Source organism: Sturnira hondurensis, unplaced genomic scaffold, assembly GCF_014824575.4.
Source record: "Sturnira hondurensis isolate 20B ecotype Veracruz unplaced genomic scaffold, ASM1482457v3 Scaffold0002840, whole genome shotgun sequence".
Lineage (NCBI taxonomy): Eukaryota > Metazoa > Chordata > Mammalia > Chiroptera > Phyllostomidae > Sturnira > Sturnira hondurensis.
Genome location: NW_028075471.1, coordinates 18,542,012 through 18,672,672, shown reverse-complemented (window position 1 = coordinate 18,672,672; position 130,661 = coordinate 18,542,012). Strand labels below are relative to the sequence as shown.

The window sequence follows — 130,661 nt, the reverse complement described above, 5'->3', positions numbered from 1 at the left end:
AGAAATCTGGAGGTCAGTGATTGCTGGCTTTAAACTGTTGGGTCAAGGACTGAGTCTCTGAAAATCTGCAGCCCTTCCCACATGAAGAGTAGGCTGCTGGCGCCCCAGCCCTTGCTTCTGCATTCCAGGCAGTAAGAAGGAAAAGAAGGGAAGAGCAAAAGTGTTCCTGCCATCCAAGTAGGCATCCTCTGGAGAGGTTTCAAGAAGTCCTGCATTATAACAGACACTTACATGACATTGGCTACCACTCAAAAAGGGAGGTTGGGAAATGGTTTCTTTCTTTTTAAAAGGAAAGACACACAGTCATAGGATATGAGATTCTGCCTTGATGTGGACCTTAGCACTTAGGTTGCTTCTGCACAAAGGAAGGGATGTCTTCTTATAATCCACACAAAGACACTGACTCTGGTTCCTTTATGATAATACTAATGGCAGTCTCCATTTACTGAGCACTTCCTATGTGCTATGCACTGTTGAATCCTTGACATGTGTTATTTCATTTAATCATTGTAAGGGCCATGTGTAGTGTGTAGGTACAATCTCCACTTTGCAGATGAGACAATTAGGTTAAGTACTTTATTGAGACTTTCATCACAAGTAAATGAGAACTGGGATTACAAGGCACACATCTGACCCTAGAGTTCACATTCATGACTCCATACATATTGCTTCTTTATCATAACTGCAAAGAAAGTTATGAAGTGTCTAAAAACAAACAAAAACTACTGATGTTCATGTTCACAGCATTATAGTCCATCCCTTCAGACAAGGAAGGATTTTCAAAAATCATCTAACACTTTAGTTTTATAAACAGAGTGACTCATTAATGACTGAATGGGAAATATAAGCTAGGTCTTCTTGCTCCTAGGTTAGTACCCTCCCTACTTAGTTGAAATAATAATATTATTTGTGCTAATGAACACAGGACATCAGACAAGTCACTTAACCTTTTGGAACCTCAAGTCACTTAACCTCTTGGAATTTCATTTACAAAATGGGACATTGGACTAACACATTTCCTCATCTATGAAGTCCCGTTTGTATATGGGAAAATGCAAGTTAAGTGGTTGTCGGGGATCCTGGCTCCTGGGGTCCATGGCGTTATGGATGAGACAAGACAAATTCACATGGAATACTGAGTCCTATGGAGGAAAAGGGACAACACGGCTTCTCTCAATGGGAGAGTGCTTCGGAGCACCTTAACCACTCTCTCAAGAGGAGAGCACCTCAACCCTCACCGTGACAGACTTTTATTGGGTTCAATTTGCACAGGAATACAGGATGTATATGTAAAGCTCATCAGTCATTGTCAGGCAGAAAAGATTAAACAATAGATAACATTCAAAGAACTCTGAGGGCTTATTCTGAGTCAGGGTCAGATAGCTAAATGGCCATAAAACTTTGGGCAACAAACTCACTTCCTACCTGGACCCTTATCATTTAAATTGAGGGTAGATTTCACAGGATTTTGTGCATTCTTCCTTAGGCCCCAAATCCCTAGGGAACCCACCCTTTCCAGCACAGGATCATACCCACCTCCAGCATTGTTTCAGGCTTAAGGCATAGTTTCAGGCTTAAGTCAGGCAGGGGAAATAAGGTAGCCAAGAGATTAAGAGACTTCTTGCAAACAGAATGATGACTCAGGCTATGTCAGAACCAAGAAATGAGGGTCCAGTACCCCTTTTTCTATAGCCCCTCAAGTCTTTCCCTGAGGGCCCCTTCTTGACCATGCCTGTCTTAGGTCATCCCTCTTTGGAGGAATCTTATCTGTCATTGGCTAACGAGTCATCCACCAGGGGCCAAGCAGAGTGAAGAGAAAGGGGGCAGAGGTGGTGCCCCTACAAGGAAGATAAGCTTTGTTTCCTAAGTGGCTTATGGTCCCAAGGTCCTTTACTCAGCCTTAGCCACAGGGGAATTACAGCTTCTGAAACCAGGCCAGGCAGTTCTCAACAAATGGTCATACAATCCCGAATGGGGGAAGATTTATTTCTTAGACAAAGATACAAAAGAATAGACAGTAGTATTTTAGGTTTCTCTGTGCTTTTTACTTCTGTCTGTGGTTCAATGTGTTTCTCTTTGAGATTTGAAATTTGGTTTAGTCATTTATCCAAGATCAAATAGCAGAAGCAGCAGTAGAAAATGCATAAATTATGGCTCTCACAACATCTATATGCCTGTTCTTTCATGCTCAACATTTGTTTAGTAGATTAATACTTAAGGAAAAACTATTAACATTTTATTGCCAGAATCAAATTATTTTCCTTTTATTGTTTCTAGGAAGCTTCAGATAAGAATTTTAAATAGTTTCTTAGGCACCCAGTTAAGTGCCTGCACCTGAAAGCAAAACAGCTTAATGAGATTTTTTTCTTTATAAGAGAAATTTTCGTTTTGCATATAGCCAAACTTTTCCTTTGGCACATAAATAGAAAAGTTGAGGTCTTTTCCCCGAGCCAGATATGACACTTCTTTGTTGGACTAAAAATGATGTGAGTGGTAATAAAAATCCAGGCTATTTAGAGGTACTAGTTGACATACCTTGATATAGCAAGACCACGAGCCCCAACATCATGGGAACCAATTTGGCCAGTGTCTCCTGATCAACCTCAGGTTCCTGTCCAGTCATCTGCCAATGGGTGCACTGTATACCAACTTAGAGAAGATTGGTTTGACTTACGCCCATCCCAACTCAGAAAAATGAATCAAAGGTCCAGTGGGTTCTGGGTTACCAAAGGACAGCACTCAAATTGGCCTCTCCATGGAAGAGAGTCATTACGAGTCATTACTTCAGGAATGAAAATGGGCTTGGAGCTAGGTATACCTTGGTACCTATCTGGGTCCTACCGGTTACTAGCAATCCTTACCCAAATCCCTTGCCTTCTCTAAGTGTTAGAGGCTTGTTGGGAGAAAGATTCCATTAAATGTGAACCAGAGTGTAGCATAAGCTGTGTAATCAAATGGCGTGTATTTCATGGCAGCTACCATCATCCACATTTACTTTCATCAGACTGTAAATACCTTGGTTAATCATGACTGTTATATTTCCCACTCCAGATTAGCCTGGCAGGATGTCCTGTACATAGTGGGTTCTTAATATTTGTGTGGCAGGTATGAATATCAGTCTGTAAATCAAGCATGCAAGAAATGTATCTGCTTCTTAGAAACCTAGTTTCTCACTCTGAGTTGCCATTTCATCTTTCTGGTGGGGAAAAATATAACCTTAGTGGTTCTTGAGTTTCCTCATAGCCCCTTGCTTCTTCAGAATATGACATAATTCCAGGGTAATGCCTAAACTGCATAATACACAGACATTCAGGATATGCCAGTGTTGGGGTAGGAGGAGGGATCCTATCTGATGTTTTGTCACTTGTTAGCTGTATTGTTCCTGTCCTTATAAGCTATCATGGTTTAGTGAGTCTTAGCTGCCTCATACCAGACTTAGGGTTGAGAATCTGGGCCGAGGTGCCTATGCTTAGCTATACCCACAGCCATTCCTCTCAGCAATATGTCTGAGAAATTGGGTGCCAATTCCCTCTTTCTCAGGACATTTTTTCCCTCTACTGCTTCCATTTCTGGGGGCTCCCTATCTATTCTGGCAGAGAGGAAAACCACTTCTTCCTTGTGGTCCTATGATTTAGGTGTTTGAGAAAACAAAAGTCTGGAAGCTACCTTGTCATAAACTTCACGTAGGCAAGAAAGACTGCTATGTGCTTGAAAGTTGGGAAGGAAAGGGGGAAATAGAGACAGAAAAGTTAACAGTTAACATCTCAAAATAATTGTTTTTGCTGCATATATTTGTTGAATGAATATCTTTATGTACGTATGCATGTCATATTGTAACTTTATGGTGAAAATTCTTTCAACAGTTGATTTTTTCCGCATGCAAAAGAACGAAGTTGGACCCCTTCTACATACCACATACAAAAATTAACTGAAAATGAATCATAGACTGAATAGTAAGAGCTAAAAACTATAGAACTCTTAAAAGAAAGCATAGGAGTAAATCTTTATGACTTTAGATTAGGCAATGGTTTCTTAAGTATGACACCAAAAGAACAAGTAACAAAAGAAAAATAGATAAATTGGACTTTATTAAAAATTAAAAACTGTGCTTCTTATATTAACCAATGTCATCCCAATAAATTCAATTAAAAGTATGTTAATGTTTGTATTTCAAAGAACACCTTCAAGAAAGTGAAAATACAGTCTATAGAGTGGGAGAAAATATTGTCAGATTATAGACCTGATGAGGAATTTCTATCCAGGATATATAAAGAACTCGTAACTCAACAATGTAAAGACAAATAACCCAATTAAATATGGGCAAAGGATTTGAATAGGCATTTCTCTGAAAAGAGCTGCAAATGGCCAATAAACTCAAAGATGCTTAACATCATTGGTCATTAAGAAAATGTGAATCAAAACTAAATTGAGATACCACTTCACACCTACCAGGATAGTTGTTATCTAAAAGACAGACAATAACAAATACTGGTGATTTTGTGGAAAAATTAGAACCCTCATACAATGCAAATGCTTTGCAAAATAGTTTGGCAGTTCCTCAAAAAGTTAAATATAAAGTTACCTTATCAGCCTGCAATTCTACTTGGATATATACCCAAGAGAAATGAAAATATGTCCACATAAAAATTTGTAGACAAATGTTCATAGCATCATTTTTCATAATAGCCAAAAGGAGGAAATAATACAAAGGCTCATCAATGGATGAATGGGTAAACAAAATGTGATATAATAATACAATGGAATATCACTCAAAAAAGGCATGACATACTGGTACATGTTACAACGTGGGTGAATTTTTAAAACATGCTAAGTGAAAGCGCCTAACCACAAAAACACACATATTATATGATCCCTTTTGTATTAAATGCCCAGAAGTGGTGAGTCCATACAGACAAAAAGTATATTAGTAGTTGCCGGGGGCTGGAGGGTAGAGGAGATTGGAGAGCAACTGCCAATGGGTACTAGATTTGTTTTGGAGGTGATGAAATTGATCTAAAATTGGGTAATGGTGATAGTTGGTCACCTCTGTGATTTTTGAATAATATCCTTATTAAAAGATGAATAGGGTCCTGGAAAGTAATGTGGACCCCTTGCTATTGCTTTCTGAGTGAATTCTTGTGCCCTTCCCTAAGGCTGGCTGCAGAAATAAGTCATGACTTGCCATTTGGTGATGTGTTTTCCCTTTGATTTGCTTCAGTATTTATATGCTGTGATGTTGAAATAAACTTGGGAGAAAGAATTTAAAAATTCTTAGTCAGTAGCTTTATACATTTATTGCAATGTCTGTCTGCTAGGAAAGCTATTTTTTATTTTTAGGTCCAATAGTGCACCAAGGTGTTTTGCATACATGACCTAACTTACTCCTTCAGAATCCTGTACTCCCATTCAACAGATGAGGAACCTTGAGTCTCATATTAATTAGAACAGTGATACTACACAGTCTGTGGACACACGGCACAAAGTGGCAAAGCAAAGTTAAAAATCTAGTCCATCTGACCTGAATATCAGAATTCTTCATAAGTACATACAAGGCTGGGTTGTGTTGACCAATACATAGTTGAGGGAAAACTATCAATATTTTATAAATGTTAAACTGTGAGTTGTTTCACCCGGTACAGAATGGAGAGAACAGTTATGTTCTAGGCAGTTTTTTAATCACCTGAAAATGAACACTTACAATATTGAAAAGAAACAATCATCACTAGCATGTATTACCATTTATAATCTCATTTTTATATAAAATACTTTAATTGTGATACGTGTTTTCAAGGAGTTATAGCCATGGCTGTAAGTAGGGAGGTAGGGAACCTGTTTTAGGTAGCACCTCTCTTTTCCATTGTATTTAATAGCTGTTTCAAGTGCCTCTAGTGGTGAAGTCCTGTTGTGATTCTACATTTTGCGTTTAAAGATTGAATGCTGCCACTGAGATAAGGGTGCTACCATGCAGTAGAACATAAAGGTTCACACCTGTTCCTTGCAAGTTCTCTTCCTGTGGGTGGAAGAATGGTGTGTATATTACATGTCAGATCTTCTACTTCCGTAATCCTCTCTTCACCCCTCTTACTCAGGTCATACTATGCATTGACTATAGTTACTTTCTATTCCAGAGAATTACAGAAACTATAGTTTCTAATATGTAGCTTTCTCAGGCATGCTATAAGCTGTGGAACTGAGGCCTACAAGATACATCTTTAGATATGTACCTACTATTTCTTGACTTTCTATTCTACCTATTATCCAATGACTTTTTTGTAATGAAAAATGAAAGTTTAATTCTAAAATACCCACCCTCTATATACCTACATGCCACACACACATAAATTCTTCCTCTCCCCCTACCACCAAGCTTTGCATTGGGTTTTGATTTAAATGAGGTAGAGATTCTTTCACTGGGCAGAATTTATTACCATTGTTGGGGAAAGTATCTGCAAAAATAAAATGTAGTATCTTAGAGACAAGGCAGACAGATGTTTAAGGTGAAACAAGTCACATGAAAGGCACAACCGTGGCAACTTCTTTGTAGACTTCCATGTTACTTTGAGGCAGTCTGAATATGGTGTCATGAACATTGTGGTTAAACAGCTTCATTTCTGGGACACACCCTGCTGCCATCCTTCAAAACTCTTTAAAGGGCAGAGATCTAGTTTAACGAGTTCAAGTGTAGAGCATTAATGAGTTGTGGAATTGTAAAATTCCACATTGTATAGAGTAGTTCACTGCTGAGTCATTTATTACAAATACATTTTATAAATCACACTTTTTTATTTTCCTTAGAAATAATGATTATTTTCTTTCCTTAAAATGACGTGTCTAGCCCCGGCTGGTGTAGCTCAGTGGATTGAGCGCAGGCCTGCGAACCAAAAGTTCCCGGTTCAATTCCCAGTCAGGGCACATGCCTGGGTTGCAGGCCAGTTCCCAGCAGGGGATGCATGAGAGGCAACCATATGTTGATATTTCTCTCCCATTCTCCTTCCCTTCCCCTCTAGAGATAAATAAATAAAATCTTTTAAAAAATGATGTGTCTGTAAGTCACTTGATTTCATTTTGACAGAACAATAAAATTTCACTCGGTAGAGCCAAATTCATGATCTATTCTATTGGTTGGATTTTTGTCCTAGGAAATGTCTTTCCTGGAACCTTCAGACTATTACTTCAGTCGGTTTGTGCAGCTACTGCCCTGGCACTTTCCTTTACCATCATATTGGTCTCATCTCCCTTTCAACGTCAGATCTCTTGTGTCCTGAGCACGTTTTTCTCTTTCTTGGCTTATTCTTTTATTTCATCTGTAGGTGATGTGCTTATATTGGTAGCTTCCTGAGAAAAGTATATTGGGGCTAAATGTTTTTCAAGATTTTACATAGCTGGCAATGCCCTTATTTTACCTTCATACTTAATTGATAGTTTGAGAATGGAATTTCTACTATGTTAGGAATAAAGACTAATGATGTTAAGTATCTTTTCATGTGCTTATCTGCCATATCTTTTGCCATATTTGCTGATGCAAATCTGTTCAAGTTTTTATTCATATTTTTTCATTAGGTCATTTATTTTCTGACTGGCTTTTAAGAGTTCTTTATAATTTTAAGAGTTCATACACTCTGGAAACCGGATCTTTTTCAGATGTATGATTTGAAAATATTTTCTCCTAGTTTGTAGCCTGTCTTTATTTATTTTTAATATATTTTATTGATTATGCTATTACAGTTGTCCCATTTCCACCCCTTCATTCCCCTCCACCCCACACACCTCCTCCCCAACCATTCTCCCCCTTTAGTTTATGTCCATGTGTCACAACTTTAGATTCTATATTTCCCCTACTATTCTTGCCCTCCCTCCTGTCTATTTTCTACCTACCATCTATGCTACTCAATCTCTGTATCTTCTCCCCTCTTCTTCTCCTCCCACTCCCCTGTTGCTAACCCTCCATGTGATCTCCATTTCTATGGTTCCGCTCCTGATCTAGCTATTCTCTTAGTTTGCTTTTGTTTTAGGTCTGGTTGTTAATAACTGTGAGTTTGCTGTCCTTTCACTGTTCATATTTTTTATCTTCTTTTTCTTAGATAAGTCTCTTTAACATATCATATAATAAGGGGTTGGTGATGATGAACTCCTTGAATTTGATCTTATCTGAGAAGCACTTTATCTGCCCTTCCATTCTAAATGAAAGCTTTGCTGGATAGAGCAATCTTGGATGTACGACTTTGAATTTCATGACTTAGAATACTTCCTTCCAGCTCATTCTTGCCTGGAAGGTCTCTTTGGAGAAATCAGCTGACAGTCTGATGGGAACTCCTTTGTAGGTGACTGTCCCCTTATGTCTTGCTGCTTCTAGGAGTCTCTCCTTCATTTTAATCTTGGCTAATGTAATTATGATGTGCTTTGGTGTGTTCCTTCTTGGGTACAGCTTCTTTGGGACTCTCTGAGCTTCCTGGATTTCCTGGAAGTCTATTTCCTTTGCCAGATTGGGGAAGTTCTCCTTTATTATTAGTTCACATAAGTTTTCCACTTGTGGCTGTTCCTCTTCCCCTTCTGGTACCCCTATAATTCGGATGTTGGATCGTTTAAAGATGTCCTGGAGGTTCCTAAGCCTCTCCTCATTTTTTTTGAATTCTTGTTTCTTCATTTCTGTTTGGTCATTTTTTTCTTCCTTCTGGTCCACTCCCTTGATTTGAGTCCCAGTTCCATCATTGTTGGTTTCCTGTGCATTTCCCTTCATTTCAATCAGTTTAGCCTTCATATCTTCCTCTAATTTGTGGTTAAAATCAACCAGTTCTGTGAGCATCCTGATCACCAGTGTTTTGAACTGTACATCTGGTAGGTTGGCTATCTATCTCTTGGTCGCCTAGACGTATTGGCTCTGGGGCTTTGAGCTGTTCTTGAGCCATAATGTTTTGGTCTGTTTGCACCTGTTATGTATGAGGGGCGGAGCCTTAGGTGTTCACCAGAGTGGGGCGACCCAGTTGCTGGGTTGTGACTTTGTATGTGGGGGCGGGGTCAGAGAGGGGCAATTGCGTTTGTTCTTCTCTCTCTCAGATTTCAGTCCCCTCTGCTGCATCCCGAAAGGAAACCGGGCCCCCCTGGTGCTGCCTCCCGGGTTTATGGGAATGTACACCCTCCAGGACCCTGTGGGTCTCTCCACCAAACTCTCAGTGAGCCTGGGAACTTCTCCCGGCACCTTGACCCTGAAATTTTTCCCAATTGGTCCTTTTAGGCTTTAATTTCTGTTGCTGGGGCCCTAGTCTGCACGGTCTGTCTCACTGCTTGCTCCTTGGCCTGGTTTATCTGAGTGTGAATGTGTGACCTCGGTCATTCAGCCACCTTGCACCCCCACTGGGTCTGCCCATTGCCACCCCACACCTGGGATCTGCCAACCCCGGCCTGTGTGCCTGGGTCGATCTGGCCACTTTTTCCTGTGTGACCCACTCTGCCAGGTGCTGATGCCACCCCTTTTACCAGTCTGGCTGAATGGTTCATTGTTGTCGGACTTCTGTACAGTTCAATTTTCTGTATTTTGGTTGCATTTTTGTTACTAAAACTTTGTTGTCTTTAAACTTGGTTGTGCATGGAGGTACAGTGTTTCCACCTATGCCTCCATCTTGTCCGGATGTCTATTTTTTTAATAGTGGCTTTTTGAAGAGCAGAGCATTGTGATTGTGCAGTATGGCTTATCAATTTGGATTATTTTATGAATCATGTCACATTTAAGAAGTCTTTGCCTAAACCTATGTTTTCTTCTAGAAGTTTTACTGTTTTAGGTCTTATATAACACAGTAAAACATACAGTTTTGTATTTCATGTTGAGTTAATTCTTATAAATGATGTGAAGTGTAGATGGAGAACATACTTGTATGACTTGGATGCTGTTAAACCTGACACTTGCTGTATGGGCCAGAATATGGGGTGTGCTGCTAAATGTTCCACGTGTGCTTCAAAACAATGTGTTAGTTTCATTGTTGGGTAGAATGTTTAACAAATGTCAATTGGGTCAAGCTAATTGATAGCGTTATAATATTTTACAGTCTTAATGATTTTCTGTCTACTCGTATCATTTGGTGAGAGAGGATTGTTGAAACCTCAGACTATGACTGTGGATTTGTTTATTTCTCCTTGCACTTCTAATAGTTTTGTTATCAGGAGCAAAAGTGATTAGAATTGTTACATCCTCTTGATGACTATATTATTGATTACCTTTTCATTTGTGGTAATATTCTTTGCTTTGAAATTTACTTAGTGTGATATCATTGTAGCCATTTGAGCTTTCTTTTCATTAGCAGAAGCACAGTTTATATATATTTCTACTTTTTTAATTTAAAAGTTATTTTATGGTAGTATATACTTATAAAATCAAGGTAAGGATCAATGTAAATTCAAATTTTGCTCACAGCTTAAACTTGGATTTCAGGGTGTACATGTGTGTGTGAATCTGTATTTGTACATGTACACCAGTATGTGGTTTTGAATGAATTCTCACAATTCTTTTCATCTCTTAACAGTTTTTCTCACATATTCCTGGTTCATAGTATGTGCTCAGTAAATATTTGTTAAGTTAAAACGTTTTGTATACTACCTGCAGAAAGACAAGCAGACATTCTATCCTTTTTCTTTTAACATATTTCTGCTTTATATTTAAAGTGTATTTCTGGTAGGCAGCCATATTGTTGGATCTTTGTATTTTATCCAGTCTGACAAGGCCTAACTTTTTCTATTTTTAAAATATTTATTATTTTAAAAAATTTTCAATTAACAGTTGTCATTCAATATTATTTGTATTAGACTCGGTATAGAGTGCATTGGTTAGATAATCATATACTTTACAAAGCGATCCTCAATATTTTCTCTACCCACCTTGTACTATAAACAATTATTACAGTATTGTTTACTGTATTCTCTATGCTGTACCTTAAATCTTCACTACTATTTTATAACTACCAGTATGTACTTCTTAATTACTTCACCATCTTCACCTAATCCCCAAACCCCCTTCCCTCTGATTACCATCAGTCTGTTCTCTGTATCTATGCGTATGTTTCTGTTTTGTTTATTTTGTTCTTCACATTTTGCATATAAGTGAAATCATGTGGTATTTGTCTTTCTTTGTCTGACTTATTTCACTTAATGTAATACCCTTAGGACCATCCATGTTTTTGCAAATGGTAAAAAAAATTTCCTTCTTTCTAAGGCCAAGTAACATTGCATTGTATATATGGACCATAGGTTTTTATCCACTTATGTACCTATTGATAGGCACTTGGGCTGTTTCCAGATCTTGGCTATTGTAAATAATGCTGTTATGAACATTGGGGTGTATAAATTTTTTCAAATTGGTGTTTTGGGATTCTTAGGGTATATTTCCAGAAGTGGGAATGCTGGGTCAAAAGGCAGTTCCTTTTTTGTTTTGGAGGAAACTCACAAAATGAAGAATACAATATCTGAAACAAAGAATAGATTAGAAAGAATTAAAAGCAGGCCAGATGAAACAGAGGATCAAATGCAAAACCTGAAGGACAAAGTAGGAAAAAACTCTCCAGACAGAGAAACAAAATGAAAAACAACTTAAACAAAAGAACAAAGAGGATTTAAGGGAGCTGCAGGACAACATGAAAAGTAATGATATTTTTATCATAGGGACACCAGAAAGAGGAGAAGCAAGGGACTGAAAACTTGTTTGGAAAAAGTAGTGAAAGAAAGCTTCCCTAACTTGATGAGGAAAAAAGTCATGCAAGTCCAGGAAGCACAGAGGGTCCCTATGAAGATGAACCAAAAGAGGCCCCAACTCCAAGACATCATAATTAAAATGGCAAAATATAAAGACAAAGAGAGATTCTTAAAGTCAGCAAAGGAGAAACAGCTTGTAATATTCAAGGGAGCTCCAGTAAGGCAATCAGCTGAATTCTCAACAGAAACACTATAGGCCAGAAGGGAATGGCAATAAATGTTCCAAGTAATGAAAAGCAAAGGCCTGCAACAAAGACTACACTGCACAGCAAGTCTCTCCTCTAAAATGGAAGGTGAAATAAGGAGTTTCCCAGACTCCCCCCCCCAAAAAACCCTAAAAGGGGTTATCTTATCCCCACAAAAACAGCTTTGCAAGAGATGTTAAAGGAACTGCTTTAAGAAGATGAAGGATAAGAAAGAAAGATAGAGGAACACAGATAAAAAGGCAAAAAAAATGACAATGAATACCTATCAATAAGAACCTTAAATGTAAGTGGATTAATTGCTCTAACCAAAAGACACTGGGCAGCTGAATGGATAAGAAAACATGACCTGCATATATGCTGCTTACAAGAGACCCACCTCAAAACAAAAGACCTACATAGACTGAAAGTGAGAGGTTGGAAAAAAATATTCAAAGCAAATGGACAGGAATAAAAGCTGAGGTAGCAATACTTATATCAGACAAAATCGATCTCAAAACAAAGTCCATAAAAAGAGACAAAGAGGGACACTACCTGATACTTAACGGAGTCATTCATGAAAAAGATATAACCCTTATAAACATATATATCTCAAATATAGCATATGTATATGTATATTTACATATATTTATTGTATATGTCTTGGAGGATTTCAAGAAAGATCGACAGCAACACACTTACAGTAGGGGATTTTAACATCCCACTGTCAACAGTGGATAGATCATCCAAGCAAAGAAGTAACAAGGATATCGTGGCACTGAACTGCTCTCTAGATCAAATGTACTTAATTGATACATACAGAACCACCCCAAAGAAGCTTAATATACATATTTTGCTTAATCACCCCAAAGAAGCAAAATATACATTCTTTTCAAATGCACATGCAATGTTTTCAAAGATAGACCACATGCTAGGACACAAAACAACCTTTTAAAAAGTCAAGAAAATTGAAATCATATCAAGCTTTTTCTTTGATCACAATGGCTTAAAACTAGAAACCAAGCTTAAGGAAAAAACTAAAAAACATTCAAATTCATGAAGACTGAATAACATATTATTAAATAATATGCGGGATAATAATGAGATAAAGGAAAAAAATAAAAAAATTTCTGGAAACAAAATAAACACACAACAACCCAAAATCTATGGGAGACAGTGAAGGCAGTCCTGAAAGGGAAGTTCAGAGCAATACAGGCCTAGTTAAAAAAGATAGAAAAATCCCATAAACTTCCTAACCCTACACCTATAAGAAGCAGAGGAAAGACAACAAATAACAAAGCCAAGACTGGGTAGAAGGAAGGAAATAACCAAGATCAGAGCAGAATTAAAATGACATAGAGACTAAAAGAACAATTCAAAGGATTAGTAAATCCAGGAGCTGATTCTTTGTAAAGATAAACAAAATTGATAATCCTTTAACCAGCCTCATTAAGAAAAAAAGAGAGAGGACCCAAATAAATTAAATCAGAAAAGAAGAGAAAATACAACCAGTACCACACAAATACAAAGGATTGTGAGAAATTACTACAATTATATGCCAAGAAATTGGATAACATAAATGAAATGGACAAATTCGTAGAAACATATCATCTTCCAAACTGAACCAAAAAGAAGGAGAAAGCCTGAACAGACTGATAACAACTAGTGAAATTGAAGCAGTAATATAAAAACTCCCAGCACACCACAGTACTGGACTGGATGGCTTCACAGGTAAAATTTACCAATATTTACAGAAAAGCTAATCTTGTTCTTCTCAAAGTATTCAAAAAAATTCAAGAAGAGACTACCAAACTCTTTTTGCAAGCCCAGTATTACCCTAATTCCGAAATCAGATAAAGACACAACATAGAGAGAAAACTACAGGCCAATGTCTCTGATGAACACAGCTGCTAAAATCTTCATCCATATATTGATGAAGGAAATCAATATATATTGCAATATTGCAGTCAATGTATTGCAATCTGGATTCGGCAATACATTAAAAGATCATACACCATGATCAAGTGGGATTCATCCCAGCGATGAAAGAGTGGTAAAATATGTACAAATCAATAAACATAATACACCACATAAACAAAATAAAATAGAAAAGTCATATGATCATATCAATAAATACAGGAAGAGCATTTGATAAGGTACAGCACCCATTTGTGATGAAAGCACTCAGCAAAGTGGGAGTAGTGGAAGCATTCCTCAACATAATAAAGGCCATAGACAAGAGACCTGTAACCAGTGTCATACTCAATGGCAGAAACTAAAAGCTTTCCCATTAAGATTAGGAACAAGACGAGTGTCTGTTTTCACCACTTCTTTTCAACATAGTATTAGAATTCTAGCCACAGCACTCAGACAAGAAAAAGAAATACAAGACATCCAAATTGGAAAGGGGGAAGTAAACCTGTCAATATTTGCAGATGATGTGATACTGTACATAGAAAACTCTTTAGTCTCCATCAAAAAGTATTTAACCTAATAAATGAATTTGGCTAAATAGCAGGATACAAAGTAAATATGCAGAAATTGAAGGCATTTTTGTACACAAACAATGAAATATCAATAACAGGAAATAGAAATAGTATCCTATTTACTGGAGCAACAAGAAAAATAAATTACCTAGGGATAAACCTAAACAAGGAGGTAAAAGACCTGCACTCAGAAAACTACACAACACTGAAGAAAGAAATTAAGGAAGATACAAATAAATGGAAGCATATACCCTATTTATAGATAGGAGGAATTAGCACCATCAAAATATTCATTCTACCCAAAGCAATCTATAGATTCAACACAATCCCTATTAAAATACCAATGTCATATTTCACAGATCCAGAACAAATATTTTAAAAATTTATATGGAACCAAAAATGACCCCCATAGCCTAGCAATCTTGAAAAAGAAATACAAGGTAGGAGGGGGTCACAATACCTGTTATCAAAGTACACTACAAGGCCACTCTAATCAGACCAGCATGGTACTGGCATAAAAATAGACACATAGACCAATGAAACAGCATAGAGATCCCAGAAATAAACCAATGTCTGTGTTGTTAATTAGTATTTCATAAAAGGGGCAGACTCGTAAAATGGAGTGAAACAGCCTCTTCAATAAATGATGTTGGGAGATCCGGAAAGGTATATGCAAAAAAATTAATCTAGACCACCAACTTATACCAAACACCTGAATAAACTCAAGCTGGGTAAAAGATTTAAATATGAGTCATGACACCATAAAAGTTCTAGAGGAAAATGTAATCAGTACAATTTCAGATATCCACTGCAGCAATATTTTTGTTGATGTATCTCCCAGAGGAAGGGAAATAAAGGAAAAAATCAACAAATGGGACCATATCAAATTAAAAGGCTTTTGCATGGCTAAAGAAAACATCAAAATGAAAAGGCAACCAACTGTATAGGAAAACATATTTGCCAGTAATATCTTAGGGTTTGGTTTCCAAATATATAAAAAACTCATATGACTCCACACCAGGAAGACAAACAATCCAATTAAAAAATGGACAAAGGACCCAAACAGATACATCCTCAAGGAGGACTTACAAAGGGCCCAGCATAGGAAAAGATGCTCATCAACACTAGCCATCAGAGAGATGCAAATTAAAACCGCAACAAGATACCACTTCACACCTGTCAAAATGGCCATCATAAACAAATCAATAAACAAGTGTTGGCGAGGTTGTGAAGAAAAGGGAACCCTAGTACACTGTTGGTGAGAATGTAGCCTGGTATAGTCACTGTGGAAAACAGTATGGAATCTCCTCAAAAAACTGAAAGTGAAACTGCCTTTGACCCAGAGATTCCACTGCTGGGACTATACCGTAAGAATCCTGAAACACCAATTCAAAAGTATCTGTGCACCTGTATGTTCATGGCAGCGTTATTTACAGTAGCCAAGTGCTAGAAACCCCCTAAGTGCCTTTCAGTATATGAGTGGATCAAAAAACTGTGGTACATTTACACAATGAAATTCTACACAACAGAAAGAATACTGCACTACAGAAAGAAAGAAGAAACTCTTACTGTTTGTGAGAGCCTGGGTTGAAGTGGAGAATATTATGCTAAGTGAAATAAGCCAGGCGGTGAAGGACAAGTACCATATGATCTCACCTATAAGTGGAATCTAATGAACAAAACAGACAAGTGAGGAAACAGAACCAGAGGCATGGAAACAAACAGACTGATAGCTATTAGAGGGGTGGGAGGAGGAGGATAATGGTGGGAATAAGGGGAAGGGTCTAGTCAAGGAACATGTATGAATGACTCATGGACATGGACAACAGGGTGGGCATTGACTATAGGGGCGGGGTGTGGGATGGGTGGAGGATAGCAATGGGGAAAATACTGGGATAGTTGTAGTAGAACAATAGTAAAATATTTAAGTTAAAAATGTACATTCTGTTGCTAGAGGTCAGATGCTCTGAAAATATCAATTATATCCATCTGGTCCTAGTGTGTAATTTAAGGCTGCTGCTTCCTTGTTGGTTTTCTGTCTGGTAGATTTATTCAGTGATGTCAATGGGGTGTTAAAGTCCCCTACCTGATCTCTTCCTTTATGTCCATCAATCTTTGCTTTATATATTTAAGTGTTCCTTTATTGGGTACATAAATGTATGTAGGGTTATACTCCCTTGTTTGATTGAACCCTTTATTATAATATAATATCCTTCTTTGTCTATTATAATTGCCTTTGTTTTAAAGTCCATTTTTTTCTGATATAGGTATTGCTGTCCTAGCTTGTTTGTTTGCATTTGCATGAAGATCTTTTTTCATCTTTTTACTTTGTGTGTGTTTTTCATTCTGAAGTTGGTCTCTTGTAGACAGCATATGGGTTTTCTCTTATCCATTCAGCAATGCTATATATTTTGAATGGAGTATTTAATCAATTTACATTTCATGTGACAATGGAACATTTAATCAAGTTATATTTCAAATGACATTGATACATTCTTAGTTATTGACATTTTATTATTCTTATGTTTCTCTTTTTTTAAAAAAAAAAAGAAGTCCTTTTAACATTTCTTATACTATTGATTTGGTGGTGATAGACACCTTTAACTTTTTCTTATATGGGAAGCTTTTTATTTCTCCTTCAATTGTAAATGATAGCATTGCTGGGTAGAGTAGTCTTAGTTGTACATTCTTGCTTTTCATCAATTTGAATATTTTGTGCCAATCCATTCTGGTTTAAAAAGTGTCTGTAGAGAGATCAGCTAACAGTGTCATGGGAACTCTCTCGTAGGTAACTGTCTTACTCTTCCTGCTTTTGAGATTCTCTCTTTCCCTTTAGCCTTTGTCATTTTAATATGATGTGTCTTGGTGTGGACCTCTTTGGGTTCATCTTGTTTGGCAGTCTCTGCACTACCTGGACTTGTCTGTTTATTTCCTTCACCAGAAAGTTAAGGAAGTTTTTAGTCATTATTTTCTCAAATACGTTCTCAATCCCTTACTCTCTCTTCTTCTTATACCCCTACGATGTGGATGTTGTTACACTTCATATTTTCCCAAATGTGCATTAATCTATCCTCATTTTTTAAAATTCTTTCTTTTCTTTTACTCTCTAACTGGGTGTTTTCTGCTACCTTGTCTTCCAAATCTCTGATTCAATTCTGTGCTACATTTAATCTGCTATTGATTCTTCTAATGTATTCTTCATTTCTGTCTAGTTCTTTTTATGGTTTTTATGTCCTTTTTTATGCTATTGAATTTCTCACTAAGTTCATTGAACATTCTTATAGCTAGTGTTTTGAATTCTGTATCAGGTAGATTGACTCCATTTCATTTAGTTCATTTTTTTTTGAGATTTCTGATTTTTTTCCATGGGGTATATGTTTCTTTGTCTCCTCATTTTGGCTGTCTCTCTGTGTTTGTTCCTATGTTTTAGGTAGAGCTGCAATGACTCCCAGTCTTGGCAGCATGGTTTTATGTAGTAGGTGTCCTGTGGATTCCAGTGACATTGTCTTCTTGATCACCCTGGGTGCTCTAGGCATGGGTGCTCTAGACATGTCCCTTATGTGGGTTATGTGTGTTCTTTTGTAGTTGAGCCTTGATTGCTATTGGCATATCCATAGGTGGGGTTGACCCTCAGGCTAGCTGGCTGTGGGGACTGGCTGCAACCACAATATATGAGCTGCTGTGTGGCGGAATAATGCCAAAAAGCAGAATTTTCCCAAGCTGTATCTCTTTGGGTATGTCACTTGTGTAGCTAATTGTGTCATGCTTTGTTAGGTTCTGAAGCAAGCCACTGGGTTTATTGTTTCTGGGTCCTCTTGGGAGGGCTTCTGGCCCATGTCATGGTCAGATCTTGCCTGTAACCAGCCCTGGGATATCTGTTAGGAGTTGAAAACCAATCTACTCTGGGTAGCTGTCTGTACTGAGCCTGGGTGCACATGGGAGGAGCTAAGCTGTGTACCAAGGCTGGCTGTCATCAGTATCAAGCCTGGGGCAGATCAGCAAAAGGCTCAATGAACCCCAAGACCTCCTGCTGCTTACCAGCTGCTCATTGGGCTCAGCCACTGAAAGAACCTCGGGTGGTATGTGAATTGCATGAGGCCAGTGTACAGAGGGTCACCAGGTAGGGGTGAGTAGTATTTACCATATTAATATAGATTCAAACTTGGCACCTGTGCTGGGTTGACACCACTCATCAAAGTTTCAGGGTACACCATGGCCGGCTGCAACTTGCCTGATGCCTGTGGAACCTTTACAGTGTGTCAGGGGTCTCAGGGAGTCTTCAGAGTAAAGCCAGTAGAGATTATCAGGTTAAATCAGATTGATATTTGGCTGTCTGGAGGAAGGGCCCAGCACAGGAATCGTTCCATCTGCCAGGTACATGAAAGATGGCTCTTGCCCTAAAACCATACTACTCTGTATCTTTCCATGTGTGTGTGACATTTCCTCAGCTTGTCTGGACCTACTTGAGTTTTTTAAGAAAGACTGCAACATAGGCCAGGCTGGCTGCTGCTGCCAGAGCCCACAGCCATGAGCAAGTTGGCCAGGGCAGGCTCTCAGGGATTTAGTCATCATTGTAGTACTTGTACAGCGTCCCTGGCCAATGCTGTGTGGAGGGAGTATTCACTCAGGGAAGACGCATCTGTGGAAGGTGTAGGACAGGGACTCCACCCAGGGACACTGGTGGCTGTCCCTCCAGCCCTCCCTCTGGATCCATACAATTCAGAGTCTTCCCTGCCTACCCGTATGTCTTTGGCACCCTCTGAGCCACCATCCCTTTGCTGCTGCCCAGGGTAAGCCATTCTTCCTTGGGCAGACAGAATCCCCACTGATTTTCACAGCCAGATGTTACGTAGGCTCCTCTTCCCAACACTGGTGCTCCAGGCTAGGGATCCCTGAGAGGAATAGAGACCTCTGTTCCTGAGGGGGGACCTCTGCAGCGAGATATCTCTTCTGATTCTCAGCCACCACATGTGGGTGTGGGGCCAGTTGGTTTTGCATCCATCCCCACCCTTTCTACCAGTCTTGATGTGGCTTGTTCTGAAGATCCTTGGTTATAGGACTTCCATTCAGCTAGTCTGCAGGTGGTTATCCTGATTGATTATTCTATAATGAAGTTGTAATTTTGATGTAGTCATGGAAGTAGATGAGTGTAGCTTCCACCCACTCTTGCCATCTTTGAAAAAAAGTCAACAATCCCTAACTTTTAACTAGGGTATTTAAAACTTGGTGATCTGTTTAAGAGACAAAGTAGTTGCAGAGCCAACATGGCAAGAATTTATTCCTTTGCATGGCTGGAGTATTACTTAGCCATGAAAAAGAATGGAATCTTGCTATTTGTGATAATATGGATAGACCTAGAGGGTATTATACTAAGTGAAATGAACCAGAAAAGACAAATAATGTGTAATTTTACTTATATGTGAAATCTAAAAAAGTAAACAAATGAACAAAACAGAGTGATAGATACAGAAAAACTGATAGTTGCCAGAGGGGTGGGGGGATGGGCAAAATGGTGAAGGGATTAAGAGGTACAAATTTATAGTTATAACACAAATAAGCCACTGGGATGTAAAGTACAGCAGTAGGGATACCATCAATAATATCACAATAACATTGTACTTTGACAGATGGATACTGGCCTTTTCATGATGATCACTTTGTAAGGTGTGTAAATATCAAATCACTGTGTTGTACAACTGAGACTAATATAATATTGTATATCAGCTGTACTTTAATTAAAAAGAGCTTTACCTTATAGAATGAAAAAAATAGGGTTATTTAGAATGTTTACTTTTAGTTTGAATATTAATGTGGTAAGATTTAAATCTACCATCTTGGTCTTTTTTACTTGTTCAATCTGGTCTTTGTTGCCTTTTCCCTATTTTTATGTCTTCTTTTGGATTATTTCTTATGATTTTTAAAACCTCCTTTGTTAGGTCATTAGCTATAGTTTTTGCTGTGTTATTTTAATGCTTTAAATAGGGCTTATAGAATAATTTTTAAGTCATCATGGTCTACCTTCAATGGATATTGTGCCTTTTCACATAGAGTATAAAAACTTAAAATGGGTTACTTTCATTTCTCCCTCCCCAACTTTGTGCTATTATTGTCACATATTTTTCTTTTATTTATGTTAATAAATAAAATACCCCATACCCCATTGTTATTATTTTTATTTAACCAGCCCATTATGATCTGTTAAAGAGAATATTTTAAATATTTTTAAAAATCCCCATATTTTTACCCATGTGATTTCCATTTCCAGTACTCTTTATTCCTTTTTAAAAAAAAAAATTTATTTATCTTTAGAGGGGAAGGGAAGGAGGGAGGGAGAGAAATATCAGTGTGTAGTTGCCTCTCGTGCATCCCCTGCTGGGAACTGACCTGCAACCCAGGCTTGTGCCCTGACTGGGAATTGAACCCTGATTCGATTGGTGTGGTTTGCAGGCCCATGCTGAATCCACTGAGCTACACCAACCAGGGCTCTTTATTCCTTTTTATAGACCTCAATTCCCCTCTACTATCATATTCTTTCTTCTTTAAGGACTTCATGTGACATTTCTTGTTCCATGGGTGTGCTAGTGATGCCTATGTTCAGCTTTGCATGTCTCAGACTGTCTTTATTTATTTTCTTTTGTTTGTTTTATTTTTTAATCCTCATCCGAGGATATGTTTATTAATTTTAGAAAGAGAGAGAAACATGGATGTGAGAGAGAAACATGGATCAGTTGCCTCCCATACACGACCCCAACTGGGGATCGAACCTGCAGCCTAGGTATGTGCCCAATCAGTAATCAAACCCTCAACTGTTTGGTGCATGGGATGATGCCTCAACCAAGCGAGCCACCCAGCCAAGACCTTTTTTTTGTTTTATTTATTTTTCTCTAATGTTTGTTTTCAATTTTATTAATTTATGCTTTTATCTTTATGTTTCTCTTCCTTTTCTTGCTTTGGGTTTACTTTCTCTTATCTTACTAGTTTATTAATATCAGATTTAGATTATTGATTTGAAACCTTTCTTTTCTAATGTAAACATTTAGTGCTAAAATTTTTCTTTTTTGTGATGTGTTTGCAGCATCTGATATATTTTAATAGGTTTTTCATTTTTATTCAGTTCCATCTATGTTTAAACTTTTCATGAGATTTCTCTTTAGCCTATGGATTATTTATATACATAATATTCAATTTTGAAGTGTTTAGAAATTTTTCTGTTGTCTTTTCTGTTATTTTTTTAAATTCATTACATTTTGGTTTATGTCCAAGATGTAGTAATTAACCAAGATCTATATTGGTGAATGTTCCAGAAGCATTTGGAAAAAAAAAGTATGCTCTGCTAAAGTCTTATATATGTCAGTTACATGCTATTGGCAGATTTTGTTAAATTCTTCTGTAACCTTGCTGATCTTTTGTCTAGTACTTCTATCAGTTGCTGAGAGTGGGATGTTGAAGTTCCCAACTATAATGTGGATTACCTACCTCCCTCTCACTGTCGTAGGGATTGCTTTGGTATATCTTGAGGCTTTGTTGTTTGTTGCACACGTATTTGGGCTCATTATATCTTCTGATGGGTTGTTCTTTCATCATTATGTAATATCCTTTGTCTCTAGTGAACTTTGCTCTAAAGTGTACTTTATCTGATATTATTTTTAGCTACTCCTGTTTTTTTTTAGATTATTGTCTATGTGGCATTTCTGTCCACCTGTTTTCTTTCAGCCTGCCCATGTTGTTGTTATTTGAAGTGAGTTTTTTGTAGAGATCATATTGTTGGACCATGGGGTTTATTGTTCTTGTAGTTGTTTTTTTAATCCAGTCTGCTTGATGAAAGTAGAAGTCTAAGCTCCCCACTTGGCCTTGCTATCTGGGGTAGAGTTGGGGTCACAGCTTATTCCATGGTGTTTGGCTGGCATAGAGAAGTTAGTCTGGAAGTTTTCTGTCTTGGTAGACTGCTCCTTCTCTTGTTCTTTGGCTAGAGAGAACAGAATTTTCATGGCCTTTTTTTCTTCTTTTCTTTTTTCTGCCTCTGCTCATTGGCTTTTTAAAGTTGCCAGCTTTTCCAGCTCCAAGCCTGGGATAAATAGGTCAAAAAGGGAAAGCCAGGGAACGTATCACCATGCCATTCCTTGGGTCCCAAGGTTTCTAGCTGGTATGGCACCTTCTTGTTACCTTTAAGTCACCTTATGTTTGTTCTTTGTATAATGTCATGGGATCAGGGTTTTTTCTTTTTCTTTTCTTTTCTTTTTTTTTGGTACTTAGTGGGAGGAATTAGGAAAAGCATCTGTACTCAATCTTTCTTGAAGCAGAATTGTTCTCTATTATTTCTGAAGAGACATTTCACTGGGTATCGAATTCAAGGTTTATAGTTTTTTTTATTTCTTTCAGGACTTTAAAGAGATTGCTCTAATATCTCTGGCTTGCATTATTCCTGTGAAAAGTCATCTCTTACTCTTATTTTTGTTTCTCTCTTTGTAAAGTGTCCTATTTTGGCAGGGTATTGAATAATTTGATTATGCTCTGCCTTGGTGTGATTTTCTTCTTGTTTTTTTTGTGTTTGGAGTTCATTGTGTCTTGGATCTATGAATTTATCTCTCTTAAATAGACCCTCTCCAAAAACAGATGGCTGAACCAGACTTTCAGTAAATGCTAAACTTTTGTGAATTTGTAGTTGAACTCTGATGTTTACTAGGTGCCATATTGTTTACTCAATAGATATACATACTCTTCGTACACCAGATACACAAGCACTATTTCCACAATGTTGAGTTTTGAACATTTGGGAACACAATTTGAATACTTCTGTAAGTCAAAAGCTCACCTCATATTTTATGTGATATAAGGATGAAGTTCACGTATCACATATTTTATGTTGATATAAGGATAGGTTATTTTATGTGATATAAGGATGAGGTTCTCTCATTGAGAAGAAACTTGTCCTCAAAAGAGAGTTTGCAAATGTTAGGAGCGCAGGGTTGGAACCAGACAAGCCTGAGTTTGGACCCCATAGCACTTGCTGTATAATTGTGGGGATGTTATTTAACCATTTTCAGCCCTTAATGTATAAAATTGGGATGACAGTGATACTTGCCTCATAAATTTGACACGTGGAGTACTGAGATAACTAACTGTGGAACTTTGTTAAACATTCATGAAATGGTAACTGTTACTACTGTTGGTTTATTTTTTTAAAAAGCCTTTATTTTTTTAGAATAGTATTAGGTCACAACAAACTTGAGCTAAAGGGACAGAGATTTTTTCCCTTTTACCCCATCCTCACGTATGCACAGTTTTTGCTATTACCAATATCCCCACCAGAGTGGTGCATTTGTTACAATCAGTAACCTACATTGACACATCATTATCACCCAAAGTTCACAGTCTATTACATGAGGTTCATTCTTTGTGTTGTACATTCAATGGGTTTGGACAAATGCATAATGAAATGTATCCACAATTATAATCTCATACAGAACAGTTTCATTTCCCTAAAAATCCTCTTTGTTAAGTCTATTTATCTCTCCCTACCCCCTAACTGCTAGCACTATCCTTTTACTGTGTCCATAGTTTTGCCTTTTCTACAGTGTTTTTAGAATAAAGAATACATTCCCACAATGTGTCTTTTTTTTGTATTGGCTTCTTTCATTTTATTAATATGCCTTTAAGCTTCTTATGTCTTTTCATGGCTTCATAGCTCATTTCTTTTTATCACTGAATAATATTCCATTGTCTAGACATATTGCAGTTTATCCATTCATCTACTGAAGGACACTTTATTTGCTTCCATGTTTTGTGTGGAACTGCTACAAGCATTTGTGTGGAGATATTTGTATAAATATGTTTCCAGCTTCTTCAGGTAAATACCAAAGGCACAATTGCTGGATCTCATGGTTAAGACTATATTTAGTTGCCTTCCTAAGTAGTTCCACTACTTTGCATCCCCAAAAACAGTGAGTAAAAGTTCTTATTGCTCCATATCCTCACCAGTGTTTGGTGTTTGTGGGGAGCACCTTTGCCCGCAGTCGTCGGCAGTCGTTGTTGTCCCTCCCACCCCCATCCACCGCTGATGAAAGTGAAACTACCAAGACATGATGATCTGCTTGGGGAGGAAAGGTGGCCAATCCCTCAAAGGGGAAGGGCCAAGAGCCCCTTCCTCAAGGGGCTTTTGTTGGGTTCGTTTGCACAAGAATACAGGTAAGGATCAAACAATAGATAGCATTCAAAGAACTATAGGGGTTTATTTTCAATCAGGGTCAGGTAGCTAAATAGCCATAAAACTTTGAGGAACAGACTTCTTGCTTGGACCCTTATCATTTAAATGAGAGCATTCTAAACAAAGCAGGTTTCCCAAGATTTTACATATTCTTTCTTAGGCCTGATCACCCTGGGGAACCCGCCCTTCTCAGCACAGGGCTGCACCACCTTCCCCATCATAGGTTTTTAGGCTGAAGTGTATTAGAGCCAGGAAGCGCTTCTCCCAGACAGAAACGGGGACTCAGGCTATGTCACAATAGCCAGGTGGCAAGGGCCCATCTCTCCCTTTTTGTCACAGCCCCCTGAGTCCTTCCATGATGGCCTCCCAAGTGATTGTGTCTGACTTAGGTTGCCCCTCGCTGTGTGAGGAGTCTTACCCATCATGGACTTCCAACCATGCTTTGGGGGCAGGGGAGTAAGCAGAGGCAGCATTTGCTACCAGAGATAAGCTTTGTCTCCTGTGGCTCGAATTCCAGAGGTTCCTCACTCATCCTTGGCCATGGGGGTAGTTACAGTTCCTGAAACCAGGCAGAGTGGTTCCCAACAGGTGTTGTCAGTGTTTTGGATTTTGACCATACTAATCACTGTAGTGGTATCTTATGTTGCTTTAACTTGCAATTCCATAGAATGTAGAATATCTTTTCATATGCTTGCTTGCCATCTGTTTATTTGCTTTGGTGAGGTGTCTAGTCTGTTCAGGGTTTTTGCCTGCTTTGAAATCAGGTTTTTCATTTTTTAATGTTTATTTTAACAGTTTTTTAAAATTATTTTACCTGGCTGGTGTAGCTCAGTGGATTGAGTGCGGGCCTGTGAACCAGAGTATCACGGTTTGATTCCCAGTCAGGGCACATGCCTGGGTTGCAGGCCAGTTCCCAGCAGGGGCCTCATGAGAGGCAACCATACATTGATATTTCTCTCCCTCTGTCCTTTCCTTCCCCTCTAAATAAAAAAATTAAATAAAATAAATAAAAGTAAGTAATTAAATAAAAAAATTTTTTAAATTAAAAAATATTTTGGAGCTGTTGGTATTTTCATTTGACTCGTTATTATCTTATGTGTTAGATAGAGAGGCCTCACCATTCCAGGCTTCAGAACATAAAAAATTATTTTCTTTGGAGGTAGGTAAAGAAATTATCTTCACCTGAAAAAGACAAAAAAATTTCTAGGATTACCTTGATCCAAAAATATTTTAGGCAGCCTCCTGGGTACAAAAGCCCTCCAAGCTATAAATCTCACCCCACAAAATTAGCTTATGTCATGTGTTTCTTAGTGATTGCTTTCTTAAGTAGTGGGAAAAACTTCTTCAACACGACATTGCCTTTTTTCTGTCTTCCTTGGAAGTCTGTTGGTTACCAAGTAATGTCAATAGTACACCTGTTGGCAAGTCACCACAACTTCCTGAGAACCGTTCTGGCGTAGATCATTCTGTAAAAAATTGTCACTATTGCCACTGAGAAAAAATAGGTCCCAGGAGGTATTATATTCTCTGATTTTCATTTTTCTTACCCTTTCACTATGCGTAGTAGATTTATATCATGGGATTTGTTTTCATTTTAATGTCTTTATTTATGCACCAATTCTTTTGCAAGTCATTTTAATTTCTTCTTTTATGAGTGAGGCTCTGTGACTAAGTATTCCTAAATAAAATACAAAAAATTATTGTTTTTAATGCAGATCTGAAAATAAATATAATGGATTTCAGATACAGTAATTTCTCCCTATTTAGAGGAAATGAATACCCAGTTAGATGAGAAACATCATTCCTCATACAATTTGAAAACATCCTGTTTCCATGACAACTGGTACTTACCAGCTTGCTTGGTAAAAGAAATGTTTGAATTCTTTCTATGATAAAAGATTTGATGAAACACAAGGGTTTCAGTATTTTTTAAAATGTCAATAATTTAATTATAGTTTTGGGCTAATTCTCTTTTTAGCATGGCTGCTTATGAGGGAAAGATGCCATTTTGGGGGTAAATTTACCTTAAAAATAAAAGGAGAGGATTCACAGGCCAAATGCTAATAAGCATAGGAAATAAAGCTATTTTTGCTGGTTGTAATCATTTTCTGATGTTTTCCAGCTGGATTAAATCAACAGGTGACACAACAGTGTATTAAAATATTATTTGATTTGACAAAGAACGATTCAGTTATTCATTTCCATCTGGACATTATAATCATTAGGATTGTTTCCTTACTGCTAATCTTACCTTTTTGGGGTGGCATATGCCCACTTACTCTGAATTTTGGTTGTTGCAAGAAGTATGGCTTTATTAACAGTGTTTCTTCTGAATGGAATATATGAAATTATTTGCATCATTAACTACACTTTTGCATAATATGAAAAAGATTGTACTGTATTTTGTTGACTAAATTATATGTCATGGAATATAAACTTTTTAGTCCAATTAAGACAAGAAAACATGCCTTTGGGCATTTTAGGAATGATAGAGAATCTACTCAAATTTAGGATAATTCGGAGTTCAGATCTGAGGGATCTGGAAGTTGTTGAAAGGCCAAAGATGATTCTTAGGTATCTGCAAGGTCATTGTCAATGGCAGTAAACATTTGAAACACAAAACCCATGTGCAAAATGACCTGTGAATACCATATTTATCATAATCCCCATTAGAGCCCACACTTTGTAACAGATCAAATATGATGCATATGTGCATGCTTTTCACTTCCCAGAAAAGATACTATCTTACCAAAAAACTAAGAAACTTATGAAGAAATATAGCAGGCAAGTTAACATTATGTACATTATATATAACATGAAAATGAACGGGAAAGGGAGTAAAAAATTGATAGCATCATTCTGTTTTTGGAGCATACAATTCTTGTTGATGGTAAAAGGAAAGACATTAAGTAACTGCTGAGGTTTCCTTGGCCTAAAATGCCATTTGAAAGTATCTTCGTGATTATGTAGCACTTAGCATAGTAGTTATGGTTCTGAAAATTGTTTGCAGTTACAATTTTTTTAAAACAAATAATATGTCTCCATTTCAAAAATTGCTTCATTTTTCTTTTATAATTGCTTATCAATTAATAATTGTTTCTCAAGTTTTAGAGTATGCAGTCCTTAAGAAGTAAAATGACATATCTCAATGTACACTTTAATAATAAATGTTTTAATTATAGAAGGATTCATTATTCAATACTTATTGAGTATCTACTACATGACCAATCTCTGTGATATTCAGTAAGGACTGCAAGGCAAGCTCCTACCTCCAGAGAGCTGATGTAGGAAGTGAGTACAGGAGGTAATTTTGTATACAACTCACCACTTCCTGGTATTTTGCTGTGCAAGTTGGTATTTTCTGTATCAGGATTGTTTATGGTACTGTATTTTACTGATGTGGTTGTTTATATGAGGTGATTATTTAAACTTAGAAAGTATAATGCCTTTCCTCAAAGTCTTGGCTTGCAAAATGTTCCCCTAAATGGTGTCTGAGTGATCATTGAAAGCTCAAAACACAATCTTACCGCTAAAGCAGCTTCTTAGCTGTAAAGAGATAACCGTTGCAATGCTGACTTGCTACTATGCAAGTCCTTGTCGGCTGCCAGATGGGAAGGAGGGCCCCACAATGGATGCAGAAAACCAGGTGGAACAGGCACCACTCTGTGGAATGCCAGGATTGAGGAAGGGTTTTCAGAGACTTATTGCTCAAATCTTGACAGGAAACAGCAACCCATACTGTGTAACATCTTACGGTATATGAAAGGCCTCCGCACCAGACAGCCCTGTGAGGCAGGTGTTGTTAGCACACTCGTTGTTCAATTAAGAAGAAGGGAGACTCAAAGACACTGAAATTGATAACAGGCTGACAGTGACCAAAGGGGAGAGGGGAGGGAATTTCAGGGGAAAAGGGTGAAGGGTTTGTAGAAACAATTATAAAGGACACACAGACAATAACAAGCGGGGGATGGAAACGGGAGGGAGGTGGGGAAGGGTGGGGTAGTGGGGAGGGGTGGGGGGAAGGCAGAAAACCATACTTGAACAACAATAAAAAATGTTCAAAATAAATAAGTAAAATGAAAATGAAAATTAGAAAAAGAAAAAAAGAGACTCAAAGAGGTTGCATGATTTGTCTCAAATCACATAGCTGTTAAGGGTGGACTCAGACTCACAGTTTGGACTCTATTCTGCTGACATTGCCTCTTACCGTCCATCTCTTCCTCTCCTTTAAAAACTGCTGAAGGCCAAATTGATGCCTACTGGCTTTCCTGTTCAGTTCCACCTTCTGATCTGAGCGGTCCTCATATCTCTGGTAGAATAGTCTGGAGGAGCATTAATAACTACCCTTTGATAAGGAGCCAGTGGTTTATGGAACATATTATCTCAGGGCTGCACATTATGGATACAAACCTTGGTAACAATCTAAATGCCCAACATTAGGAATTGGTTAGTTATATGAATCATTGGTCCTGCAATCAGTAAACAATCCTGTGCAGCTACAAAAAAGGCCCATTCATCTGAATTCTTAGGCTGGGCACCGAGCCAATGTTTCTGAAATCATCTCTTCTTAACCAAGGAAAAACATGCTTCTGCTCCAGTTTTCCCTCTGCTACGGCAAGAGAGTCCTAAGGAAAATAGTTTGGACACTTGCTCTGGAGTTCTGGATCTCCTGCCCCCTTCAGAGTTGTATTTAGTGACTGATCTCTGGTATAACGCGATCTGGTCCTTTAAGGGTGGTTGAAGAATTTTGATGGGCAGAAAAGAAAAGAACAGTGCCAGGAAAAAAGCATGGAAGTGTGAGAACATGTATTTACTGAGTGGGGATTAGATGGATCACTGATTCCATAGAGTTGAATTTCCATGTACCAGATGCTGCTCTGGGAACTGGGGAAACAGCCATGGAGGGGAGGGTCACAGACCAGCCCTCAAGAGCTCATGTCATTGCATAGCTGAAGATGCACCAAGAAGAAGAGAATGCATCCAAATACATATATGTGTATGTGTATACACATATATTTTATAAATGTTATAAAATATATATGTAGAGATATTTAAATACATATTTTAAAGTATATTTTATTTTATTTTTTATTTTTTTAAAGATTTTATTTATTTATCTTTAGAGGGGAAGGGAAGGAGAGAAGGAGAGAAATCTCAATGTATGGTTGCCTCTCGTGAGTCCCCTACTGGGAACTGGCCTGCAACCCAGGCACTTGCCCTGACTGGGAATCGAACCGTGATACTCTGGTTCACAGGCCCGCGCTCAATCCACTGAGCTACACCAGCCAGGGCTACTAAAGTATATTTTAAATGTTTTAAATATATATTTACACAGGTGCTTCCACTGCCCCCAGTCAAGCAGTGATTGCACCGGAAGGGAGCTGTGGGAGGCACCAGAAACGGAACTGTTTACTGATATGGGACATCCCTGGAATTTTTAAATATATATTTACAAATATATATATATATATATATATATAAAATATATGCGTGTATGTTTCTAAGTGTATGTAAATATTGATAAATCTATGTAACCAAAAGTATAAGGAATGTACTTGCAAATGCATTTAGTCAGGTGAATTATATGGGGAAGATTACAAATACTGGAGATTTCAGAACTCAGCCTATGAGACACAGTAGGCTATTTTTGGGCTTTTGAGCAAAGAAGTAACAGGGGGAAAGTGCACTCTAGGAAATTAATCTGCCATCCATGAAAAGGACAAGCTGGCAGAGGAGAAAGACTAGAAATTGAGAGATGAATTCACAGACTATTCCTATCAATCAGTAGCTATTGTAAAACCAGTTTATCTTGATAAATGGTGGTGGTGTGCCATCACTGTGGCAGGCCCTATGCTAGGCACCAGGGCAGGGAGGTTCACAAGAGGGTCCAGTCTTTTGGAACAGACAGTGGATCAGTACAGCTTGTGACATGGAGGGGGGGGAGGAACTGCCCTGGATCTGGAGGGTGAGGGAGGTCTGTCTCCTAGGAGGCTTGAGTGGGAGAAGAGGCCAGCCATGCAGAGCAGAAGGATTGGAGGTTTAAGAGTGATTTAACAGAGAAAGGTTTAGCATGTAGAGATTCCTCAAGGCTGCTGAGAAACTTTGAGGAAGGGGGAGGAGCACAGCCACGGAGTTGGAAAGGCAGGAAGGATCCAGAAGATGCAAAACCCTGCTTTGTCCTCTGGGTGGCAAGAAGCAGGCAAAGCACTTTAGGCACAATCAGATCAAGGACAGTTGCTCAGGCTGCTGTCTACGGTGGACTGGAGGAGCAAGTGCTGGCAGCAGGAAGACCAGGGTGGTGTGCTTTGCTGGAACTCAGGAAGGAAGGACTGAGCTGGGTGGAACCACTGGGGAAAAGAATGAAGACCAGTGCAAAGGGTTCAGAGAACAAGATGCGGAGTGTGGTGGACAGGTGGAATTGGATGTGAAGGGTGGGCAACCAAATCTTAATGTCACATTTTACAGGTTTGGTGACTGGCAGTACCGTAGTCTCCTCACTGCAGATGCTTGGCAAATGCTATCTCCGTTACCCTTTTACCTTCCACTTGCCACTCTGAACCAACTCTTCAGGGATCTTTTAGATTCTAGATGAGTAATATTGGTTGAGCTTTTCCTGTAGGTAACATTTGTTGAGCTTGCAAGGTGCATTAGACATAATTTTCTTGCACAAGCCTCAAAGAAGCCCCTTCAGATACCTCTTGTCATTTTCTCCATGTTCCAGATGAGGAATCTGGAGCTCAGAAAGGTCAATGACTTAACTGAAGTCACACAGCTTACCCCTGGTAGGATCTTGGTTAAAGTGAGATTCAGTGTCACAAAAGCGATCACTCTTAAGCCATGCTACAGCCTCCCCCTTGCCCGCAGTGTCCTATGGGATTCACAAGTCTTCCCTATCCCTTGAAGCCGCCATCCTTGGACCGACCAACTGCAGCACTTGCCTTTGCTGGAAGTGTGCCCAGGGTGTGCCTCCCACCTGTGCTCTGTATCTAGGGAGACTGAGGTCTGCCATCTAGTGGCCGCTGCCTTCCTATTTTTCCTGAGTTTTTAAAAGAAGCTCAGGGATGGTTTACAGATGGTTTAAAAGAAGCTCAATGTATGGTTTAAAACGTCTTTTAAAAGACGTTCCCACTTACAAGACAGCCCTGCATATTTATAGCATCACTCCCTGTAAACAGGAAACTTCTCAGACCAAGAGAAGGAGCCCAGTAACATAGGATATTGCCACTAAGTTCCTCCACCCATTCAGAAAATTAAAAAAGTTAAACACACATACACACACAAGTCATTCCACTGGAAAGTGAGCTCCCTGAGAAAGGGATTTCTTTTTCTGTATTGCTTACTAATGAATCTCAAGAGCCCTGGACAAGAAACTTGGATAGCCGACATGCAAAAAATACGTACTGAATGTAGAATAAATGAATACCTAACATTTACTGCATCATACTATTGGGTTGGCCAAAAAATTCGTTTAGTTCTTTCCATGCCGTGCTTCTAATAGTGCTTAGTTGTCTTTAACTTCATTAAAACAATTTTGTTAGATTGTACTGTGACAGCTGTCATATAAGTGTGCATTTTTAAAAAACATCAAAGTGGATGAATTTTTGTTCAGCTATTTTAATATTGAAGATGGAAGAAGATATACAACACTTTCAGCATATTATGTTTTATTTCAACGAAGGTAAAAATGCAACTGAAATGCAAAGAAAAGAGATTTGTACAGTGTATGGAGAGGGTGTTGTGATTGATTGAACATGTCAAAAGTAGTTTGTTAAGTTTCTTGGTACTACTGATATTTTGGCCAAATAATTCTTTGCTGTGGTGCTGTCTCATGTATTGGAAGATATTTAGCAGTATCCTTGGTCTATACCCACTAGAAGCCAAGAGTGGGAGGTAGCTGACCTCAAAATATCCAAATCAATAAAGTTATTGGTTAAAATGAAAATTGTGTCTTATTTCACAGAAAAACTAAATGGACTTTTTGGCCAACCAGATGTATACCAGTCACTTGCTGTCCTTTTTCTCATTTAAATTATAATGCTCATTTAATCTTAATGCTTACTTTCTCATTTAATCTTTATGCTCTCATTGAGAGATAGGCACTGTCAGGATACCCATTTCTCAGATGTGGAGGCTGTGGCACAGAGATATATAAGAATCTAGTCAGATTTGGAGAGAGCTGGCTTTGACTGAGGTTTTCACAGGGCTGTGTACCAGACCTTGTGTGTGGTATAGTCACATTTAGACAAGTGGTAAAAATACCTTTAGGGGACAACCAGATATTCCCCTTAAATGTTTTCACTTTGAGTGAAGTTTCCTTTCCCATGGTGCTGTGACAGAGACAATAAATGGAGGGGGTTCAGGAAAGGCTGAACAATGGCCAACAATGAGTCCCTGTCATTAGCTAGCTCTATGGCTGTGTGACCTTGCACAGTGTCCCCAAACTTATTTATCGATCAAAGAAAGATACTTAGTTAGGATCTCTGCCTTCCCCTCCAGCTCCAACATTCTACTGTTCCTGTGACTCCCAGGGAGCCTGATGTGAGTGGAAGAGAGAGGACCACTTGTTACTAGGCAACCAGCACCCACCTCACCCATGTTGCCATGGTGATGATGAAAGTTGGGCTGATGGGATTACCAGTTAATTGCATATGAGAGCGCAAGGCCTCTGTCTCTTTCTTTCTTGCTGGCTAAGTCTTATTTCCTTATTCTCTATGGAACCGTGGAGAGATGTTTCTCCCCACAGCCCATCACCTGCAGGGGCCCTAAGACAGCCCTGGTGCAATGGAAAGCAACTGGAAGTAGAGAGTCCAGCTGTGTCTCTGAGTAGCTGTGTGACTTTGCACAGGTTGCTCAGCTTCTCTGGGCCTCCATTTCCCCATTTGGAAAGTGAAGATGTTAGAATAATCCCTGTCTAAGGTTATTCCTTGCTCTCAAGTCCTTTGATGCTTAGGGAGCATGTCAGGGGAGACGACCACACCGTTACTAGGCAACCAGCAGGCACCCTGCCCAAGTTGCCTTGGTGACTGCATGTTGGAGGGGAGGGGAGTAGCTGCTGCAGCTAATTGCTTAATTATTTATGAGTGCCTTAATTCCTTTTTGTTGTTTTGTTGCTATGGGGCTGTATGGTTATCTTCTCTTCCTCTCTCCCACCATCCCAAGTCATTTGAGTTTCGTGTTACTCAAAGCACGTTGGCCAGGATCTCAAGCTACCCATGCTCTAGTCCTTTCCTGTCATTTCCTATAGTGGTGGCCTCAGGTAAGTCATCTCACTTCTCTGGGCCTCAGTTTCCTCATTTGTAAAATGATGGGTTTGCTTAGATAACCTTCAAATTTCTTTTCTACTCTGAAATTCTAATTCCTGCTGTCCACTTAGAGGGGGAAGGAGGAGAATTTTCCCAATTGTTATCTTCTGAGGATGATTCTGAAGAGCAATAACACATTTCAAACAGTAAGGGAATGAAAGTTATGCTCATTGTTCTCTCCTTGCCTCTCACCTTAGTGAGAGGCTCATTACCTGACCTCTTATTAATCTAAAGGTCATTAAAAATTGTTTTGTATATGATCTACTTCCAAAAGAGGTTTGAGGGGTTGTATAAGATGCATATGTGTAAGATGCATGTGTGAAATTAGGTCATTACAATAAAATAGGACTAAAGTAATATAAAAATAGTGATGCTTCTTCATTGGTTAATATTGATGTTGTGATTAAGCATCAGATGTAGTATTAAGCATCGTGGAAGCCAAAGCAAAAAAAAGAGGGAGGTGCATAATTGTTACTCAATAAAGAAAAATTGCCAGACTGTTCTTCTAACTTCTGAAAGTAATTTATCATGTAGTATATATTCTTTTAGAGACTGCAAATAATACTTTTAAATTAACCCTTTCTTGCTGAGGGTGTAGTAAAAGGACACAAGGAATAAGTTAAATTTGACACTTTGACTAGTTTTACTCATTGGAAAGCAAAAACCCCCTTTCTACCAATGCCTTAGAATTTGATAAACATAAATGTCACTTGGTAAATATAAACTTTCAGAATCAGCTGTTATTTATAAATTAATAGTGTATAAACTCATGTATCACTTTGCACAACAATTTGGCAAAATTCATCACATTTTTAAACATAGACAAAAAGTCTACTTCTCCAAACTTGCTCTGAAATAAATTTGCACAGATGAGGAAAGATATCAAATACAAATTTGCTTATGGTAGTATTAATTATAAAAGAAAATCACTACAAACTACATAAAGCTTGAGGGCTAATGAATTAAGTCATTATTTCTTTAGAATGGATGACTTTGCAGCCCTTAAAATGAAGTAGATCTGTATGTTTTGATATGGGAAAAAACTTTCAGTATATAATTTTCAGTAGGATAAGGATGTGCAGCTATGGTATAAAATGCTTCCATTTCTGTTATAAAAGATATAGACAGGTATAAGATTTATATGTCTAGATGCATGCTTTTACGTCCATACTTGCTTTTTTTCTGGAAGGAAAGTTAACAGTGGTTTCTGAAAGGTTTTCTTAGGCTCCACCAAGGAAGAAATGCCAATCAGCCACAAAGTTAGGCAGTACAGAGCTTTACTGGGGTTTGCGCACCCAGGCAAGATTCTCCGGTCCACAGAGTGGGGCCGGGGAAGTCGCACCCAAGTAGGGAATATGGTGGGTTTTATTTTGGTTGGCTCTCTTCGTGGGAGCTGGGGATTGGTCCCCTTTGAACAAAGTGGCAATATATCATTGGTGGCTTTCCTCAGGCTCAGGTTGCTATGTGGCTATCCGTTCTGGCAAAGCCCACCTTTTCGTCTCTCTGGTTTGATGTGAGCCTTCTTTTCTGGGATGTAGTTCAGCTGCCATTTTGGATTGTAGTCCAGCCACCATTTTGCCCTATCCTGCTCATCCTGACAGTTTCTTCTGGGCAGAAAGACTGATAGCCTTGGAATGAAGACTTACTATTCATCTCCTTATTTTTACTATGTGGACATGTTAGGTTTTTAGTTAGAGAGGGAATAGAGCTTGGAATTTAAAAGCCTAGACTCTATTCAAACCCTGGTTCTATCACTTACTAGGCATATGACCTGGGAGTTAATTTAACTTCTCCACTGCTCATCAATAAAATAGGCCAATAATAGGACTTTCCTCATTGGATTATTGTGAGGATTACATTAGTTAAGTTTAAAGTGCTCAGAACAGCCTAAACAATGCTATATTTGTATTTTCTTGAAAAAAAAGGAGAAATTTTTTTAAGTGCATCTAACCTATAGGACCCCCAGTATCTCAGAGTTTGAAGGATTTTATAAACATGTCACTGCTTCCAGTATCATATGTTGTATAGAAATTATGTTTCAAGCAGGGATCAAAAAGCAGTCATCTTGTTTTCATTGTCATTTTATCTGGACTCGAATACCTTTTAGGGAAAGTACCTACCCTGGGATTTGTAGTAGGCATTTACCATGTCTGTGATGGCCCTGGGTGCATCTGGATTTGCAGCTCCTCTTCTTTTTTAAAGGGCCCATCACAGTGAATGCTCAAGCTAAGAGCAGAATGTATTAGACCAGGTGGAAAATCTAAGAGGAGCTGGAACCATTACAGCCAAAAGGTTAAAGAGAGTGTCCATGCCTATGCCCATTTTGACTTCTGTGTTCATATGCCCTCATGCTTCTTCTTTTCACTTAAGAGAGTGACAAAGACCTGGCAAGGGGGCTGTCCTAGGAGGATCCCCGAGGAATCTTCTGGCGGTAGGGACTTCCTCTTTATTCAGAGGTGCAGAAAGCAGAGGGCTCTGTGTTCAAGATTACCTGGTTTCCTCCTCCATCCCTGCAGGTGCTTTGGGGCAAGCCTGGAGAACTTCAGCTGACTTTGGGAATCTCCCTTTGAAGTTAGTCATACTTTAGGCCAGGCTTCAGCCCCTAACTATGGGTAGATGGTGGCCCCAAGAGAGGGTGGGTTGGGGGCTCTAATCCCTTCAAATCATCTCAGTTCGGAAAGTGCAAATTACCATGAGGATTTCAGGGCTGACCTATTACAACTTCAGGCCTGAGTCAGTGGTTCCTGGCTTCTGTATGTCTAACCCTTTCTATCTGCACTCTTGGGCATTCCAGTCTCTTTATCCATTTGGCCAGAGGTTCCCATTGCACCAGTCACACCCAACTGTGCTTCCATCTCCCCTTTCATTCCTCCATCCCTACTCCTGTCACCTGTCAACTTTCCTTTCCTATCACCATGGAGTTATTCCTCTCATCTTTCCGGAGCCGCCCGACCACTTGTCTGGCTGCGGAATCAGCACTGCCAGAGCCTGCTAAGACGTCCGGAACACAGTTCGGCCCTCTCTCCTTTGGGTCTGGGCCTGTGCAGAAGGTACCACCTCGCCCTTAGGCCGGGCAGCTTTTGTTCTGCGGGCGGGGATGACGAGGGTGTAGGCGGGTGCTGGGCGCGAGGGCGGGCGGGAGAGGGAGGGAGCTTAGTGTGGGGGGCGGGGACGAGGGAGGGGACTTGGTGCGCGGGGGACGGGGAAGTGGGCGGGGGATTGGCGCGGGGTGGGCGGGGATTGGCGCGGGGTGGGCGGGGCTGGGCAGGGTCGACTGCCGGCGCTCGCCCCGCGGTCCGCCCGTCCGCCGGTCCTCCGTCCTGGCAGGCGGGGCGGAGAAAATGGCGGGGCCCCGGGCTGCCCCCGCCCCCGCGCCGCCGGCCGGCCTGCAGCCGCTGTCCGCGCTGCGGCCTGAGCCGGGCGGGGTTCCGCTGCACTCGTCCTGGACCTTCTGGCTGGACAGGTGAGGACCCCGCGGTGCGTCCGCTGGCCTGCGCCACCGCCTGGTCTTGGGCGCCCAGGCCCCCGTCTCAGTCCCGGGGCCTCGCGCAGGTTTGGGCCGGAGCGAGCCTCTGGGAGAGAAGAGGCTGAGCCCCAGAAGTTTCGGCCGCACTTTTCCTTTTTTTCTCCCTCCCTTTTAAAGAAGGACTGCGGGCGAGCGTCGGGGTGCGAGGTGGAGGGCCAGTCACCCCTCGGGGTTTCTGGGGAGCTCGGGACACGACCTTGGCAGTGACAGCGCTGGGAAAAGTTGACCCGCCTTTGGGAGTGTGCCGTGTTAGTATTAGGATAGCACCGAGGTCCCCGCACTCGCGCCCCACCGAAGCGGCCGTACTTATCTTTTTGAATTCTTATCCTTTTGGCACAGGGTGGGGTGGGGGTTGGTTTTTGTTTTGTTTTCTTAGCGCTTATGGTGGAGCCACACACCTACTAGGCGCTGGGAATTCAGTGGGGGGCAATACCTCACGCTGTCAGTCCAGTAGGGACAATTATAGCGTTCTCAAGGGACAGCTCAAGTGCCCACTTCTCAGAAATGCCTCGAAGACTGCCGCGTCTAATTTAGCGCACCCCACCCTCCAACCATTCCCGTTTCTGCGCTTGTTCTTGTTGCGATGCTTAAGGCTACCGCAGGAATCTGTCTCAATCCCTCAACTTCCCTTCTGTTAAGGGTCAAAAAGTAGTGACTTTGTATTTGACACTCGCTATATCACAACACCTAGAACTGCCTGGCTCACAGCAGGAACACAAGAAATTTTTGACAAACAAATTGATGAATACAAAGCCCCTTTTTAGTATCTGTCATTTAGTGGGTGCCCAAGATGACATCTTAGGGTTGTCCCAAGAGCTCATGGAAATTTTGCTAGCACTCTCTCTACTATGGTTTAAGTGTTTGGAGGAAATGTATGTGACAGCTTTCTGTGAAATTTATGTACTTAGACACAGGTCTTCAAAGGCCTGGTATAAAATACCTGCACGACTTTTTAAAAGTGATAGTCATCTCTTTAAGGAAGATGGACTCATTCTTTTCTTCCTGTTGGAATTAGCACCCACCTATAAGAACTGACACTTGGAGCCCTTGTGTTTTCCATGACCCAAAGAAGAAGTTGGGGTGGGGGAGATACAGTGAGTGTCATCTTTCAAAATACTTTCATTTTTGTTAAGAGAGAATTTTACTGTCATAATGAGAGTGGTTTTGGCAAACTGTCAAAATGAAATCATGTGTGTCTTTGTTTTCAAGGCTGTGCTGAACTGTGTGTTATTAACTGGTATCTGTTTTGAAGGTGTTAAACCTGGACCTATGGAATAAATTGTGAATACTGTTGATTGGTGGAAACAGTATCAAAAGAGTTTCTTTTTAAACAGATCAAAAATTAGTCAACTTAGAGGGGTAACAGTTTAAGAATGGTCTAAGACATTAAAACTATATAACACCATAACTTTTTAAGAACATTTGGTATTTTTAAAGATAAGAACACAGTAACTTCAGTAAAGACAGCCATAGATTTCATATTATGTATTTGCACATTTTTGTTCTATGAAAGCCTGAAAACAAGTGAAATATACTGTTACTGTCACAGTGTCCAAAATCTTTAATAGAAATGACTCTGAATTTGGAAATTATAATAAGTTCTAGCATTGCACACATGAATTTATTTTCCTGATTAATCATCTCATAGCTTCACTTGAACTTTTCACTTCTTTGGGAGTCCTACGTTTATGTAGGCTGTTCCCTTACTCTTGGGTGTGTGAACACATTGAGTTCTAGAGGTTCATTTATAAATTTTTCTCCTACAGAAGAAGGTTCTAGAGAGGGTGGTACAGTTTTTAGCTGTCATCTGCTACCAGAGACATCAGTTTTTAGCAACATACTGTCCAAAGGCCCCCCACTACTTAAAACTCCCCTTTGGCACCTATCTCCTAGCCTGTCCTACCATCCAGCCCACTGTGTGGTGAGGGACAAGTAATCTAGCCTTCCTGACCCTCCCTTTCATTGCTTGTAAAAGGGTGATAATCATAGGGTATAGCTCATAGGGCTGTTCTAAGGCCTAAGTGAGAGCCGTCAATGTGAAACACCAATGCATAAATGTTTATTAAATGCTCACTTCCAACAATGGTATTTTATGTTCCCAAATTACAGACCCCTCCCTCCCCAGCAACCTTCTCCCACACAGGTAACCGCCACACCGCTGCCTTACACACAGCTCCTGGAGCAGCTTATCTGAACTCAGTGTGAGGAAGCCAAAACCTCATTCCTTCCCCTCATAGATGAATTGGAGAACCCCTCATGAAGTTATTTGCCTTTTCAACAGTAAACTCCAATATGATCTTTTTTTTTTAAGTAGATGGACTCTATGGCTAAGGATTTAAGCATTTAGGAAGTTATTTTAGTTGACAGTATAGAATGAAGAGTGTTCCTTCCATTTTCTGGATATTTAAAATCCTGCCCTGTCTTGATTCTTGGAGGCCACTCTTGGTTATGTGTCTCTGCTTTGTTTTCATCTCCCCCTTTCCTGTGATTTTCCTCTGCAGGACTCAGTCCTTAGCCCTCTTTGTATCTCCGTCCACAACAGTGATCTCATCTAGTCAACAGTCTTTCAGTTCCATCTGTGCATTGGTTATTCCCCAAACGTGACACTGTGCATTCAGCTCCTCTTCCTGTCTCTGTGTGAATGTCTGATACACATCCAAATTCAGTGTGTGGCAGACCACCTCAACTTCCCTCCCAGACATGACTCTTTCCATCTGTCCATCTCAGATAAAAGCACTTAACAGCAACTCCTTCCTCCCATCTGTTCAGCCCAGAAATCTTGGAGTATCTGTGGCTCTCCTCCTCGCCTTCCCTCTTTGTCTTCTCTTCTTGTCCTCCTCCCTCCCCTGCTACATCCATTATCAACAAATGCTATTCACTCTACCACTAAAGTGTATCCAGAATCCAATTCATTGGCATTATCTGCATCCTAGACCTTGGACCACACGTTTTTCACCTGGTGAATGCAAGAGCATCCTAACTGCTGCTCTCCATGCATCTACCCTTGTCCCTACAGCCCATTTCCACCACAGCAGCTGGTGGTCCTTATAATACCTAAATTAAAGTGTGTTACTTAATCTGCTTTCTGTTTCACTCTGAGCAAAAGACAAAGTGCTTATAACAGCCCATGAGACTCTATAGCATTTCCTGTCCTCATCCAGGACACCCTTTTCCTTCTGTCTCCCTGCCACTCTCCCTCCTCCCACACCCTTGTAGCTCACTGTCCTCCTTGCTCTTTCTCCATTATCCCAAGGATAGTCCTTTGTCACTGAGTTCCCTCTGCATGGGAAACTGTTCTCTCAATCATCTGCTAGGTACCTGTGCTTTTTCCTTTTTCTGGTTTCTGCTCAAATGTCATCTCAGAGAAGCCATCCCTGAGCATAGATACAAAATAGCATGCACATCCAGACACATTCCCCATGTCCCTGACCCTGCTTTATTTTCCCTGTAGTATTAGCCCCATTTGCCTATCTTCTCTCAGTAGAATGTAAGCTTCACAGGGTTCTTTCCCCATTGCTCTGTGTGCAGCTCCTAGATTAGAGCCTAGTACAAGTTGGCCCACACTAAATATTTAGGGCATTATTGGATACTACCTACAGTGCCTTTCCCTCCTCCCCTGGTAGTTCGTACTACTCAATATCATTTGCAAGTCTTCATCTCTAGCCTTGAACTCTCTCCTGAGTTCTGGACCCATACTGCCTACCATGTGCTGTGTAAAGATACCACCATCCTACAAGTTTTTCAAAGTTGGAATTACCATTATCCCCGAGTCCTCTTCTCTCTCAAGTACCCTATTTCGTGCAGTTCTATAGTCCTGCCAGTTGTTGACTCACTGTTGGACAACTTACCAAGCCTCAGCTGTCCCCTCATCTCCATGTCTTCCCCTCTAGAGACCTAGTTCTCTCTGGCCCCATATTCTCACTAGTTTACCTGAACCCAGCTTTCCCTTCTCCAAGCACCTCCCCCTTCACCAGCCTGGGTTGGTAGGGTCAACTTCCTAAACACCTGGTCTTGTCATTCCCAACCCCCCACCCCCACCCCTCTTTGCCACAGCAGCAGGTTTTGACTCTTTGTCTCTCACCTAGGGGTGCTTCTGCTTTAAGATTGTATGTACCGGACAGGTGGGATTCTGGATCTTTACCCCTACTTTTACCAGAGCATCTCTGATTGATTTTGTTGTATGTGTTTTTAGAAATGGACCACTTGAATTTGAAAAAAGCATTCTATAGCTTTAAAAAAGTGAAAACTGGCCCTGGCTGATATAGCACAGTGTATTGGGCACGGGCCTGTGAAGCAAAGGGTCGCTGGTTTGATCCCCAGTCAGGGCACATACCTGGATTGCAGGCCAGGTCCCCAGCAGGGGACACGTGAGAGGCAACCACACATTGATGTTTCTTTCCCACTCTTTCTCCTTCCCTTTCCCCTCTAACAATAAATAAATAAAGTGAAAACTTTAAACTTCCAAATTATGGTACAAAGTTCTATGTTGCTATGTTTAATATGAAACTCACTTTCTTTTTAGTCTCATCACCTACTGCTCCCCAGCTCCAAAGTACCACTCAGTCAGTGCATTCTCTCTGGTAACAGAAGACTACTGGCCCTCTTCATGGATAAACCATGGTCTTGGCTAGACTCTGAGATTGGTCTCACAATGCTCCTTGTGCTTGGGATGCCCTCTCCCCTTTGTCTACCTGCAAAGCTGCCATGCACCCTTCCAGGCCTCACTAAGACACTGCATTTATAATTGTCTTTCATCAGCCTTTGGCTCAGGAAGAATTAAGCCTTGTGTTTCCACAGCATTTTTTATAGGCCAGTATTTAAGGATCATTGATTACTCTTCTGTGCCTTCTTCTTGATCAGAAGGCTCTAACTGCCTCTTGTCTGACTCCCAGGAGTGCATATTAAGTGCATATAGTAGGTGCTTAGTGAGTATTTGTATTTGTGTTCTTGTTTTGTTTTTTAATCTTCACTCAAGGATGTGTTTATTGACTTGAGAAAGACAGAGAGAGAAACATTGATGTGAGAAAGAAACAGATTGGTTACCTCCTGTACACATCCTGGCTGGGGATTGATCTCACAACCTGGGTATGTGCCTTGACCAGGTATTGAACCTACAAGTTTTTGGTGTACAGGACGACTCTCCAACCAACTGAACCACCTGGCCAGAGCTGTGTTCTTGTGTTTTTAGTCATAGAGATGAGTCATGATGGACATCTCCCACGAACCCCACCCCATCAGGTTTTAGGTCCACCCAGCCATTGTTTCTTCAAGTGTAGTCCCTCACCATATATGTCCTAATCACCTGACTGTGCTTGTTAAACTTCAGTCTCCTGACCCTGCCCAGCCTTACTCAGTGAAAACTCCGGGGTGGAATGTGCATTCTTAACAAGTGCTGTAGACCGCAAAACCTGAGAATTACTGCTTTGTTTATTAATGAGGTTAATTGAGCATATTATTGCTAGTCACTTTTCTGGGTGCTAAGAATGAAAAGATAATGACAACATTGGACCTGGGCCTCCCAGAAGGGTTGTGTTACATACTGTATGTTTCAGTAGCACTAACGATGAGTTCAGCAAGGTGCTGAGTTCTAGAGGGACCCACCTTTCAGGGTGTGATACTTTCAAATGCATTTCAATTATGTGCTCTACAATAGCAAATCTGATATGTGGAAGTGGGACAATGCTTGACAAAGAGGATCCCCAAATTATCCTTCTTCATAGAATAGTCCATGGAGACTAGGTAAGGGCAGGAGGCTGGCTACACAGAAGGCCATAGTTGACAGGTAAAGAGTGCCCACCATCTCAGCTATTCCTATTCTTTCTTTCCCCCATTTTTTTCATTCTGAACTTTTCTTAAAGGCCCAGGATTTTATTTCATGTAAGGGTTAATGGTCTCTGGGTTGATCAGACAGGGAAAGGCCTTGATTAGGAGTTCACAGCCTGTCCAATCAGTGGTTGCTTTTGGCAGATAGGCTTGTGGTCTCTAAACATCCTCACTCAGAAAAGTTACTAGTTCTTACCTGGTACTAACTGTTCCAAAAATATATTTTCTCCTTCTAATTTTAGAATTGCCATTCTCTATTTCCAAACCTAAGACAACTGACAATTCTTTAGTGATCTTGCCAGTTGTTCACCAAATCAACCTGGCTATGATAACAGGTTGCAACATGGCCTTGCTTAGTTCTGTCATCAACTCTAACACCGTTACACCTCTCTTTGACACAAACTCCATGTACTGAAGGACATGGAGTATCCTTGATACAATTATGCATCAACATTAAAAGAGTCCTAGTTGCTACTGGCAAGGAGCTCTTAGTCTAGGAGTGACAATAGATGGAAGCAGGGTGAAATCCAAATAAAAATGCAAAAGTAAAGAAAGAGTTTAGATTATGTAGTTGTAGTGGATGCATTATTAAGTGTTAATAATAGGCCTTGAGTCATTTTTCTGTGACTTTCAAACAACAAGCTGCTGTAAGCAGAAGCCACAAATTTGTCTAAAAGTGATTTAAACGAGTGAGTGATCTCTAAGGGGTATCATTCATCATGTAACTGAGCCTGAGCAGATTTTCCCTCTGACCACTGAGCCTGATGTTAGTAAATTCAACAAGGAACTTGGCCTTTAGGAGACATATTCCCGGCTGTATAGTTTTCCTCTTTAAAGTAGTTCTCATCACTGAAATAACATGATCTCTCAAATTAGGTAGAATATTATCATTCATATTTTCATCACCATTGTTTGTGCACATGCACTGGACATGCGTCTTCATTAGTTGGATGTATTGTACCTTATATAAAGTTTTAAACATCCTTTTCCACTTTAACCTGTTACTAGTAACTACCGTGTTCCTCAGTGTGCTAGGTAGACACCTGACTGGGTGCTGTACATAATTACCCACAAAATCATAATGTCGAAATGGGACATATCAGCATCACTTTATAAATGAGAACAACAAGCCCCAGAGAAATCACTTCTTGATGTCACACAGCTAATATTGAACAGAAACAGGATTTGAATGAAGTATTATGTAGTATTAGGAGAGACACAGACAGAGAGAGAGAGTGAGAGCAAGAGATCAATGTGAGAGAGAAACATGGATTGATTGCTTCCCATATGCACCATGACCAGGGATCAAACCTGCACCCTGCGTATGTGCCCTGGCAGAGAATCAAACCCATAACATTTTGGTGTGTGGGAAGGTGCTCCAACCAACTGATCCACCCAGCTAGGGTGATGTTAGCAGTTCTTATGATGACATGATTTAGATCACATAGGCCAACGCAGCTCAAACTTTAATGTATATATTAATTACCTGGGATTCAGCAGGTGTCAAAAGACGCCTGGAGACTCTGCATCTCCAGTAAGCTGTCAGGTGATGTCAACCAAAAAATATTTTCAGGTATTGCTAAATGTCTTCTGGGGGCCACAGCCTCCACAGATGAGCATCCTTGGCTTGCAGAGACAGGGCTCGGTTAGGGTTTTCTTGGGAGGTTTGTGTTTGTAACATGAATGAAGTAAAAATACATTAAAAAAATAAGAAGTACTGAGGAAATTCCATACTGTTTTCCACAGTGGCTGCACTAGTTTGCATTCCCACCAACAGTGCACTAGGGTTCCCTTTTCTCCACATCCTCTCCAGCACTTGTTTATTGATTTATTTATGATGGCCATTCTGACTGGTGTGAAGTGGTATCTCATTGTGGTTTTAATTTGCATCTCTCTGATGACTAGTGATGCTGAGCATCTTTTCATAGGGCCCTCTGTATGTCCTCCTTGGGGCAGTGTCTGTTCAGGTTCTTTGCCCATTTTTTAATTGGGTGGTTTGTCTTCCTGGAGTGTAGTCACATGAGTTCTTTATATATTTTAGAGCTCAAACCCTTGTCCAAGGTATCATTTGCAAATATATTTTCTCATACGGTTGGTTCCCTTTTCATTTTGTTGATGTTGTCTTTACCTGTGCAGAAGCTTTTTATTTTGGTGAAGTCCCATTTGTTTATTCTTCCCTTTATGTCCCTTGCTCTAGGGGACATATTGGTGAAAATGTTGCTGCATGGAATATCTGAGATTTTCCTGCTTGTCTTCTCCTCTAGGACTTTCATGGTGTTGCAACTTATGTTTCAGTTTTGTCCATCTTGAGTTTACTTTTTTGTATGGTGTAAGTTGGTGGTCTAGTTTCATTTTTTTTTGCATGTAGCTGTCCAGCTCTCCCAACACCATTTGTTGAAGAAGCTATTTGTACTCCATTTTATGCACCCCAATGTTCACAGCAGCTCAATTTATAATAGCCAAGTGCTGGAAGTAACCTAAATGCCCATCAGTAAATGAGTGGATCAAAAAACTATGGCACATTTACAGAATGGAATACTATGCAGCAGAAAAAAGGAGCTCCTACCCTTCTCCACAGCATGGCTGGATCTGGAGAACGTTATGCTAAATGAAATAAGCTAGGCAGTGAAGGACAAATACCATAAGATCTCACCTATAAGTGGAACCTAATCAACGAAACAAGCAAGCAAGCAAAATATAACCGGAAACATTGAAATAAAGAGAAAACTGACAGTAACCAGATGGTGGGGGGGCGGGGAGGGATAACGGGGGGGGAAAGGGAAGGGTCATCAAGGAACATGGACAAAGCAAAAGGGGGATAGGATCAAGGATGGGAGGTGGGGGTGGCTGGTGTGGAGGGGAGTGATGGGGAGAAATGGAGACAGCTGTGCTTGAACAACAATAAAACAGATAAAAATTAAATAAATAAAAGATACTCTACATGTCGTACCAATAAAAATGTTTCTTTCAAAGGAATTCACTATTGACATTTATCTTCTAGGTGCTACAGCTATCTGTTAGCATAACAGGGAAGAGAAGGTGTGAGCTGTTGCCACCAAGGCTGCCGTTTTGCCATTAACAGCCTGCACTGCTGCTTTAAGAAACAGAAACAGTGCTCCCTTTGGCAGCACATATGCTAAAATTGGAACGATACAGAGAGAATTAGCATGGCCCCTGCGCAAGGGTGACACAAATTCATGAAGCGTTCCTTTTTTTTTTTAAAGAAAGAAACAGGAACAGTAGATGGTACAGTTTCTGGATCAATGTTGAATCAGCAAGTCCAGCACACAGTGGCCTGTTTATAAGGCAGACTATTTAATAAAAATCTCAGCTTGTTTGCTTATTTTAAAATTGATTTTCTGTATATGGCCTGGTTTTGCTTATTGAAGATGTTCAAGGTCGAGACATGAGGGTTAGTCTATTGGCATTTTTCAGTGACTGTGAGAATTAGGTTTGGCTCACAGAATAGTGCCGTGCCTTGCACTGGCCAATCCAAATATTTGCTACCATGAGAAGTTCTGACAACTTCGTTTTGTTACTTTGACATCTGGATATTCATGAAACTGCAACACCTGGAAGTAGCCTTTCAGATCACAGACTCCAACTTCTTCCAGTAAGAAATTGGAAAGATCAGTTTCCATAGAACCTGGCATTTCCTTTCAAACAGCAATACATCAGCATTGTAAGATATTAACCAGACTAGAGCTGTTGCTGACATGATCCTGTTGGTTTTAGTGAGGGCCTTCTGTATCTTGTTCCATTGAAAAAAGAACTATTCTAAGAAAGTTATATGGACATAATCTAGTATTAAAAATGGGATTCAGCAAAAACTGTGGTATAGATAGGAACTCAGTAAGTGGGCACTACTGGGAGCTGGCCTTGATTCACAGGTTGGCCTCTCCCAGACACCTCCAAACCCAGCACTAGTAGCAGCCGTCTGCAGATTATTTTGTAGCCCATGCTAGGAGGCCCTGGGCAGAACATAGGTGGTGGCTAACCTTGGTCCGCATCTCCCAGAAGACCTCAGAGCTAGCATACCCAGTGGACAGCTTCTAACCATGTTGAAGCTCCACCACCCAACCATCTCCACAGGCAACACACCCAAGGCTCAGACTTAGCAGGCACCAGAGTGTGTTCCTGAAGTATGTCCTACTCTATGGGATGGGCACAGCTGATCCTTCATGGTGGTCAGAGGTCAGTGGTCATCGGTAGCAGCCAGTCCTTGTAGCTGATCAGCCTGGGGTTAAATCCCTCCCATTGACATGCCAACAGCAATCAAGGCTCAACTACAAAAGAAAGGATTACACAGCCCGCATAGGGGTGCACCTTGAGTGCCCAGCTCAGGTGAACAGAGAGACCACGCCACTGGACCCTACAGAACACCTACTACATTAGGCCACTCTACCAAGCCCAGGAGACAGCAGTTCTACCCAATACATAGAAGCAAACACAGGGAGGCTGCCAAAATGAGGAGACAAACCTGTTCCAGATTAAAGAACAGAACAAAACTCTAGAGAAAGAACTAAATAGAATGGAGACAAGCAGTTTACTAGGTACAGAGTTCACAACACTGGTTATAAGGATGTCCAAGGAACTTAGTGAAAACTTCAACAGCATAAAAAAGGACCAGTCAGAAATGACAGATACATTAAATGAAAGAAAGAATAATTTACATTGAATCAACAGTAGAGTAGATGAAGCCAAGACTAAGATTAGTGATTTGGAATATAAGGAAGCAAAAAGCACCCACTTAGAAGAGCAAAACAAAGAAAGAATCCCCCCAAATGATAGCGTAAGGAGTCTCTGGAACAATTTCAAGCATACCAACATTCATATCATAGGGATACCAGAAGAAGAAGAGAGAAAGCAAGGCATTGAAAACTTATTTGAAGAAATAATGATTGAAAACTTCCCAAACCTGGTGAAGGAATGAGACATACAAGTCCAGGAAGCACAGAGAATCCCAAACAGGATGAACCCAAAGAGGCCTACACCAAGATACATCATAATTAAAATGCCAAAAGTTAAAGATAAAAAGAGAATCTTAAAAGCAGCAAGAGAAAAGAGGTTAGTTACCTACAAGGGAGCTCCTATAACACTGTCAACTGATTTCTCAACAGGAACTGAACAGGCCAGAAGGGATTGGCAAAAGATATTCAAAGTAATGAAAAGCAAGGACTTACAATCAAGATTACTTTACCCAGCAAAGCTATCATTTAGAATGGAAGGTAAGACAGATACAGAACTCCCCAGACAAGAAAAAGCTAAAGGAGTTCATCACCACAAAATCAGTATTATATAAAATGTTAAAGAGTCTTTCTTAAAGAAGGAGAGGAAAAACATATGAACAGTAAAATATTGATATACATATCAACAATTGAATCTAAAAACAAAATAAAAAAACAAGCAGAACAGAAATCAACTCAGATATAAAGAACATTATGGCAGTTGCCGGATAGGAGGAGAGTTGGGGGGACGGTGAAAAAAAGTGAATGCATTAGGAAGTACAAATTGCTTGTTACAGAATATCCCCAGAGATGTAGGTTACAGCATAGGGAACATAGTCAATAATATTTTAATAATTCTGTATGGTGTCAGGTGGGTGCAGGATTTATCGTGATCACTTAGTAAGTTATGTAATGTCTAACCACTGGGGTGTACACCTGAAACTAATATAATTGTGTCAACTGTGACTAAAAATTTTAAAGTGATTATAAAAATGTGAAATTGAATGGGCATAAATGACTTTGTTTAGTGGTCTCTTCCACCAGAGTATGATTAAAAGACCAGAGACATTTAACAAGTTCATCAATGACCTTCCTTCTGGGTTGAAATGGTTGTGTTCTCACATTAGATTTGCTTTAGGAGAATCCCGTATGAGGGGAACATACAAATTATTCTTGTTCTGGACCATCATAAATTGAAATGTAACTTTAAAAACTAGTAAAAATTGAAATATATAGGTTTAAAATGAAAAAATATGAAGTGCATTTACTCCCTTTGGACTCCAGCACCCCCTATGGGGGGTGCCTTGTATATATTATCCTATGTGATTTGAATGAGTTGGGATATCTGTACTGGACATGCTCATTTGGGAGGTCAGCTAGACTTTTCAAAGAAGAAAAGTCAGTACCAGAATAAATACCAATAAATTTTCATATAACAGCAGTAGATTTTTTATGTGACTACCTCTTCAGAAAAAGTTTAAGGTTTTTAAAAACTTTCCACCAATATTTTCATAGTTTTAGCTGAAAAATAGCATAAAAGCCTGCATTAAACGGCAGATCAATGTTTATCCAAGTCAGAACTTTAGTACCCCCATGTCCAGACAGTCCGGATAAACTGATGGATGAAGCTCAGGCAGGCACTGTCATAGCAAGGTACTAAATTAGTATCTCACTCTTCACCATGCTTTTCAGCATAGTTATATGAGGCTTCAAGACTGGCAACGAAATGCAATCATGGTCATTACTGTGGATTTGCTTTAAAAAAAATGTCCAGCTTCTTTATAAACAACTAGAAATGAGTTGTAAACCCAGTGCTTCAGGTAGATTTATCAGACTTGCTCAACAGGGGTCCCTTGTTTGCCTTCAAACTAATCCGTAATTCTACTTACTTAGTAACCACCAGCCTAAGGAGCTGATTTCAGAAATGTATTTATGGTACTCAGGCCTGACACCCAGGTAACGTTCATTGGTCCATAGTTTGAGGAATGTCATCTGTAGAGCCCTGCCACTTGTGCCTCATGTTCCTCCTCCCCGCCAAATACCAAGACCTCTTGGCCTGGCCCTTTGCTTTGCCATCCCCTCTACCACTGAGCTATGTGAGCTTGTGTATTTACCAGTGTGCATAACAACTATCTAGGAAGTTCAACATCTTGAGGTTCCCTGGGGGCTGTGTCTCTGAAGGTCAGTAATGGGTAAAGAGCATCCGGTTTATCGATTCCAGATCCGTATGGATCAGCCATGACAGTACATTCTTTTCTCACACCAAGCCTCTTATTTCTTACTGGTAGACAGACAAGGCACTTTCAAGCATTGCGTGGTGAATTTTCACCATAAGCTTGATGTAGCTGGACACCAATATTTTTGAGCAAAAACTGCTAATTCCGTATAGGGAGAAAGAAAAGGTGTCTATAATTAAGAGTCTTCTAAGGATTGATAAGATCATGTCGTAGGAACCGGTGCTGAGTAAAGCTAGTCATAGTGCGGGGGGGGGGGGGGGGGGGGGGGGGGGGGGGGGGNGGGGGGGGGGGGGAGGTTGGGGGGAATAAACCTGTAGTATGTTGCCATCTAGTGGAACATAGGCAAAGTAAAGATTAATGTATTCTGACCCCGAAGTTCAACAGAGCTAATTAAATCAGCCAGGGAAAATGACAAAGTATTTTCTAAAAGCAAGTGTTTTGAAAACACATGCAAATTTAGCAAAACTAAAGTTGATTGTTAGTAGTCATCTTTTCTTAAAGTTGGCAAAAGTCACTCTGTTTCTCAAGAGTTTGTGAATGTTTAACCACTGGGGAGCTAAGAGGTTTGTCAAACATATAACCAAGTCAGGAACCTGGCATTTTCATTGTCACCTGTGCAGTCAGCACAGATTCTCATCCAAAGTCCTAGGCAAAGGCTTGGTTATTTATTACAGGGTTATTTTAGTGGTATTTTAAAATGTGATTTTAAGGTTTCTAATACCTTCCTTACGTACATTTCTGTTTCTTTCTTTCTTTCTTTCTTTTTTTTAACCAACTTGCCACAAAATAAATGTTTAGGAGAAGCAAACCCCTGACTTCACAAAGTAGGAATTTCACATTTTAAATTCTAACAGATTCCAGAAATGTCCGGTTCTGTGATTGTAGACCTGTTTTGCATGAACATCTGCAGACTCTACTATGGAATCATTCATGAATGTTGACTATTTGTCTTACTGTTTCTTTGTCTTTTTGCTATGTTTGCTTAGATCCCTCCCTGGAGCCACTGCAGCTGAGTGTGCATCAAATCTGAAGAAAATCTACACGGTACAAACAGTACAGGTAAGACCCAAAAAGGGGCACACCCAATTAACATGGTATATGCTGGACATCTTCTACCCTGAGAACTGCCACTGTGCTGAAAGTCCCCACCCAGGTCTCTGCTCTGGGACAGCTCTGCAGTCCATTTTGGTGCAGCTGTCCTGGACTAATACATTCCCAGAGGCCTGCTGAGCACCCCCCACAGGGCCTGCTCAAACTTATCTACTACCTGAACCTGTCACAGACCCTCATGAGCAACAGACTGGGCTGTGTTAGGAAGGCATGAACCTGTGCCCCCATTCCAACACCAGCTCCCTGTCTGAGCTCTTATTTCCCATCTGTGAGAGGCACTGGCAGCACCTGCAGCATCACATAGGAGCAGGGGAATGCTTAGCATGGAAGTGGAAGGTCTAAGACCAAGTTTCCTACTTCATGTTCAAGTTCCACTGTCCTCAACTGGGCAAGTTCCAACCCTTTCAATTTCTGTAAACTTAGTATACCAATAGTACCTACTTCATTGTTGTCATGAGGGTTGAGTAGTATAATGTTTATACCTTACTTAGCCAAATACCTGATATGTTCTCAACAAATACAAGCTTAATTCTGTTAGTTTTTTCTGTCTCCAACTCTTAGGATAAGCATTTCTTTAAAAAACTGGTTTATTTAGTGGATCACATTTCTGTTTTATTCAAAAGCAAATTCTATCAAGTTTCTCCTCCTTTTCTAGTTTAATACACTACAGAGACAGTACTTTTAAGTCTGTTTCATAATTGCATTGACCAAGTCCCAAAGTTTTTAGAAGGCCATATTTAAATAGTTTTCCTTTTGTTTGTGCCCCTAAATTTTCCAATGTCTTAGGAATTCTATTAGATTGTCACTAGATTGCAACTCTTAGGCAACCTCTCACATGCAGAAGTAGCACAGAGAGCTTTTTTCAGAATTTTCCTAATATTTGGTAGAAAACGTGGTATTTGTAGTTATGTGGTTCCAGGAAGGGCAGTAAGTGGAGGAGACACAGTCTCAACCATAGGCCATTTGTGATCTAGTCGGGAAAATGACATAAGCATGTAGAAAGTAAAACATCAGTGCTGCTGTGATAACCAATCAGAGACAGTTACGAGCTTCTTTCCCTTTCTTCTCTCCTGTGGTGAAGCAGTTATTGTTTAAAACTCAGAGCACTTGAATTTAAAGCCTGTCCTCACATGAATGTTCTTAGATCCCATGGATTTTTGAGGGACTCATTAGACTGTCCCTCTCGTTATGACATTGGGTTGTTGGAGCTGTGCCTCTAACTCCAGGGCAGACTGGCCCAACTGGGTGCAGGCAGATGAAGAAGTCATTCATGTTCCCCCATGCTGAATGATGACATGGAGCGACTGGTGAGCTCTGGCACCTGCAGCAAGTTAGGCAGGGGCTTCAGGGACCACTTTCAAGTAGCCAGGCTGGTACACACTAGGAAATGCCTTCTTAAAAACTACATTGGGATATAATTTGTATTTAGTTAACGAAGATTTATTACGTGCACAGTTTGGTAAATTTTGGCAAAGTGTGCAGACATGTAACCATCACTCAGATCAAGATAAAAAAGTTTCCATTGAAAGTTCCTTTGTGTCCCTTTTCAGCCAGTTCTCCCAGAAGCAACCGCTATTCACATTCCCATCACCATATATTCATTTCAGTTTTTTTGAACCTCATGTAGATGAGAACACAGAGTACTTATTTTGTCTAGTTCCTATTACTCAGTAAATATTGCAAAGTTAGATGAATGAATGAATGAATGAATGAGAAATTAGTAAATGAACCATGTTCTTGAGTCACAACAGGTTGATCATATAAGGATCCATTAAGCTGTAGGCTGTACTTTCTTAATGGGGGCAAAAGTGGATTCTTGATGAGCCAAAAAATCTTACTCTTCTTATGCGTACAGCACAAATATACATGCAATACATAAGCAGATATACAGTCTCTCTGTGGTATTAAAGTTTCACAAGGAAGTGATAAGGAAAAGGGGCTCCTTCAGGTGCAGAGATGATAATGGAACACTGATCAAAGTGGACAGGAAGTTCTGTCATGTCTCTAATGCCTCCGTTTCCCCAGTTTCCTCATTGTGAAACTGAGGTATTAACAGTGCTCACTCCCTCTGGTTGATTGAAGATTGAGGTTGCTTGGAGTTTTCAGCAGTGCTTCCCACTTAGTAAGCCCTCAGATTTCATCAGCTTTTACTAAAGTGTTGTTGGGTTCCACTCCTCAACTCCATCACTTGCTTGGTGAGGATGTGGGCTCTGGTAGAGGGTAGTCAGTCAGACTGCTTGGGTTTGTATCCTATATCTGCTCATATAAGCTTGGGCAAGTTGCTTAAGTTCTCTTACCTGTTTACACATCTTTAAGATGGGCGTAATTGTGACATCAGTTGTATCACAAGGGTGTGAGAATGAAGTGGTACAAGAAGCAGAAGGCATTGTGTAGAGCCAATCATCATGATAATCAGCTCATTTCCCATCACTTGCCTACTTTTACTGGAATATCTTTTTACTCTCTGAGTCATGTTTTATATCAGCAAACTGTGCTACTATTTCTAGATTATTTATTTGAAGTATTTATAGCACAGCTAACGCCCCTACTTAGGAAAACATATCTAACTTACCAGTAACTTTTGGGGTTTTGGCCCTTGAGTGAATATCTGTGAATAGTTCTTAGTGTTTAACTGCTAGCCTAGGTCCCCATCTTAAAGTCATTGAAGACTTGTTTTTGTCCCACTGTCTTTTTATTCTGTGGTTATAGGTTGATTCTTGAACTTCTGTTAGCACTAAAAAACTGTATCCTACTGATGTCTGTATTTTCCCCATTTATGTTTGGGCAAAATGTAAGAATCATGCTTTTCATAAAGACCACGTGTCTTTTTGTACTTCGAGGTCTTGATAGGGTGGGGGAATCATTATGCCCATTAGCGGGGAGGCTGAGGCTAAGAGGTAAGTGGCCCCAGACAGGCAGTGGAAACAGCCAGTCATGCTGTGTCTCTTTCGTCATCCTGCCTCTATTGAGTTCAGTTCTCTTTCAGTTCCACCCCAGCTGAGAAGGTGGGTGCTTCCAGATGACCTAGTGGCCCCTGCTGAGGATACTCTCATCAGGGCCAACAATAATTCTGTCTGCTTAGACTTAAATTTATTTCCAACTTTCCTGCCTTTCTTGGAAAATTCCTTTTAATCATGTACATTTGTTTTTGAGGTGCTTATTTCTTTTACTTTCTTGTGAACATTTCCAAATATTCTACATTTCTCCTGTGTTTTTATGTTCTAAATGGATGCTCTATAGAATAAGACATAGCTTCTAAACAAGCCTGATTTTACCTGTGGGGGAATGAAGATCTACCTGCCCAAATGTGATATGCAAGGGAGGGCTCCCTCACTCCCAGTGTCCTCCAGTTTTGCTGCCACACCCAAAACTGCACCCTGAAAACTCACCCCTGTGCACCATCTGCCCCTCGGCAGCTGCTGTTGTTGTGACTTCAAGTTCTGCTGCATTGTATCTCACCTGTACCATGGTCTACCCAATATCTCCCATAAGCTCACTGATGTTTTATTTATATTTAAATAAAACAGAGACTTCATATTTCTCCTGCAAATGGAATCATACATGTCATTTATTATAAAGAGAAGGTCATCTTAAAAATATTTATAGTCTGTTAAAATTAGGAAAATGTTCCTTCTGTAATTGTGACATCAAGACATCATCCCTTATCAGAAGTGTAGGATTGTGCTGTCACAGGCCATTAAGTTTGGACGACAGATAGCTTTCCAGATCCTTGGGAAATGAGTCTGCTGCCCCTTTCAGACGGAGAAGTTTTATAGGTCAGTATTGATAATGGAGAATGGTGGGAAGCATGATTCCAAGTACTCATTGCTCTGGACACAGAATGGCAGCTCGGGGTATGTGGTATCTTGCAGTAGACTTATCTGAAGGGAATCATCTCGGTCAGTGGGGGTGGTGGGCATATAGCAAGAAAAACTCCACACCAAAAAGGGAGAGATAGGGACTTAAAGCAAGGTCTGTTTCATATTTCTGGCAACTGCCGGCTAATAATAACAAGATTCTTTATTATCATTTGCTTATTCATTACGTGTTACGGGATCAGCATTTTTAGTTATGACCCAGTTGTGCAGAAACAGAAGTCAGATCACCCACGACTCCCATGTCAGCTGCATGCAGGCCCTGTTATGCATGGGAGGGGGGTGGAGAGATCGAATCTTGCAAAGTAGAAATAGTTTAGTTGCTTCAAAGGTAAAATTTAGTCTCTTCTGAAGGAAATGAGAATATGCCACTTATCAAAAGGATTATTTTGAGCTGAAGGCAATTGAGAAACAGTAGACATAGTTGTTTCTGCCTAAAAGCAGGACCTAAATTTCCCTGTGTAAAGGAGCCCCTCTTTCTCATCACTTGAGTCTACACAACAAACTTTACTAAACAGCCCTTATTGACCATATATTTCCTGGTCAACCTCTTGGAGTCCTACCCCCTATTATTTTTGTCTAGTCGCTTCTTCACAGCGTATCACTCTTTGTTAAATGGACTCTGAATTCAACTAGTTCTTTCAGTTTTCTAAGCCCCTGTGTACCTAAAAATATTAGCATCAATGAAGAATCATCTACCTATGGGCTTTGCCCAGGTAGCAGGCTACACACACTGCTCTGCTCTGCCCCCCAACTTTTCAGGAGGTGGGACTCTGTCCTAGTCTCCCAAAGTTCAAAGCCCACTCAGCTCCCCAGCTGTACCTTGCGTTTCTCTATTGACTCCCTGTATGGTGAGAAATGGCCCTGACATCCTTCATCTTACCTTCCTGGCCATTAGTCCTCAAAACTTGGGCTGTCACTTTAAGTCAAGCCCTTTTGGAATTCAAAGCAAAACCCATTTCTGTCTCTGGTAACCGGCTCTTGCAAATCAGAAGCACTTTGTTTTCAGCCTGTTGTGTCCCGACCCATGAGTTAAAAACACCCATTAAGCTCTTCAGGAGCCTCCTTGATCTGTTCTTCCTGTAAATACCATTGGTTCAGTTGGTTGGAAGCAAGTCCCAGACAACTAGAACCTGATGAAAGAAAATATGCATTTAATATTTCAAAATGCTCTCCTTCCTCATATGCTACAACCCTCAAAAGGAATCCTGGACTTTGTGGGTTTTGTTTTATTTTTTAGGTATATTTGCTGGATATTTTTGCTTGTTTTACCTTCCAGACATTGGAGGAGAAAATTTACCAGTTTTTCTGGTAGTGAATGATCATCTGCTTGGCAAAAGACTATCTGGTGGGGCATAGTTGCTCCAATTTGAATTAATAAACTAGGGATTTATCAAGTGGTCATCGTTGTGTACGGAGTTTAATCACACCTTGCTTCCTTACTTTAGGCTTAACACACACTTTCATTTCCCACCTAATATTTGAATTATCCAATGAAATTGTTGTATTGTCTTGTTACACAGAGAGGGAAACTAGGGATTCAAGGACTGTGTGCCCTATCAAGGTCATCCTGGAAACTTTGGACTTATATCCAGGCAGATTCCATTGGATTTAAGACTCTATTAGACAACCATCTGGCCTTAGTTTCTAAACAGAAAAGGTGGCAGAATAATGTTTAAGAACTTACCCACCAAGGAGTAGACTCTGTGCAAAGGATGCCCCCTCATGTACTCAGTTCCATTCCCCAAAGATTCCTTGCAGTGTCCACAATTGCTGACTGAGTGAACGACACCCAACTCATACTTCTCCTTGCCCTTGGGGGTTACCGTTAGGCTTTTGAAAAAGCACCTGACCATCATTAATAAGCATTGTACATAGTTTTAGCTTTACTACAATCTGTTGTTCACAAGCCCAAGTAGAATTAATTATAAGCCTAATCTCTTTTGAAATCTGTATGATAGGTTCTGTATCTCTAGTGAAGTTTAGGTGTTTGAACAATAACAAAGAAGTGTTATGAGGAAAACAGTCGTGAATTACCAAGTTTACTGTGAAACAGTCCTTCTACTTGCACATGGAGGAAGAGGGTCTGAGGAACAGCGGGGTACTAGGTTCCTTCCTTGAGCTCTTCCTACATCACACAAACCTAATGAGTTGTATGAGGTCCACAACAAGAAAACAGACCAATTTAATGCCACATACTTTTAAAATTGAGCTCTCTTCAATGTCATGAGATATTTCATTCCTTTTCATGCACGAATGTGTAACCATGTGCTTTATAAGTACATCAAATCAGAGTTAAGTCTGTTGTTGTATCTTCTTGGGCTGTAGTTTCCTGCTGTCAAATTTGCCAAGACTAACAAAATAAATGTTTGTTTCTGTTTTCAAGAGAAGCGTGTAAAGCTGTAAACTTTAGCACAATCTTTAGGGTGTTTTCTTAGCTTTGGAACAGGAGAAGCCTTTCCCCTCCCCACCCCTCCAGGTGCTTATAACAGTAGGTAAAAAGTCAGGGTTCAAGAATTCTGGTGGAGAGTAGGGCAGGTGCTCTGGTGTGGGATGCCTTTTGGGAAACCTGTTGAAGTTTACCTGCACCAAAGTCCTTCTGGTTTTACCTGAGGCAGAAATTTCTGGTTTAGCATAGTCTTGTCTATAAATTCTACATAGGTCATTGCCACGGCGTAGTGAGGATCCCAGGCTGGAGCTAAGGCACCACCATGCTTGATGCTAGTAAGGGCATCTACTGGTGGGAAAAAAGCTTTAAACATTCCTTCATTCTGTGATCCCATGACTTGGTCCATGGCTTCCAAGGTGGAAGAAAGATGTGCCAAAAACACAGAGTAATATCAATAAAGAAAAGAGCCAGAGGTTAAGAACACAGATTTTGGAATCAAAATGCCTGACATCAAATTCTACTTCTACCTATTCATGTGTGTACCACAGACAGAAGCTGAAATATTGGAGTAATCTCATTCTTTACACTAAGAGCAAGCCATTTATAGGGTAGAAATTATGAGGGTGGAAAAATAATTTTCTTTCTGCCTTTCTAACTTTGGGCTGGACTAATAAATTGATATGAGACAGATTAATAGGAGAAAATGAACTAATTTATTATGTATGCACATAATAAATTCTTTTGGGGTTCCAAAAATTATGAGACTCAAGGACCCAGTGAGCAGATGAGGATTACAAGGTTATCCAGAAGTTATCCAGCCATGTAATGTGAAAAATAGAGACATTTATTGAAGAAGATGCAAGATATAAGAAACTTGTACATAGGACGATGATGCCTCAGTCCCCTTCAAAGTAGGTACCTTGGAACCTCACACAGTTCTCCTAGTTGCCATCAGCTGCCTTGTCATGTTTTCCTGAATCTCATTGATGGTATGAAATCTCTTCCCTTTCAGACAAGATCAGGCATGTTCAGGGTGGTGTGGCCATAGACGCTTCCCTTTCAAAAGTGATTTTAGTTTTGGCAAAAGCTGGAAGTCACAGGGCGCCAAATGTGGACTGTAGGGGAGCTGAGACACCTGGGTAATTCAATGTTTCATGAAAAAATGCTGCATGAGACATGATGCATAAGCAAGCAGGTTGTCATGATGAAGCTGCCAAATGCCAGTTGCCTATAGCTGCAGCCTTCTGAATCATCCCAGTAGTTTCTACAGAGAAATGTTCAAGCTTAACGCAAAATTTTACATAGACTTGTTGCTCTACTCAGTCATTTTGAATGCAATGGCCACACAGTACACATGCTCACTCAATGGCGTCTACTGCCCCCACTGACTAGTACAGTGAAGTCCTCATAGTTCATACACATGCATTCCAGTCCACTCGACTTGGCTGCCAGGTTACATTGATATTGCACAAACCATTCCCGTTATATTAACAATGACTGGACTTTTTGCAGACAGACCTTGTATATGCCTTTGTGGGCTAAGGAGAGAGAGCCAGGGCTTTGGGACTTCAAAGGGAAAGCAGACAATTCACTCGTAGATGAGAAAGAGCAAATGTGATAACCAAATTCATGCTGGATGTCCCAGAAATGATGGGAAATAGAAGGGTGTTTAGTAAACAGACTTGTTGTATCCTCCATGTCTGCCACACTTAATTCATGTATGCTAAGGTGAATATGCTAAGGCTGCCTTTTTGAAGCAGGTTTTCCTATCTGAGTTCTTTTAGGCAGGAAAGGGGAAGAGTCCTTGGTCCTTTCCAAGTCTTTCAGAAAATAATTAGTATTCCAAAAGTCGTATTTTGAGGGTGGTAAATGGTAATCCCTTTCCCTAAAGGTGGATACTGTTTGAGGAGCTACTGTTTCTACAAATCCGTTTTCAGCTATTCCCCACATTAGTGTTGCTATAGGCAAGGGATTCAAGGCATCCCTACTAGATAAATCTATAGTCAGGTAGTTTTCTGCCTTCAGTTTTCTTACCATTTATTTATGCTGCCCTTGCAATTAATTCAGCTTAACTTTTACACAGGCAGACTCGAACAACCAAACAACCGTCAAGGGTCATTAGTCTACGTAAGATAAAATGTCCTTCCACCAGTGCTACTTTACTCATGACACTCTGGGACCAGTTCTAGTTGTTCTACTGCTTGTGCTGCTCCCTTCAAACCCACTGCGAAACAGACAATCACCCTCTACTTACCTCACTACATGGAAGGATATTCCTCATTTGTGGTGTAATGCTTCTCAAGGAACTCATAGCTGAGTGATTCTATATCCTATTCTGAACAACTGGGAAAGGTTTTGTTCTTCATAAACACAGTTCTTACATAAATCCTAATGGTCATAACAAACAGTGATGCTTGGACAGGTTAGTCTCTGTGCTTCGATTTTCCTATCTATAAAACAAGCATAATAGTAGTGTCTCCTAATGAGGTTGTTATTAGGACAAATTATATAAACATGTAAACCTTAATAGACCAAAGTCTGGCACTATTACTATTATTATTATTACTATTACTCTATCTTTTTATACAATGCTTCTGCCTCCCAGCCAGCCACTCTGTGTCTTCATTAGTTCTCATTGCTGTAACAGAATACCATGTTCTGGGTGGCTTAAACAACAAAAATTGATTTCTCACAGTTCTAGAGGCTGGAAGTCCGAGGACGATGGAGATGCCAGCATGGGTCAGGTTCTGGTGAGAGCCCTGTTCCTGATTTGTAGACAGAGCCATTTCCTCATTGTGTCTTCACATGGTGGAGGGGGAGGGGGCTTGCTCTCTTCCTATTCTTACAGGGATACTAGTGCCCTCATGGAGCTCCGTCCGAGTCTAATTACCTTCCCAAGGCCCCGCCTTCTATGTGAAGTCACTATACGAGTTTGAGGAGAACACAAATAGGCAGTCCATAGGCCCTGTATCCTGGGCAACAGAGCTGTTGAGTGTTCCTGCTAGGGGAACAAAGGAGGACAGGGCACCTCAGGACTCTTCTCGGCCTCTTTCTTCACACCCCATCACTTCGTCCAAAGGGGCATAGACTTCTTTTAGGCTCAGAACCAGGCCTGTGTTACAAGAAATATGGTTCAGCACATATATTCAGCACTACAGGGCTTTATTAGATGCTGTCTATCTGTCAGAAAAATGATTAGCCAGATCCTTACCCAGTTTTATACGTTGATACATGGCATAGCAGTGTTTCCTTAATAACCACAGCATTGTGACCCATGGAAATTGGCTTGACTTCAGCACAGAACATTTTTTATTTTATTATTATTATATATTTTGTTTTATTCTTTTTTAATTCTTCTAAAAATATTTTAAAATTGATTTGAAGGGGAAAAGAGAGGGAGAGAAACATCGATTTGTTGTTCAACTTATTTATGCATTCACTGGTTGATTTCTTGTATGTTCCCTGACTGTGGATCGAATGAACCCACAACCTTGGTGTATTGAGTACACATTCTAACCTACCGGGCTACTCTGTCAGGGCTTCAAGGAACGTTTTAAAATATTAATATTAAATTTTCTAGCAGAAAATGAGAACACAGAAAAATCTATTGTGAACGGATAAGAGTTAATGAGATTCTGATTTGTTCTCTAATTCATTAATTTTATAATCTGGTGGCATAGTAAAAATCAATACTGGGTATATTAAACAAAGTGTTTTTCTTTTAAAGATATTCTGGAGTGTGTACAATAATATCCCTCCTGTGACTAGCCTGCCTTTGAGATGTAGTTATCATTTAATGAGAGGAGAGAGGCGACCACTTTGGTAAGTGTCTAACATTAACTGGAGGTTAGGGTGGGAGGGAAATGATTGTAACCCTCATTAAATACATGAAGTCATGCTGAATAGGAACACCAAAGCTCTTTTCTCCAGGTGATGCAGGAAGTAATTTTAGCTTTACTTAATTATGAAGTAAGCCCCTGCCCACCACCCTGTTCACACTGGACTCAGGATGATGAGAAGGTTTCTTGGTGCTCCTCCCTCGAGGGCCCTATTCAGTGCCCCACAGATGGGTTGCTACTAGTGCTCTGAAAGCACAGTTGTAGTCCTTTGTGTGGGGGTTGCATAATTTGGGCTCCTTTCATTAGTTCTATAAGAAACAACCTGAGCAGTTGAGTGGAAAAGCTTATAGGCTGGAGGGGGGTTGAGGGGACAGATGTAGGATCCATGCCTGTTGTATGGTTGAACAAGATCATGTCACCAAAAACATCTCTCTCACATGAACCTCAAAAAGTGTGTGGTCCTGACCGTGGCCTAGGGTCTGGTGAGGGAGTGTCCTTCTTTCATAGTTCAGTTCAGTGATGAGGATGGTAGACAGAAAACCAGTTTGCCTGGGCTGGAGTCCCAGTTAGTGACAAATCCTTATAGCATATCTCCCAAATATTCTAAGTCATGGACTCATGAATACAATGGAAATGTATCCCAGCTCCTTTGGTAGCAAACAACAGGAATGTAATCGAGCAAAAAAGTGAGATTTTTGGCCCTGTAGCGGAGAAGTCTAGTAGTAGGGCTGATTTCTGACAGATACGAGTATTCAGATGCTACTAGAAACATGATGCTGTCCATCACATTTACTTTGCTTTACTCTGCACTGGTTTAACTTTCAGGCTCTCCCATTTGAGGTGGGAAAATAATTCACAGTCCCTTTAGTCTTGCACCCTAAAAGGTTATCCCTGTTAGCATTCACTTGCCCCAGGAAAATACTAGGGTTGGCTCTTACTGGCTCTCATGGGTCACCTTTCCATCTTTGGCAGATCACAAACATTAGCAAGAGACAGTATCTGATGGGCAAACCTGGGTCACAAGCCCGTGTTTGAAGCTAAGATGTGCCATTACTCTTATCTGAATGGATCTGACATTAGAGGAAGGGACAAGTGGCTCCCCAAAAGGAAATCAGGATGCTCTTACCAGAAGAGGAAGTAGATACTAAACAGGAAAATGCAACAAATTTTGAGTCTCCTAATAGACCTAAGAGACAAAGTTGATATGAGAGTCAGATGAGGAAATGCCATTGTTGTGATATGGAAATGTACAGGGCCTTTACACAGGTGAAGCACTTGTATTTGTCCGTTTCCAGGTAATGCAGGGAACCTCTCATTACTACCTTCTTGGGGATGAGTACCTCGTGTCCCATCACCTTCCCTGCCCTTGTCACTGAATTCACTTGTTTCCAATAAAAGGACTGGGCGAGAGTTTTTTGAATGCTGGTGTTTTGTTTGTTTTTAAAGATTTCATTAATTTATTTTCAGAGAGAGGAGAAGGGAAGGAGAAAGAGAGGGAGAGAAATACTGATAGGTTACCTCTTGCACACCCCCAAGTGGGGACCTGGCCTGATTGGGAATCGAAATAGCACCCTGCTAGTTTGCAAGCCAGCACTCAACCCACTGAGCCACACCAGCCAAAGCTTTTTTGTTTGTTTGTTTTTGATGTCATCTGTTGTTAAAGTAAATGTATGTACAACCACTTAATCCTTGAGTGTAACTTCAGACCTTGGTCTTTGATCCAGGGAAGAGGAGAGTAATGCAAAGGGTGGCGTATGGAAGATGAAAGTTCCCAAGGACAGCACGGTAGGTTTGTTCTGATCCTTTTCAGGAATTGACTCAGCTTGGGGTTGTTGATCGCAAATGATGGCACTTTGTACTTTTAAGACAGCCTGCCTGGCCATGTCAGAACAGAACTGGGGGTGAGAAATGCTGTTCTGACTTGGGTGATTTTCGTCTTACACTGTCACCTTGAAAATATGTTAAGATGCTCTATAGAAATAGTGTATTAGTTTTACTTTGTGAAAGAGCTAAATGCCTATAACTTTTACAGAAAGCTTATTATCTTTATGGAACTCATTTCTTCATCAAGCAATATTTAACATGTGGATGTTGGTTTTACAAAGCAACAAGCAGGCTCTTCCTTCCAAAGATATGTTCCTCCTCCAGTGTGGGCAACGTGGTTCTGAGAATGACCGTGGCATTGAGAATAGGGTGCTGGGGAGGCCTGGATCTCACCATTTTTTGGAGTTTCACACGAGGTTGAGGAGAATCTGGTTAGAGGAATAGCATGGTGGGATGCTGATTTGCTATGGCCAGGCCTCAGACACCTCAATTTTCCAGGGTGGGCATGCTCAAATTGATCATGCTGACTGAAAATGAATGTTCAGATCTGTTCTTAAGCCCTTGGAAACCAAAAGGCTTCTTTGAAAATAGACGAAAGTGCAAATGCTACCGATTCTCACCTTTTCATGGTTTGTTTCATGTGGATAAGCTCAAAGAATTGAACCATTTCCAGAGACCCCTGCAGTTGAGCTGGAGTCATTGTCCTGTAAGCACACATCCACAGATACGGCCAGATTTATTTGTTAAAGATGCAAGCTGTTAGTTAGAATGTATAACTCCAAGACTTGGCTCTTATTTGGCATACCTAATAGAAAATGTCAGGGGAGCCAGCAGCCAATCAGCTAATGAAGGCCTATGAATCCACTCTGTCCCCCTTAAAAAGGAGAGAAAACAGTGTAAGAGCAGAGAAAGCAATGTAAGAACAGAAAGCAAAGAAAAAGCAATATAAGTTTTGAAAAATTTCAGTAAGAATAAGTTTTCCTTTTCATGTTATTTTTTGACACTAGACTGAATTCGAGTTGAAACAATCAGGATGCCAACTTTCAGTGAAAAGAGGCTGAAAGGCACATTTGTCCTTTCCTTGTTGGCCCAGTTGGCCACATTCAGTCACAAATAATAACACTTCACATCTGCACAAGCATTGCCATCCTGAGCAGTTTGGTACTCACAGCTGTCAACAAGTGGAAATCTGGTGGTCCAACCTTGTCTGAATCCAAAACAGGACAGGAAACTTTCCCTTCCCTAACTTCTTCCGTCTCCCTCACCTTCATCACTAACAGTATAAAAGACTGATAGTTGGGACTTCAGATAGGAAAGAGAAGGATGATTTCTAGATGGGAGACATGTAGACCAGAAGGGAGGGTCTAGGAAAGAGAAAAGAAAATCCTCCTTGAGAGTAAGAGGTCACAATGTTTAACTGCTGTCATCTGGGTTAGAAATTCAGCCAGGCTGCTTTCAGCTCATTAGACTGTAATAAGAAACACCATTATTGTGGGTAAAATGTACTGAGCCTCTGACATGTAGCCAACATACAGCTATTTATGGAGTGGTTGAGTCCTTTGGCTGCAGCCACAGTGCTAAGTCCTTTGAACACATTTGTTGACCAATGTGTTTAGCACATTAGTCTCATGAACTAAAAATGTCTCACTCAAGTCTCATGGACTTGAGATCCCTGGAAGGTCAGGCGCCCTTATTATTCCCTGTTCACCTATGAAAACCTGTGCAGAGAGATTAATAACCTGCCTAGGTCACAGATACTAAGCAGCCTGTCTGGATTCAAACCCAATTCTGGGTGAGTTCAGAGCCTGTGGCCCAGGGAAAGGAAGGTAAATGGGATCAAGAACTATTTTCAGGAGGGAATAACTAGAACTTCTAGGACTTCAATAACTTGTTTGTTGGATGGCATCATTAGATCTTAAATAGAAAGACTCCATTTTTTTTCACTGGAGGTAGACCAGACCAAGTACTGATTCTTCTGGGGAAATGCATACATACACTCATAAAGTTCTATCACTTAACATAAACAGTCTATCTTGAGTCAACAGAAATTTGCAAGTCTCTAGTATTATTCAATAAACCAAAATTTCCTTAAGTGCTCTTTACTTGTGTAACCTTTGAGGTACCTTATAAACTCCAAGAAAAACAGAGAAAAGGGTTTTAAAGACAAGGATTTACTAATAACATTCAACTATAACCATTTAATATGTTTTGAATCAGGGAGAGATAAAGAAATCAGAAAATGATGTCATTTGAATGCATTTTTCCACAATTATTTGAATTTGATCAGGGGTTTCACCACAAATTAGGTTTGTGACTTAGGACACCAAGGTCTTTGACACAAAGTTTGTGACTCTGGATCACTTTATCTATCTGTGTAAAGTTATTTGTCGAACAGTATGACACACACTATTGTGAGTGTTTACACCTGTAATTTGGAGGTGGCCTTGAGCTGTACACATGGGCATGGAAAGTGCACATCAAGTTGTGGAAAATGGGACTTGTTTAGCTCCTGGATATAATTGTCTAAAATATATATATATATACATATATATATGTATGTTGTGTTTTTTTTGGTTTTGTTTTTTGTTTTTATTCTTTTTCACACCAGTCTACAGTTTGGAAAGAGTTGTTGTTAGCGACTATCGGGGAACAGTTCACAGACTGTGCTGCAGCAGGTAAAGAGCCACGGCTCGTGGGCCCGCTCGGGTGTGCTTGGCTTGTGCTTGTCCCTTACAAAAATTTGTGTGTTTTTTACTTTTCTTCATGTTTCAAAGTTGTTTATTTTACAACTATGAAGTTACTTTGATTTGTTCATGTGATTGTGGCATTTAGTGTTATATGTATATTATGTATATACATCTGTGTATAGACATGTATGTTCCCTCATAACTCATCTTACTAGTATCCATGACCATCTGTCCAAAATAAATAGGCAAAAAGAAAAGAAAATGTGGTATCGGTTGGACTCTTAACACAGCTTTTGGTTGGTTTCCTTTTCCTATGCTTCTCCAGGGGAAAGTGCCTTTGGTGTCTCGTGAAGTTTGGCACAATTCTTTCTGTCCCTCTTTCAGTCCCCTTTTTCTTCCTCCTGTTCCTCTCTTGATCCCCTGCTTAAAGGGAGCAATATGTACTTAATGCTATTACCTGTGACCCCACAATTAAGGCTAAAATATAAGGTCTTCAGGACTTTACTTTGGACACCATTTTCAAATACTGAGTGAATTTCTGAGAGCCTATGTGAGTCCATTTTTATTTTGCTTTGTTTTGATCATGAAACCACTCAAAGACGGGAATTGAATTGCTCGTTTAAAGTTTTGTTTTTCTTGGGCAAGTCTTTCTGGGTGGATGCTTCAGAGGTAACATTTAGAATTACATCTTTCCTGTTCAGCTTTCAGTTATTTATTTATTTTTTGTAAGCAAATCAGTCTCGACTGATTTGTCCTCAGATATCTTGGCTGGTTGTGACCTTCAGAGCCCCTGCATACCTAGCCAATGCTATGGTGAGTTTCAAATCCATCTCACTAGCAGTTTTCATAATTCTGCTTTTGTTTTACTTTATTCTTACACTACTTTTTTTTTACCTAAGACAAAACTGAGTTAAGGTAAAATTGCCTTAAAAATACAGATTCCTTCTATTTTAATAGGGAGTGGTTAGCAACTTCATAATCTGCAGCCAAAATGTGACCTAGGTATAATTATATGTAAATATCAAAATCCCTAGGAAAGGACGTTTTCTGTATAACTTAGATCTGTTTCTGGAACCAGGGGAAGTTTTCTAAGTAGAACTATTCCTGTTTCCAGAACCAGGGAAAATTATCTAAGTAATAATAAATTGCCAGGATTCAGTAAAGAGGACCTATTGTTCTGTGGTTGACTCAGGAAAGGAGAGGACCATTAACTGTTAACCAATACCCTTCCATGGACCTGGCTCTGCCACCTGAAGTAAGTCACTTCGTTCTGCCATCTTTAAACAGTGGGTCAGCCTGGCTCTAACATCTTATGCTTCCAGTGCCCTAAATTAATCAGGGTTTTGCTGTTTGACTCTCTTATAACTATGACATGTTTGCTGATGGATCTGCCCTTGCGTCAGAGTTACAGCCTTTTTACCATGCAGTTTCTGAAAGCACTGTTACTAGTAGGCTATGTCTAGTTACCAAAAGCCAAGCCAAACTGAAATATTGACAGTTTGTCATATTCAGCACCCTGTGACCAAAAGTGTGGAAATGGGCAATATCAAAAGACTGGAAAAGGCTGATATTTTCCTAAAAGACTGATCTGGTGACTTCATGACCATTCTTGAAAGTGGTAAACTGCAAAGCTTCCCTCTTTAGGTGATAACTTTATGTTCACATAAAACTTAATGTAACTGAGCTCTAGCAAGTACATTTTAAAGGTGTAAATAAAACAAGTGTTATGATGGAATAAGTTCCTGTTGAATGGTCATGGTCAGGTACTGTTTAATTTTTTGGAAGTTTTTGTTAAATGTGACATATATACAAAAAAAGTGTATGAGCTATCGTGTGTAGCTTGATAAATATTCCTGAAGCAAACAGACCTCGGTAGCGAAGCCTCCATATCAATGAGCAGAACATTATCAACCCCCAGAAGCCCTCGTTGTCCTCCTGCCCCAGTATGGCTGACAGTCCACTTACAACGCCATAGGGCTCATTATGCCTGTTTGCAAACATTTTTATAAATGGAACCATTTAGTGCCGAATTATACGAGTTTAGCTGGACCAAATTCATTTAAGAAGGAAAAAAGGAAGCAGGGAGTGAAGAAGAGAAGGAAGAAGGAAAGAAAATAATTATTTTACTGAAGGTGAATTCCTTTAGTAAATTCAACATGTGCTTATTTAAATTGTATCTAAATAATAGAATGTTTTAATTTACAGAAGACAATTGGAAGGACTGATGACATAAATTATTTAGAATTACAGATTTATAGAAATTTAAGCAAAGCATATTTATGAAAGCAACATTTTCTAATTGTGGTGCTTACCTTTTTCATTTTACTTCTTGGTGCTGGATATGTGGGTTCAGAGAGCTGACCCTATTTCATTAATATGTCGTAAACATGTAAACCAGGAGTCAGAAGTCTTTACTCCTGTCATTTTGCTGCAAATTAACACACACAAAGTGTGTGCAAGGACAGTACAAAAAAAACTTTACTGATCCAGCCACCGTTCTCAGATATCTACAAGATAGCCCCAAATGCAGAATTTAGTTTAGTTTAGTTTAGTTTAGTTTCATTTAGTTTAGTTTAGTTTAGTTTAAAAAGACCTCTCTTAATTAATATAGGTAAATGCTTTAGTGTTCAACTACTGCAGTGCCATGATAGCAGAGCCACACTTAAAAGGTATTTACTCTTTCTTTATACGCAGTGCTAACAGATGGTCATTGATTCTCTAGCTCACAGTTAAAAAGCCCAACTATGGAACAGGGATGGCTAGAAAGAAGCACTAAAGAGCAGGAGGCATGAATAGGAAAGGAGACAGGCAAACCCCCAAAAGCAGAAAGAGCAGCTTGGAATACATAGTCCATGTGTAGTTAGTTTTGAGGCAGATAGTACTGACTACCCCAAGGTACATGAACGCTTGGCAGGAAGTCGGGAGAAAGTACTTGCTGTTCTTAACGAAGACAGTCAAGCATCGAGGAAAAGTTCATTTGAGGTCACTTGGCTTTCAGAGGGTAGAGTTATGCAACTCATTTTAGAAAAAGTCTCATCAAAACAGATTTAAAAAAAAAGAGTCAAAAAGCTTTGGTAACATGTTTAAAGGGGTAAATTACTTACCTGGAAAATTTGTTTGGCCAGAACACTTTGTATATTAAGTCCCTGTTTAAATGTCATATGATTGCTGCAGCTTTCACCCAATATCTTGTGTTTTGTCCAACAATTCTCCTTAGAAACAAGTATTTATTATGGGTTCTCTTGTGCCACTTTCTTTTTATCATCTTATTTATAACTTACAGAGGAAATAATAAGTGTTTAAAAAACAGTGCAGGCAGACTTGAAATTATCACTCATTTCTTTTTTTTCTGCCTTCCCCTTAGATGACGAAGTAATAGGAGTCAGTGTCAGCGTTCGGGACCGAGACGACGTAGTCCAAGTCTGGAATGTAAATGCCTCTTTAGTGGGTGAAGCGACCGTTTTAGAAAAGATTTATGAACTTCTGCCCCACATATCTTTTAAAGCAGTATTTTATAAACGTAAGTGCTTCATTTCCAGTTATTACTTTCTAGACAATTCTATAATACTTTTAAAAATAGAAACTGTGTTGCAAATGAGGTAAAGGCAGAATCACTTGAAACTCTATAATCCAGAAATATTTCAATAAAATACATTTAAGTGTTTAAGAAAAGTTTAGTCTCAGAACTTAGAATGAGATTTAATTGTTGCCTAAGTGCATGAATCAGAAAATGAGATACATGTTGTATTTATCATTTCAAAAATTTAAAACTGATCTTAAATTTATCATTCTCAGAAAAAAGTTACCTTGTATTTGAAGCAACGATAACAAAAATGTTACTATATGAGCAGTAACATAGATATTCAATCATGCCTTCACAAACAGGACTTTATAGTATGCTTATATAACATCTGTATTTGTGGAGGAACTCTTCTGAGCACAGTGGTGATTGAATGTTCTACTGAAATGCTAGTGCTTCCTCATTACGGATGACTGTGACACAGAACTGAAGGAGAATTCACGCACAGTGGTGGCGTATTAAAAGTATGAATAGGTGTGTGGACCTATTGTTTGCATCATGATTCATGTTCATTGCTTTTGTGTGCTCTTTTGAAAAAGTCATTTTCTGTCATAATGAAAACAACTTAATGTTATTAAACCAATGTTTGGTAGATCCAACTTTAGGTTATACTTTCAACAATGAAATAGAGAGGAGCTTTAGCAGCCTACACATATATGACAAATTTCCTGTTTCCCAGACTGTGCTAAGAGTCAGTAACCCAGTTTTCTTTAACTACTATATTTTATTGAATCTAAAATGCCCTTGATAGTAAGTATTATTTTAGTAATAATACTAAAAAAGAAAACTAAAAAAGAAAACTAGGAAGTTACACTATGATACGTTGACTTCAGGGGTGCCAGTGTGGGGAGTGTATCTTAGAATTGCTGAAAGACACTCCATTTACCATTTCACTTTTCTCAGTCCCTTGACTAAAGTGAAGGAGGAAAAATCAAATTTTATTTCATGATTGTCTTAGCACGATGAAGAATATTAAAACTAAGTCTTCCCTCTAAGAAATCACACGATCACACCAAGCAATTAAGATTTCAGCAGTGAGACTGAGCTGGTGCTGCAGATATTACAGGAGGTCCTTAAGGTTCTAAATGTTAGATGGCGATTTAAATAAAAGAGACAAAGATGGCACGGCAGAAGTTGCTTGTTGGCTCTTAGTGTGGAAATTGCACATTTGTAGATAGAATTTTCATTCCCTAACATGTTCCCCATGTTAGGGAACATGAGTGGTATTTTCAACCAGATATTAATTTCTTCCTTCTACTCCACAAGACTAACCACAGCTGAAACTCACTGGAAGGAAGTGTGTTTTGTTGCCATTTATGAACAGGGCCAAAACATTCTTTACCACCTTTGAACCAGCTCCACATTGCACTCAAAAGAGGAGAAAAACAGTTTGGAATTATTAAGTCAGGTACTCTGGATTTTTGTCCCACTTCAATAGTAAGACCTTGAGCAAGTCACAACTTTTTATCCTTATACTTTCTCATCTACATAGTGAGGAGGTTGGTCTTAAATGATCTCCAAGGTCCCTTCTGCTTCAAAATTATATGATTCCACTTCCAGGTAACATGTTGGTTAGCAGCAGATTTGACATGATATTAGTGTTTCATTAGGTGATTAGCACAGAGTGGTTAAGCTGGGTTTTAGGACATCAGGCAAGACTAAACAAAAATGAGCCCCTGCTCAGCTTTTGTGATGGGCAGGGGGCTTGGGGGAGCCAAACAGAGGAGAAGAGTTGTAGCTTAGCCAGTTGAATGAAGCTGAATAGATACCACAAGACAGATTTCATCATGAAGTTTATGGGTAATACAGAACTGGCTATGGGTCTCAATAGAAATTCGTATTTTAATGGCATAAATTAACATCTAAAAAGTTAAAGATTATTCAAATAAAACTTTTAATTGGATAAAAAGAAGCAATTCTCTTTATTTTATATAAAGCAGGCAGTCCTTTACTCAGTAGGGTTACATACTACATGCTGCAGAACCGATTTGGAAAACTGGGGTTTGGGCAGAGATCTTACTCACAGCATGATAAGGAACAGTTGTAGGCTGAGGTAAGTTAGAAATGGCCAGTTGCATGCTTTCACTCTGTCTTGTTCCTAGGACTCTGGTCTAAGTATTCATTCACAGAGTGCAGAGCCAGGAGGCACAGCAGGTTCTCTAGCAGGATGGATGAGGGTTGGGCTGTTGATAGGATTTGGATAAAGACTGGTTATTTGACAAAAAAACTCCCAATGTACAGAAACCCCTTTCCCCAAATTCTGTTAGGTGATTCAGAGCAGCTGAATGACAAATGTCTTTTTTGATGTGAGAATTGTTTAGAGCAGAGGTTGACAAACTATGAACCACAAGCCAAATCTGCCCCCTCTTTGCCTGTCTGAATGGGCTGCAGCTAGAATGGTTTTCACATATGTGTATAAGGTGCATGGGCACCTAGCAGTGCCCATTTGTGTGCATATCATCTATGGCTGCTTCATGTTACAGTGGCACAGTTAGTAATGGGCACAGAGACTCTGTGGCCCACAGTGTCTGAAATATTTGCTCTCTGCCCCTTTCCACAGTAAGTTTGCTGAGTCCTGGATTAGAGCATTTCTGTGTTTCCTCTGCCAAGGCTCACCTGGGAACAGAGTTCCTTCCACTTCCTAGACTCTCCCAATCCTGAATGCTCTCTTCCGTTACCTCCACGACCCACCCGCCATGGCACTTCAGTGTCCCTCACACTCAGGAGTAATGCAGTCTTTGGCTGCGTTTCTATTGATTTCCTACTGTTTGGAGGGGACCATTTCTGTGAGGTCATGGCTTCTCCATGTGACCATCAGCACTGTATATTTTATTGCAGAGCAGACTAGATTTTCTTTGGTGTCTGCCCTGAAAAAAATCTTCCTTTAAAAAACATTTTTAAAAAAACATAAAAAGTAAAATATTTATAAAGTTCCCCTTGTGAAAAACATTCGATTAAATTAATTTGGATTATAGGCCACTCTTAGGGTACTAAGGGATGCTCCTTGGGAGGGGTTTCAGAAGTGAAATGGGCCAGTCCACCTGTGCCCTAGGACATCTCTGCTGATGGTGTAGGGGCCAGAGGACAAAGCTCAGGGGATCTTGAGTTGCCTTTGGTTTTACCAGACACAAGCCACAGAGACTTTTCCATTTGAGAGAAGAGAATCTGCCCTTGTTTCCTGGTGATGGTTAACCAAATCCAGAAAGTAGATCTTCAATCTTGGCCCTTTGCCTTGGAGGAAATACTATGTGTTTCACAGGTCTCCCATTTCCCACATGCAGTTTTTTTTAAAAAAATTGGAAGTCTTTGAAAAACATTTTGGTAATTTTTTATTCTAGAGTTTTTAAATTGTAATTAATAGTTTTGGAAGCCAGTCAATAGAGATGGTAGTCGGGGAAAGATGCTTGGGGAAGATAAAAGAACCACCAATTTTATGAAACTTCATTTCCTACCGAGGGTATTCAGAGATGGGGAGAAATAATTGCTACCACCCTTGTGTTGTTCTTTGTTTTGTTTTATTTTTGTTCTTTTTATTTTTAAAAATAGGCTTGTGAATGGCCCCGTCTTGGGTAACAAGAGGCCCGTCCCTCCCTACTCATGCATTCCATGGGGTGCATTTTCCCTACAGCATTTGTTCAGAGCCCAGCGCATCCTCTCCATCAGCTTGTCGGGTTCCTCATCCTCTCCGGCACAGCAAAAGGAATGACAGCATGCCCGTTGCTTGTTTATTCCTTGTTTTAATTTTCATTATTACATTTTTCAGAAAATGCACACCTTAGCTAACAGTTACTAGCACAAAAAGTTATTTGAGTTCTTGCCAACATTTGGGGAAACTGAATGAGATGCCTTAGAGAAAGGTTGCCCCATCCTTTGCTTAAAGTTTTCTTTCCTTTTTTCTTTTTTGTTTTTTTCTGTTCTTTAGCCCATGAAGAGCATCATGCTTTTGAAGGTGGACGTGGAAAACACTAATTGCACTCTGTAAAGAATTCTTTGTCCTTTGCTGATTGGTTTTGGAAACGGTCTTAACAGGAGGGAGAGTGAAGAGAAGACTTGCCGAAGTTCGATGCTGGTCAATTTAGGGTGTGTTTCTGTCCTTGCAGATTGGGCAATTAGGACTCAAAGTGGCAGGTGGGGTGGTGGGAGACTGTGGGTTTCTACCGTCATGTTGCTTGCCTTTTTTCCCCCCTAGTTTCTGTGTTCTTTTTACTCTAATTTTCCCCCCTTAAATTCTTTATTTTGTGTAATTATTGTTTTGTACACTCTCCTTTCATTGAGGCACAGAAGTCAGTTTTAAGTAGTTGTTATTTAAAAAACTAATAGAAGTTTTTTTAAGTAGCTGTACTGTACCTAGTTAATGAGAATATGCATAATTGTGACAGGACTGCTTTTGAAAACCATGCTGCACTTGCAGGAATAGCACCTGGCGGAACCTGTCTTGATTATTTGTCCCAACACACTCCTACATACTATGTACTGGGCATTGCTTTTTCTGTCCTAGGGGATAAAAAAACAACAACATACTTAATCAGATTTTACACTGACAGCACACATATCTTTTATTTTTCCCTTTTAAAACTTTTTTTGGGGTTATAAAAGAAAAATAATAGTTGGGTTGCCTAACATGAAAACTATAATCAGAGTTGAGTATCAGGATACAAATCAAACTCTAGATTTGGATTCTGTGAACATATTTCTAACCAGAATTTCAATTTGGCTTTTTTCAAAGGAAGGTTTAGAATGGTAACAAGGGATTTCTCCAAATAAGAAACCTTATACTTCTGATTTAAAGAGAAGGGAATACTTTAAGTATTTTAATTAAGCTGCTTCCAAATTTTGGATATGTGTACCTACTTAGGGCTTTCCACTTCAATTTTACACATTTTGTTAAGTGACCCCCTTTCCTGTTCACATTGTATATTATATCCAGTAATCTCCAAAATGGGCAGCCTTTTTCATTTAGGGGCAGGAATTTAAATCTCATTTCTAGGATGAATGTGAACATTCACCAAGTTGAACTTGGAGTGCATTCTGTTAACATTAATTTTTGGAATTGTTAATAAAAATTGTATTATGTTACCAAAGAAATACTGGTTTTAGAATAAGGAACTGGCCACCCTTGGGAACATTAAGATTTGCCCCTTGACCCTGCTGTTTTTCTTGCTTCTCCCACCTGGAAGAGATGGGGTCCTTTGAAGACACCACCTCCTGCTGGTGTTTTTGGAGTCAGGTTTGCTCATGCATGCATATAGATTTTACAGAAAGGCCAAGTGCTCAAAACTACACTGAACCCAGAATTTTTCATTCCTCTCATACAGGGATGTGAAACTCATTTTCACAGGGGCCACATCAGCCTTGCAGTTGCCTTCAAAGGGCCAAAATAATTTTAGGACTGTGTAAATGTAACTACTCCTTAACTGTTAAGGAGTTGAAATTACATTCACCCCTTTGCAGGCAACTGTGAGGCTGATGTGGCCCCCGGTAAACATGAATTTGATACCCCTGTGTCTAGTAGTATTGACCAGCAGAGAGAGAGAGAGGTACTTCAAGCCTCCAACCTGTGTTTGTAAATAAAATTCTTCAAACATTTGAAAAGACTTTCAAAATATCTATTTTATTAAAAGTTGTGCTCTTCACTTCCATTACTAACTGCATTAACCATAATAACAATGATTATAGTTTTTTACAAAAATGCTTTGTTTCTAAACTTGAGTTTCTTCAGTGATTTTTAAAATGAGGTATAAGGATATCAGACCCATTTTTCAAAACCCTGGAACTTGTTTCTTTAAATATTGTACTAACATCCAATTTGTTTTTTTTTTAAATTCATGAAAGAGTTAAAAATTATTCTGTACTTAAATTAAAATTCTTATTTATAATATTTTTCTGATAGATTAGAAAAGGCATGTTATTATCTTCATTATAATTGTCATATATACCTCCACAAGTAAATGGATTTTGAAGTATTTTTATTTTTGAACTTTATTTAAAAGCATTGTGATGGCATGTTCAACTTTTGCATGTATGAAGCTTTTGAAGTAAAATAAAATAAATAGGAATGTTAGGCTCACATTAATGTTTTCTAATTTATATTGTTTATGATTTTGAAACATGGCTTAGTACACAAAGTAGATTTTTATCCCAGAGGACTTGTTGCCACTATTTCTGACCCTGTGGAAAATACCAACCATGAGAAGGATTTGATTCATCTAAGTTAAGAACCTGGCATCTAAATGACTTTAAGAGAGGATTTTGTCAGATTGCTTTTGACATTGCTTTAATTGAATATCTAGTTCATAGAGATGTTATAGGAGCTAAACTAATTTAATCCATTTTAAAACTTATTACCTGGATTAAATAATCCAGTACTCTTCTGATACACAGGGACTATTTTGTGGAGCCTGTGACTGTCATGGTGAGGTGGTACACCCATCTCAACTGATGCTGGGGAGAGTGAGACCTTTCAGTAGAATCCTGGGTTTTTTCCCAGCCAACCCCTTGCAGGTACCGCCTGAACTCTCCACACAAATACAGAAGCCAAAGAGCTCGCTTTCTTGCCTTTGTAATTCCTCAGGGGCTGGGATGCAGAGCCAGGGACTGTGAGACCAGTATGTGTTTCACTTCCCATTATTCCCTAGGTGGTGAGAGCTTGGAGGCTTAACTGTTTATGTTAAGAAAGTACACCTGTTAAATAAGGTCAAATAATACTCATTGACGGTCACTAGTCTGTATTTGAATTTTCTTTTGGAAGTACTCCCAAAGTGCTGACTCTCTCAGTTAAAGATTGCATTTCCTTAAATGCCTGCCACTTTTCTACATTTCTGAAATGAGGGGAGAGTTTACAGTGAACATATATATTTAATATAATGTGGCTGTTAAATTTACGGTACAACCGATGGAGAAAACAAACCTAAAAAAACTTTAAAGGAGTTTAAGTTGACTATAACCTTCTCAACTTTCTTCTTTATATTAGCTCGTCTGCATCATGTACATAGGCACAAGACTTTATAGTTGAAAGAAGCTTTGAATAAAATTGGCTCCACTAGGCACGATGTACAATCTACCCACAGAACCTTCACTAAATCTTCACAATGTCCTTTGTGAAAGGACATTGGGCTAACAAGTGACAGAACTGGACACTGAAATCTGCAGGCTACATCCAGTCTGTGATTCCTTAAACCAAGGACACACAAAGTCTGGCAACGTAACCCCTCAACGAGTCACCCAGTCAAACACTGAGTATCTGATCCAGTCTGGCCACTGATAAGACTAAGTGCATAATCAGACTTCCTCGTTACAATCAGTGCTCATTTGTCCCTCTCACTCTGCAGCGGTATTAACTGTGTGGTGTTTGAAAGTAGCTTGATTGTGACAGGACACGGGTGTTGCTGTGAGGGCCCCGCCTGTGGACTTACACCAAGTTGACAGCGTTTGGAACCATCACATGGTGGCGCTGCCTTCCAGCCAGTGGTCTGGTTCAGCATACCTAATTTATTCAGCTATGTGCGTGTAATTACTTTAAAAGTCTGTTGCATTTTGCTCTTAATGATTTTATAAAAGATATTACAAATAGAAGTTTAGCCCTCGTACACCAAATAAAATACATCAAGATAAAATTCTCCAGATGTGCTTTAAAATATCTCAGATCTTAGGCTCTCACTGAGCCTTTAAGTAGTTATGAAGAGAAAGAATGAAATAAAGTAACATATAGGAAATACTTCCTCAGATATTGTGCCCAAAGGGAGACGTAAAATCGCAGTTTGATTTTTTTAGCCTTCTGAATATGGAACTCTGTGTTTAAAAATATGCCTATTGTTTACTTTTCCTATATTCTATATTTCTATAAAATTTCACTTATTACAGATGAAAGTAGAGGACTGCCTGTGGTAGTTTATTTGTTAAAAGAATATATTCAGATCAATTAAAAATAACCTAAGAGTTTGGTGACTCACGATTTAGAAAACCTGGGTTTTCCTTAACAGCTGAGAGGAGTCAAGTCAGAAGGTGACGAGGAAAAAGATAGGAAGCAAGGTGCAGGAAAAGCCTCTGGGAGCCTGTGCTCCAGGCTAGTAATTAGAGTGGGTTCTTCCTCTACTTCTCCCTGAGGGGAAAAATCCAACTAAATTTCTTACACATCTGACTATGCTGGTCTCTTTGTACTTTCTGTTATTTTTATGTCATACCAAAATCTAACACTTACGATTTAGGCTGAAAGTCGCCCTCTGCTGTTGTATAGACACTTTCATTTTGCCGGCGGGACACCATTTTTAAAAGAAAACTCACAGACTCTTAAAATTTTAGAGTGGAAGGGACCTTCGAGATCATCTTGTCAGTGCTTCTCACCCCTTCACATGCAGAGTAATCACTGGGTACTGACTTAATATGCAGATTTCTCAGCCTCAACCTAAGAACTGATTATTCAGTGTTGCAGAGTAGGGGTTGCATGTGGACCTGCCTTTGCAGCCAGCTCCCCAGTGATTCTATTGTGGATGGTCCTTAGACTTCACTTTGAGAATCCCTGACTATATCCAACGCTCACACAGACAAAGGAGGAAATCCTCCAGGCCCCCAGCTCTCTCCAGTGACCTGATTAGAATGGATGATGCCAGCAGCCTCAGGAAGGCCAGAGAAAGCCATTCTTACTGAGACTTGAGCTGATGCTCGTAAATAGGCACTTTAAATACCACACTTTACGGCTAGGGCCTCAAGCAGTAACAGGTAGCCCATCTCTGCAAGTCCATAGCATAAAACCTTTCATACAGAGTGGTGGCTTTTCTCAGCCTGTTAAGAGGACAGAAATTAATGTTCAGAAAAAGTAGTTACTCCATATGTGCAGTAGATGCTTGCTTTCCTGTAATGTCTTATGGCATCTTGGGTTCAGCATCATTGAACAAGATTAAATGAACATTACAGAGCTATAAAATTGCATTTAAAATAATGCAAAACTGTTCAAATGACTCTCAAAGTAGCCTGGGAGTGAATTTCTACTAAAATTAATTGTCACTCCTAGATGTAGCTTAGCAAAGCTCTTACTAAACTGGAAGGATTCTTTGATACATGGAAATGTCAAAAAAAAAAAGTATTCCCTAACCTGTGTGAATGATAAGCAAAGTCATTGTGTGTCAATATTTTCTTGTTCATCATTGCTACTGAAATTTCGATTGCCATTGTATATCTGTGTGTTGAATGTCCCTTAACTAGAATATCCAATAAAAATAGCCTTCTGGATATTCTATGCTCTTGTGTCCTTCAGAAGTCATGAGGTTGAAGGAATCTGTGTTAAATGTTTTGGTTGCTCACTGAAAAAAATTATCAACTTATTTAATGAAATGCAAGATTTTGTTACAAAAATTTCAACTTGTAATGTTCAAGTCAGAGTTTTTCTTAAGCTTGTATTTTGAAACAAGTATTTATTTGGGAATTATTAAACTAGAAACTTTGTGTTATAGAAATTAGCATGAAGTAATTGAGTACTTCTGAGTTTTCTAAAAAAAATCAGTACCGCTTGTCTTTTTTTACATATGAAAAGGCAACTTGTATTAAAGGTTTAAGGTGAAAATTTAATTTTAGCATTTTACATTTTACGATGAATGGGGAATATTAAGGAATTTTGGACATTTTAATAAACTGACAGGGGTTCTGTCTTCAAGTAGAGCTATTAATTTTGTGAGTCTACATTAAATTCTTCCCAAATTTCTTAGACTTTAATCAGGTAATACAGCTTACAATCACTGCATGGTATTATAACAAGTTTTAACTATTTTTTCAGTAATTGTTTAATAACAAGTCACCATCCTTTTGCATGTATCCTCACTGAGATTTCAGTTTCATTTAAATTATGATGAAAAGGAATTTCAGAGCTTAAACTCGTGAGCACTTTATTTTGTACCATTTGTCTCACATTTAAAATCTTATTAGTTGCATTCAAAATTATTCATTCTTTCGAACTGTCTTACCTGCGTAATTTGAAGCCAGTTTATTGGCCTTATGTTTTGGATCTGCTTTGGTCCCCTCCCCCCGTTGTATACCATCTGTGCCCTGTGCAGTGGGGCCCTTGCGCATATGGCTCCAAGCTGGTGGAATGCCCCCTTTGATCTGGCTTCATCCAGTGATTTGCTCAGGAGTTTTAAGGTCAAAATGAAAACTTTTCTGTTCTAGTTATTTTTTGTTTTATATTGTGTGTTGTGTTTGATGTTCAGATACATGTGAAAGTTGCTTCTATAAGTCAGTAATTTTTATTCCAGCCTTTTTGCAGCTATAAGGTAAGACTAGGCTATACTTTTCTTACTTGAGACTGTAGTGATTTATATGTTTTCTGCAAATGTTTAGATTTTTCATGCAAAAGTTCTTGCACTTTTCTAATTTGGGACTACCAATATATTGCTATGAATTTGTGCTCCTCCCTTTTTGAGGTTAAAACTTTGTGGGGTTTAAGTGTTCATGAATTTGTAGAATTTAATCGTTTCTAACCTAGCACTAGTAATTCTCAATCTGTAACTGGGTTTTATAGTATAGAAATGTCATTCACCTACCTCCCTTGGGTTTAAAATTTTATGTAGTTTTATTAACCCCATTGCTTCATCTTAGTTGAATCCCAAGTATACGTGTGGTGTTTGTCACAGGCCTGTTTATCCCAGCATACATAGAAGCTTCCTGGTCGACTGCTCTAACGTGTGATGCTCCGTGCGTGGTGGTGTCTGTGGTGCTCTGACAAGAAGCAACTATTTCTGTTTATTACTTTCCCTACTGAACACATTCGGTGATAGGGCTCATTTGGTCTTTTAGAAAATGCATTTCACTTAGTTTAATTCTTTTTCTTTACCCTTTACTAAGAATGGTTTCATTTGGAATAAGGTGATTATCCATGCTTCTGTTTTGACCTGCAATTTGCCCTGCAATCAATAAGATCACTTGTCGCCATTTAGCCAAACAAAGTGAATTTACTGTTCTTTTATGGGGTCTAAGATATCCTTTTAAAAACAAGCAAAAATACCAGCAAATTCTTATTCCTCCCATTCATTTGGACATCCCTATTTATCACTGTAGAAACAAGCAATTCAAGATCATGTATGTGATGCTCAATTAATTTGAACACGTGAATTTCTTGAAAACATTGAGGGGCAAGGCCTAACCCTCTGGACACTTCAAGATTTCATAGCATCTCCTCAGAGAGTGTGATCACTGCTGCCATTAATGTGTGGACTTCACATCTTGTGGTTTCCATGCTCCATTTGGAATGTGTTCTTGGTGGTTTTGTAAGCATAGGCTTTGTCTTCCTACAGAGAAGCAGCTTTGTAGAGGCCAACACCAGTGATTCCATTAGTGCAGTAGTTGCTGTTAAAGAATTTGTAACTGCTTTCACTAACAAATATGTTATTTCTTTAATCTCTGGAATCCTACAGTAGTATAGGTGTTTGTCACAGGAGAAAAAGAAAGCAGTAGTGTTTATAAGTTTCAGCAAATATACATCATTGAAATATTTATGTATTTCCCATCATCTGGCTAACTATATGCTGACTAACTTATTTCTTGCCAGAGAAAATAACTTTAAATCATAGGCATATTTAACTAGCAAGCATAAATCCTAAACCCTTCTCAGCCCTAATCACAAGCATGTTGAACTCCGGTACCATTTGTACAGATGGTCTGGTTACATGTGTGCTCCTCCCAGCCTCAGAGATGTGGACAGCTCTTACTGTCCATTTGCCTCCCTCACTCAGGAAACTTAAATCATTTGTTTTCACACAGAGAATTCTAGAAAGCACAGACCTAGAGGAGGGTTTCACGTCTTAGGAAAGTATTGGGTTTTGTGACTCACTCTTACTGGAGAATGATGGAAATGAAGGTTAAACACTAAAACAATGTTCCATTTCTTAGGCAAAAAATAATTGGTGTTTCATGAAGATAGCAAGTTGTAAGGGACAAGACTTTGATATTTAAAATGTATCTTTAAAAATCATGAACTCATAAATAAAATTTTAACAGAAGTCTTTGACTTTCAAAGAGTGTTCTCCAGGTGGTTGGTTCTACAGAAATACTTTTAGATACTGCAAACAAAGCTCCTATTATAAAATATATATATTTAAAATGTACTAAAACAATAACATGTTCATACTTACACGTATTAGGTGATGAGATGTTAACATTTGGAAACCAGTAAGCATAACTTGTGTACTCATTCATTTCATTTTATGAAACATCATTTTTAAACCTTCTTATTGTAAAAATAAAACAGATATGGAAAAACTACCCAAAACAAATGGATAACTTATAAGGAATAAACTGTTATAAGGAGAACATTCTTAAAACAGCACACAGGTCGAGAAACAGGACTTTGCCAGCCTCTAAGGAGCACCCTTCTAGAGTCCCTGCCCAATCACAGCCCCAATTTCCCTGCTAAAATAATGATTTCCCTGACCTACAGTAAGCCGTTCTTTGCATTTCCTTCTGCTTTTCACAAGGGATAAATGTTACTTTTATCTTTTTATGTAGATGCTCCTCTGCTAAAAAAAAGTTGGATACACAAAAGCTATATATAAGCCCTTTAAACAGGTGCAGAATGACACTCTGTAAGCCTTTGCTACCTCCTGAAAGTCAGTGATTTGGCATTTTGACAAGTTCCTGATGTGGTGTGGCTCTGTTCATAGCTATCACATCAATAATTACAGCTAATGTGGACTTCCATGCCATCTAAGGAGATTCATTAATTTACTTCTCCCCAAAACTCTATGAGATAGATACAATTATGTTGCCCCCCATTTCCTTCATGTGGAAACTGAAGTTCAGAGAGGTGAAATAACTTGCTCAAGGTCACACAGTGTGTCACAGAACCAAGACCTGGAAGGTAGTATAGCTCCTACCTGTTTTCCCAACACTAGCCCGAACTGATAGAAAGTAAAGATTCCAGTGTACAGTACTTTGGAGATTTCTTGTAAAAGCTTGTTTCTAAAAGAAAGGATCTACAAGTTTAAGAAAAAAATTGAGAAACATCTATGGCCTAGTTCAACCTTTTCATTTTACAAATGAAGAATTCACCCAGACAGTAGAGAGACTTTGTTTAAGCAGTTAGTGGCAAAGTTGCAGCCAGATCCCCAAATCTGACTGGTAAAATCAGTAATCTTTCCTTCATTTCATACCTTATGTAGAAAAAAATACACATTTTCTAATCTGCTTTTTCATATCAGTTCCATGAAAACAGATTTGACTTGAAATCAATTTATAACTAGAACACACCATCTACTTGCTTACTTTCTCAAGGATTTAACTGGGAATTTAAAAATTTACTTTGAAATTTGCTTTTCTGTCTCACTCATTGAGTACCCAATCTGTAGATGCACATGCCTAACACTCTTCTCTAAAGAATGTACAAAAATAACACATTTGACTGCTGTGGATGGCAGGTGAAGAAGAATTACTGGTGTAGTGTAGGCCCTTCAGCATATTCACAGCCAATTCTGGATTATCCCAGCACAGATGGATCATGCAAAATCCATTTTTTGCTTCTTACCAGTGACCTTTAACTATTTGTGTTTGCAAATGCTTCTACCAGGGATTGGAAAGGAGAGGAGCAGAGAAGATGGAATTTGATTTCTTGAGCAGAGTGTTACATATCCTGGTAAAAGGTTTGGAGGTGTCCATGGGAGACTGGGATTCTTTCTGGGTTGAAACCCTGTAGGGTGCCCAGTTTAGCCTTGGGTGTTGGTAAACAGAGAAAAAGAAAACTGCAATGATGCATAGAGCTTTGTTTGGAATTTATCTTGTTGGGTTGAAATCGCATTAGCTTGTGCCTTGAGTAAGTCACTCATGTTCTCTGAGCTCCAACTCGATTATCTTTAGACAGAAATATAGAGAGCTTCTTTAAAGCAGATAACATATTTAGGCATCCAGTTCAATACTTTGCTCATGTACAGTTAGTAAATGGTACTTCCATTGGTTGACTGTGTCCATCCATCCATATGGTAAAGAGAATGAAGTGATCCACCTTTGGCATTTTCCTCTCGAGCTATTGGTCCAGCTAAAGTTGTTTGAAGTTCTGTAAGCTGTTGGTGTTAACACTGTCCAAACTTACTAGTTTCCTGCTTGTCCGCTGACCTTCCTTCCTTGTCACACTAAATTGGGGAAAACAAATCTGCCTCCTTCACTTGATCTCTGTTTATCTGACTTTTGAGAGTTTGCCAGAACCAACTTAAAACCTGACTGAACTTTTCTCTTTTTTTTGAATGTTATTTAAATTTTATTTTACCTCTCAAACAGCAAAAGACAAATACCATGTGATCTCACCTGGAACAGGAACCTAATCAACAAAACAAACAAGCAAAAATATAACCAAAGACACTGAAATAGAGAACAGGCTGACGGTGACCAGAGGGAAGAGGGGAGTGAATTTCAGGGGAAAAGGGTGAAGGGTTTGCAGTAGCAATTATTCAGGACACATGAACTTTTCAATTAATTATTTTCTAAGGATGTTCTCGCTCAGGAATGTAAGAAGAAAGTTCAGGTAATAAAAATGTTTTCCAAGCTGAACAAATTTATGTTGAAGCATAAGTCCCATATTGTCCTCTGTGCATTATAAGCACTCAAGAGTTATCATTGGAGGAGGATTGGAAGAGGCTCCCGAGAGTTCCCGGTATTTCATGCATATTCTTTTAATCCTAGATACCTGAAAAGAAAGTTAGTAGGCATTCCTATAGCTGAGGTAAGGATCGTTTGGGATATTGAATTATTCACTTAGTATTTATTGAACAATTATGATGTGCTAGGCACTGGGGATACAAAAATAAGCAATATAGGACATTGTGTATTTTTCATGGCACTTACAACTTAGTGGATTGGTAAATAGCATTAAAACTTGCAAACTACTAGACCATAAAAAAGGCAGGAAGTATATATTAAACACCTTTGAGCTCAAAATACTGTGAATTTAATGCTTGTTTGAATGAAGAAATGTTTAAATGCCATAAACAGAGGTTTGCTTTTTTTAGTCAAAATAGTGTTAGATTTCAAAAGCTGAGTGTTTCATTAATCTCATTATTGTTTTAAAATTCTCTAATAATAGTTTTGACACTGAATTCAGTAACCACAAAAACTGTTTACAATTTGTTGGTGTTCTTCAAACACCTTTAAAAGCTAAGCAAGCCCTCAACTTCTGCTCAGTTATTCACTATGTCATGTATATACCTCAGGGGTAACCATCATAAAAAGGCCTGTGCACCAACATGTTAAATATGAGGATTCTTTTACTGTGGAATGCCTACAGATTGCTTACTCTGTAATTTTTAAAAGCTCTGTAGTTCTCTATAAAGTATATATAGCATCTGAACAAGAAATATGACACTAAGTCTAGGATTAAATAATATCTTGGGGCTACCACCTTATGCATTTTCAGCAGTTTGGGACTCCTTTAAGTGCAGGTTAACAAGACCAGAACATCGTAAATGAGCATCTGTCCCCTGACCCAGTTGGGGACCCCTTCCGATTATTCATTCCAGAAGCACACGCTGACACGGAGCTCCACCCTCCCCACTCTCCCAATTTGCAGTGGTTCTTCTAAGATTGGCAGGAGGTCAAGCTTTTCCACCCCTGTGCTTGGTGTCATGGCTAAGCATTTTCTGGGTCTTGCTTTGTAGTCTTTATTTTCAAAATTAAAGTAAACAAAAGGAGACCCTGGACAGGGGGCACTCCAACTCTGCACACGTGTGGAAAAGGTTGTTGTTTGTTTTTTTTTTCTGAAGTGTTGTAAATGAGACCAGACAGCTCTCCTGTTTCTCCTGCTGACCCAGATTTTGCAGCCCAGGCTTACCCTTCCACATCAAAGGCCCTGTTCTGGAAGGGTCACACATTTTCCTTGATGACAAATTAATCAAACTTGATTTTCTTGGATGAGATGGATAGAAAACCTATAACTCCCCAAGGCCCGAAAGTCAATACAACCCTACTGGCTCTGATTAGAGTAACAAAAGGATATCTTAGAGCCATCTTCCTCCTGCCTGAGGTTGGAGCTGAAAACCAGCCTGCTTGTAAAGGAGAAAGGCCTTATTAAAACACGTTTCAGCTGCAACTGAGTGCACGGCGAGCCCTCCTGACAGAGAAAATTACTTTTTTAGTAGATGCTCACCTTTTCTTGAGAGCAGAGTTTCCGCTTAGAAGAACCTAAAGGAAGTAGTATATTATGAATCTGAAATGTTTATAGATCTCCCCTTTTATGTTTCTGCTGGGAAGATGGGGTTTAAAAAAGAAAAGAAATTGGCCTGTGATATCTGGCAAACGTTAGAGATAGCCCGACTTTGGGTAAGGAAATTTACTTCTACCTGATTAAACATCAAATGCCCTGAGTGTGGTGGGGTGGGGAGGTGAGTTATGTGCCTGTTAGGGTGGCAGAGGACAAAATGAAATAACTGCAGAATGCATGGACTGTGGCTCCGCTCCACACCCAGTGCTGTGAAGGGGGAGTGAGCCTTCTGCTGGATCTGGGAGCCGAGGATTCCAGTGCGAAGCCCTCTGAGCAGCTTGGTCTCAGCCTGTTCTGTGGAGCATCCAAAGACACAGCTCCCATCCTTCTCCTGATCACTCTCTGTCCTATATTTAGAAGAATTGCTGTTGCACAAAATATGGTCCCCTGACTGTCCTTGGTTGTTCCTCATGCCTTTCCCAAAAAGACTTCCAAAAATGAAATGTTCATACCTTTATTTCACAATTTCGGGAAGAAGTCCAAGGTGGTTTTCCCCTTTAATATCTAAGCAAAACATGCAACTATCCATACAGTGGCTTCTCATTTTATAAGTCTGTAGGGTCCATTTCCACATGGCCACACCCCACCATCGGTAACTGATGCTTGATTAATGGGTGCCAAGTGAAGTGGGGTCACTTGGACCACCTCTCATTTCTGACACTTGGTTTGAAGGTCCTTTTTCCAAGTGTCCTTCTGATCCTAACGGGAAGTTGTCAAAATGTTTGTGGCATTCCAAGACCCTTAATTGTTTAAAGCTGTATTTTAGATTCTAGCAATGAGCAACATTAGGGGGACTCTACCTCCCTCTGCGAGCCGGCTCCAGGTCTGTCTTCTCCACCTTGTGACATTCCCTTGGGACGCTTTGGTGCCAAGTTGCTGGCAGCTGAGCAAGCTCCTTGTATCACCAGGCCTCAAGGCTCACCCCTTTCCAGGGCTCTGAGAGTAAGCCAGGGTCCCCTCCACCACAGTGTGTTCTGAGCTTTCAAGCTTTTGAGGAGCCATCCTTTCTTGCCATCTGCCATCTAGGAGATACTTGAATGTCCTTGTAGCCCTGAGGTGGCCCCGACTCCTTCTAGTGTGTGTACTTGTGTTGATCAGTGTAGCACTAACTCGAGAGTTCCCTGGTCTTTTCAGACCCTCTCACCGCAGAGGCTCTGCTGTTTGTTGCATGGAAGAGGGACATTGCCCGAAGCCTGTCAATGATTGCCTCCTTAAGAAACCCATCCTCCATCCCTGGGGATTGTGTTTGTGCTTGAAGAGAGCACTGGTTTAAGAGAGAAGCAGGAGAAGCGCCTGCCTTCCTGCCCTCCACCTGCTAGTTTTGTGATTTCAGTGAGCTGACTTTTCTGAGCCTCAGTTTGCTCAGCTGGGGAACAAGAAGAATGAATGCCCCCAACACTGGGTGGGAAGATGAAATGAGAAACTATGATGAAGGCCCTATATGAACCACAAAGTGCTGTTCTTGTGTAGGTTTTGATGCTAAATGCTTCATGTTACTACAGTGTTCTGGTCAAAGTAGGCCTGTTTTTATTTTTATTTTTTTGAGACTTGGCCAGTTGTTTTAAAAAGTACATTTGAGAGTTCAAAACCATTTATTCTTACACACACAGTATTTTAGAATAAAAGTAATACATGCTCATTTTAACCAATGCAAACAATAATATAGCTAACCTCCCCAAAGTTTTATTTCTAAATGACATTAGTAGTAAAACAGTGTTTGTGGATTTCCAAAAATATACAAGAAAATTGGACTACTTGGGCCAGGGTTAGAGAGAGAAGAATATGGCAAAGGAGATGGAAAGGAAGTAAGGAACAGTAAATAGGAAAAAGGAGGGACCAAAGAAATACTGTGAGTCTTACAAAGAAGCCCCTGCCTAACCTCAGGTGATAACTTATAACACCTGTCTCCTTCCCACATTTAGGAAATTCTTTAAAGGAACCATAGCCATTAAACTTTATTTGTATGAGTCCAGCACCTGTTGGACATTCTGAACTCTGCACCTGGAGGTGAAATTTGAGGGCAGATACAACCTGCAAGAGCCCCTCTGACTTTCTAGAGTTCAGAAACCCTACTATAGGTAATTGAGTTCTCACTCATCTAGATCAACAAATATGCATTATCTTCATTCCAAGAAGGAGAAATTATCACCCCAAAGAAATTTTAGTAGAATTTCTTTAAATGTGGGTTTAAATCTAATTATTTTTCTTGTCAGTGTTGTTTCTTGTCCTCAAGAATGGCTCATGCCTTTTGTGTTTATGTCACCTGAGTTATAGTCATTGTGATGAGAGTTGTATACTGTTAATCATTTTTACTGGACATTTTGCTAGAATTTGAGTGCATGTCAAGTTCCAAGAGTAAAATATTGGGAGTTACTTTGATGTTCTTTTTGTTTTGCTACATAGTCTGTTAGGTATCTTTGCTCACTTAGAGCCCCCAGACAGAGCATCCCTAGAATATCATTCAAATGAGAGGGCAAAGGTCAAAATCCCATTAGGACTTTGCCTGGACTTAAAGCAGGTGGGAACCAGGTGTTATCTGAGCTGAGACCGTGGATTTCTGCCTGTGAAGAGGTGTCAGTGAGGGGGAGAAGCATGGAAAGAAGGGGAAAGGACTAGTCAAAGAACATGTATGAGTGACCCGCAGACATGGACAACAGGAATGTCTGTGGGAGTCAGCGGGTGGGCTGCAGGAAGAGGAGGCCAAAAGGGGAAAAATTGGGACAACTGTAATAGATTAACAATAAAATATTTTAAAAAAACTATTAAAACAAAAGGTGTCAGTGACTTTATAACATACCCTGTTCTAACAAATCTCAATAGCCATTTCGTGTATCCATTTGTGTATTTCCTTTTTACGTAACAAAATTTAAAATTTTATGTTGCCAATGCAAACACCTACTTAGTTCATGGATTGAACTCTTGGAGAACAAAATGTATTTATCTGACAAAATACAGGTTTTATTATTTTTTAAATATATTTTATTGATTATACCATTACAGTTGTTTTATTCCCCCCCTTCATTCCCCTCCACCCGCACACTCCCTCCCCCACCATTCTCCCCCCTTAGTTTATAACCACGTGTCTCAAGTTCTTTAGATTCTATATTTCCCCCAGTATTCTCGCCCTCCCCCCTATCTATTTTCTGCCTACCATCTATGCTATTTTCTGTGCCTTCTCCCCCCTTCCCCTCCTCCCACCCCCCTGTTGCTAACCCTCCATGTGTTCTTCATTTCTATGGTTCCACTCCTGATCTAGCTGTCCTCTTGGTTTGCTTTTGTTTTAGGAGTGGTTGTTAATAACTGTGTGTTTGGTGTCCTTTCACTGTTGATATTTTTCATCTTCTTTTTCTTATATAAGTCCCTTTAACATTTCATATAATAAGGGCTTGGTGATGATGAACTCCTTGAATTTGACCTTACCTGAGAAGCACTTTATCTGCCCTTCCATTCTAAATGAAAGTTTTGCTGGATAAAGCAATCTTGGCTGTAGGTCTTTGGATTTCATGACTTGGAATACTTCTTTCCAGCCCCTTCTTGCCTGTAAGGTCTCTTTTGAGAAATCCGCTGACAGTCTGATGGGTACTCCTTTGTAGGTGACTGTCCCCTTATCCCTTGCTGCTTCTAGGATTCTCTCCTTCATTTTAGTCTTGGCTAATGTAATTATGATGTGCCTTGGTGTGTTCCTTCTTGGGTCCAACTTCTTTGGAACTCTCTGAGCTTCCTGGATTTCCTGGAAGTCTATTACCTTTGCCAGACTGGGGAAGTTCTCCTTTATTATTTGTTCAAGTACGTTTTCCACTCATAGCTGTTTCTTTCCCCCTTCTGGTACCCCTATAATCCGGATGTTGGAATGTTTAAAGATGTCCTGGAGGTTCCTAAGCCTCTCCTCATTTTTTTGAATTCTCATTTCTTCATTCCTTTCTGGTCAGATGTTTCGTTCTTCCTTCCGGTCCATTCCATTGATTTGAGTTCCAATTTCCTTTCCATCACTATTGGTTTCCTATGTATTTCCCTTCATTTCAGTTAGTTTAGCCTTCATTTGTTCCTCTAATTTGTGACTATAATCCACCAGTTCTGTGAGCATCCTGATAAATAGTGTCTTGAATTGTGCTTCTGAGAGGCTGCCAATTTCTCGGTGGCTTAGAGTTATTGCTTCTGGGACTTTGAGTTCTTCTTGCGCCATCTTTTGGGCTGTTCGTGCCTGTTCCGTAGCAGGATCAGAGCCCTTAAGTGTTCACTAGAGCAGGGCAACTAAGTCGCTGGGTTGTGACGCTGTATGTGGGGGCGGGGTCAAAGAGGGACAATGGCTTCCCATCTGCCGCTTGTCTCCGGGGCCACCTCCGGGGCCACCACCGGCGCCACAGCCACCACCGTCACCAGGCCCACGCGTTTCATTCCACTGCACACGAGTGTGCCACCGCCATCAGCCCTCCACCACTGAGTTCACCCCCTGGGGCCTGCATGGTCCGTCTCACTGTGCGCCAATGTGCGACTGCAGTCAGTCTGCCCTCACACCCCGACTGGTTCCGGGCTGCCTGTGCGCCTAGGTCGGGGGATCTGTCCTGCCCGACCCAGCTCCGCTGCTGGCTCCGCCTCTCTTACCGTCCCCGTTGAATGGTTCCTAGTTGTCGGACTTCCGTATAATTTAGTTTTCTGGTCTTTGGGTGTGTCCTTGTTCTCCAAACCTTTGTTGTATTCAAACTTGGTTGTGGGAGAAGGCACAGTGTTTCCACCTATGCCTCCCTCTTGGCGGAAGTCCCAAAATACAGGTTTTAAAAGCAGATTGCATTAAAGCTTATTACAGTGACAGACTTCTTACCTCCCAATTCTCGTACTTTCTTCATTGTATGCAGTTCAGATTATGTGAAAAATGTCTATTTTTTAAAAGTTGTAAAATCCTAAGGTTAATTTTTAGCAGAATAGGTAAATAAAGTACTTAGCCCACTAGGTCCTTTCAAACTTACTGGCTGGCATTGAGAGATGCCTTGGGAATTCATAAGAAGGCTTTGCCACAGAGAGATTCTGTGATGGCAGAGAGTGAATCGGGAAAGCCTGCTCTCGGTTGGCTAGGTGCTGGGGTGTTGTCTCTTGAGTGCAGTAGGGCTCAAGTCAGGCAGGAGACCCTCTCCCAGGATCACCATTTGAGATTCCTAAGATCTGGTACAAGTTAGGTCTTTGGTGTTTGTCATTAACATGATTATATTCCCCTGGTACAAGCATAGTGACGGGCCTCTCTCAGCTGCACTTGCCAGACACAAATAGGTGTGGACTTTCGTGGAAGGAAGATAAGCCTCCATTTACCTTTGGCTATACATGAGCTTCCTAAATCTGTATTAGTCAACTTTTGATGATTCAAAAGCAGCCTTGGAAGCAGTTCCCAGCCCATCTAGAGACACTCCCTTATTTCGTACTTGAGGATATTGAAGCTTGCAGAGAAAAGGTCCCTTGCCCAAGATCACAGACCAGTGAGCCGCAGAGCAGAGTCTTTGGCATCTCAGTTCGATTACTCCACATCTAGTTCCCTTTTCGTAATCAACTGTAAATTTACAATTGTTCAGCACATCCCCCTGTATTCTATTCTGCCTTTATTTGATTTATGATGCCCCAATTTATTTTGTGCTTGAAAATTGGATTACTTTTTTAAGTGTAAGAATTTAAGACGCATCAAATCAATTTCAGTAGCTTGTGACATTAGGTGTACAGTAAGGGAGGGTCACTATAAGTGCCATTGGTTTAGGGCTACTCAGGAAGTCACCATGCCCGACTCATAGCAGGTGTGTTCATAGGATCTTCAATGTATAAAAACAACCAGGGTTGAACACCAGGCAGGCAGGCAGGGCACCTCCCAGCTGAGGGACTGTTTGGTCATGTGGGTTTGGTTTCCCAGTAGATAAGGGGGCTTCACTCTGACTTGCAGCTGCAGTTATCACCCCCCAGGTCTAGGCCACTGCCTTGCAAAGCACCCTCCTATGCCCCAGGAGAGTGTGCTGGGCCCAGAGTGGGTGTCCCTCTGGATTCCTATTCTCACTGTGGTCCTGCGGATGTGGTCACCTTGCCAACTGTACAGACTCTTAACATTCCTTGTCTAGGTTTGTAGACAACACTAGATTTTTCATAAATTACAGTTTTAAAAGGATGAGCTGCTTCTTGATTCAAAAGCAGATTTTAATGCACCAAAGAACTTTCCTAAAAGTAAAGATTTACTTTGTGTTAGAGCCTTATAGCTGCTCATGGTAAAAGTGTCCCTGACTATGTGTCAAGGAAAATATGCTTTGGAAGGAAAATAAAAAACAGAAGAGCCTGTTCTCTATTTCAGTTTCTTTGGTTATACTTTGCTTGTTTGTTTGTTTTGTTGTTTAGGTTCCTGTTAAAGGTGAGATCATATAGTATTTGTCTTTCACTGTCTGGCTTATTTCACTTAGCATAATGCTTTCCAGTTCCATCCATGCTGTCACAAAGGATAGGAGCTCCTTCTTTCTTTCGGCTGCATAGGATTCCATAGACAACAGGCTGACAGTGACCAGAAGGGAGAAGGGAGGGAATTTCAGGGGGAAAGTGGAAGGGTTTATAGGAACAAGTATAAAGGACACATGGACAAAAACTAGGGGGGGGTGGAAATGGGAGGGGGGGAGGTGAGGAGGTCTGGGGGCGGTGAGCTGGGATGGGAGTAAAAGACAGAAAACTGTACATGAACAACAATTAAAATTTTTAAAAATTTTTTAATTAAAAATTTTAAGTGAGGTGTCACAGAGGAGAGCAGGAGGAAAAGCTGCAGATGTGTTTGAACAGCTCAGGAAGGAAAGGAGCACCATAAAAAAATAAACAAACGTAGAACCATAAATTTGAAAATAACACAACTGGCGACTGGACCTATGCTCTGCCTACCCCTCCTTTTTCTCCTCAAGTAGGAGTGTCCACCATTGTTTCCGAAGGGGGAAGAACACCTACACCTATCACAAACACTGTGGTCTTGGCAAAAGTGAAATATTTAATATAATTCTTCCGAGTTCAGCTTGTAGTATTTACCACCTAGAACCCAAGCAATACTTCCTTGTTGTGTCAGAGGTGAGCTGAAGTCCTCCTACCTGCAGCAAATGTATGCTGTCCATCCAAGAAATGAGTATCAGGCAGCTGTGCACACGGAGCTCGGCTTGCCAGCTGTCTTCCCTTTTTTCCCCCTTAAATTTCCTCTGGTGGAGCTAGTGTCTGTCTTATTGGAGTATTTTCCATGTGTTTGGTAAAGGGATGTCACCAGCAAGACATCTGCAAAGTCTCCAGGCTTTGAAGTCCCCACAGGAAATGTGGCAAAGAGAAATCCAAGTAACTTTGAGTTTCTCAGGTGTGTGGACATACTTTTGTTTGTGTTTATTGCAGCTGGAGTGAGGACAAACCCAAGGTGCTGGCACCACCAGGAATTAAAATGTCTTCATTCTTCTCCTACCTGAGACAAGAGATTTAATTTTTTTTTTTTGTTAAAAGAAATGAAAAAGAGGAATATACATAGAAGTATTTAGTTTCCCCTTGTTCCAATGAAAGTTCAGATCTTTGTGTGTTCTTGAAGTATAAATGTGTGTTTCTGAATTCATAATCATTTAAATGTATTTAGTATTTAAAGTTTATGAAGTACATTTATATATATTAGCTCAAGTCACCTTTCTAACAAATCAAGGTGGTGAGCATGTTGCCACTGTATTACAGACATCTTGACTGAGAGGAAGACAGAAGGACTTGCCCAGCATCACTTAAGTAGTGAATGACAGACTGTAGCCTTGTCTGACCTCAGAAGGAGCGTTTTCCAGCTAAGAGACACTTCTTCCAATCTTCTCCCAGGGTAACAGTGGCCTGATACTAAGTTATTTCCACCTTACTATCACATCTTTCCTTGGGGGTGGAGGTCAGTGCTCACAGCCCCACAGACAGAATAGAGACAAGAAATTAAGAAGCAATTATATGATTAATAATAACATTCATCAAGCATGGATTCTGTGCCTAGTTCCATTGTGAATCACATGTATAAACTTGCTTAATCCTCACAGGAGACTTCCTTGTCCAGTGAGGTGAGATGACCTGCTTAAAGGTCACAGAGCTGGAAAGTGGTGAGCCAGGGTTCAAGTGCAGGCAGTCTGATAGCAGCCTCCTCATCTTATAACCACTCTCTATACTCACTGAATGTCCTAATGCCAGACCTGTTATCTGAACTATTTAATTTAGTCATCACCATCCCCATTTTACAGATGAGGAAACAGACGTTCATCATGGTTAGTTGAACTGTCCAAAGTCCTGAGACTTAGGAAATACTGGAGTCAAGATCTTAGTCAATCTGTCCATCTCCCAAGCCAGATCTCAGACTCTCCTACTCCGTTCCACCCCCAAATATGCCACCTACACTGCAATGCATATAACTGCAAAAGAGCCACAGGGGCTTAGACTCCAGAGGCTGTGCTACTCAGTACGGAAAGTGTCTGTGCAACTACTTAGAGCCCTGCCCAAGCAGCCCAGCAGTCCTTCCCACACCACATGTCATCAAGTATCTCACTGAGACATTTGAAAGATGGGGGGTTGGCAGCCTAGGGAGGCTTAGTGACTGGCCGAAATCCATGTATCTTACTGAGGGGTGAAGCCAGGGTATGAATACAAGTGTTTGTGCTTAAGGCCCTGGCCTCCACAGCTTTGTGCCTTGGGGGACTGTGAACTTGAGAGGACTTTTGGGGAGTCTAGTTTCTGTTTCTATACCATCCCCGTGGTACTTTAGGCCTGTACCTCCCTCTGTTTCTCTCATCTCCAGAAACGCAAAGAAACTGCCATCCACTTTCTTCACAGAAATTTTGCAAAGATTAATTGGATGATTTCAGAATAGTTCTTTGAGCTGCTTAAAGGAAACATGCCATCTAGAAGTACAAAGTAAAATAATAATTATTAAATATTATAACAATATTTAAATGTATTTATGAAAATCTCTGTGGGGGCAATTAAGAGGAGACCAGCTTGTACTTGTGGAAAATTAACACGTTGTCAAAACATCCACTCCCTGCCTGTCCCCCACAATCTTGCTGGGTTGCTGGTGGAGTGATCCTGTCTGGTACCAGATCTGAAATATGGCCACAAGGGGTGGGAGCTTGCGAGCCAAGGCCACCCATTCTTCTGTACAAAAATAACTTGACACTCATCCCAGGCCTGCAGGAGATGGCACTTGTCGCGGCCCCAGAGTGGTGAGTGTGAAGTGCGCCCACAGCTCTTTCCAAAAACTACATTCCCTTGTTATCCCCCAAAGAGAACTGCCTTTCTGGGCTCCAGAATCAGTCCCATAATTAATGGCTGCCCATATACCACAGGGACAGAAAATTCCTGCTGCCTCAGCTGGGTGCCACAAAGGGCTTTCCCATCTTCTTATAGAACCTGTGTTTGTATTTAGTGGTGGGTCTGGCAGGTAATGAGATTTTGATGCCACAGAACTATTTTGGAGAGTTTACTCAAGGCTCTCAGGATCCCTTGGCTGCTAACATCTGGTCTGTTCAGATGTTGCCCTTTCTCCATTCAGAGGGCCTGGGTTTGGTGGGCAAGATGTTTGACTTGCCTTTGATCTTCAGGACTGCCTTTCCCCTTAAACACCTGGCCGTGGTTAGCCTCTGCCGCAGTTCCGCGTCCCTGCACAGTGTTTCTTTTCTGTAATACACAGATGGCCACCATGCTGTGTGCAACTGGGCCTGTGGCCTGCTTGTCAGTCAGCTGAGAACAGACTTTTCCTCCAGCCGATCCAGACAGAATGACCTCTGAGCAGACATTGGGGTATCTTCCCATCTCTCACAACTTCATCATCTGCTCTAGGCCAGCTCCAACTAGTTCAATTCCATGAAGTCAGGGCAGAGGCTGAATCCCCTAGAACAGAGCTTCTCAAAGAGCCATGTGCACACGAACCAGTTGGGCATTGGATTAAAATACAGACTATAATCAGTTGCTCAGGGCTGGGCCTCAGTTTCTGATTTATGATGGGCTCCCAGATGAGGCTGATGCTATTGATCCAGGACCCACATATTGAGTAGCGAAGTCTTAGATTGCTTCTGGGATCATCTCCACCCTGACCTTTCCCTTAATGTTCCTATCTCTTTCTCTTAAAACTTAACTGCCTTATGTTCTGTTCCCATTGAAGCACCCTCTTGTCCCCAGGCAACCATTTCATCACACCCCAGTGCTAATCGCTGGTAAAGAACCAGGAAATAGAATCAGAAGACTTTGTGTTATAGAGCAGGATGTAGGGTCTGTGTTGTGACTATGATACCTAATCTCATTTCCAGTGGATGAACTATTACTGTTTTCCATGCATCCTGACAATATCCTGCCTTGATAGAAGTTTTTAAGTGATCTTATCGACAGTATGAAATTAGGTATTGAATCTTCCACATATTCTTCTCCCACCCTCAGAGGACACAGGTAACCATAGAGGTGCAACTCAGTGCTCACTTACCTAAACATAAAACTAGCACCACATCACCTTGCGATTGAGAAGACTAGCTACATGCCTGTCAAACTCCGATCCTAGGCTCAGACCAAATGATTCTATTCAGTCTTGAGAAAAGCCATTTCCATATAATAAGTCTATTAAAACATTGTCATCACAACTGGATCCATGCTTGCCTTTTATGGAGTACTCAAGGGTGACATTCAAGATGAGCATAGCCATCTGAAGGGATGTCTTTTATGCTGTCATTCGATGGGCTTTTCTGATTCTTCCATTGAAAGGTCATGGTTGATAGACTTCAAGTTGAGAAACTATGTCAACTAGATTCATATCCTGATTCCATAGCACAGTTTTCACCCTGTTATTTAACCTTGTTTAGCCCAGCTTTCCCCAGCTGTATAATAGATATAACTAGCATCACTTACTTGGGGCTTATCATATGATAAGCTCTATAGAATCTACCCTGCTTTTTCCAGGATAACCCTAGAAAACCATTTAGCAACTTGTATTCCATGAAGACCAACCAATGACAGCAAACCAGCCCTTGCCACCGGACAGGCTCAGAGACTCTCCTGTGCCCTCATCTCCCTTTAGTTCCTGGATTGCAAAGTGACCCATGATGGGTGGGGTAATTCCCAGAGAGGAGCTGGTTCAGCCAGGATAGTGGAAGGTATGTGCTTTGGGGATTTAAGGCAGCTGCTCCCGACTGCCTGGCAATACGGATTTCAGTATTTGGCTGGTACATCCCTAGCTGGCTGATGAAAATACTGAGAATTAGAGGAATTATACAAATTTCCTAAGACTACACAGCCAGTGAGTGGTAGCCTAGGGGTGTCTGACTCTAGACCAAAGCCTTACCCACTGAGTGGCTGTGAGAGTGCCTGCTACGTGTCAGGCGTGTGCTTGGCGGGTGCTCAGGAAATCTTTGTCTTTGCTTTTTGTATACACTTGATTTCCTTCAAGTTTCTCTACCAAATCCAGTGCTACTCTCATACTAGGGCCTGGGGTGGGGTGGATAAAGCTTAAACCTTTGACCTCCTCATTACCCAGCAGGGCCGGGTTGGTGCTGTGACTCATGGTTTCCAGTTCTCCCAGCCACACGCTGTGCACACAGGAGTTTTCTAGCTGCAGGTTGGTGAAGTGTTCCAGGGCAGGATGTTTACATCCCTGGGGGAATGGGCCCAGAGTCAAGCCAGCCCTGGCTTGGCAACCCCTGGCTGTTCTTTCAGCCCAAGGCACCCTGCCAAACCAACTCAGGAAAAGAAAACAGACAACTGCTGATGTGCTTCCATTTTACATAGAACATAATGAAAGTTTTCAGGATGATTTATTTTCCTAAACAAGAAAATTCAGTGGATGTCATCCATTGTTCAACATGCTAATGATAACCTTTCCTCTCTTGTCGAGGACAATCAATCCTATGGCACTCCATGACAGTGAGAAAAATATTTGTGGAACATTGGGATTTAAAACTAAGGAGAAAGATATATTTCCACATTTGCAACTTTCCAAGCATCATAAAATCAGGGACTTTAATTTCAGGTGATTGACTTGGAAATGTCCCCCATACAAACTGACTATTGATAGCTCAATGCATGCTTTATTGTAATTTTACAAAGTATGTTTAATTCAATGGACATCATTCAAGCCACATGGAGCACAGGGCCTGGAATTATACTACAGTATTTCTCAAGACCCTTGTTGGTGGCCTAGTTGACGCCTGTGTGTGTGTGGGGGGGGCGGGGGGGAGGTGAGGATTACCTGGGATACTCCTGTTATTTTTTTCACATGAGACACTTTACCTTTTCAGCTGAGTGCTTTCCCTCTGAGAATTACAGTTAACTAGGAAAATGTAAAACTTTGTTTTGATTCCAAGCAAGTTTGATAGAGTGGCAGAAGCTTCACTTCTGAATGAATGAGGACTTTTTCCAAGTAAATGTTAATTAAAATTATTAATTTCTCACATGTTTAGTGATGTTATAAATGTTCAAATGGATATCAATAAAAATTAGATCAATACAATACCTTATTTGAGAATTAGCATCATAACTCAGGTATTGATGTCACCAGATACCAGGTTAGTGCCATGTTTTCCTTTGATTTCAAGCTTTTTAGGTAGTTTCTAGACCAAGTGCATCTGCTAATAGGAGAGCCTGGAGAGAACAACTCAGAGCTAGACATATGGCCCCTATTCATGTCTTCTAAGACTCTTCAGTAAAGAAATTATAAAAATAAAAGCAAAAGCTTTTGCTGATTCTCTTAAGGATTTTTGGCTATGAGAATGTAAGCATGCCTAAAAAATTTTAATGGACTCGGCCATTCTCCAAGATGTCTTCCATCTTGATTTTTAGACTTGTGGCTGATAACAGAAAGCAGCATTTCGCAATTCGGAGTCACAGCACAACGGGCCAGTCTTTGGGAGCAGCTGGGACTTGGGTTCTGAAATTGGTTGGCTGGGTGACCCCGGACAAGCTGGTGAACCTCAGCTAAGTTATCATGTCAATATCAGATGTGAATGATTATAGGTTATTGTGAGGTTGAAATAAACTTAGTTGAAGTATTTAGTACAGTTCCTAGCACAAAGGAATTATTTAAAAAATGTTTTCCTCTCCTCACCGTAAGAGAAAAAAAGTAATTACATATATGTCAAAATTAAAAAATAAAATGGAGAACTGTAGGAAACTTTCTTTAAATAGCCATATAATTAGTATGAATAAAAAAGTTTCATTTTTGTTCTTTCATTCTTTCAGCAAATATCAATTGAGTGACTATCCTGTGTAAGGCACAAGGGACAATTTCTGTCTTCTCCAGAGATGGTGACACTGAGCTATGCAAACAGTCGTGTCTAATTTTAAGGATTTCTCTAGCAAGAAAAAGTGGCTAGGGGCAATGCTACTAAAACCAACAGGATGTGAAGTTGAACCACTGGGTCTCATTCTGGAGATTTCCAAAAGATTGCTCTAAACTGTACCCTTCTTTACGAAAGGCGTTCTAAAATTCTTAGGGTTCACTCTACCATCCCCTACTTGCAATATCATCTTTAGGATTCTTCTAAATGATTCTGAGACTTTCCACAACTATGTTTATTTCTAGTCTGTTCTGGGAAGATGGGACTTCACAGAAGGCAGTTCACGTGATTTTTAGTCCGAATCTATAAATAATTGGTGTAACCATTTTAGCCACCAAAACTCCCATCTGGTTTTCTGTTCACACGACACTAGGCCAAAAGCTTGGAAGGGTAATAATATCCTGCAGCATGTGAACACTGGGGGGAAACTGTGAGTGTAGCAGGTGCTCCTCACTTCCGGTTTCCTGACTATAACGTTGGCTTCCCCAGGGGAATTTGCGCAGGATCAGCAGGCTGGATGGCAAAACAAATCAGCTGTAGGAAGATATTATTTCCGCTTTCATGTTCACCTGTCCTGCATATTTTCAGGCATTAAGATTCTCTTGGTTCAGGATCAAGAAGGCCTGAACCTGACCCCATCCCAGCTCCTAGTGCAGACATTTTATAATTCATGCCTACGAGAGGCAAAAGAGTGCAGCTTGTCTGGGGGATCCCAGATGGAGTTTGCAGGATGGTTATTAGAAAAATCATCTCTTTTGAATGGTAAACAGAAATTTAAATAGGAACAGCAATAAAAAAACCATACAGGTTGGGAGGTGGGGTGGTGGTGAGGCAACCCATGATGTCGCTTTTGCATGGGTAAAGTTGTTTGGCAGAGCCGACTGCCCTTTAAGAATTCCTAATGGGTAGTCAGTTCAGACGCTAAGATGAATGTGTTGGAATTCTGATCGAAGGGGGAAAACGACAATAACAGAAACACAAACACACACTCAACAAAAGATGCGGGGGAAATGGCACTGAGCTTATCCCGGCGGGTTTAGGGATGACAGCTGAAGAGAGAACATTTCAAGTGTAGGAGTGAGCAAGGACCAGCCTGACACAGGACAGGGAGGAGGGTCAGCACAGGTAAATCTGTAGCAACAGAGGCTGGGAACAGTGGGGTCTAAGGGGACTCAATAGAGAATGTGGGAAGCAGACAGCAAGCAAGCAAAACCCACCATGATGTTTCAGCAATGTTCAAGTCCCGAATTGGCTGAATGTTGAAACTGTGATCCCTACAATTGTTGAAAACGAAGCAGTTAAAAGATAAATTGGTTCCATTGTGACAGGGCAGGGAGAACCTGAGAAATAGTTGATATTCACAGGTGTTTTTTTTTTAAATTGCCTTTGTTCCAAAGTTCTTATTTTGCAACTGGCTCTATGCACATTAATTTTCTTTTCTTTTTAATGAATCACTGTGTGTTGCACATCTTCTTTATGGAAAGAAAAGCAGTGTCCACAGATGGGAAATGGGTGGTGGCCTCCCTGCCTTGGACCATGAACTCCAAGTTTTCATCTTGACCCCATAGGAGAGATGAGAGAATCAATGGGGCGACCGGGAAGGGAGATGGCATGTGAACAAAGAGTTACGAGTAGGTCACTGTGCTAGCTGTCAGAGCATCTGTCATTAGAGAGGACAGGTGGGGCTGAGGTGAACCTTGCTGCCACCCAGACCCCCAGAATCCCCATTTCACGAACTCATTTCACTTCCCCATTACCTTCCCCCGCCACAGAAAAGTCCTGGAGTTGAAACCATCTTTTTCCTTGTGTCTCCCTGAGAGTGACTGGCAGAGAAGCCACAGAACTGTCAAGTTCTTATGAAGGAATTAAATTCAGGCCCATTCACAATGTGCATTAACTTGGAGAGTGGAAATAAACCTGGAGAAGAGAGAGGGAACAAGCCTAAAGCCTCTAAAATTTGGCAGGCAGACTTCCTGAATGAGGGTTCTCCAAGGAATCCTCTGCTGGAATCAAACCTGGGACTGAAATACATTTGCAAATAATCAGGCTTAAAAGTGGAGTTGGGTTTCCTTGTGTCGTGCTGTGAGGTTCTGTGGGGTTTTTGCAGATGAAGAGGGAGAAATGATGCCCCATGAGAACGCAGAGCTGAAAATTCTGGGCCACAAATCATTTACTTAGACCAGATTCTCCCTCTGATAGTCTTCCCAAATACGTCCGTGAAGAAGGCTGCTGCTTCAGTGTCAGATTATGCAGGCAGTAGCGACTGCTGAATGAGAATAGAAATGCCTTTAAAATATTTCTTCTGTTGCCTTTAGGGTTTGTGAAGCTGCTCAAATGTTGTGCACAGTTTTTGGCCTTCGGCGGACTCCAGTGAAAAATCCTTTTTATTTATAGACCACCGTTTTTGATACATATATCCGGTGTGGTTAATTAAAGATGATTTTTAAAACCATATATTTCTTTAAAATGCTGAAGAGACAGTCCTGAATTTTTCCATTCATGAATGGTGGCCATAAACTACCATAAGATGGCACTGTAACATAAATTATGGACAGAGTCAGCCATATGGTATAAGGACTGAAAGAATTAAAATTAAATGGCCAGATTTGCAGGTAAACATACAGGACCTATTCCCATGGAGATACATTAATTAGGAAGCACGCTGAGAGCGTGTGATATCTGCACTGAACTTTGGTCAATGAGACACTGCCCAGGAATTCAGTGAGAAGAGTCCCTTCTCCATTTCCAGAGAAAATGAATTCAAATGGAACCTGAAGTAAAATATTTTTTTAAATGATGAGAGAAATTAGACCAAAACCACAAGTGCAAAAATGGAAAGATGTTTCCATTCTTGGTTCTGTCTCAGGAATATAATAACTAAGGTCCGAGTGAAAAACTTGTAGCTACTTTCCCATTCTTTGCTCCCCTGTCATCCCAAGAGCTGGGGACATGGACAGTCACAGTACAGTGGTCAGCCCCATAGGGCCTGGCTATGGAGTCTGCGTACACTTCTCCCTGCTGTTCAGAAAGAAGCATTACCTTTTACAGATAGGCAGTGGCGAACAAGACGTATTCTGGAATATTGATGCAGCAGGCACTTTTGTTGTTTGTGTGTGTGTTTGGAAGGTTTGGTTTTGGTTTCGTTTGTCTGTTCTGCTGTGCCTTGTTTGAGAAGGGAAAGTGGCCCTGGTGTAGAGGCAGTCCCTTGGGGCTAGAAGCAATACCTTGGAGATTAAAGGGGAAAGAAGAGCAAAACCTTATCCAGAGTCCTTTGTAGAGGTTTCTGGCTTCATAAAACCCCTATTTTTTAAAAATCGCAGTTTCTTAGAGATCTTAGACAATTGTGATACCAGGCAGATACTCTCTTAGCCTTGGCATAACATCAGGTACATGCTTCTTTCTGCCTAGCAAGCAGGTATCCAGGCCCTGTTCAATGCCACGTACTCAGGGGAGAGGTACCAGATGCTGTTGGAACATCCGGGAGATGGTTTTCTGAGTGTCTCATATCCCTGCAAACAGCATGACTACACTTGGCTAACAGTAGTCCACTGGGGAGGCTGGCTTTATGTGGAAAAATCAGGCTCTCTTCTTAATGACTTTTCTCTCCACCTCCCTAGCCAAGAAAACGGATGGAACATCAAGCAACTGACCATAATGGTCAAAGTCCAGTGAGAAATGTGTGGGGGTACTGTCGACTAGAGGCCGAGCACAGTAATGTGATCTTGGAAGCCCACAGAACCCAACACCTAGCTGATATAAAAGCTGATGGGTTTTCTCTCAAGTGGCTGAAACCTCCATTTGGGGACAGACAGGCTAGTGCCTCTAGAGAGAGAGCCAAAGGGTCTGTGAGACAGCAATGCAGTGATGGCCAGTTTTACTCTATTGAGGATGATTGCAGCTTCTCATCCCTCTTGTAAAATCATTGTAGTTTGAAGATATCTGTTTCCTCAGAACGTGAAGTACATAAAGTAGAGGTTTGCCTAGGGATGGAGGGAAGAGAAAGGATTCACTTTTAATAAACTTGTGTCCTCTGCTTTCTGCTGGGAAAAATTTGTTGTGAAATCTTGCACATGCTTTGATTTTTGAATTTCCTACTTATCTGAGAATACTGCATTACTCCTCCCAATTCTTGCTAATTGTCTTAGAAAATGTTATTTTGAAGATACGATTTTAGACATTCCCCCTTTTTTCCCAAGAGAGTACATTTTTTCTCAAGTGGAGAAAGTTGTATCTCAGTTCATAGGTGTGTGAAAATTGATATGAGTCCCCATCCCTTACCTGAAACCCTGGGTGCTGGAATATAGAATTTGGGGGATTTTACAAAGGTACTGTGATACATTGTGTATCCAATTACTGAAACCTAATATTTCTGCAGTGAAATGTGTAAATGTTTACAGTAATGGCATAAGTAAACTCCATAAAGATCATATATCAGGTCAGGTCTTGCCAACATTGAGTTAATTTTAAGAAAATTAATAAGACTTTTAATTTCAGAATTGTGAATAAGAGAATGTGGATCTATATTTAAATTGTATATGTGAGTTTATATTTTAGAAGAAATACAGAAGTTCCAATAAAAAATACATAGATTACAAAAATAATAACCTTTGAGATCTGGCTCTGAAATTGCCTCTGATCATACCTTTACATATTCATTGCTTTGTACTTTTTTCTTCCCACTGACTAACTAGAACTTCAGCTCAGGGGTTGCAAATTCATGTACATAAGAAGATCAGAAGTAATATAAACAGTCTACAGCCATACCACCCTGAACACGCCCGATCGTGTCTGATCTCAGAAGCTAAGGAGGGTCGGGCCTGGTTAGTACTTGGATGGGAGAAATAATATAAGCAGAGTGGTTTGGGGTAGACAACAGGGAATGCTGAGGATCAGGGTATAAGAGAGCCCTTGCATTGTCCAAAAGAGGCATTCGCCACCAGAGAGCTCCTGACTATTTCTTCCAAGTGGGAGAGTATGCCAGATTATGCCTTTTATCAAGTAAAATAAGAAAAAAATTATTTGAAATATTCAAAAATTTATGTGAAATATTCTTCACTAAAAAAATCCCATGCAAAACATATTCCTTATGATATTTTCACTAGCACTCAAAGCCATGTATACACCAAAAAAAAGGAAACAAAAACCATATGTATATGAGGTCTGTCTGGAAAAAGTGCAGCCATTGTTAATATAATGAGAACAGTTTGTGTGATAGTGATGTAAACTGGCAGCCAAGGAGAGTGAACTGGAATGTGCATGTGAGAACAATGACGACTCCACTGTACTAGTCAGTGGGGGCAGTAGATGGCATTGAGTGAGCATGGGTACTGTGTGGCCATCACATGCAAAATGACTGAGTCAGCAGAGCAATGAATCTGCATCAAATGTTGTGTTAAGCTTGAACATTCCTCTGCAGAAACTATTTGGATGTTTCAGAAGGCTGCAGCTATGGACAACTGGTGATTGGCAGCTTCATCAGGACAACATACCTGCTCATGCATCATGTCTAGTGCAGACTTTTTGGTGAAACATCACATCACCCAGGTGATCCCCCAGGTAATCACTCAGTCTCCCTAGAGCCCAGATTTGGCACCCTGCAACTTCTGGCCTTTCCAAAAACTAAAATCACCTTTGAAAGGGGAGAGATTTCAGACTGTGGAGGAGATTCAGGAAAATACAATGGGGCATCTGATGGCAATTGGGAGAACTGTGTGAAGTCCCAATGTGCCTACTTGGAAGAGGACTGAGGTATCATTGTTCTAAGTCCATTGTTTCTGGTATCTTGTATCTTGTTCAATAAATGTCTCTATTTTTCAGATTATGTGGCTGAATACTTTCTGGACAGGCCTCATACTTATCCTCCTTGTCCTCCCCCAGGCAGTTTCTTCCTGGTTTCAAGTGGTTGCTATCATTTCCATTCTGGCTTTGATGCCTCCCTACTTAGTCTTGACAGCCATGGCAAGGTGTTTTTCTGTGCACTGAATAAAACAAAATCACCCCCTTCACCTATGCCTGGCATTATTCCTATTGCTCCGCTCATCATTGATCGAAGGCTTCAGTCCCAGAACATCTTCCTGTTCTGCTCCTATCTTTTCCTTTCTTTCACTTACCCGTCTTTCAAAAAGCCACACAATTATGCTTCTGAATATTGTCCCTGTCTTCTTTCACTTTTTTTAAATGGAGGTATAATTGACACATTAGTTTCAGGTATACAATATAAAGAGTCAATGTTTGTGCATATTGCAAAGTGATTACCTCAATAAGTCTAGTTAGCATCTGTTATCCTACAGTTACAAAACCTTATTTTTCTTCTGATGAGAAGTTTTAGGATTTAACCTCTTGGCAATTTTCAAATATGCAGTAGAGTATTATTACCTCTATTAGCCCTTTATCTGATATATAACTTGCAAATATTTTCCCCTGTTCGGTAGATTGCTTTTTCATTTTGTTGATTTTTGTTTTTTTGCTGTATAGTCACCACGGTGTATATTACATTCCCATGATTTACTTATTTTAGTAACTGGAAGTTTCTACCTTTTGACCCTGTTACCCTTTGTGCCCATGCCCTCTGCCCCACTTTTGGCAACTACCAAAGTGCTCCCTGTATCTATGACTTCAGTTTTTAGAAAAGATCCCACATGTAAGTGAGATCAGTTATTTTTTCTTTCCCTATCTGACTTATTTCACTTAACATAATACCTTCGAGGTCCATCCGTGTTGTAACAAATGGCAAAATTTCATTTTTTAAATGGCTGGATAATATTCCATTGTGTATATGAGGTCTGTCTGGGAGGTATGTAATCTGAAAAATAGAGACATTTATTGAACAAGATACAAGATACCAGAAACATTGTACATAGGATAATGATACATCAGTCCCCTTTGAAGTAGACATCTTGGGACCTCACACAGTTCTCCCAATTGCCATCAGATGCCCCATAATATTTTCCTGAATCTCCTCCACAGTCTGAAGTCTCTCCCCTTTCAAAGGTGATTTTAGTTTTTGGAAAGGCCAGAAGTTGCAGGGTGCCAAATCTGGGCTCTAGGGAGACTGAGTGATTACCTGGGGGATCACCTGGGTGATGTGATGTTTCACCAAAAAGTCTGCACTAGACATGATGCATGAGCAGGTATGTTGTCCTGATGAAGCTGCCAATCACCAGTTGTCCATAGCTGCAGCCTTCTGAAACATCCAAATAGTTTCTGCAGAGGAATGTTCAAGCTTAACACAACATTTGATGCAGATTCATTGCTCTGCTGACTCAGTCATTTTGCATGTGATGGCCACACAGTACCCATGCTCACTCAATGCCATCTACTGCCCCCACTGACTAGTACAGTGGAGTCGTCATTGTTCTCACATGCACATTCCAGTTCACTCTCCTTGGCTGCCAGTTTACATCACTATCACACAAACTGTTCTCATTATATTAACAATGGCTGCACTTTTTCTGGACATACTTCATTGTACATACCACCTCTTTTTTATACAATCATCTAAGGATGGACACTATGTTGTTTTGATGTTGTGGCTATTGTAAAAGATGCTGCAATGACCATAGGGGTGCATATATCTTTTTGAATTAGCATTTTTATTTTTTTTTTCAGATAAATACTCAGAAATGGGATTGGTGGATTATAAGGCAGTCCTATTTTTAATTTTTTTGAGATAACTACCTGCTGCTTTCCACAGTGGCTGTACCAGTTTAAAGTGTTGCCATCGGTGTGCAACGGTTCTCTTCTCTTTACAGTCTCATCAACACTTGTGTTTGTTGATTTATTTTATTTTTTCTTCTTTTTTATTTATTTAATTATTATTCAAGTACAGTTTTCTGTTTTATATTCCCTTTATTTTTTCTTTAATTAACTTTATTATAATCATTCTATTATGTCTATTAAAGTCATACATGCCTATAACAGAAAATTCTAGAGTGAAAAGGTGGAAATTCCCCCACCCCAAGCACCATCACCCCCGTGAACTTGTTTGTACATTCTTCCAGAAATTCTCTAATGTCCTAGTTTTGGAGGGTGAGATTGAAAGCGCCGGACCGGAGATCTGGAGACCTGGGCTCCTGTCCTGAATCTGCCATGGCCAAGCTCGTGGTTTTTTAAAAATACATTTTATTGATTATGCCATTACGGTTATCCCATTCCCCCCCTTCATTCCCCTCCACCCTGCACATCCCTCCCCCACCATTCTCCCCCTTTAGTTTATGTCCATGTGTCACAAGTTCTTTAGATTCTGTATTTCCCATAGAATTCCTGCCCCACCCTGTCTATTTTCTGCCTACCATCTATGCTACTTATTCTCTGTACCTTCTCCCCCCTTCTCCTCCTCCCACTCCCCTGTTGCTAACCCTCCATGTGATCTCCATTTCTATGGTTCCACTCCCAATCTAGTTGTCCTCTTAGTTTGTTTTTGTTTTAGGAGTGGTTTTTAATAACTGTGAGTTTGCTGTCCTTTCACTGTTAATATTTTCTATCTTCTCTTTCTTAGATAAGTCCCTTTAACATTTCATATAATAATGGCTTGGTGATGATGAACTCCTTTAACTTGACCTTATGTGAGAAGCACCTTATCTGCCCTTTCATTCTAAGTGAAAGCTTTGCTGGATAGAGCAATCTTGGATGTAGGTCCTTGTTTTTCATGACTTGGAATACTTCTTTCCAGCCCCTTCTTGCCTGTAAGGTGTCTTTTGAGAAATCAGCTGACAGTCTATTGGGAACTCCTTTGTAGGTGACTGTCTCCTTACCTCTTGCTGCTTCTAGGATTCTCTGCTTCATTTTAATCTTGGCTAATGTAATTATGATGTGCCTTAGTGTGTTCCTTCTTGGGTCCACCTTCTTTGGGACTCTCTGAGCTTCCTGGATTTCCTGGAAGTCTATTTCCTTTGCCATATTGGGGAAGTTCTCCTTTATTATTTGTTCAAATACGTTTTCCACTTGTTGGTCTTTCTCATCCCCTTCTGGTACTCCTATAATTCGGATGTTGGAACATTTAAAGATGTCCTGGAGGTTCCTAAGCCTCTCCTCATTTTTGAATTCTTGTTTCTTCATTCTTTTTTGTTTGGTCGTTTTCTTCTTCCTTCTGGTGCACTCAATTGATTTGAGTCCCAGTTTCCTTTCCATCACTATTGGTTTCCTATGCATTTCCCTTCATTTCAATTAGTTTAGCCTTCATTTGTTCCTCTAATTTGTGACTAAAATCAACCAGTTCTATGAGCATCCTGATCACCAGTGTTTTCTACTGTGCATTTGGTAGGTTGGCTATCTCTTGGTCACTTAGAATTATTGTCTCTGGGGATTTGAGCTGTTCTTCTGCTTGAGCCATAATGTTTTGGTCTGTTCATGCCTGTTCTGAATGAGGAGCAGAGCCTTAGGTGTTCACCAGGGTGGGGCGACCCAGTCTCTGGGTTGTGATGCTGTATGTGGGGGCAGGGTCAGAGAGAGGCAGTGGTGTTTATTCCAGTCTCTCTCATATTTTGGTCCCCTCTGCTGCTTCCTGAAAGCAAACCAGACTCCCCTGGTGCTGGCTTCTGGGTGTGTGGGCCTGTGCACCCTCTAGGACCCTGTGGGTCTCTCCAACAAACTCTCTGTGAGCCTGGGAGCTTCTCCCGGCACCTCAACCCCAAAAGTTTTTCCAGGTGTTGCTTTTAGGCTTTAATTCCCATCACTGGGGCCCTAGCCTGCGCATTCTGTCTCACTGCTCGATCCTTCGCCTGGTTTATCTGCGTGTGAATGTGTGACCTTGGTCAGCCAGCCACCTTACGACCCCACTGGGGTTGCCCGTTGCCATCCTGGGCCTGGGATCTGCCAACCGCCGCCTGCACACCTGGGTGGGTCCGGCCTCTTTTTCCTGCAAGACACCACTCCACCAGCCGCCAACTCTGCCCTTCTTACTGGTCTGGCTGAGTGGTTCATTGTTTTCGGACTTCCGTACAGTTCAATTTTCTGTGTTTTGGTTGCATTTTTGTTACTAAAACATTGTTGTCTTTAAACTTAGTTGTACGAGGAGGCACAGTGTTTCCACCTATGCCTCCATCTTGGCCAGAAGTGTGTTTGTTGATTTATTGATGATAATCCTTCTGACAGGTGTGGGGTGGTATCTCACTGTGGCTTTGATTTGCATTTCCATGATTGTGATGTTAAGGATCTTTTTATACACCTATTTGTCATCTGTATGTGCTCTTTGAAACATTCAGTTTTGCGCATTTTTAAGTGGATTTTTTGTTATTGAATCATATGAGTTCTTATATATTTTGGTTGCTAGCCCTTTATCAGATATATAACTTGCAAATATTTTCTCCTGTTCAGTAGATTGCTTTTTCATCTTTTGATGGTTTTCTTTGCTGTGCAGAATCTTGTTCCCTTTTAATTTGATGCAGCAGAAATAAAGCCCTTAATTAACAAATACTGTGGGCTTTTTCCGTTTATCTTCTCTTTTTTAGTATATTTTATTGATCATGCTGTTACAGTTGTCCCATTTGTTCTCCCCTTTGTCCCCCTCCACCCTGCACCATCTTCTCTCCAGCATTCTACCACCCCTTATGTTCATGTTCATGGGTCATATGTATATATGTCCATTGGCTTCTCTGTTTCCTCTGCTGTTCTTAACCTCGCCTTGCCTGTTTTTGCCTACCAATTATGCTTCTTATTCCCTGTACCTTTTTTCCTCAATCCCCCTAACCCCCTACCCACTGATAACCCTCCATGTGTTCTCCATTTCTGTGATTCTGTTCCTGTTCTAGGTGTTTGCTTAGTTTGCTTTTGTTTTTCTATTTTTTTAGGTTTAGTTGTTAATACTGTGCGTTTGTTATTTACTGTTCATATTTTTGATCTTCTATTTCTTAGATAAGTCCCTTTAATATTTTATATAATAAAGGCTGGGTGATGATGGACTCCTTTAACTTGACCTTATCTGGGAAGCACTTTATCTGCCTTTCATTCTAAATGACAGCTTTGCTGGATAGAGTAATCTTGGAAGTAGGTCCTGGCCTTTCATGACTTGGAATCCTTTCCAGCCCCTTCCTGCCTGCAAGGTTTCTTTTGAGAAATCGGCTGATAGTCTAATGGGAACTCCTTTGTAGGTGACTGTCTCCTTTTGCTACTTTTAAGATACTCTCCTTATCTTTAATATTAAGTAATATAATTTTGATGGGCCTTGGTGTGTTCCTCCTTGGGTCCAACTTCTTTGGGACTCTCTGAACTTCCTGGACTTCCTGAAAGTATATTTCCTCTGCCAGACTGGGGAGGTTCTTTTTTTATTACTTGTTCAAATCAGTTTTCAATTGCTTGCTCTTCTCCTCCTCCTCCTCCTCCTCTCCCCCCCACCCCCTGCCCCATGATGATGGGACATTTAACATTGTCCTAGAGGTTCCTAAGCCTCTCCTCAATTTTCTGAATTCTTGTTTCTTCATTCTGTTTTGGCTGAATGTTTAATTCTTCCTTCTCTTCTAAATCACTGATTTGACTCCTAGTTTTCTTCCCTTCACTGTTGGTTCCCTGCATATTTTGCTTTATTTCTCTGCATAGCTTTCACGTATGCCTTATTTTCTGGCCATACTCAGTCATTTCTTTTTATTTTATTGTAATTGTTGTTCAAGTACCGTTTTCTGTCTTTTACTCCCATCCCAGCCCATCCCCCAGCCTTCCCCACCTTCCTCCCATTTCCACCCCCCTTCGTTTTTGTCCATGTGTCCTTTATACTCGTTCATGTAAACCCTTTTCCTTTTACCCTGAAATTCCCTACCCTCTCCACTCTGGTCACTGTCAACCTGTTTTCTATTTCAGTGTCTTTGGTTATATTTTGCTTGCTTCTTTGTTTTGTTGATTAGGTTCCTGTTAAAGGTGAGATCATATGGTATTTGTATTTCACCTCCTGGATTATTTAACTCAGGATAATGCTTTCCAGTTCCATCCATGCTGTTGCAAAGGGTAGGAGCTCCTTCTTTCTTTCTGCTGCATAGAATTCCATTGTGTATATGTACCATAACTTTTTGATCCATTCATTTACTGATGAACATCTAGGTTGCTTCCAACTCTTGGCTATTGTAAATTGTGCTGCTATGAACATTGGGTTGCATAGGTTCTTTTGGATTGGTGTTTCAGTGTTCTTAGGATATAATCCTAGCAGTGGAATTGCCAGGTCAAAAGGAAGTTCCACTTTTAGTTTCGGGGTTTTTTAAAAATATATTTTATTGATTATACCATTATAGTTGTCCTATTCCCCCCCTTCATTCCCTTCCACCATGCACAGCCCTCCCTCATTATCCCCCCTTTAATTTATGTCCATGTGTCACAAGTTCTTTAGATTCTTTATTTCCCATAGTATTCTTGTCCTCCCCCCTGTCTATTTTCTACCCACTGCCTATGCTACTTATTCTCTCTACCTTCTCCCTCCTTCTCCTCCTCCCACTGCCCAGTTGCTAACCCTCCATGTGATCTCCATTTCTATCATTCCACTCCCGATCTAGCTGTCTTCTTAGTTTGCTTTTGTTTTAGGTGCGGTTGTTAATAACTGTGAGTTTGCTGTCCTTTAACTGTTCATATCTTTTATCTTCTTTTTTTTTTAGATAAATCCCTTTAACATTTCATATAATAAGAGCTTGGTGATGATGAACTCCTTGAATTTGACCTTATCTGAGAAGCACTTTATCCGTCCTTCCATTCTAAATGAAAGCTTTGCTGGATAGAGCAATCTTGGCTGTAGGTCTTTGGATTTCATGACTTGGAATACTTCTTTCCAGCCCCTTCTTGCCTGGAAGGTCTCTTTGGAGAAATCAGCTGACAGTCTGATGGGAACTCCTTTGTAGGTGACTATCCCTTTATCTCTTGCTGCTTCTAGGATTCTCTGCTTCATTTTAATCTTGGCTAATGTAATTATGATGTGCCTTAGTGTGTTCCTTCTTGGGTCCAACTTCTTTGGGACTCTCTGAGCTTCCTGGATTTCCTGGAAGTCTATTACCTTTGCCAGATTGGGGAAGTTCTTCTTTATTATTTGTTCAAATAAGTTTTCCACTCATGGGTGTTCCTCTTCCCCTTCTGGTACCCCTATAATTCAGATGTTGGAATGTTTAAAGATGTCCTGGAGGTTCTTAGGCCTCCTCATTTTTGAATTCTTGTTTCTTCATTGTTTTCTGTTTGGTCATTTTTTTCTTCTTTTTGGTGCACTCGATTGATTTGAGTTCCAATTTCCTTTCCATCACTATTGGTTTCCTATGCATTTCCCTTCATTTCAGTTAGTTTAGCCTTCATTTGTTCCTCTAATTTGTGACTAAAATCAACCAGTTCTATGAGCATCCTGATCACCAGTATTTTGAAGTGTTCATCTGAAAGGTTGGCTATTTCTTGGTCTCTTACAATTACAGGCTCTGGGGCTTTGAGCTGTTCTTGAGCCATGTTTTGGTCTGTTCCCACCTGTTATGTGTGAGGGGTGGAGCCTTAGGTGTTCACCAGGGTGGGGCAACCCAGTCACTGGGTTGTGACGCTGTATGTGGGGGTGGGGTCAGAGAGGGAAAAAATGGCGCTTCGCTCCACTCTCTCAGATATCTGTCTCCTCTGTGGCGTCCTACAAGTAAATTGGGCCCTTCTTGTGCTGGTTCCTGGGTGTGTGGGCTTGTATACCCTCCAGGACCCTGTGGGTCTCTCCAACAAACTGCCTGTGAGCCTGGGAGCCTCTCCCGGCACCTCGACCCCAAAAGTCATTCCAATTGATGCTTTCAGGTTCTAATTCCGGTTGCTGGTGTCCTAGCCTGCAGGGTCTGTCTCACTGTTCTCTCCTTCACTTGGTTTATCTGTGTGCGAATGTGTGACTGTGGTCAGCCAGCTGCCCTGCGCCCTCAGTGGATCTGCCCGTTGCCACCCCATGCCTGGGATCCTCCAACTACCGCTGCCTACGCTCCTGGGTGCTCCTGGGTGGGTCTGACTGGAGGATCTTTCCTGCTGGACCCCGCTCCACCACTGACTCCGCCCCTCTTACCGGTCTGGCTGAATGGTTAGTTGCTGTCGGACTTCAGTACAGTTCAATTTTTCTGTGTTTTGGCTGTGTTTTTGTTATTAAAACTTTGTTGTTTTTAAACTTAGTTGTGCGAGAAGGCACAGTGTTTCCACCTACGCCTCTATCTTGGCCAGAAGCCACTTTTAGTTTTGTGAGGAAATTCCATACTGTTTTCCATAGTGGTTGTACCAGTCTGCAATCCCACCAACAGTGCATTAGGGTCCCCTTTTCTCCACAACTTCTCCAACACTTGCTGTTTGTTGCTTTGTTTATGATGGCTATTCTGACTGGTATAAAGTGATATCTCATTGTGGTTTTAATTTGCATTTCTCTGATAGCTAGTGATACTGAGCATTTTTTCCTGTGTCTCTGGGCCATCTGTATGTCCTTCTTGGAGAAGTGTCTGTTCATGTCCTTTGCCCATTTTGTAATTGGGTTGCTTGTCTTCTTCGAGTAGAATCCTGTAAGTTCTTTGTATATTTTGGAGATCAAACCCTTGTCTGAGGTATCATTGGCAAATGTTTTCCCATACAGTTGGTTCTCTTTTTCTTTTAATACTGTTTTCTTTAGCCATGCAGAAGCTTTTTATTTTGATGAGATTTCATTTGTTTATTCTTTTCTTTATGTCCCTTGCTGTAGGGGACATATCAGTAAAAATGTTGCTGTGCCAAGTATTTGAGATTTTCCTGCCTATGTTTTCCTCTAGGACTTTAATGGTGTCATGGCTTATATTTAAATCTTTTATCCACCTAAAATCTTTTCCACTAAGATCAGGAACAAGACAAGGTTGTCCTTGTTTTTTCACCACTTCTATTCAATATAATATTGGGAGTTTTAGCCATAGTTATCAGACAAGAAAAGGAAATAAAAGGCATCCAAATTGGAAAGGAGAAAACAAAATTGTCACTGTTTGCGGATAACATGATAGTATACACAGAAAATTCTATAGACTCCACCAAAAAATGCTCAACCTAATAAATGAATTTAGCAAACCAGTGGGGTACAAAGTTAGTGTCCAGAAATCAAAGGCATTTTTGTATACGAACAATGAAACAGCAGAAGGAGAAGTCAAGAAAAAATCTCATTTGATATAGCAAAAAGAAAAATAAAATACCTAGGAATAAACCTAACCCAGGAGGTAAAAGATCATATGCAGGAAACTACACAACATTGAAGAAGGAAATCAAGGAAGACACAAACAAATGGAAACATATACCGTGTTCATGGATCCAAACAATTAACATCATCAAAATGTCCATACTACCCAAAGCAATTTGCACATTCAATGCAATACCCGTTAAAGTACCAATGGCATATTTCACAGACATAGAACAAACACTTCAAAAATTTATATGGAACCATAAATAACCCTGAATAGCTGCAGCAATTTTGAGAAAGAAGAGCAGAGTAGGAGGGATCACAGTACCTGTTACCAAACTGTATTACAAGGCCACTGTAATCAAAACAGCCTGGTACTGGCATAAAAACAGGCATGTGGACAAATGGAACAGAACAGAGAGCCCAGAAATAAAGCCAAGTGTCTATGGTCAATTAATATTTGATAAAGGGGGCAGAAGCATAAAACGGAGTAAAAAAGCCTGTTCAATAAATAGTGTTGGGAGAATTGGACCACTATATGCAAAAAAAATAAAACTCAAGCATCAACTTACACCATACAAAAAAATAAATTCATTCATTTCTGTAAGCATCCTGATTACCAGTGTTTTGAACTCTGTGTCTCATAGGTTGGCTATCTTGTCATTGCTTAGCTTTTTCTGGAGTTTTGATCTGTTCTTTCATTTGGGCGATATTTCTTTGTCTGAGTGCACCTGTCATATTATAAGGGGTGGAGTCAGGTATTTTCCAGGGTGTGACAACCCTCTTTGCTGTGTTGTGGTGCCCTCTGTGGGAGAGGGGTCAGAGAGGAAACAATGCCGCTGGCTCACTCCTCTCTAGCCCCACTTTCCAACAAACTCTTCTGTGAGACTTGGAGTTTCTCCTGCCTTCACAATCCCAACCATGTTTTACAGCTAGAGGTTTTGATTTTTTAATTTCCTGATCAGCCACCCCATCCTCAATTGTGTGGTCCACCATCTTGCTGTGGGTCCTCTCCTCCTGGCTGCTTGTCTCTGTCCCTTCTACCAGCCTGGATGAATGTTTCTTTATCTCCTTGGTTGTCAAAGTTCCATACAGTTTGATTTTCTGGCAGTTCTGTTTGTTTATTGTTTTTGAATTTGTCATTATCCTTCTTTTGTTTGTGTGAGGAAGAGAAGGGTTTCTACCTATGCCTCCATCTTGGCCAGAACTCCACTCAAAGTTTCTTTTTAAGTGAAACACCTTCTATTTAATTTAAAAAGTCAATGAATAGTGCAGTGTGTAATAACTTACTTGGTTGTTGTCCCCACCCTTGAGCTAGTTTGAACCACATTGAATTCCGCCTCCATTCAGTTCTCTTGTTTCCATTTGCCTAAGCTCTACAATCAGATTTTTCAGCCCTGCCTTCGAACCAAGTGCCCAGGCCATTGGGGAATGTAAGCACATTTGCTTTGGCTTCAGGAAGACATGATTTCCAGTCCTGACTATGCCACTCACTGTGTTATGTTCTTGGGAAAGTTACTTACCCTTCTCGAGCCTTAATTTCCTCATCTGCAAAGTGAGTATAATGCTGTCATCATCAGTGTATTGTAATTACTGAAAAGAAAAATCCACAGAAAAGACCTATTACAGCTGCAGGCTCACAGTCACCCTGTGAGTGATGTCTGCTGAGTGAGTGAAGCATCCATGCCAAGGGCTGTGCCTAAGTTAGGTCCTGGACTTTCATTGCTGCTCAGCATCTGTGTAAAGTTTCTGTGTTTGCTATGTTGTGAATGGTATAGGCATGCCAGTTATAATACAGGGCAATTTGGTTGCTGGCAATACAAACCAACTCTGGTGCTACTGAGCAAAAAGGGAATTTATTTGTGAGGTAAGGGGTATCCCAGAGAACTAAAGAAGAAGCCAAACATTGGAACCTGCAATGTACAGGAATAGGGGTTAGTTCCAGGACAGAGGTAGCAGTCCCTTCAGGGCACCATGGTCAGGATGAATCAGCTCCATATGTCCATATGTCATTCAATTCACATCTCAGAAGAGCTACTGATTGGTCTAAGAAAACACAAGTTTGACCAATCAGGACATTTCCTTACCAAACAGTCATAGAAAACATTGCACTGATATATTACACATTGCATGCTGTGTTCACTTGTTTGTTCTTCAACTATTTATTAAGTGTCTAAATTGTGCCCTATGCTAGAGTCCAAGATGAAAAAGAGAGTGCCTGCCTCACATAGTTCACGGTTCAACAGTGACTGAATTAAAGAGAAACTTATGGTTCTAGAGTATAAGTTAGAAACTTTGTCCAACAAAAATAACATGAAGAAGAGAAGAGTGGTTCTCCAAAGGAAACTGAGGCACTGTTAGCCGAAGAGGGAGAATGGCTGCTGGCAGGAAAACACAACAGCTGTCTGATAACGTCTGATCAGTATTTGCCTCCCTGGCTGGGGAGCTCAGCTGGTTAGAGCATAGTCCCAATGTGCCAAGGTTGTGGGTTCAATTCCTGATCAGGGCACATACAAGAATCAACTAATGAATACATAAATAAGTAGAACAAGTCTCTCTTTCTCTCACTCTCTCTTTCTCTTGAAAAATCAATAGATAAAGGTTTTAAAAAATTAACTGAGCCTTAGTTTCCATTTTGTAAAATAGAGTAATAATGATACCACCTCCTAGGGTTATTTTGAAGATTAAATGGGTTAACACATATAAGGTGCAGAGAATAGTACCTAGAACATAAAATGTGCTTTGGCATCATCACCATCACCATCATCATCATCTTATTCAGCCTCATTATGACAAGCTCTTGATTTATTATTCCTTCTTACATGTAAACAACATAATTGTGGTACATTTTTGGCTGTGCCCCAACCGCCCCCCCCCCCCGCCCCACCGCCCCAGACAATAGACTTTTTGAGTAGTAATAAAAAGAGAGGGAGATGTGGCAACTTCTTCTGCAAGCACCTAGCTGGTGCCTTCTCTGGTTTTTCCTCTGACTGGGTTTATATAGCCTGTAAGTGTTCATTTAAAGTGAACTGTCTAAATGGCAACCTGTGCCGGAGCCTCAGGCTATGCAGACAAAGCTCTTCTCTGCAGAAGTTTCCAGGCCAGCAGTGGCCTCAATCCAGCCTGAACCCTGCATATACTCACAACCACAAACTCACTGAAAGTGATTAAAATGCAAGTTTTTGTTGCACTCAGATGCTAAATTCAGGATCGGGAGCATATGGATCACTCCATATTTGTTTTCTGCATATCTGATGTTAGCAATTTAGAACATCACTGGGACGCTCCCTAGAGAATTTTAGTTCTGTAAATGAAACAATTATTTTGGCAGTTTGGGAAAGACATATTCATAACTTTCATGGCATTTAAAGGGGAAATACACCTTCCCGAGTCCCTTGCCAGATATGAAAATGAAATTAGAGTGCTGAGGGAATAGATATCATAAATAGAAAAATTGACAGTCAGTGTGTTGCATTCACAATCGGGAAGTAAAAGGGTTTCTCCGAATCTGGGCATGGAGAAATTGTAGAGAACACAGTGCCCGAGGCATTATGTTCATTCATTCAAGCATCAATTATCTAACAAGTGCCTTCCACGTGTTCTTAATAAGGTGTGAGATGAAAATGACCAGTGTTTGCCCAGTAACTGTTTATAGTCTATAATACTTTATAGTAGGATTCTGTGGTTGCAAGTAACAGAAAGCAACTTAAACTAAGCTTAAGTGAAAAACAGAAAATTATAGTGCTGAAGGGGTGGAACCCAAGTGAGGGAAACCCCAGAGGCCCTAAAGGTGTGAATAGGCCCTGGATCTAGGGATTTAAAAGCAGTCTCCCCCCGCCGCCATGTCTCTCATCTTGCATACTTGTCAGTTCTTGCCTTGGTTTTCCTTTTTGCTCAGTCCACATAGCAGAAAATGGCCATCCTGCAGCTTCTGAGTTTTTAGTTCCCTCCACATCTGAGAGACCATGCCAGAGAGAAGAATCTTCTTTGTCCCAAATGTAAATGTTTTGGAGGGGAACTGATTGGCTCAATTTTGTCAGGTGTTCACTACAGGTCCAATCAGCTGTGGCGAGGGATGGGGTTATATGCAACCTGTCACTCAAAGTGTGGGAGCTTGTTAGAGGTGTGGCCTCTCGGGCCACCCAGACCTGAAGTAGGAGCTCTGTGTCTGTAAGTTTCCAGGTCACAGGGCTGAGGTTTGAGGAGCTCTTCTGTAGAACCTATGTGGCTGCCTATCCTTCGCTCTGTTTGGAAGGTGGGAAGATAGAAGGTTTTCTGTGAGCTGAGCAGGTAACTCAGAACCTTTCTATGACAATCACATATAAAAATCCTTAGCTTCAGATGCTACTTCTTGAGAGAAACATTAGCTCTTAAGATCTGTAGAGCTCTGGCTGGGTGGCTCAGTTGTTTGGAGCATCAGACCATACATCAAAATTTTGCAGGCTCAATTCCTTGTCAGAGCACATACCTAGGTTGCAGGTTCAAGGCCTATGAGAGTCAACAATCAATGTTTCTCTCACACTAATGTTTCTTTCTCTCTCTTCCCCCCTTCTTCTCTTTCTAAAATCAATAAACATATCCTTGGGTGAGGAGAGTGACTTAGATATTTATCATTATATAAATACGTTTTATTCTATGTATGTTTCTCAGTAATTTCCCCCTATGGGTGTGGCAGGCTTTCTACTAGGGCTTTTCTCGTCTCAGATTCAGAATGGACTTTTCACATACCCTAAGCTGGACATGGAGTTGGTTGGTGAATGTTTCACAACAAGAAAGTCCAAATGTGGGAATTCGATAGAACACTTGGGGGCACTGTATGGGCACTCTATGGGGATGATGGTCCTAGAGGAAATGACCTTGTACATGGTCACAAAGACCTGGACTCCTGGCCTGGGATTTTCACAGGATGAGGCAGGTCCAGGGATAAAGGTGAGCTTTTGTTACGCATCCCACAGTGCTAATAGAGAAGAAGACCATTCTGTCTTTGCTAGCGTCTCCTTTCCCTGTGCATTTTTCTTTCATGTGGATACTCAGTCGGGATCCTTGGGTGTGAGGTTTGCAGCCAAGTTTTTAGTATTAGCTTCTCACAACATGTTGTTGCTTAGGGCCATAGACCTCATCTTGTATATTTTCTTATCCCTACAGCACATGGTATGTGCTCACTTCATGTTTGAGAACACTTAGAGCATCACATCTTGAATGAAAATGGAGACTGCAGTGGTTCTCTCAGCTGTTTCCACTGACGGTCTAAGACAAGTTCAGGTGCTGAGCAATCTCAGCCCAAGACACATGAGAAGAATCAAGGATTTAATTTCACTCACACTCACTATTCACAGTCCCACTTTATGTCCATCAGAGTTGTTAGCACACCTTAAAGCAAACTATATTGGAACACAGTACATGTATGCATAAAGTATACATGTATGGGGATTGTGTGTTCAGAATTTCTTTCTGATAAGAATGTATGGTCAAAAAAGTTTAGAGCTATACTTTTGAAACTTTTTTAAAAACACTGTTCAGAGTGTGTATAAGTATTAATGTATTTAGTCTTCCTAAATACTCCATTGGAGTTGGCACTTTTGATGATTTTATTTGTGGAAACTGAAGCCCAGATTGCTGAGGTAACTTGCCTAAGGTCACCCAGCTAGAGAGTGAGAGCTAAGATGCATAACCAAGAAGCCTGGCTGCAGTGCTCAGACTGAGACACACTAATCAGGCTGCTCCTTCAAACAAAATCTTAGATAAAGTCAAATGCACAAAGCAAAGCTAACTAAGCAGAGCTGTTCTTGTTTCTATGGAGAGAGGACCCTTGGCCTTCGCCTCAGTCATCCCTTCCTTCAGTCACCTACCCTTTTGCCCCTTTTTCTGAAGTGCAAAACACCCCAGGGAACACACTTTGGAAACCATATGCCTATATCAACCTGCACATATCACGAATTGGGACACATGTTTCCAGTGGTGAGCTCATGCTGGGTCTACCCTAGGTCGCCAGCTTGTAAATGGCAGAACTGGGAGGATCTCACTTGTAATTCAGAGGTCTTTCTGCCTCCCCAAAGAAGACATGTGGGGATTACTTAAATAAGCCTTTCTCCAGAGTCTGCGCCTTCCAGCTCCCCACCCACCCCTAGTTTTAAAAAAGTACACATACAATATGTGGGCATGCTCCTCTGGGCTATAGTTCTTTCCTTCTTTAGGATTGTTCAGTTTTACATGATTTACCTTCCAGATTCTTTTTTTCTCAATTATTTGATTTCACCAGGTTTGAAATTTGGGATGATTTCAGGCAGGTACGTTTTAAAGAAGACAGAGTGGGCTGTGATGGGTCACAGCAGCTTTTGCTGACAGCACGGAGCAGAAAGCCATGACTCATCAATGGCTTGCCTGGAAGTGTACAGGACAGCTTTGGACCTGTTGGATTTGCCTGCACACACTGTGACAGCCCACTTCAGAAAATTATTTGTGATTTGCACTCTCCTATCAATCAAAATTGAGAGTATTGATCCCAACTGATTGCTGAGGACCAAAATAAAGTGAAAGGGTAATTGACTGTGGTGTCCCCCATTGATCAAATGCCACAGTTCATCACCACTGAAATTATTTTCAAGGACTTTGGCTTATCATTCCTAATAAATACAGAAATTGAGTAATCAAAATGACTCACATTCATGTTAACAAAAGCTTTTAAGGAAGTGTCCGTGTTTAAGTGAGTACATATTCTATGCTTGTTTTCAAACCAAGCCCCCAGGGCCTATTCTGATAGCATAGGCTAAAGCCTGACTTCAGAAAAAAAAAGTGTTATTTTTCAGAAGCAGAAATCCTAGGCCCCAGAAATTTCCCAGTGGCACCGTAGTAACAGTGGCCCCTGAGATTTTAAGGAAGAGTCCTCCTAAATAGTCATACTGTCCATACGACAAACATGTCTTCCTTGAAGCAGCAAGACCTGTTATTTATTTCACTTTTCCTAGCACTACTCATAAAAGCATGACAGTTGTTTTGGGGTTTACAGTGATGTTAGCACTAATGTTATTAAATCAAAACAATCATTAGGCACACACTTATTGGTTATGTGGTGGTTGGCCCTATATTACCTCTTAAATGGTGCTTTGAATTATTATTAAGTTTGTTTTAAGGGAAGGTCCTGCATCCTCTTAAGCAGTTGGGCAAAGAATAGGACTAATATATGAGAATTTGCTTTGGGGACTAAGGCTCGATAGCACAGCACTGTCCAATAGAAATACAGCCATAAGCTTTGCTGAAAAACACCATGAGCAAAATCTTACAATAAAAACCACAGGACTTAGGGAGAAAGTGGGGTTAGGAACACAGCATTCAAAAATGTTGCCAGTGACACATTAAAAAATAGGAACTTAGTAAAAACACTAGCCCAGTTTTGCATATATTACATGATTGAGAATATACAAATCCTATGCTATATATTGCACTTAACCTTGGAAAAGACCTGGCATTTACTTGCCACTGGGTTGTTGCTTACACATTTCTGGGAAGTGGAGGGAGGAGGTACGTCTGAGATGGGACAGAAAGCTGTAGCCCAAAAAGTGGATGGTGTGGTGCTTAATTCCTGTGGTGAACTGAAGTAGCTGGCAGATGTTTGAGGTCTCTGCATGTCTGAACATTTTGTGTGTTCCCACACAGCTCAGCTCAGCTGGGTGCAGTTTTCTGGGATCACCTGGTGTTCCTTGCAGACATAAGCGGACACAAATCACTCCTCAATATATCAGGCACACAGGAACAAATCCACATTTCCAAACTAAGTATTATAGTAAAACTGACTGTATAAGATGAGCTATATATGTAATTTTAAGTTTCCTAATAGCTACATTTTAAAAGATAATTTTATTTTAGATTTTATTTAATTTTTAGAGAGAGGGGAAGGGAAGGAGAAGGAAAGAGAGAGAAACATCAGTGTGTGAGAGAAACACCCATTGACTGCCTCTCACACATCCCCACTGGGTACCTGGCCTGCAACCCAGGCAGATGCCCTGACCGGGAATCAAACTGGTGACCCCTTGGTTTGCAGGCCAGCACTCAACCTACTGAGCCACACCAGCCAGAGTGTTTTCTAAAAAATAAAAAGAAACATGTGAAATTAATATTAGTTATATGTTTTATTCAACCCAGATTATTTAATATATTAATGTGTAATAAATATAAAATTATGAGATGTAGTCTTCTTTTTTATATACTAAGTCTTTGAAATTATTTTGATATTTTACACTTACAGTGCATCTCAATTTATTTCAAGTCCTCCATAATTACATTAGCTCATGGCTACTATACTGAACAGCAAAGGTACAAAGAGTAAAAATATAGCAAGGCTATAAAGAATAAGAGGAATTTGCAGTGGAAAAGTGGAGACTGATGGCAGGGTATAGAATCTCTCCCTTTTTAGAGCAAAGCTAATAATTAGGTCCACACTCCAGATCTCTAAAATAGTATACACACATATATATGTATATGTATATATATATATTTAGTATTTATGTACAAATTGGAAAAAAAGCAGATTTACAGTTGTTCATAGGGAAAAAGACAGATAAAACAAAGAATATGATAATAAAAATAATAATACAATTATAAACTGTAAATGTACTTTTACTTATATATGTATGTATATATACATATGTATGTGTATATATATATGTGTGTGTGTGTATATATATATATATAGAGAGAGAGAGAGAGAGAGAGCCTGTCCAGAAGGTATCCAGCCATGTAATGTGAAAAATACATTTATTGAAGAAGATGCAACATACAAGAAACATTGTACATAGAATAAAGACACCTCTGTCCCTTTCAAAGCAGGTACCTTGGGACCTCACACCGTTCTCCCAATCACCATCAGTTGCCCCATTGTATTTTCCTGAATCTCATTGACAGTTTGAAATCTCTTCCCTTTCAATGATGCTTTTAGATTTAAGAAAAGCCAAAAGTTGCAGGGTGCCAAATCTGGGCTGTAAGGGGGACTGAATCACCTGGGTGATTTGATGTTTCACAAAAAACCGCACAAGATGTGATGCATGAGTGGGTGCACTGTCATGATGAAGCTGCCAATCATGAGTTGCCCATAGTTGTAGCCATCGCCGTATGAATCATCTGAATAGTTTCTGTGGAGGAATATTCAAGCATAATGCAAAATTTGATACATATTCATTGCTCTACTCACTCAGCCATTTTGAATGCCTCAGCCACACCGTACACATGCTCACTCAACGCTGCCTACTGTCCTGACTGGCTAGTGCAGTGAAGTAGTCATCGTTCACGCACATCCATTCCAATCCATTCTCCTGGGCTGCCAGGTTACATCAATGTCATGCGAACAGTTCCTGTTATATTAACAATGGTTGGACTTTTCCAGACAGACCTTGTATGTATGAAGCACAGGGGTGAGCAGGTGTGTATATATAAGAGACACTGAGACTATGTTTAGAAAACAGATCATTACGAATTCATTTCATTTACACCTCACTTTTAATAATTGTCACTTAAGTGTCAAAGCATAGTCTTTAATGGTCATACAAATATCACTTGTCTTTATGAGTTTCTCCAGGGCAAGAGCCAGGTCCACAGATCTCTCCATTATGAATGCTTAATTATCACATGCCTGGCATGTACTGAATACTCAACAAATGTTACCTGAGCTGAAGTTTACTCATTTGTCAAGTTGTCATCTGCTATATAGTTTAAATTCTCAAATGGGAATATCAAAGGACTAAAAATGTTAGGTTTTCTTCCTTTTGGCTTGTGTCTCTTACCGCTCACTCATTCATTCACTCATTTACTCACTAAACCTCACCTCTCACACTTTCATTCTCATATTCATGCTTTGGCAAGTTCCCCCCAAAACATTTGGTTTTTGCTCTTTGGCCTTTGCTCATAAACTTCTGTATCTGGTTAATGCTTACCCCATCAATCCCACCTCAGGCCTCATCCTAGATATTACTCTCCCTGGAGAGTACTTCCTGACCTTCTGGGGGTCTCAGTTCTGAATCTTTTTGTTATACTAATAACACCCTCCACCATTAATGCACTGTGTTGTCATTATTGCTTATTTTTCTGTCTTTAGATTAGCTTATGAGCTCTGCAAGGACACAAAATATATTTGTTGTGCTTTGCCTGCAGCTTGCATGCCTTGGAGAGGATGGGAATCTGTTATAATAGTATGGACTAGAGGAACACTGCCCATGGGCATGCTGAAGCCATGGGGTGGGATTGGGTGGCCCTCAGTTACTGAGCTACATGGCAATATCTGCCATAGCTGACCTTTTTATTTTTCTTGAAGGGTCTTTCGCATGTCCTTCATGACCTTGTTGCATTCTTCTTTTCCTTATGCCTTTCCAGCATTTGTGAAATATTGAGGGAGTGGGTGGGAGGATGGATGGAGTAGCAGGTGGAAGAACCTGCCACGGAGCCTAAGGAGAAGGGATTCAGTATATAAATGAGAGTGAAGGAAGCAGGTGTTAGAGTTACAAGCAAAGGAGAGAAATGATGGATCAAAGTCCTGGGCAAAATCAAGAATTTGGGTTCAGGGATTTCTCTTCAGTCAGTAAATAAGTATTTTACGTTGTGTTTCAATGTGCTTTCAGGGTCTTGAAAAGCAGATGGAATGTGTCTTTTATAAGACAAGAGAGGGGAAAACAGTATGAGTACAGTTAAAGATAAATTGTGTCAACAGCTATTGCCAAATAACAAAATTTTAGTGGCACATTTAAAAAGGTATCTGTTTAACTCTGGTGGCCACAGAATGGCTTGAGGTTAGGAGACGGGAGCTGGGGCTATCTGGGTGAGTTCACTCCACCTGTTTCTCATCCTCTTCCTTGGTTTGTTGGACTAGCTCAGGCAAAGCCAGAAGCACAGGAAAAAATGCCCAATCTCACAAATGATTTCTTTTTCTTAATAATGATTTTATTTATTTATTTTAGACACAGGGAAAGGGAGGGACAAAGATAGGGAGAGAACCATGAATGTGTGGGTGCCTCTTGTGTGCCCCTCACTGGGGACCTGAGCTGCCCTGCCCTGCCCTGCAACCCAGGCATGTGCTCTGACCGCGAATCAAACCAGCAACACCTTGGTTCACAGGCCAGCACTCAGTCCACTGAACCACACCAGCCAGGACTCACAAATGATTTCTGAGCCTTTGGTGATGTCATACTGGTTAACATCTCATTAGCCAAAGCAAGTTACATGACCAAGGCCAAAGTCAAGGGGACCCCATTATGCCCATCAAAATGATGGGGTAAGAAGTGAATATTTCTGCATAATTCTCTTAATCTACCATGTAAGAGTAGGGGTCAGAAAGAAAACAAATCAAGGGAGTTCCCATCTAATTTCTCTCCTGGGTTATACAATAGTATTTTTCTCTTACCCCTGAGTTTCCTAGCTTTAGTGTAACCAAACAAATCAGAGTTTTGGCTGCCTACTGAAACAAAAGCCAAATTTGTGAGGCAGATGCTGGTGCAAGAGGAAAGGGTTTTATTCAGGTGCTACATGACTTGGAAGAATGGTAGACTCCTGTCTCAAAGACCATCCCCTTTTGTTCAAGTCCACAGTTCTTATAGGGATAGGGAGGGGAGGGCTTTTTTCTTCCTATCCAATAACTTTGCTAGCTTTTGGCATACTTGGGGCCCTATCCATTCATCTTTCTTCCTTTTGACACACTCAGGCTCTATCCATTCATATGAGGTCTGTCTGGGAAAATGTCCAGCTATTGTTAATATAAAAGGAATGGTTTGTGCAACATCAGTGTAACCTGGAAGCCAAGGAGAATGGACTGGAATGTTCACGTATGAACAATGACTTCACTGTGCTAGTCAGTGGAGGCGGTAAATGCCGTTAAGTGAGCATGTGTACTTTGTGGCCATTGCATACAAAATGGCTGAGCAAGTAGAACAATGAATCCGCATCAAATTTTGTGTTAAGCTTGAACATTCCTCCACAGAAACTATTCAGATGATTCAGAAGACTGTGGCTATGGGCAACTGGTGATCAATAGCTTCATCACCACAATGTGCCTGCTCACTCATCATATCTTATGCAGAGTTTGTGTGTGCGTGTGTGTGTGTGTGTGTGAAATATCAAATCACCCAGGTGACTCAGTCCCCCTACAGCCCAGAATTAATACCTTGAGACCTCTGGCTTTTCCCAAAGCTAAAATCACATTAGAAAGGGAAGAGATTTCAGACCATTGATGAAATTCAGAAAAATGTGATGGGCAGCTGATGGCAATTGGAAAAACCATGTGAGGTCCCAAGGTGCCTGCTTTGAAGGGGACTGAAGTATCATTGTTCTATGGACAATGTTTTTTGTAGCTTGTATCTTCTTCAAGAAAAGTCTCTATTTTTCATATTACATGACTGGAAAACTTCTGGAAAGACCTCATATTTATAGCTTTTGGTGCACTCATGCCCTATCCATTCATATTTCTAGCTTTTAGCAATCTCAGGCCTTATCCATTCATATTTCTAGCCTCTGGTGGTGCTCAGTGTAAGAACATCCTCCTGACACCATATTGGCCAGTGGGGGAGACCCCTCATTGCTCCAACTGTCTGTGGTAATAACTCCTCCCTACAAAACTCTGGACCCTTGTAATCCTATAAGAGTAAATGGATGGAGGTCTCATCTTCTGTAGTTTCTTCCTGCTGTTAAGTGATGTAGTCTTACCTATCCCTGGATCCAGCGATTCTTGCTATCTACTAAAGGAAGAGGGCAGTCAGGATGGAGGGAAGCCTTTATTTGAGGGAAAAGAATTGCTGTCTTTGGAGGGCAGCAACACAGCATCTAAAGGATGGCACCGCTGAACAAGTGAAGCTGGTAGACTGGTTCATATTTCAAGAGAGAGTATCGCAGATGGGCTTCCAAAGTGAGCCCTATTGTGCAAACAAATAAGTGTTTAGTAAGAAATTTGCCTAGTAGTGCAGTAGAAATTGTAGTGAAATCAAAGGCTAAAGAGACCAAAGGATTCCCACAGTCTAATCCTGAGCAGGGCTTTGGGTGGCACACCCAACAGCAGGATAAGTTTGCCAAAGAAACCACTGTCTGGGAAATGCAGAATAAAATAAAAAGTAACATCATCACTTCACTTTGGGAGGTCCTGTCCTTTTCCAAAAGAGGAATTTTAAATCTCCTATAAGACTTCGGCCAAGATGGAGGTATAGGTAGACACACTGCTTCCTCACACAACCAAAAAGAAGAACAACAGCAAATCTGACAACAAGTCTGACAACCAGGAGTTAAAGGAGAAGCATTCATCCAGAACGCTTGTAGGAGGGGCAGAGACAGGCAGCAGGATGGAGAGGACTCTAGGCAAGGCAGCTGCTGGAGGGCCAGGGTGGGCCAGCTTGCAGACTGGGTGGTCCCACATTCTCATGCAGATAAACTGGGAGGAACAACTGGGGATTGACACAGACCACACAACCTAGGGTTCCAGGACAAAGAAATAAAGCCCAAAATATCTGACCATGGGGGTTGAGGCAGCAGTGGGAGAAACTCCCAACCTCACAGGAGAGTTTGTTGGAGAGACCCACAGGGTCCTAGACTGTACACAAACACACCAACCCAGGAATCAGCACCAGAAAGGCCCAGTTTGCTTTTGGGTAGTTGAGGAAGTGACTGAAAACCGGCATAGAGGGGAGCAAGTGACAGTGTTCCCTCTCAGGCCAAGGCAGCAACATGGGTTGCCCCACCCTGGTGAACACCTAAGGCTCTGCCCCTTACTATGTAACAGGCACACCCAGAGGGAAAAAAAATATGGCCCAAATGAAAGAATAGTTCAATGCTCCAGAAGAAAATACAACTAAGCAACAAAAAGATAGCCAACCTATCAGATGCACAGTTCAAAACACTGGTTATCAGGATGCTTCAGGAACTCACTGGGTACTTCAACAGCATAAAAAAGACCCAAACAGCAATGAAGGTTGCATTATGTGAAATAAAGAAAAATTTACAGGGAACAAATAGTGATGGGAAGGAAACCAGGACTCAAATCAATGGTTTGGAGCAGAAGGAAGAAAGAAATGCTCAACCAGGACAGAATGAAGAAACAAGAAATCAGAAAAAAGGAATCAGGAAATCAGGACAGGCTTAGGAACCTCCAAGGCTTTAAACATTCCAACATCTGAATCATAGAGGTGCCAGAAGGAGAAGAGGAAGAGTAAGGAATCGAAAACTTAGTTGAAAACATAATGAAGAACTTCCCCAATCTGGCAAAGGAAATAGACTTTCAGGAAGTCCAGGAAGCTCTGAGAGTCCCAAAGAAGTTGGACCCAAGAAGGAACACACCAAGGCACATCATAATTGCATTAGCCAAGATTAAAATGAAGGAGAGAATTCTAGAAACAGCAAGAGATAAGGAGACAGTTGCCTACAAAGGAGTTCCCACCAGACTGTCAGCTGATTTCTCAAAAGAGACCTTCCAGGCAAGAAGGGGCTGGAAAGAAGTATTCCAAGTCATGAAAGGCAAGAACCTACATCCAAGACTGCTCTGTCCAGCAAAGCTTTCATTTAGAATGGAAGGGCAGATAAAGTGCTTCTCAGATAAGGTCAAGTTAAAGGAGTTCATCATTACCAAGTCCTTATTATATGAAATGTTAAAGGGACTTATCTAAGAAAAAGAAGAAGATCAAAAATATGAACAGTAAAATGACAACAAACTCAGCTTTTAACAACCAAACCTTAAAAAAAAAACTAAGCAAACAACTAGAACAGGAACAAAATCAGAGAAATGGAGATCACATGGAGGGTTATCAGTGCAGGAGTGAGGGAGGGAGGGTGGGGGAAAGATACAAAGAATAAGTAATATAAATGGTAGGCAGAAAATAGACATGGGGAGGTTAAGAATAGTATAGGAAATGTAGAAGCCAAAGAAGTTATATGTATGACCCATGGACATGAACTGAAGGGGGGAAATGTAGATGGGAGGGGGTATTCAGGGCAGAGGGGAATAAGGGGGTTGGAATGGGACAACTGTAATAGCATAATCAATAAAATATATTAAAAAATAAATCTCCTTTAAAAGAGCAGGTCCCATTTTCCCTTGCAGTATTAATAGTAGCAGCTGAGCCCTCCTCAGTTGGTGCCCGCTTTATTTACCAAGGCTTGGTACTCATGAGTTTTAGGAAGAGTGTGTTGTCAGCCAGATGTCATAGGAACTGTTGCGTTGCTCAGCTAACTACTGTGCAGGGCCTGAGTCTTCCAGATCTTTGGTAAGACTCAGTCTTCCAGCTGGAATGGGTATAAGGACTTGTCAGGCCTTTAATAAGTAAACTTGTGCAAAGTTGTCAGTGTTTGCCCAGTATGTTGTACGGATTGATAATGGGGTTTAAATTCTGACAAGGCCAAGTTGGGAATTAAAGCCTCAAGAAGTGACACCTCTCAGGTAGATCGTCTTGCTGCTTTATCAGTAGTTTGGTTTCCCTGGTTTGTTTGCGAACCGTTCTGGGTTCCTGGGCAGTGCATTATGGCAATCTGCTTCAGTAGTCTCATTGCCCCTAGCAATTTTAAAATCTCTTTTCCTGTTTGATGTCCTTATTCTCCGAGGTTAAGAGCCATTTTTCTTTTCATATTGCATCGTGGGCATGGACTAAATATGAAGGCATATTTAGAGTCAGTGTAGAAGTTAACATTCTTCCCCTGGGATAATTTTAAGGCTTTGGTGAGGGCTACCACTTCAGCCTTTCATGCCACAGTTCTGCAGCAAGGGCCTGGGCTTCTGTTACCTTGTCTGTGGTGACTACCATATACCCAGCTCATTGCTGACCATTCTCCACAAGCTGCTCCCATATGCGTGTAATTCCCAATCAGGTTCTGTCAGTGGCTAGTCCAATAGACCTGGTTTTCTGGAATAAAATTTGTCAATGATTTTCAAATAGTCGTGCTGAATGTCTGAACATCCTTCTGAGTCCAGGAGTAGGGTGACCAGGTTTAAGGTAGTGGTGGTTTGCAAGGCAACATTTGGGTTGTCTCATACAGTGGCCTGGTATTTTCCCATGTGCCTTGCCATGAGCCAATACCTCCCTTCTAAGATTTCTCAGGAGGGTTCCTATTCTTTCTAATTTCCTGCTGAGTTTTGGACAATCCTCTCTCCAATGGCCCTTATCCTTGCAATAGGCACATGGATTGGCATCTAGTGGGTTTTTCCCCCTTTCTTTCAGGTCCCATTTCTCCTTTTGGTTTCCCTGCATTATTTCTAAGAAAAAAAGTGGCTTATTTTAATTTCGTTGTTTCCAAGGAATGGCAATTAAACTTTGAAGGCTATGTTCATCAGCTGGGAGGGACTCATTCCCATTGCTCTGTCTAAATGTTGTAACTTCCTTTTGCTATCTGGGGCACTTTGCCCAATAATAGTCATGGTTACCCTTTGGACATTTCCTGGTGCCTGTGAGTCAGCATCAGTGCTTTTGGTAAGCCTGATACATCCTTTTTAAAAGTTCAGAAGGATCTTTGGTTTCTGTTGAATAATCTACATCATCTTCAGGCCCTTTTGTTTAGGCACCCCT

General features: G+C 40.4%; 1 protein-coding gene and 1 non-coding gene across 2 annotated transcripts; both read left to right on the top strand.

Annotated features, from left to right (window-relative positions):
- Nucleotides 1-36,825: 36,825 nt before the first annotated feature.
- On the top strand, nt 36,826-73,817 carry EIF4E3 (eukaryotic translation initiation factor 4E family member 3). Its single transcript, XM_037041291.1, has 8 exons — nt 36,826-36,960; nt 37,087-37,373; nt 51,210-51,282; nt 61,325-61,419; nt 63,161-63,221; nt 65,869-65,935; nt 69,312-69,467; nt 73,450-73,817. Exons 1-8 carry the CDS (start codon nt 36,826-36,828, stop codon nt 73,494-73,496), a joined length of 921 nt encoding a protein of 306 aa, XP_036897186.1. The 3' UTR covers nt 73,497-73,817.
- On the top strand, nt 46,372-46,476 carry LOC118983722 (U6 spliceosomal RNA). The gene has a single exon (XR_005065780.1). It is a non-coding gene; the product is annotated as a U6 spliceosomal RNA (small nuclear RNA).
- Nucleotides 73,818-130,661: the final 56,844 nt, after the last annotated feature.

Excerpts from the sequence above, each read along its gene's own strand:
- EIF4E3 (XM_037041291.1), top strand. The coding sequence starts at position 36,826 with ATGGAGTTATTCCTCTCATCTTTCCGGAGCCGCCCGACCACTTGTCTG. Across the intron at positions 37,374-51,209 it reads TGGACCTTCTGGCTGGACAG|ATCCCTCCCTGGAGCCACTG; the intron begins GTGAGGACCCCG and ends ATGTTTGCTTAG. Across the intron at positions 69,468-73,449 it reads TAAAGCAGTATTTTATAAAC|CCCATGAAGAGCATCATGCT; the intron begins GTAAGTGCTTCA and ends TCTGTTCTTTAG.